This window comes from Cryptomeria japonica, chromosome 7 (genome assembly GCF_030272615.1).
Source record: "Cryptomeria japonica chromosome 7, Sugi_1.0, whole genome shotgun sequence".
Lineage (NCBI taxonomy): Eukaryota > Viridiplantae > Streptophyta > Pinopsida > Cupressales > Cupressaceae > Cryptomeria > Cryptomeria japonica.
The window spans coordinates 207817789-207961967 of NC_081411.1; the positions used below are offsets into that span (position 1 = coordinate 207817789).

The window sequence follows — 144179 nt, forward strand, 5'->3', positions numbered from 1 at the left end:
GCAGTTTCAGGGGCGGAATCAGGACAGTGGCGCCCGCGCCCCCGTCCCGAACATTTTCACTCAGATTTTGACTCCGGGTACGCATTTGCATTCTTGTCTTATTCTTGTGTTTACAACTTTCCATTGTTTAAGTTCAATTCTGCAATCTCGTTATTAGTTCATACTTGCACTTTGGGGTTAGGAATTGAACTTGCATCATTTTATCTTTCAATTGCAACAAAGGAATAGAAATCCTAATAGGTAGCCCGTGGCTCTCTCTTCCACAAGAAGAAGTAGCCAATTGTGTGATACCTCTAGGCTCTTTCGTATTCCACAAATGTGTGATTGAAAGTGAGATTAGGGCATGCTTGCTTAGTGTCACTTTTTCCCCCACACATTTTTGGTGAACCCGACGTGAACTCCAATCTTCTCTAATTCTGATTTATGTTTTCAAATTTGAGTGTTTATGCTATTTACAAGTTTTAATTTCTTGCAAGATTCAAAAATTTAGAGGAAATTTTTGCTAAAACCCTAATTTTTCAATTCAAAGTTGAACTTGTGGATAGCTTAATTTTGGTCAATAATTTCAAATCTGATTTAGGAACTCATTTGAATCATAAATTTCATTTTCTAAATCTACATTATAAGTGCTTGCATTGGTTAAAATTAAACATTTCCTTCTATTTTGCATGTGTTATCATTCGAAAGAGGAAAATTGTTGTCATGATGCATTCATCTCATAGATGTGATAATGGGTTGGCTGCCCTTGTTTCAATTTTTCCTTCTCTCTATAACAACATTTTAGTGCCTAAAAGAGTTTCTATCAATCCCTTTGAGACTCTCCCATGCTCTAAGGATGAAGACTTTAAGAGTGATCTTGACAACTCTCCTAAAATGTGCCCTTCCTATTTAGCTATCCTAGAGGAAGAGAATGATATCATAAACACCTTTCTTAATGTTACTTCACCTTCCCTACATGATGCCTCTCTAAGTGAAAAGGTATTGATGGACATTGACTTATTTTCTCCTAAAGTTGGTCCTTCCAATGGGGGCATGTTAGTGCAACAAGAGGTTATGAACACTTCTTTCAAAGATCTCCTTCCTAAGCATGAATCTTTGGAGAAGTTTGTTCATGTTCCTCCCAAAAAACACTCCCTTCATGAGGATCCTTTTGTGCAAGAAGATGACATGATCCCTACATTTCCTAGTGATGGCATTTCCTTTTCCAACAAAATTCCCACTAGAGATGATGAATTAATGATAAATGCTTACCCTTCTCCTAAAGTTTGTCTTACCCATAAGCATCCCTTAGAGAAAGAAGATGAAATAATAAGCAATTTCCTTAATTCTCTCTCCCCTAAAGATCATATTGAACATATTTTGAGGAAAGAGGATGATTTTAACACATCTAGTGATGCTCTCTCTCCTAAGGATGAGGAATTAATAAACAATGTTATCTCCTCTCCCGAAATTGACAATACTTCAAACATTCCTTTCAACAACTTCACTATTTGGGATGAACCATTAGAAGAAGGTGTATATTATTCTCTCTCCCTTGATACTTTCTCACCTTCCTTGAATCTCAATTATTCTCCCTCTAAAAATAAAGCATCTTCCTCTCCTCAACATGGTTCTACTCATAAGGATACCCTAGTTCAAAGCAAGATGGTTAACATGTCTTTCAAAGATCTCCCTCTCAAAAATGAGACTTTAGAGAGTAATGTTGATCCTTCTCCTAGAGAGTTTATTCCCCATGTAGGTCCTTTGATGATAGAGGATGATATGACCTTTCCTAGTATTACTTTTCCTACTAGAACATCAATGCCTACCCCTTGTCTCTCTCCTAAAATTGATAAAATTTTAGTGCAAGAGAAGACTATCAACAATTCTTCCAACACTTCTGTTCATTCCTCTAAACCATCTTCAATCAATTTGATACATGTGAATGAAACACCTAACAAACCTCTCTTCACTATCCAAGGTGCTTTTCCTTCTCAAAATTCTCAACCTTTAAATAAGCCTATCTTAGTGGTTCAAGGTGGTTATGCTAATGATTCTTTTTGCACTCCTAAGAAACCTATTATTACTGTGCAAGGAGGTTATTCTTCTAAGAGCCCTTATGAGTATGCTAAGCAACTGACTAGAGAGAGTTATCATGCGGTTGCTCATACCTATAACACAAGAAACAATACGCAACCTAATCCTCCTCCAGTTATCCCCACTTCGCTTCCTCCTTCCCAACCTATTCTTCCTCAAGCTCCACGTATTTCACAAATGCTTAGTAAGGAATATGATCTCATAGAACAACTTAAAGCTACCCCTGCAAAGATATCCCTTTGGGATTTGATCCAAAATTCTTCTGTTCATCATGGAATGTTACAAGATGCCTTGAAAGATTTGAATGTTCCTCCACCTAATACATCTAGTAATATAGTATCTTTGGTTAACTCTGTGATGAATCCTAAAGCTCAAATTGTGTTTACTCAAGATGAGTTGCCTACTAGTGAAATTCAACATCAATATGATCCCTTGATGATTGTGGTTATCATAAATGACACTGCTATAAGACGAACACTGGTAGATAATGGCTCTGGCCTTAATGTGTGTAGCATTAATCTATTGCATAAGATGAATGTGGATACATCCCTTATTGAGCCTGACTCTCGTCCCATTCGAGGCTTTGATAATGTGGCTAAGTCTTCATTAGGTATTATCACCCTACCCATCACAGTGGGGCCTGTTACTTTGTCTACTCCTATCCATGTTATGTCGGGAAATCTAACATATAACTTGTTATTAGGGAGACCTTGGATTCACAGTATGCAAGCTGTCCCCTCTACATTGCATAGACAAGTTAAATTCATTTATAACAATAAGACATATACCTTGATAGGTGATACTAATCTCCAAGCTTGTTTGCAAACATCTAAGCCTTCCTCTTCTAGTGATGACTCTTTAAACAAGATACCTAGGGAGGAATCCTCACTCTCTGATGATCAAAATTCTTTGGATGAGTCTAAAGCTCCTGAAGAAGATCCTTCTCGATTGAGTCTACACATGAAAAGGCTTTTGATCCTGAGAAGGTTCTCGCAGAAGATGATTGGGGATCTCTTGACTTTAATCCCACCTTTGTAGGTGAGTATAGGGTTCCTCCTAGAGATCTTAAAGTTAAAAAGAAGGAAGAAACTAGAGATCAATCAATCTTACCTGAACCTATGAGTAATAATTTTGTGGCCGCTTCTCAAACTTCTTCTCCTCACACCTCTAATTATGAAGAGTTTGATTCTTTGTCTTATGAAAAACCACCTTCTCTTCCTGAAATAGCTGATCATTATGGTCGTGGTTTTCGCATTTTTGCTAAGCATGGGTATCATGGAAATGGTTGTGGCGCTCATGAACAAGGAATTAAAGTTCCTTTAGAACATAACATGCATGAATATTCATTTGGACTTGGATATAATCTTTTTAAGCCCACCAAAGCATCTAAAAGACCATCTCTCAATGTGAATGCTATATTTAGTAGTGATGATGATCTCACTTCAACTAAATCATCTTCTACTTCTATCAACTCTCATTCCTCTCATAAGGAAATCTTGGCAATGAACAAATCTGTTTATGACTCCCCTCAAATTTCTAAATCCACTTATGAATCTCTATCTCCTATTCATTATAAATTCCTTTCCTCCAGGGATAAGGCTCTAATAAATTACACTCATCCCTCTTCTAAGATTTCTCGTGACTTTTCCTCTTCAATTTTTATCACTTTATACATGTTTTTGATCTCACTTATAGTTGAGCATTTAACATGTCATATTCAAATACCTCATTTAGTCTATCATGTCTTTAAATAACATTAATGGCTATTATGTTGCTCATCATTATGTGACATTGGTAGCTCATTTACTGGAGGCTCATTGTCATTCATGATGGTACAATTTCAAGTGCAATCATATTTGTGAAGCAACATAATAGCCTAGTTTTCTATGTTATCTCTTGTTCCTATGGGGACAAGAGTGATTTCATACATCTCTTCTTTTGCTTATGTCCAAATCTCTCCCTAGAAGATTGTGTAAGTCCTTCTCATTGTCCTTATCCTTGGGAGGCAATGATCTTTCCTTATTTTTATCTAAGGATCCATTTTTTCCTATTTCGTGGATGGTGTGAACTTCATTACTTGATGTTATTCCTTGTATGCATTTGTTGTTGTTTGTTCAAGGATTCTCTCTTACAAGAGGTGTAAGTCCTTGACTACAACCTCTTTTGCACTTGGTAAAATACATCCATAATGAATTCACTCTCCCAATTCGGTTAAAAGGAGCGTCGTCCTTCATTAAGAATCACTTTCACCTCGCAAAAGAAGGAAGTATTGCAGAAGATGTTATATTTGTCTAAGACAATTTCTCTCAAGGATAGGTGTCTTTTGTACAAAGATCTCTTCTCCTCTAAGGATCTCCTTTACACATACTACAGGATATCCCTTCTCAACTATCTTATCCTTGCTTAAAGAGTGCAAAACTCTCTTGTTTGGATCTATGACATTGTTGCATTTTTGGGGTATCTTCTTTTGTGATGAAGGTAGGTATCCTTGTTCTAATTTTCTTATGACATAAACATTACACTTTTTGAGCAATGGATTATTCTCAGAACCAGAGCACAGACTCTTAGAGCGAGATGTCTCCATTTTTCTTTTATGCAAGGTGATTATTCTCGGAACCAGAGCACAGACTCTTAGAGCGAGATGTCACGCTTTTGTACTATACATATACAGGTTGTAGCATACTCAGGCATAGACTCCTATGAGGTGCTTCTAACCTCACTTACACACACATGCACGAGGTTGAGTGAAACTAGCGGCATAAGGCTAGACTTTCTCACTCTCCTCCCTTACATGGATCACCTAGACAGACTCTAGGGGCTATTTTTCCATGTCCTTTTCCCATGGATCACCTAGACAAGATCTAGGGGCGAGAAGTCCATGTTTTCTCTCTCACTATTCTTCTCATGGATCACCAATGTGTGTATTCATGCTTTCTTTTCTTCTCTTTGCATTTTGTTTCCATTTACATCCTTCATCTTGTGTTAGAGAACTCTCAAATCCTCACACTCTTTGTTGTGTTGGAATTGAGATTTAGTCCTCTTTCTTACCAAATGATTTTCCATTAGTTTTTGATCTCATATCAAATCTTCTTGTGAGCATTTGTCATCAATATTCTTTAACAATTCGAAGTGGTAAACATGATACCCTGTTTCAACTCACTAAAATTAGCAAGCCGAAACAGGGGGGGCATATAGCTACCCTCGAATTTTCATCACCTTCCTTAGTAAGCATTAGGTGATTTTGTGATCTAACGTGTGTTTTGTAGGGTGCGGTTCCTAACTGTGTACTGTAGATACCGCTGGGGGCTTCGTTCGACAGACTTATGGATATATCCTTTTTCAAATAATGTTTACTTTTTTGTACTTTAGCTTGCATATGCACGTAGTGTTCATATGACCGCTAAAGTGGGGGCTAAATGTAGCGTCGTAAATTGTACGCACTTGCTAGGGTGGTACAATTTCACACCTAGTTTAGCACCCACCTTGGCGCATTTTGCATTTTGCATTGCATTTCCCCTTTAGCACTTAATTAATTAAATTAATTAGGTCTAAGGTTCTATTTTCATCATCTTCCATATCATAAAGTTGGGCCCTTTCATTAAAGTGTGCCCTTTTCATTTTCTTCCTCCTATACATCATTTAATCAAAAACCCTAATTAGGTCCTATTTTGAACTTGGGGGCTTGATTTCGGGGGTCAAAACATCTCGAAATCACCTGTAACTTCGGGATTCTCTCTAAAATCATCATATCCGACGGACCTGAAAATTTGGTGAAAAGTTGTCGGGACCATGGCGCCCGGAGTGCACATGGTCCTGGACATTTTTCCCGAAATTTTAGGAGCGCGATCCTAATATAAAATAAAGCTTAACCCCAAGAAATTGGCGGGATATTCAATCTCTAGGTCGGCCAAAAGACGAAATTACGATCTAGGGTTTCCTACATAAGAGCTCTCTTTCTTCATTTGAAAGGATCCGATTTTTGTTTTCAGGACCTCATATGCAGCGAAAGAGCAGATCTTTGAAGACTTCAACAACACTCAACATCCATCTATCAAGCATTCATTCAATTTCATTCATCCATTTTAGGGCTTTGAAGACATTGAAGAGCAATAGGAGATTACCGACTGAAGATTGGCTTGTACTCCTCCCTTGAGGGTTGGGCATGATTTCATGTTGTTTTCATGTCTTTGCATAAGCCTCATTATATCATTTGTATTCATGCTTTAGATCACTTTGCATCTTGATTTGGAGCATTTACATTATCATTTACAAGCAATTAGGGTTTACTTTCTAGGTTGCTCTAGTTTGCTTGCTTGCATTTTAGGACCTTGCACACACACTAGGTCTGCACACACAATATATTTTACAATACAACTTGGCTATTCATGGAGGTGGAAATCACCGAAGCGGGGGTTTGACTAAGGCAAAACCCTATATAGCCGCCCAAACACCTTTTTAGATATAAGTGTAGGTTTCGGAATTCGGACGACGCCGCAAGTTGCAGATCCGAAAGAAGCAGACTGAGACAGACCTTCCCACCAAGTTGCAGAGCAAAAGACCAGGACAGGGGCATGGGGCACCCTGGTCCTACCAGGACAGGGGCATGGGGCACCCTGGTCCTACCAGGACAGGGGCACTAGGCACCCTGGTCCTTGGGAAAGGGGCGCTGGGCACCCTGGTCCTCCTGACAGACAACATTTTCAGCATTTTTTGACAGTTTTCCAGGTTGCAAAACAGCAGTTTTCGGAGCAGTTTCAGGGGCAGAATCAGGACAGTGGCGCCCGCGCCCTCGTCCTGAACATTTTCACTCAGATTTTGACTCCGGGTACGCATTTTCATTCTTGTCTTATTCTTGTGTTTACAGCTTTCCATTGTTTAAGTTCAATTCTGCAATCTCGTTATTAGTTCATACTTGCACTTTGGGGTTAGGAATTGAACTTGCATCATTTTATCTTTCAATTGCAACAAAGGAATAGAAATCCTAATAGGTAGCCCGTGGCTCTCTCTTCCACAAGAAGAAGTAGCCAATTGTGTGATACCTCTAGGCTCTTTCGTATTCCACAAATGTGTGATTGAAAGTGAGATTAGGGCATGCTTACTTAGTGTCACTTTTTCCCCCACACAGTTTCCAACAGGTTTTCATTCTCAGAGATGGCAATGTTCAGTTCTCCTTGCATGTCTTCCTTTTCCACTTTGCTTGCATGGAGTTGAGCAGTTAGGGCACTGATCTCTTATTTCAGTTTAGAGATCTCATGATCTTTTTCTTTCACCAGATCTTCAGCTTTCCTCCGGTTCTCAAGCTCTTGACACATCCGGATAGTCAGTCCTTCCATCTCCTTTCTCAGGTTGGAGTTTGATTCATTCAACTTATTTACTTCTGCAATTAGAGCTTCCATGTCTGCTTCATCTGAAGAACTATTTTCAGATAGCTCCATCAATTTTTCAGCATGTTCTTTCCTTTTTGCTTGAGATGCCTTGTATTTGACCATAAGATCATCATAGGCTTGCGCAGACTAAGTGAGCCGATGTGTAAGTTCCCTTATAGAGTATTCCCCCATATCTCTTTCCAAGTGATTAAACTTATAGAAAGGTAGGCTCTGATACCAACTGATCATGAATACTAAGAGGGGGGGGTGAATTAGTATACCAAAAATCTCTACACTTAAACACTTTTCAAGACTAATAGTAAACCGGTAAAACAGTTTAGCAGACAAACTGGTTAACACACATGCAAATCAAATAGCTAATAATGCATTCACCCATAGAAACAAAAACACCATAACACAAGAGATTTTGATGTGGAAACCCAAATGGGAAAAACCACGGTGAGATGGAACTCACAAGTAACTATCTGCAGAATAGGAACTAGACCGGTTAAGGTCTTACAATGTTCTTTACCAGAAACGACCTTGTTAGGAATCTCAATCTCTGTTAGGAGATAAGTCCTATTAAAGACTACCTTGCTAGAGGATTTTAGATCCATAGATGTGAACCACCTTGTTAGAGGATTTACAAAAGGCTTTTGGGCCTACCCGGTTAAGGGCTACAGACTTGTCAAAGATGTGAGTAATCAACAAGTGTTTGATCTAGCTAGTAGCACAGACTGCTTGGTTAGATCCTTGATAGCTCGTTCTTAATGCACTCCAACATTACTTCAATATTCTACACATTCATATTCTCTCCAACTCCTCAAACACCTTAAACCCTAGCAACAACATAAACTTTTGCTATATCCACATCAACAACCTAAAACCATAGACATGATGTCCTTATAAAGGAATCTGATTTCATGTCAGTCTAATAGGATTACATAACAATTTCCTAGGTTCAATGAACGTGGACATACTTGGTACCATGACACAAAAAGAAGCATTTAGGTGTCAGCACCGTCAAACAATCGGTGGATGGTAACTCATCACAAAATGTCGGTTGGTAACTCATCACAGAGTATTACTGGTTCATACAAAATGTCGGTTGCCGGTTTGACAAAAAATGAAGACTGGTAAAAAAGTGTTATGCCACTTTAATCCCTCGTACCACTTGGGGTCTACGAACCGCTTGAGGTCAACATGTCACTTCAGACCAGGAAACACATTCTGCAAAACATCAATAGTCTAAAGACTATAATACAACATACCGGTTGGAACAAATATTGGTTGTGCTCTAACTCCTACATATAAAGGGGATCTCAATGCAAGTGTGTGTCCATCAATGACAATCACAACATAAACATAAAAAATGCCAACAGTCATCAACCGGTTGAAAGAAATCGGACCACCCTTTGCAATAACCAAACAACTTTTCATCTTCTTTTGAACTGCACTTAGTCTCTTGTAACATAAATACATCGCTAACAATTTTGTCCAGATGTCATTTCAACATTCTACAATTGTCAGGGGTAGATAGGCCCCTGACATTCCATGTGGTGATCTTCATTTCTTCCCAAGGGAGTTGCAAACTCCCTTGGTACTTTTTCTTTTCAAGAATTCAGCAACATCGAGTAGCCCTTTTTTAGTAGCCTCCTTTTCTCTTTTCAATTTATTTGATTTTTTGATCCTTATGACTCTTGCCCCTATCCAACAGAATAACCGTTGACTGGCTAATACATCTAGTGTCAATAATTCCCAATTCGTCTTTGTCCGCTACACCACCTGAATCCCATCCATCTTCCGAATCCGTCTCATGAGTTGACTCACATTTCTTATCTGTGTGCGATCTCACATCATTAATTTCCCCATTATTTAGATTCATTTTATGTGAATGTTTTTCGTTATTATGGGGAGAAGCTTGATTTTCATCTTGATGTTCAAAATATCCCAGATACAACATTTCCCCTGGGGTTTCCACTACTATCTTTTGCTTGGGCTTCCATATCTTCGTTTCTTTCTTCCTGTTGGTGTAATTAATTATTCATTTTGGATATTATTACACCTTACTTAAGTTTACTTTGGATAATGAATTTCAGAGTAGTTTGGGTATGAAACACTTGGGTGTTTGTGCCACATTAGGATAGTGTGTGTAGGAGAATTTCCACCTTTTATGGTGTGATCTTGTTGTTACATTCCACTTTCGGTGGGTGATCCACCTCATGTGGAATATTTTATTGTTTCTCCTACCTACCACACCTATTTTATACCTACCCTTTGTTGAAATGTGGTGACTGATTAGCAAAGTACTGTACACTCAACATGTATCCTTGCCGGGGTCTGGGGTCGGGTTGGGCCTCAGGTAGGGGTTCGGGGGCGGCAGCCCCTGAGAGAAAAAATTTTTGTCGTTTTTCGTTGATGAAAACCGACATTGTAATAAAACCCTAAAAAGGTCAACTTTGTTTTTTCCCTAAAAAAAAGGCATGTTATAAGCTGCTAGGATGCTTAAGGCATTGTAAAGTTGATGTACTGTTTTTGCTGGATAATAAGAAAGATTGGACAGCTGTGTATGGTGGACGTAACCCATTCTGGGTGAACCACGTTAAATCTCTATGTTATCTGTGTCCTATTTTATTTCTTTATCTTTTGTATTTAAATATGCATATAATTGTTAGTTCATATTTGCTTCGGATCTGCTTGAAACCCTAACAATTGGTATCAGAGCGAGGTTTTCTATAAATTGGCAGGACTTTTAGATTTGAGTGGGAGCAATGGAGGATTCCAGTTATGGAAAATTTTAACGGCTAGAATTATCAGTTATGGAAAATGCAGATGGAGGATTACCTGTATCAAAAGGATTTGTGGTGGCCATTGGAAGTAAAGACAAAGAAACCGACCACAATGTTAGATGAAGAGTGAGACATTTTAGATAGAAAGGCACAGGGATCCATTCAATTGTGCCTTGCGCCGTCTGTAGCATTCAATATAACAGAAGCAAAAATGGCTATAGATTTGATTGCAACATTGGCTAAGTTGTATGAGAAACCCTCGACTTCGAATAAGGTATTTCTTATGAAACGTTTGTTTAATTTGAAAATGAGTGAGGGAGGATATGTAGCGGAGCACTTAAATGAATTTAATACAATTACCAGTCAATTGTCTTTGGTAAAAATTACCTTTGCAGAAGAGGTTAGGGCTCTCTTGATTTTATGTTCTTTGCCAGAAAGCTGGAATAGCTTGGTTATGGCTGTAAGGAACTTTGTCTCTGGTAAAAATACTTTGGTATTTGATGATATTGTTGGTGTTATCCTAAGCGAGGAAATGCGAAGGAAAAGCATAGGTGAGACGTCAACATCATTGGGTAGTGTTTTGAATGTGGAGAACAGAGGAAGATCAAAGGAAAGAGGAAAAGGCCCTGGGAATGAGAAGTCACGAGGGAAGTCAAAGAAAGGATGCTCTCAATCTAGAGGAAAGAAAGATTGTTGGTACTGCAGAAAACCTGGTCATCTAAAGAAAGACTATTGGTCTCAAAAAAACAAAGAAGAAGACAAAACTGAAAATGATAGTAAGGAAGCTAATATTGCAACTAATACTTTACAAGATGCTTTAATCTTATGTTTGGATAATGTTAATGATTCCTGGGTAATAGATTATGGGGCTTCATTTCATGCCACACCCCATAGAAAATATTTTCTAGATTATGTTCAAGGTGATTTTGGACAGGTATATTTGGGTGATGATGAGCCCTGTCAAATTGTTGGAAAAGGAAAGATAAAGATCAAGTTGCAGAATGGTAATGACTGGTTTCTGTAGGAGGTAAGACATGTTCCTAATTTAAGAAGAAATTTAATTTCTGTAGGGCAACTAGGTAGTGAAGGTTGCATAGTTACCTTCTCAGACAATATGTGGAAGGTCACTAAAGGATCATTAGTAGTAGCTAAAGGTGCGAAGGTAGGCACATTATATCTATGTACTGGTAACACTTACTCTACCTTAACTGCTACAGATAAAGTTACTGTAGGGACAACAACAATAAATGTTGCAAGAACAGATTCGATAATGTGGCACCATAGGCTTGGGCACAAGAGTGAGAAAGGGATGAAAATCCTTCACTCCAAAAATCTATTGCCAAGACTAAAGAAGATTGATTTAGAGTTCTGTGAAAACTGTGTTTATGGTAAACAAAAAAGAGTCAAATTTCTCAAGGTTGGGAAAGAGAAGAAGAGTGAGAAGTTAGAGCTTGTACATTCAGATGTACGGGGACCGGCTCAGGTATCATCTCTTGGTGGCTCTTGTTATTATGTTATTTTTATTGATGACTCAACCAGAAAAACATGGGTATATTTCCTAAAACAAAAATCAGATGTTTTTGAAACTTTTAAGAAATGGAAAGCTTTGGTTGAGAATGAGACAGGAAAAAAGTTGAAGTGTCTCAAATCAGATAATGGAGGTGAGTATTGCAACAAAGCATTTGAAGATTAATGTTCCTTAAATGGGATTCAAAAGCAAAAGACAGTTCCAAGAACTCCACAAGAAAATGGTGTGTCAGAGAGAATGAATAGGACCATCATGGAACGTGTGAGGAGCATGAGATTGCATGCTGGATTGCCCTTACATTTTTGGGTAGATGTTGTACATACTACTGTCTATTTGATAAATGGAGGACCTTCAACCCCTTTGGATGGTGGTATTCTAGAGGAGGCATGGACTGGTAAAAAGGTAAATTATTCTTTTCTAAAAACTTTTGGTTGCGAAGCTTTTGTCCGTGTTGATAAAGAAAACAAAACCAAGCTTGATGTTAAATCTCAGAAATGTACCTTCATTGGATATGGGATAGATGAATATGGCTATTGGTTATGGGATTTTGAAAATAAGAAAATAATTAGAAGTAGAGATGTTATATTCAATGAGAAGGTTATGTATAAAGAACAGATGTAGGAAAAGAAGCAAGAACAAGACAAACAAGAATATGTGGTGTTGGATGAGATTCCTGAAAATGAAATGCCATAGGTACCTGATGCTCAGCAACAACAGATTGTCCCACAAACTCCTACAAGTGTTAGATGTTCTACGAGAACAAGTAGACCCCCTGAAAGATTTTCTCCTTCTTTGTATTCTATTTTATTAACGGATTTTGGTGAACCAGAAAAATATGAAGAAGCAATGCAGGTAGATGTCAAAAAATAGTGGGAGCTAGGCATGAAAGAGGAGATGGGCTCCTTGATGAAAAATAAGACTTGGGACTTAGTCCCTTTACCTACAAGAAAAAGAGCCTTGCCTAACAAATGGGTTTATCAGCTGAAGGAGGAGGAAGGAGGTCAGGAAAGATACAAGGCCAGACTTGTGGTAAAAGGTTTTGCACAGAAAAAGGGTATAGATTATGATGAAATATTTTCTCCAGTTGTAAAAATGGCTTCAATTAGAACTGTACTTAGTCTTGTGGCTGCAGATGATTTACATCTTGAACAATTAGATGTCAAAATAGCTTTTCTCCATGGAGATTTGGAGGAGGAAATTTACATGTTGCAACCACAGGGATATGAGGTCAAAGGTAAGGAGAACTTGATATGAGGCCTAAAGCAAGCACCCTAACAATGGTATTTAAAATTTGATAGTTTCATGGCTGAACACGGTTATCATAGATGTCATTCTGATCATTGTGTATCTTTTAAGAGATTTGATAATGGCAGTTATATTATCCTGTTGCTTTATGTTGATGACATGCTTGTTGCTGGGTCTAACATGCAACATATAAATGATCTTAAACAGAAATTAGCTAGGTCATTTGCTATGAAGGATTTGGGTTCAGCTAAGCAAATTATCGGTATGAGGATTGCACGGGACAGGAAAAATAGAACCTTGAATTTGTCCCAAAATGAGTATATAAAGAAGGTGTTGAAAAGATTTAACATGCAGGATGCAAAAGCAGGTAGTACACCTTTGGCTAGTCATTTCAAATTGACTAAGGAGATGTGCCCAAAGACAAAAGAAGAGGTTAATAAAATGTCTAACATCCCGTATTCATTAGCTGTTGGCAGTCTGATATATGCAATGGTATGCACAAGGCTAGATATTGCACATGCAGTGGGAGTTGTGAGCAAGTTTATGAGTAATCCGGGTATGGAACATTGGAATGTTGTGAAATGGATTCTTCAGTATTTGAAAGGAACTACTATGAAGGCATTATGTTTCAAAGGATCTAATGCTGCTCTGAGTGGATTTGTTGACTCTGATTTGGCGGGTGATATTGATTCACAGAGGAGTACTACAGGGTATGTTTTTACTATAGGGGGAACTGCAGTCAGTTGGATTTCTAGGCTGCAAAAGGTTGTTGCACTTTCAACCACTGAAGCTGAGTATGTTGCTGCTACAGAAGCCAGCAAGGAGATGATTTGGTTACAATGTTTTCTGGAGGAATTGGGTCAGACACAGGAGGATCGCCCATTGTATACTAATAGCCAGAGTGCCATTCATCTTGCGAAGAACTCTGCTTTTCATTCAAGGACAAAGCACATTCAGCTCAGGTACCACTTCATCCGGACTATTTTGGAGGAGGGTCAGTTACGGCTTGAGAAGATTCACACAAGTGAGAATCTTGTCGATATGTTCACAAAGGCAGTTCCACAGGAGAAGCTGATTTCTTCATCAGTTTATGTTGGTCTTCTTGATTGATAATTATGGAATTTATACCAGTCAAGTCCTAGTGTTTTATCCAGTGGATGTTGCATGTACAGTGGTGTCGTGTAGTATCAGTCTCCAAGTGGGAGATTGTTGAAATGTGGCGACTGATCAGCAAAGTACTGTACGCTCAGCATGTATCCTCGCCGAGGTGTGGGGCCGGGTAGGGGTTCGAGGGCGGCAGCCCCCAAGAAAAGTGGGGGTTCAGGGGCGATAGCCCCTGAGAATTTTTTTTTTTGCCATTTTTCGTTGATGAAAACCGACATTGTAATAAAACCCTAAAAAGGTCGACTTTTTTTTTGCCCTAAAAAAAAATGCATGTTATAAGCGGCTGGGATGCTTAAGGCATTGTAAGGTTGATGTACTGTTTTTGCTGGATAATAAGAAAGATTGGACGACTGTGTATGGTGGACGTAACCCATTCTAGGTGAACCACATTAAATCTCTGTGTTATCTGTGTCCTATTTTATTTCTTTATCTTTTGTATTTAAATCTGCATATAATTGTTAGTTCATATTTGCTTCGGATCTACTTGAAACCCTAACGCCCTTGTTTCTTATTGAGCCACATTTCATGTTTGTGTGCTCACATATCTCCATTGTATTTAATAACTATTGAATAACCATTTTTTATCTATTGATGAGAATATAGTTTATTCTTGTCCTATATTTTGTCTCTCTATTTTGTACTTTTCATTGAGCTCTTGATCTTGGCAAAATCTCACATGGTATCAGAGCCATTAGAGCGTCATTGATTAGTCTTTGAGAGACATTATTGCGACGTCAAGAGGCAGATTTGAGGAGCAACATCATTTGGAGGCATCCTAGACCAAATTTGACCTCGTCATTGAGTTCGGGTGGCCGTTTCCATGAATTTTGACTATAAATTTGCCTATATTGGGTGAAAGTCAAATTTGGGGCTTGGAGGAAAAATTTAGCCAATTGGGCTATATGGTATAGATTTTATTTAAAAAATAATAATTAGATTTTTCTACGATTTTATTTTTTAAAATTGTAGTTTTTTAATGTTATTGAATTGTAAAGTTTTTATATTGTAAAAAAAAAAAATCATTCAAAAAAATAATTATATATTTATGGGGGGGTTTAACCCCCCAACACCCGTACTTTGTTGCATTTAATTTCTACAGAGATTTTTTTTTGGTGGTCCTGCCACCTACTCCTGCTACTGGCCACACCTTCCCAGTAGTCGACATCTCGTGCTCCGGCTGCCCCCCGCTTCTTCCAGCCCTGTTACTAGTTTCCCACTGACCAATCTTCTTGCCGACCCCGGTCTCCTCTTAGACCATCGCCTGTGGCCACGCTGCTGATCACCAACTGTTGGCGACCATCCCACTCTGACTACTCATCTCCCACCAAGCATCCTCCGTTGTTGACCTCACCATCGACTGTACTCCCTGCTGGTGACCCTAATGTTCCCGATGACCCATTCTCCCATCACTGTCGATGCCTTCACCTCTTCCATGCGGACCCTGAGCCACCACGAAGGCCCTTCCACACGAACCCTACCACATAGATAGCCACAAGGACTGCCATGTACTCCTGCCTAGTCTGCACATAGTCAGTCGCCACTCAGGTGCCAAGTGAGCTTCGTATAGGCCACATCATCCTGCCACGATAGCATACAGATTTGACACGCCATCGAAATCAACCAATCACATTTTGACACATCATCGAAATCAGCCAATCACATTTTGACACGTCATCAAAATCAACCAATCGTATTTTGACACATCATCCGTTCATACAGTACAAACACATGTAGTCAACAAGGGAGGTGAAGTTTTGGCGACGGTCATACGACCATCAAATTTAACCCTGTAGTTTGCTGATGTCATCATTTTTTTTGAAAATTTATCAGCCCCCTCCTGTTGAGCTTTTCGATTTTGCAGTTCAACTTTGGAAGGCCATGTCTTGCTCCTTTTTTGGTACAATTTTTTATGAAATGAGCTAATTTTTTGTGTACTTTCTTGTGGTGGCATTATTTTCTGATTTTGATGGACAAATTTTTCAGAAATCTCAGTTTTTGGTGACTGTACTTGCCCAATCCCCATTTCTACAACTTTCAAGACTCCGTTTGGGCTCATACGAACTCCTTTTCAGATGTCATTCTTTTTTAAAGTGCATGATTTTTTGTCTACTTTCATAATTTGCTATGAGCTTGCAGTGATTTTGAGTAGAAATTGAACTTTCAGCATATGGTCTTTTTTGGCCAATTTGGCACTTGTATTGTATAGATCTATCTTTCTGGTCTTTTTGCATTGTAGTTCTAAGCCTATTAGGGAAGTTGTAAAACAAAATCAAAAGTCCACCTTGCCATTGTTTGCAAGTGGCCTATTGTACATGCACTACATATAAAGTGCCAAAATCATCATTTTTATTTTATTTTGGTGGGGGGGGGGGGGGTGTACTTTGATTGAGTGAATTTGGGTGGGGTGTCTCTTATGCTTTTGTGCTCTTGTGTTCCTTCTTTTTTGCTACTATGGGTTATCCTAAGTTTCCTCTCTTAACTCCTTGTAATTATGCTACTTGGAAAATTGATGCATGGAGTAAACTTATGGAAAAAGGACTAACTCATTATATTGATGAAACTATTGTTTCTCTCGTTGATCCTAAGGCTAATCCTATTGCTCACTTGGATTGGCTCACTAAAAATATCATGGCAATCGGTACCTTAAGAAAGTATGTATCAAAGGATCTCATTTTTCATATTGAGAAATGTACCTTAATCAAGGATGCTTGGCAAAAGTTTCAAGATTTGTATGGTCAAGTTGATGAGATTAGGGGAAATCAGATTAATAGTGATCTCACCATGTTAGATCCCAAGAGCTTTGATACTATACAAGATTATGTCACTAAGGCAAAAGAGTTGAGGGCACAACTCAAGGATTGTGGCATTGATAAGAAGGATACTCAATTGATCTTCAATTTGATGGGCGAACTTCCACAAAAATATGCAACATTTGTTTCTAGTTTCCAAAACCATAGGATGACAATGGGTTCAAGCTACACAATGCCTACATTTGATGCTTTCGCTGAAATGTTGATGATGTAACAAACTAAGTTGATAAGCATGGACATTCTTAAGACTTCTAAATGTCAAGAATTAGTGGCAAATCAAGGGAACAAAGGAAATCAAGGAAAGGACAACTCAAACAAGAAGAAATGGTAATCAAAGCCTATGGACAAAGCACCAACTTCTCCACAATAAGGAGATTCATCCTCTTCCAAGAAGGACTATTCACCAAAGAGGGAGAGACCTACTTGTGCCTATTGTAAAAAGGTTGGTCATGAGGAATGTCATTGCCATTCTAAGAAGATTGATGAGCTCACACACATCCACAAAAAGCACAACATTGATTTGCCTAACACGTACAAGAAGGAGGATTCATCACCTTCCACTTCCTCACACTCAAAGGGGAAAGGGCAAGAATTCATGGCTTCTACAAGTGGGAAGACTCACTCTTTTGGAACAAGAAAAGGAAAATCTCTTTGTGCTACTACAAGTCATGATTTGGGGAGATGGCTTCTAAATTCAGGGGCTTCTCATCATATGGCATCTTCACAATCCATGTTTTCTATATTTGAGCCTTACACCATGCTGCAAATTTTGATGGGAAATCATACATACATGAATGTGATTGGGAAAGGATCTATTTCCATTGGGGATAACTCCTTCAAAGATGTGTTGTGTGTACCCCATTTGATAAACAATCTCCTTTCCATCTATCAAATCACACATGGGGCAGCAAAGACAATTGTGGAGTTCACACTTGAGTCGGTTTTCATTAGAGACTTGGAGACTAGAGCTATCATTGTGACTGGGGTGGTTGATCATGCATCTCGGTTATATTCCTTTTTAGATTTTGTTGATGAGGATGATTTCACATATGATGATTCTACACATAATGATCACACTTCTTGTGATGATTCAAATTTTGTGGAGAAATTTGGGTACTTGAACTTGGGGATTCTCACATGTGACCCCATTCTCGAGCCTTGTATTTCATCTACTCCTATTGATATCCTATCACCTATTGCACCTGATGAAGCATATAGTGCGACAATTTTGCCTTCTTTTGATTCAATGCGGCAGGATATTTCATGTCTTCCAGCTTCAAATTCTTGGGATGAGTACTTGACAAACATTGTAGGTTTGTTTATTGAATCCTACATTGTAGATTTGGGAGACATCATTGATGATATTCATCTTCTCTTTGATGAAGATGATCCTTCTTCGATTGTTGCGAGAGAACACTCTGACCCTCTTGTTCATTCTCTACATGATCATTCTTTCGAGGTTGATATGATTGTGGATTCTTATGTACAACAGTTGGAGGAGGTCTCTTTATGTTTAGAGGAGACATGTGAGTCTTTGGGACTTGTTCTACATTCATCTCCACTAGATCTTGGAGTGCCTTTTTCAACAGTGTGGAGTAGTTATCCACCTTTGGAGGGGGTATCTTTCAGCATCGACATGGGGACACTTGAGCAGTTTTCAGAGACTTCATTCATCATGAGTTTTTTTCATACATCTCCCCTTTATGATTGGGGAGACTTCATGGATACACCTTCATGGATACACCTTTTGGTTTTGTTTCTTCCTAAGGGGAGGAATGTTGTTTGACGTTCATGGAGCAATTTCTTCATTCATTCTCGAGCTTCTATCATTGATGCAAATTCTACAATGAGGGGGGGGACTACCTAGCTTCTCTTCTTCTCTCGTATTTTGGGGACTTTTTCTTCAAATGGGGTTTTGTTCCTCACATGCTTCTATGAGAGTTCTCTTGTATAGTTTTCATCTCTCTTTTGGGGGAGGGTTTTTTCCCATTGGGTTTTTCTCTCTTTCCCCGCTTTGTGAGATATTTCATTGCATTGGTTTGCATGCATTTGCATTTGTACATGGGTACCTAACATGGCCTCGTAGCCGGGACCCATCTTGTATTGCTTAGTTGCATTGTAGACTTAAGTGCATTTCCCTAAGTTGCACTTAAGGGGGCGTGTTGGTGTAATTAATTATTCATGTTGGATATTTTTACACCTTACTTAAGTTTACTTAGGATAATGAATTTCATAGTAGTTTGGGTATGAGACACTTGGGTTTTTGTGCCACATTGGGATAGTGTGTGTAGGAGAATTTCCACCTTTTATGGTGTGATCTTGTTGTTACATTCCACCTTCGATGGGTGATCCACCTCATGTGGAATATTTTATTGTTTCTCCTGCCTATCACACCTATTTTCTACCTACCCTTGTTTCTTATTAAGCCAAATGTCATGTTTGTGTGCTCACATATCCATATAGCCTTGCCTATATAAGCAGGCTCATCTACATTGTATGTAATAACTATTGAACAATCATTTTTTATCTATTAATGAGAATATAGTTTATTCTTGTCCTATATTTTGTCTCTCTATTTTGTACTTTTCATTGAGCTCTTGATGTTGGCAAAATCTCACACTTCTGAATCTTGCAATTGACTGTGGAGTGATTTAACCTTCCACAATTTAAACAAAAAAACTTCTCTTCGATTTTGATTGCTTGGTACCAATCCACCCCCCGAAGTCTCAGTTTAACTTTTGTAGGAATCTTCCTAACCACGACAAGTTGAATCCTGGCATATAAATATGAATCCCCTTGGGCGATGTCCGCTTCAATTTCAATCAGAGTCCCAAGAGATCTGATAATCTTTTCTAGGGCTTCCTTCGTCCAGTATTCCATTGGGAGATTGGTTAGCCTAATCTAGATTGGTCTGTCATAGGGGTCCGTTTTGAGAGGGTTAAAATTCCTATGCCATTTCTAAATGTATAGAGGCTTGGAATCCATTGTCCAGAGACCACCCTCAAAGATTTTTTGTTGCTCTTCTTCAGATGCAAAGATCACAACAAAGAACCCTTTTGGCAGGAACTTTGTCATTTGAGGCGTCTGCCATGAGTTTCAATCCATTTAATAATTTTCTTCCGGTTTAATCTTGGTCGGATGAATCTATAGATGATCACCAAATCTTTGAGGTATTCAATGTCTTTCTCGACCTCTTGAGTGACATTAATAACTTGAATTTTCTCTCCCTCATCATTCAAATCGCTCCCTCTAATTGGATTCGATGCATCGTTATTCCCAATAACCCTATCAATGCCATGTGAATTGCTATTCTGAGTTTTTTCACATTCCTTTTTTCGCTCCAATTTTATTAAGTGTTTTATTTTAAACATGTCAAGAAAGAAAAATTTTGATTTGTTAATTTGAGCTATTATTTATTTATTAATTATTGTTGAAAATTTGATGGGTACAAGTTGAGTAAATACATAATCATTAGATAAGTAATTAACCAAACTAAAAAATAGAGAGAAACATAAATAAAATTTTGAACCCTAAATCATTCCACACTATCTCCTTAAACTCAGAGTCTATCAAAGTTTTTTAGAAAAGGAACCCTATTCTTATACCTAGCCACCTCCAAAAACTCACCATCTCCTTGCTAGTCCCTTTTCAAGGGACATATACCATCTTTCATTACTCCTATGTCTAGAAGAGAGGCCACACACATGGATGCAGTGTTAGAACTGACTTGGTACAAGTGGTTTTCCCTTAAAAACTCTTCTTTGAGAATCCAATGTACTACAAGAAGTAAGATGCTAAACATTTTATTAAACATGTTGTAATCAACACCTTGTTATTAACCCCCAAAATGTCATCTATCCCTAGAAAGAGGTAAGTCTTATAGCTATGTCCAAGGTTTTGAGGTAACTTTTTTGAGAATTTAATGTTGTATGTATTGGTCTTTGAACCTCATGTTTAAATAAAATTGAAGTTTGAATTACACACACAATATATGAGGTGAAAGGAACAATATTACTAATATAAAATGGTGACATCTGATAGCTTATGTAACTAAAGTATTAATATATCCTTGTGTAAAATGATATAATAAACTCACATGATCCTACAAGCCAATACTTTCCTTGTCATGATTGTTCTTTGATAGCTCATAAATGAACTTCATAGCCCTACCAACTATTAAGTTGGCTAATGAGTTAGCTTCTTGGTTGGAACCATGATATACATGGTTTGGTATATGTTCGAAACTTGATGTGTGTTACAATCATTGATGACTGTATACACCTAAAAATGGTCTGAAGATAATTAATTAAATAAGCAATTATTTAATTAATCTCTCTTCCCAATTTAATTGAATTCACTAAGCAATTTGATTAAATTTCCCTTTTCATCTACTTATTAATAAATCTAAGGATTTATTTAATAAGTTCACTTCAATAATCCCCTTTGATTAATTAATTCAAATTAATTAATTCTCCCCATCAAATCATTCTTCTAAATCCCATAATTAATTAAAACAAATCAAATCAATGAGTTGTTGAAATTAATTAGCCTTTTTCACAATATTTGAATTTCTAAATTCAAATTCTCCTAACTTCTACCACTCTTAAACCTAACCCATTCTACCTACCACCTTGTCTCCTTTCATCCAACATCTTCTAGAACATTGTGACACTTGTCACTAAGTGTTTCCTTTCATCCACCCTCTTCTAGAAGCCTCTTGACACTTGTCACCATAGAGATGAAAGATGTTCCCTTTAATCCAATCCCCTTTGCCAACCTCCTCCAATTTAACCATTGATATCTTCAGATCAATCTTGACCATTGATTCTTGCCACATCACCCTTAGCTTTGGAAAATCCTATAAATAAACCTCATTTTGGAGCACAAAGGGTCCCAATTTCATATCATTTTTGCATCCGGTCCCAATTTGATTTCATTTTATGCATTGTTACTATAGGCATCTAGCTTATAGTTTATCAGTTTTAGCAATGTTATCATGCTCAATTTTAGCTTAATCTTAGCTTATTTTCTAGAATAATCATGAAATCATATAGCTTAATCATGCTATTCTTGCTTGATCATGCATCTTCATCCATCAAATCCTCCATCTAAGTGTAGTCAAGTCACTGGAGTATGCATAATCAGATCTGAGAGCATTTTTCATACTCCCATTTACTAGGAGGCAATAAGTCGATTAGCTATGGTTTTTCATTTCATTAATTCAATTTATTAACCATTGCTTGTAATGATTTATTGAGTGCATTGTGGTTGTAGATACAGGTACACTTCACAGAGCACGACAATGACAAACTTTTTTGGTGTTGTCCTTGATGACACAGACTGTGTTGTCTGTGATTGTGTGTGTTGAGGTAACGAAAGTGAAGAGGTATTTGGAGTTATTCAGTTGTGTGGATATAGTATATGGTCTAGAAATGAGTGTTGAATATTTGCTATGTTGTAATCTGGTGGTGATGTTATTTGTGTTGCTCGTGATTATGTGTTGAGGTAATGAAAGAAGAGGGATTTGGAGTTATTTAGTTGTGTTGATGTAGTATATGGTTTAGAAATGAGTTTTCAAATTTTGTTATGTTATCTGAAATCGATATATATATATATATACACACACGTCTACGCATACATACATAAATACATATATATATATATGTGTGTGTGTGTGTGTGTGTGTGTGTGTGTGTGTACATATATATATGTGTGTGTACATATATATATACATATGTGTGTGTATATATATATATATATATATATATATATGTACACACACATATGTATATATATATGTACACACACACACACATATATATACATATATATGTGTGTGTATATATATATATATATGTATATATGTATATATGTATATATATATATATATTTATATATGTATATATGTATGTATACATATATGTATATGTATATATATATGTATACATATATGTATATACACACACACACACATGTGTGTGTGTGTGTGTACGTACACACACACACACATATGTATGTATGTATGCATGCATAGACGTATAAATTTGACCACTTTCTTAAATGAATATTTAATATTTATTTTAACCCCATCCCTCCTATTAATTAAATCCTATTTAATTAATTTCTTCATTTTCATCTATTTGATTAAATAAATTATTCAATTTATTTAATTAAATTCACCTAAACCTTTTTTATCCTTTAATTAAATAAATCACTTTATTTAATTAATTATCCTTTTTTCATTTTAATTAAATTTACATTTAATTAAATTGACCCTTGCATATAAATAAATCTAATTTATTTATAAAAATCCCCCCACTTGTATTTATGCAAGTTGCATCTATTTTAGTTGAAATAAAACATTTTATTTTAATTAAAATTCTTTTTCTCCCATTTGCATTTTCCTACATCTCCCATTTGCCTCCTAAACCTCTTCTAGAGCCTTCTAGATTCTTCTAAACTATCCTAATAGGCCTAATCAACTCCTAATCATGTCCTTTCCCTAAACTTGAGGAAGTCACTTCTCAAGTTTGGAGGAAAGTCTTCTATATTCATTTAAGGCTATATTTTTTTCAACAAGCTAACTTATTGAGTTCCCCCAAATTTGGAAGGACTCTTACAAATTTGTCCCCAAAGTCTTCCAAACTATTAATGGTTAACTCAACCTTCCCCTCATGATTAGATACTTTCTCTCTAACTTAACCCTCATCTAACCCAAGAATCTTATCAAGCACTCATGGCTTTAACCTTGGTTATCCTGTTAACCCTTGCACAAGAGTTTACCCCTTGGGTAAAAGCTTTATCCAATGGATGACCCTAACCCAACCTCAACCTTACCTCATAAGGTAACCTTCATGTCTTCTTAGGCATTTAATGCCTCTTGCATCTCCTCTCAAGCCACCTCTTGTTGACAATTGTCACCATTTCATTGGTGAAAATTGTAAACATGGATTGAGTAACTTTCAATCCTAACCATTGTTAAGATTATTCAATCTTAACCATCCATTGCCCTATTTTCCCTATAAATAGAGCTCACATTCCTCATTCTCCATATTCAAGTTTCATGCATCTATATTATAGTCTAATTTACTAAGCATTTTAGCCTCTCTTTGTTAAAATATCATCATAACATTTAGAAGCATTTCATTTCATATCATAGAATATTCATGCTAGTATATCATGTTAGGATAATTTGCCAATCTCTTTATCATATCACTATCTCAATCTCAACTTAAGCATAATAGTTTTTAACATATCATATAGATCTTAGAATGCATTCATGCATATAGATCACAATATCACTCGTTCTTGGAGTTGTCATTCCTAAGTCATTTGCTCAATGATCTGAGAGCAAAACATTGGCTTTAGGGATCCTGTGAGATAGAGAACAATGGGACACCCCTTGGGAAGTTAAATTAGTTTAAATTAGTTTATACTTGCACCAAAAGTCTCATTGGTATGTAGGTCATTTGATCTCAATTTATTTGTTTTAATTAGGTCACATTTTCTTGCGTACAATATGTATGTATGTATGTATGTATATGGATATGTATGCATATGTATATGTATATGTATATACACACATGCACACACATATACATATACATATACATATACATATTGTAAAACAAAATGTGAGCTATTTTTTATTTTTTATTTTTTTTATTTACCCTCTAATGATCTTATACTTACATCAATAGACAATGTATTAGACCTTACATTCCATGTTGACAATTTGTGAATTTATTGTATTATGATAACTATACCACGCACAATTCAATATTTCTACCATAAGTTACCATTAATGTTATTAAGTGGTTCTTAGTAATAATATTGAAGCACACCATAATTAAATTGACCTTGATAACTACTACATTGTCATCCTTCTTGTCATATTCCTCTTATTATTAATGGTAAAGGCCATATGTGATTCTCGATTTGCCACTTGCACCCACACTTCTAATTTGTGCTTCCTAACACATTATGAATTACCCAAATATTATATCTTATTGTTATTATTATTTTAATCATGAAAATAATAATAAAAATAATCAATTTCAGCCTTTAAATGAGATAATGTTGCCATTCTACTTTAAAATTATTTAAATTTGTTACAAATGGTTTAACATTGAATTAGTGATATAATATTTAGTTTCCTATTTTATTGTTAGATAATTTAATGCCATTTAAAATGTCAATTTCTAAGAAAAGTAATCTAATAAATTTAATCTATTTGTTTGAAGAAAAATAAAAGATTAAAATGATTTAAAAAAATGACAACTAAATCTATTTATAACTTATTTATATTTTTAAAAATAAATAACATACAACTAATGAAATATATCAAATAAATTAAATTAAAAAATAACAATAAATTTACAATAATTATATAAAATAAAGATATAAAAAATAATAAATATATATTTTTAATTCTTAAATTAGAACAACAATACCGTTTTCATACAATTTTTAGATAATATAATAATCTACAACATCTATGATCTTCCTGATAAAGATTTTAAAACAATTTTCAATTATAGACGTAAACAAACTATAGCTGAGTTGATAATAATTCAGCCTTACGTAACATGCGCTATAAAAAAAATATGTTACTTCTTATTTAGTGAAAGTGCCACATCAACTCAGAGTTTCATATCTAAAGAATTTATTTCTATTTTTAACGCTACCTTTAGTAATAAATAAATACGGAATCTGTCTAAACAAATCATACGTATGCCTTTCCCAGTGAACAAACAATAGTAAAATTCGTCATCGCTAAAATCTACTTTTAAGTTAGCTACGTTTTTCCTAATTCAAAACAATAGTAAAATTCGAAATAGCTAAAATTTCCTCTAAAGTTAGCTATGTTTTTAAGTAATAAAATCCCTAATTTAGTAGTTGAATAAATTGTTTCCTCTGCCCCTGCGGAAATTTATTACTGTCCAAGGCGCTCCTGCAAAAAGAGTATTCAATTTTTTACAAGGATATATATACATTTTCTTTGCAGTCTGATTGCTGAAGTGCGTATATCCAGTCTCGCTTTATCCGTGTAAGGCTCAGATTTCTGTTAATTGCCGGCATTTGAGCTTATAATATAATCTTCTGGCAAAGAGAATGTAATGAGGGTTTGAAAGGCCAAGGGTTTGAGTATTGCTGTGGTGCGTACGCCTTAAGTTGGAAATTCTGAAATCAATTCAAGTATCCGAGTTGGAGGGAATATAAGGATCAATTTTGGTTATTATTGTAAGTTTTCTGAATCTTTGTGTTTTTATTTGGTCAAATAATTCACATTTGTTTGGAGTTGTTATGTTCTGCAAAAATCTCTGTTTACCGTCGTTTGCTGATTTTGATTCAATTTTGTTGTTGTAGTCACATCTAATTAAAAAAAAAAATTTAGCAGTCAGGGAGCCAATTTAGGTTTTGGGGTAGGGTGGTGTAGTTTTCCTTTTGAACGTACACACGTTAGTTTTAACTTTATTTTTGAATAAATTGAATAATTTAGTTACGTCAATTCTATTTATTTTTTAATTTGTTGAGGTGCTAAAAAAAGTACTAGGGTCGCAGCTTTTGTTACTTTGTTCCTAGTAATTTATTTCTGGATTTTGCAATGGTGTTAAATTTAATTTTGTTTTTTAAATTTTATTTGCAGTTGAAAAAAAACTGTTTATACTTTTGACATTTCTGCAATTGTACATTTTCCTTTTGCTTTTCTTGAATTACTGTGTCCTTTTTTATGTAATAGATCTGGTAAATAAAATAACAAATTACTATTAAATATCATAAAATTTAAGAAGTGAAAATGTAAATGTAAATCTTGTGTTCTTGTTTCTGTTGAATTTAGCTGTTTTATTTTATTTATACTTACGAGGAGGGTTTTAAATTTTTAAAATACTGGTTATTAAATCTTCTTTGGTATATATGTGAAAGTGCACATAGAATTCAGGGCTTCTTTGGTAAGTCTTCTGATTATTTTAAGTTGTTTTAAATAGACAATTGATATTTGCTTTGGCTTATTTGGTTTGCTATCATTGTTTTTCTTCCTGCTTATATGTAGTTTCTGAATTATTTTGGTTTTAGTTAGAATGTGGTACAGATTTTTTTATCTTTTAATTTTTAAAGTAGTATTCATTTTTATAATCTTATTCAGATCAGGGAAGGAGCAGCTAGATTTTATTTTATGTAATTGTTTTCACTTTTAGGTGTTTTTTTTTGTTTCTGCACCATTATTTCCTTATGGTTTTGTAAGAGGTCTGGAATTTTGATTTATTTACTGTTATTTTCATTTAAAAAATTCTGTAATTACTAATTCGATTTGTTATATTTCTATGGCTGAACATTTTTATTTGTTTTTGTGGAATTACCTGTCATTTCTTTCCTATGCAGTGACCAAGAAAAGGAAAACAAAAATTTCTGTAATTATCAATAAAGGTTTAGCAGAAAAAGTCCAAAAGTAGTTATTTTGTTTCTGCAAACCAACCTTATTATTTTTTTTGTTTACTTAGAAGGGTTTTAAAGAACTACTTATTAGGTCTGGAAAATGTGTGATAGTGGCAAGTGCACATGGTATTAATGGCTTCCTTGATACAAATTTTTGCTTTTTAATTCTCCTTTTGAAGGGATCTTAGTTTTTTTAGTTTATTACACTTTTCTATTTTATAATGGGATGTGTGAGAATACTGTGTATATCAATGTGAGGTTAAACAAAAGAAGAATCGGAGGTTGTTTGGTCATTGCTGATTTTGCCTTTGTTTTGTTTCCTTTTACTTGTGGATAGCAGGGATCTGAATAGTCTAGTATGAACAATATGAAATTCAAGGAAGGCTGTATGGTTGAGGTTTGTAGTTCAGATGGGGGTAGTTTTCAGTCTTGGTTCCGAGCCAGGATCATTTCATGCAATGCAAACTGTTACCAAGTTGAGTATGACAACCTTTTAAATGACCATGGAAAACATTATGTGAAAAATGTGCGGGCTGATGCAGTTCGACCAGAACCTCCTCACATGACAGAAACAAGAAAATTGGCACCTGGGCATGTGATTGAAGTCTATGATAATCATTCATGGAAGGTGGGTAGAGTTCTCAAAGCTTTACCTGGAAGGTTATTTGTTGTAAAATTAATGGAATCATTACGACAAAGAACATTTCATCAGTCTGTTATTCGTGCTCGGCTGTTTTGGGAGAATGAGGGATGGCTGCATAATGTTGAGGTACAAATTGGTTCCACAGCTTGGTTATTGGTTTGATTTTTGACTAGTATTTATCTTCTGAAATGAAAAATTCACAAGGGTTTTTTATTTCTTGCAAGTTTTTATGAAATATTAAGTTTGACAGAAAAGATTACAATTACTATTTTACATGTGTGTTTGATGATGAAATTTCATTCTCTTTCCTTTGATTCATTTTTTAGTTTGGAGTAGATAGAACTAGCTATCTTATTTGCCTTGCAGTTTTTATTCCTCCTCTTTCTTTCTGGATGAATATTGCAATTTCTTGATTAAATTTTAATACGGTTAATACTTTTTCTGTGTTTTCATATCTGGGTGTAAGGGAACTCAGTGCTGCACCAATATTTGTTAACAATATTGTATTGATTCTTCCTTACCTTTTGGTGTGCAGTGGTTTGAAAATGTTAATTTTAATACGGTTATTACTTTTTCTGTGTTTTCATATCGGGTGTAAAGGAACTGAATGCTGCACCAATATCTTTTAACGATATTGTATTGATTCTTCCTTACCTTTTGGTGTGCAGTGGTTTGAAAATGTTTGTACTTCGAAGAACCAATTGTATTTTTTCAATCTTGCATCCAAGTGGTTCTGGTAGACATATTATTTGAGTGAATAAATTTTGTTAATGCTATAGATGCCTCATATATTGCAACAATTTAACGTCAAGCCAATTGTTGAGCAGTTTATTTATCAAATATTTATGTTGTTTCTGGTGATTATATTGCATGAATGTGGGAATAATGAACAATAAAAGTTTTAGATTTGAAATAAAATTTGCCATGAACAGAGGATTGTTATGTGAGATTTAGAACATGGACTATATTGCTTGATTCATTTTGTGATTGTCAATCCTTGGCTCTTTGAAGTATATGTAGAGTAAATGGCTAGCTTCTGACAAGTTTGAGGGGATGCCTGGAGACAACTCTGTAAATCTCAGGAAGAGGTGACTGAGAGTGTTTGTACTAAAGATTAAAGACTAGTAATACTGAACAAAATGATCTTCTAACAGATAAAATATTGTTTTTCATATTTTTTAATTATTTTAACAGATAAAAGACTAGTAATACTGAACAAAATGATCTTCTCATAACTTTTTCTCCCTGATTTTATCTCATAAAAGATGATGATAAGTGGTTTATGTTTCACTTTTGAAGATGCCTTGAAAGGTTAAAGACTGCTTTGTGTAGATAATTAAGGGTTAGTCTAACTTCTGATACATTCAAAAAGGGAAAAAACTAACATTTTTGGTTTATATTTAGTCTGCCTGTAGGAAACAACCTTGTGCCAGGGGGTGGATAGACAAAGGCTTGGGAATGTACCTATATCATTCTCCATTTTTGTTTCCTAAGGAGCAGGGGGGAGTCTTGAGAATCCTTGATGACACATTCCTGTGTATATAACTAAATGGGTTTATGTCACCTCTAAGATCATCTGACACCAATTCTGTATACTAATCTTATGTTTCAGATCCAATATATTATTAAATTATTAGTGCACTGAGGTTTGCTCATGGTATTTGAAAATTTTATTGGAAATAAATTGAGTCATATGTGCCATAAGAAGTTGTATTTATTTCGATTGTCTGATGTTTATTTTTGTGCATTTGCATGCAGGCCGCTAGAGACCATTTACTGAAAATGGGATTTCGACACCACAATAAGTCGCATTTTGGAAATCAATTTCTGGAATTAAATGCGAAAACAAATGCTGGATACAATGAACATGAACAAGTTGAGGATAAATACTATCCCAACAAACTTTTAACAAATAATCTAAAAAGAAAGGCAGGCAGTCAAGTGCAATGTGCTTATCAAGAAGATTTTTTGAAGACTGAAGCTGCTTCTCAGAAAAGGAAGTTTAGACGTCAAGAGGTGGTAGCACAATCAGCCTTGCCTGTACTGGAAAAGGTAGATCCATTATCTTCACACAGAAAATTTGTGGGTGAGAAATGTGTATGCATGTCTCCTAATGAAGCCAGAATAAATCAATTGGTTGAGGAAGCTGAAAGCATTCAGTGCTCTGTAGCTAGTAATAGCAGTAGCAATGAGTTAGATTATATGTTACATTCTGATAACAAGAATTCAAAACAGAGTTTTAGTGAAAGTCATTTTGATGATGCTCAGTCTTCCTGTGGATGTCCAAACATCAGGCAAAATGAATCTTTTCTTGAAAATGAAGTAGAATGTAAAATACATAAATTAGAAATTCATGCATACCGTTCCACAGTGAGAGCTTTTTATGCTTCTGGGTGTTTGACTTGGGGGCGAGAAACCTTGCTGACAAATCTCCGTCATGAACTACACATTTCTGATGAGGAGCATTCATCTGTGTTGACACAGTTGTGCTCAACAAATGCTCTGTAAGTTAACTTTTCTGTAAGATTCATTCAGTCATAGGTAATTCAAGATTATTTCAGGATTGCCTTTTGAGATGTTAGTTCTTGTGAGTACAAGTTTCTGCATTCCCTTGCTTCTGATTGCAGAAAAGGATACAGTGAACAGAAAAGTTTTGTAGCTCATAATTTCATGTTACAAATATATGAGAAATTGGCAAAGCATAGGCAGCCAAGCAATGTACTTATGAATTTTGTACAATAGTTTCTCATTTACTTAATAAATTCCAATTGAAGTGTCTCAACTTTGGCTAACTGCTATGCCACTTTGTGGGTATTACTCTAGGCACACGATCAATGAGGCTATGAAATAATTGTACCATAGATTCTCATTTATTAATCTCAAATTCCAGTCCATAAAATCATCAACCAGTGATGATACCATCTTCTTTAAGGTTGATATTAGTGCATACGATGAGTAATGAATATCTCTGTCTTATATTGAAACTTCGCATGTCTACCAGAAGAAGGTTTGTATAGAAACGTCATTCTTTTTCAGTGTGTTGCAGTTAAAATGTTAATGTTGGCTTTAATGAAGTATAATGTTTGGTGCTTATGATGTATGGTGTATGATGTAGTGTGCTTTTTTTAGCATGCTAATTTTATTTTTATTAACCCTGATAATGTTAATTTCTTATGCTCACTGACAATAAATTTTGTTTCAAAATTGGCATATTACTTCAGTTTCATCTAATTTTTTCTATTAACCATGATAATGTTTAATGAGTTTTAATGTGAAAAACTGTGTTTGACTAATAATTTTTCATTCACAATTCGAGTGCTGACACAATTATTGTAGAGTTTTAATAGAATTTGCTTACACATGTATTTTCTTTTCCTTTAATCCTAAACTTGCAACTGCAGACATGAGAGTTGCTGATTATGGCATTATATAAACATCTATCCATTCAATATTTCATGCTGTCAGTCTTGAAATTCATGATTGGGTTAAAAATTTGAGAACCAGATTCTACTGACTTGTCTACTCTTTATATAATTGATTTTATGCTGCTTTTTTTTTTTCACCTAGAGTTACTGGTTCGGGTAGGAAAATATACCTTTTGAGTAGGTATGTTTTAGATACTTATGCACAAAATAATATAAAAATCATAAATATATACATATATTTGCGAAAAATCAGGATTTAAGCTGAGAGAACACACAATGTATGTATAATTAACAAAACAATAATAAGATCCCATGTACCCCAATATTAAAAGCTGTAACCCCGGTTTTGTGGACTCCATGAGAGCTCCATTTCTTGATGCTCTCAAGCAAGTCATGGAGCATCTAGGGTAACATCTAACAAACTGTGAAAGCAGAAAAAAGAGAACCCACAATATGAATTCAGTGGGTGCTTAAATGCTATGACACAAGGTCCATGTATGATCTTGGGAGGGGAAAATTTGGAACATGTTTGTCAATTGATAAAATTTGCAAAACTTGTCATTAGATTTGAATTATTTAAATCTTCAAATATATATATATATATATATATATATATATATTAAATTTAAAATTTAAAGTATTAAAATTTCAGTAAATTGAAAATATTAAAATTAAAATGAATTGAAAGTTTTAAAAATTTAAATGAATTTAAAATATTAAAAGTTTCATAAATTTAAAAATATTATAACTAAATAAATTAAAAAATACCAAAAAAATTTTAAAACTAAATAAATTAAAAAATACTAAAAATTTGAAATTTAATTTTAATCTAAGTATAATTAATAACTGTCTATAAAATTTTAAAAATTAAATATTTGTTTTTAATTTGAAACCTAGCTATAAATATAGAATTAAATTCTAAGACATAATTTAATTTAAGAAAAAAGGGAAAGCTGGCATCATTGCTTCTTTTATATATTTTCCTTTGTATTTAAAAAAAATTCTTGAGAAGATTTTATTTATTAAATCTATGAAATGTGATGACAAAAACAAAATTCATAGTGCAGAGAAAAAGAAGAAAGCAAAAAGAAAATGGCCATAGTTTGTAGAGGGATTGCTTTGGGTGTAGATTTGGATCCTGGATCTGCCTGGGTGCATCCGTGGACATAACTGATCAAATTTGTGGCCCAAAGTACACGTGCATGCTGCAGATTTGATTGTCAACCTGGATTGGGAACTAACTGATCAGTTCTGGGGTTTTTTCTGAGCAATTTAGTAACATAGGGTTTTTAGCATCCTAGTTTTAGTCTCAAATATTTTATATATGTTTGTTGGAGTTCTTTTTAGTACCTTACAGTTTGAGTCCCATTAACATACTTCTGTTATTTCTTTCTTTTTGATATGGGCAATTGCATTTGTTGTGCAACATTTAAACAAATTTTGTCATTGGAGAGTGGAAAACTGTGAGTCATTTTGATGTTGGCTGGTGCAATTCTTGAGTACCATGTAAGGAGTAAAATGCAAATTTATAAGACTTGGACTTGGCAAGCTGATTTTTGACTTAGACTTGGATTCTAGCTTGGCACTTTGACTTCACTAGGATTCGACAAATTGAAAAAATCATGAAATATAGATAATATCTAAGGATTTAAAGCTTTTATTATGCACCACACATACATTGTATACATCAATAATGTTAGTACAAAATGGGATTTTGAGTTGAAGGAATGCAATTTTTTAAACATAAATATTCTTAAGTATTTTAGGAGTAAAACACTTGTGGATTATGATATCTGTGGTATTGGAAACAGAAATCACAACATGAAGTCATGAACTATAGTAGAGAGGAGCTTGTATCACAGCCTGGCATCACTAGTTCTATGTGGGCTTTTGCACTTGTATCTTCAACAAATTTGCTATGTTTTTCTAGCCTTATGAGCATTATTTAGGATCAGGATTGACTCAGCATATCAAAGTATAAATGTAATTCAATTACTTGGGATTTAATTGGAAAAAAGTTGACATAATAAAAAAAATTGTATTTCCATTTGGGATGGTTCAAACTGATTTGAATTTTTTGCCTTTTAAAACTATAGCGTGGATTTGGGGGCAGCAGACCCAGAGGGGTCAAGGTGTAGCATACCTCATGGGATCTAGGGGAAATGTCCAAATTAAGGCCTTTGAGACCACATAGACCTTTATGGTGCATGTCATTTTTTATAATTTTATAACTTTTAACCAATTTTAGATGCCACACATATATCAGTTTCAGTTCCAGTTTTTGATGCTTCATTGAGCAATGCCTTTGATTTCCAATTTATCATTGTTTTGCTCCATCATGGATTGATAACAAGTGTGGAATCACTCTCTATCTCTAACTTGTTTATCTTGTGTTTTAAACATAACTTCAATCCATGAATGAGAGCATGGAACTCTGCCTTATTGTTTGCCCCCTGTTGCAGCGGCTTTGAGGCTCTACAAACTATATGACCTAGCCGGTCTCTAATGATGTAGCTCGCTCTAGACATTGTTGGGTTGTCCTTGGAGGCCCCCTCAAAATTTTGTTTGTGCCAGTTGTGTTGTGGAGGTTTCCATTCTATTAGGGACCTTTTTGTTTGGGACTCAACTCCCCAACCCCATCAAGTTTCGAAGTTTCTAAGTTTCTAAGTGATCCTGAGTGGAAAAATCATCATTTTCCGGAGTAAAATCCATATTCTAAGGGTTAAAAGGTCAAAATTCCATACTAGAGGTGCTTTTCCCCTCATATTCCTGACTACCCATGGTTTTCCCCTCTCATAATCCAGACTGGACATGGATTTGCCCAGAAATCCATACTTGCTCCATTTTTTCACCACTGTGAATCCATACTAGGGTCGTTTTTCCCCTGGAAGCATAAAATTTGACTGTGTCAAAATTTATCCTGACTACCCACGCTTTTCCACCAGGGAGGGATGGACAAGGTTGCGGATAACGTTTGCATTCATTCCACACCTGGGTCGATTTTCCACTAGGTCTTTTGTGACAAGTTTTTGAGGATTTTTGTCCGGATTTTCATCCAGACTCATATCGATTTTCCACTGAGAGTATTATTGATGATTTTAGAGTCCAGATTTTCATCCAGACTGAGGTCGTTTTTCCACCAAGGGGTTATTTTGAATGTATAAAGTGATTTTTGTTTGGAATTTTTATTCCACACTCATCAATTTTCCCCTTGCCCCATTTTGTGTCCATTTTGATGGATTTTGTTGGGAAATTTTGTCCATACTAAGATTGATTTTCCCTTATGGGGAATATTTTGATGTTTTAAATAATTTTGGTGGGATTTTTTAATCCCTACTTGGATCGATTTTCCCAAGTGGCTCAAATTTTGATTTAAATTGCAGTATTTTAATAAAGTGAGCCTTGTTTTAATTGTTTTTTAATAAAAGCAACGATTATTTAATAAATTTAAAAAACAATTAAATGATTTGCAATAAGCATTTAATATTTTCAACCTTCTAGAAGCAAATCAGTTTCACTCAAGCAAGTATAAGAACAAGTGTTTTATCCCACATTGCTTGTGTGGTGAAAATTGATGATGAAAGCAAGTTTAAAGAGAGGAGTCCAGCATTATTTTATTATTAAGTTTGCCAGGTGTTTCCATGCAAAGGCGATTTTCTCTCTTATTGGTGAATTTTGGTGAAGTGTTTTGGTGAAGCGATTGGTAGAAGCAAAGTTCCCAGACTCGGACTCGGCTCGGACTCGGCAAGGCCGACTCGACTTGTGACTCAGCTATGACTCGGCGACAACTCGGCTATGACTCGGCAAAATAAAAAACCCTTGAAATTTAGAGATTTTTAACGATTTAAAACTTGTTTCATGCACCCATTATTGAATAAAGCTTAAAGACACTATAACATCATCAAATAGAAGCTAATTTGATCACATACATAAACATACATCCATCACATGCGTAGAAATGTAAATTGTAGCTGAAGGAAATAGAAAACATATATATATATATAGAGTTATAAATGTTGTCAAATGTATATAAAATCCATGACATCAAATGTTCCCAAACATATATATAACTGTAAACAAAAACAAGTCTATGGCTCAGGCTCTAGCTCATCCTCAGCCTCAGAGTAGTCTGTCTGCCTCCTACAAATGCGTCTAAGGTAGGTCCTGGATGACTGAGAAGCCATAGTCTCTGCCCGTGAGGTGCCTGTGCTAGATCATGCTCTATCCTCCTCCTCTGCCATAGCCACAGCCTCAGCCTCTTTGTTTGCTTGGTCAACCCACTCATGGTCCACCTCAGTGAAGACGGGATCGGTAGACTCAGTGATCCACTCAGACTCTGGATCGATCTCTGCTAAAGTGATCGGAGAGGAGTCAGTGTCCAAAATCTGTCTGGTCCTAAGACGGAGGTTGTAATGAACAAAAACAAGATCATTCAACCTCTCCACAGACAATCTGTTACGCCTCTTCGAGTGGATGTGCTCGAACATGGACCATTTGCGCTCACATCCAGAAGCGTTGCATGGCTGGCTCAAAATATGGATGGCAATTTTTTGAAGGTTTGGGGTTGAGGGCCCAAACATTTGCCACCATCTCTCTGAAATAACGAAAAAGAAAAAGAAATCAAACTCATTTCCAACTTTAAGGCTAGATTATAAAATCAAAAATTAAAATGCATAAGCCATAAACTTAAGAATCTTAAGTTTACATATATTTCTACCTGGCTGCAATTGTGTTCGAGCCTCTATGCACATGCTGCTTGAGAAGATTGCCCCTTCTCGATTATTATATTTATCCAGCTGGAGCGTTGTACTTGAGGCTGTGCCATCAGTACACAACTTTTGAACCACTGTATACAGGCCACTAAGAACCTCCTCATCTGCCTTGAAGTCATCACGGAATCGAAATGCCGGATTGAGGTAATAGGCTGCTGCATGTATGGGCTTGTGAAGCTGGTTCTGCCATCTCCTAGCAATAATCTCCCAAATGGGGCCGTACTTATCCTCATCTCTTGCATATATGGACCTAATGGCCTCCTTGGCCCTATCCATACCCTCATATATATAGCCCATAGAGGGCTTCTCCCCATCAACAACTCGTAGGAGAACTACGAGGGGCTCAGTGACCTACACATAATGTTAAACAAAAACAATTAAGTCACAAATTAAATAAAAAAAAAAGAAAAATTGCAAAGTTAAATTGTTAATAAATTAAAATTAAATTACTAAATAGTAGAGACTAGATAGTAGATACTAAATGTTAAATTGTAATAAATTTACCTGCACGGTTTCTCCACAGGGGGTCCAAAAACCTGGCTCATCAAAAATGCAATTTACCACATCTATCCCTGCAGTGGTCGTAGCATAGGATGAGGAAGTCCACTCCTCGCCAACAAAAATACGCCTTAAAGCCGCCTTTGATTTTATCAAGGATTTTAGTGTGAGGAAGTTTGAGGCAAACCTCGTGATACCAGGACGAGCCAACTCCTTTTGCCCCGTGTATTGCCTCATAATGCTAAGGACCAATGCATGATTGTAGATAAACTTGCTGATATTTTTGGCCCTTTCAACTATTGATTTCACCCATTCAAGCTTACCAATATCCTCCAACATGAGGTCAAGGCAATGGGCCGCACAAGGAGACCAAAAAATTTTCGGGTGCCTCTCCATCAAAAGTTTACCTGCAGCAATTTTAAGTTAATTAGAAATTTTGATGTGTTAAGAAAATTTTAAATAATCATAGATGCCTCTCCATCAAGACTTGAAAAGTTCAAAATTTATCTGCAGCAACATAACTTGCTGCATTATCTGTCACCACCTGCACCACATTTTCTTCCCCCACCTCTTGTATGACTTCCTCAATAGCCTCACATAAGTATGTGGCATTTTTCACATGTGAGGAAGCATCAATAGATTTCAAGAACATGGTCGATCTTGAAAATAGAGTTTCAAACTTTCAACAAATCAAAATTTAATTTATTCAATGCATTTAGGGAAGTACAAATTAGAATGAATCATGATCAATCACTTCCGCAGGAAACAAGAAAATTTAAGAGTGTTCTATTCCTCCTATCCGTCCAACCATCTGTCATGATGGTGCAACCCTTTTGGCTCCAAGACTGTCGGTGGTCCTCTAGCTCAACTTTCATATCCTCAACCATTTGTAACAAGAGGGGGCCACTTAACTCAGCATCGGTAGGGGCTTTAAACCCCGCACCACAAATGGTATGGAATCTACCATGCCTTGCCAATAAGGAGACCTGTCACAAATAGATTATGATTAGACAAAGTAGAGTTCAACTTCAAACTATAAATTTACTTTTAAACTTAAAGCAATCAAATCAAAAAGAATTACCTGGCTGCAATAAATGGAATGTTGCAAAAGTACCAAAACTTGCAAATTTGTTTTCTTGCAGCATCATGAACCTCCTTGTTCCAACCCATGCCCTCAAGCGAGGGTTGTGCCCCAAGAGTACTACGCGGCACAAAATAACTATCAAACCTGGATTTCTGAACTCTAGGGCCAAAGGTAATAGTGCCACCAGGAGGAGTAGAAGTAGAAGCACTAGCACTAGCAGAAGCACTAGGGTGAAAGGGAGGCATGGAAGAACCCTCTCCAACACAGCCTACGGATGTGGATGCGGATGCGGGTGCATGGGAGCCAATAGCACTTAACTCTTCCAATTGCCTCTTCTTAGTTAACTTTTCTTGTTCATGTGTTTCTAATTGGACATAACATAAATGTTTTGCCTCAGGAGTTTGTAATTTGCATACCTCAATATCATGGCTAGGTATGCCGGCAATATGGTATTTAAATCTATTGATGCCACCAAAATTAATTTCTTTACAAAAAAAACATTTTGTTTGATTTTTTTGTCTGCCAATAAAGTCTTCAGTATATTTCCAAGCCTCATCCTTTTTAGGCATTGTGAAAAATGAATGTTTTTTAAACGTGAAGGCTGCTGCAATAAGAAAATTTAATAAAGTTATAAACTAATAGAAAAAATCAGCAAACCCTACTTTAAAAAAAAATAAAATTGTAAATACATGTTTACAATTTTTTTCTAAAAAAATGTAGGGTTTGCACTTTGCCATTATTCTACTTCTCTCATTGTAATTAAGCTAAAAAAATAAAAACATTCAAGATTTGGAAAGTTAACTGTTAAACTAAAAAAAAATTAACAAACAAATGAAAAAAATCCATTAACATACTTAAAAAAACAAGCAAAATCTACCTTACCTCTTTTAAATGAGTTGAGAAGTCTTGCTTTGGACTCCTTGATGCTCTCAATGCAAGCCTATGGCTTCCCCAATGTGATTTGTGGTCTCCTTGATGCTCTTCTTTCTTGCTGGTTGCAAACCTATGGCCTCTTGTTTTCCTTCCTCTCTCTCACTTTTCCTCTCTTCTTCTCACAACTAACAATTAGAAGACCTTTTAGGGTTATATGAAAGAGAAAGGTAAAAAAAAACAAATGAAAAAGCTTTTATTTTTTTTGTTTTTTAAAATCCGAATTGCCCCTATCGCGCGGCTGAGTCCTGGAGCTCGAACTCAGCCAGTTTTGGCAAAACTCGCCGAGTCCGAGCGGCGAGTCAGCAAAACTTGCCGAGGTTGGCTCGACTCGCCAACTCGGCGAACTCGCCTTACTCGCGGCGAGTCTGGGAACTCTGGGTAGAAGACTCCATTCTTCTCCATTTTGTCCAGCTTAGCAACCTCTTGGTGGCTGCCATTAATGGCTTAATGCCATGACTTTCCAAGTTTGGCGCTATTTTTGGCGATTTGGGTATTGACAAACTTTGGCAATTTTCCTTGACACCACCATCATTGCTTGCTGGTTGACCTCCATTGTGCAGATTGTGTGCAGATTGAAGTAAATTTTGAAGACAGTTTCAGACTTAAGTGTTTGGTGCCATGATTGGAAAAATGCGATTTTGATTTAGCAAGAGTTTTGTGCCTTTTTTGGGTGGATTACCTCATGTTTGGTGGTCACCATTATTCCCTACTTGCTGATGTTGCTTCAGATCTGAGTCTTGACACCATTATTGCAGTTGGTTCAGCCTCTATTGTTGGCTGGTTATCTATTTTCAGACTTAAACTTTCATTGCTAGCCAGCTCCAACTTCAACGATTTGCCTTTGGGAGAGTTTTCCAAGTCATTTTCAGTCAATCACTTGACCATTTGAGGGCTGTCACAGGTCTGCAACTTCGCCATGGCTGCTTGTCCTCAGAAAATTTAACTCTTACCAGCTATACCATTATTCCCGGATTTGACTTGTTTTCATTGTATAAGTTGATTTTCATCAAATTTATGCACATTTAGATAATTGCAACATGTTTTGAGAGGTTTATTCATATAGTTGCAGGTTGTCTTCAGATTTGTGACCTCCATTGTTGACTGCAGAAGGTGTCTTCAGACATAATTTTTTGTGAAAACACAACCTTTCACACCTTTCCCTAGTCACTCTTGATCCGGTATACTCCTTTGCACTATGATTTACTTGAAATTTCTAAGTATAAGGAGATGTTGATTTCGTGAGGGTTTCATTCCCTAATCTTGTCACATTTTGTATTTAATTGTTAAAGATCTACCTAGAGTGTGGACTATTTTCCTGACTCCATACCTTAATTAGCTTAAATCATTAAGAAGTCATGAATTCTATTAAGAATATTAAATTTTTCTTAAGTTCTTACTTCAAGCTTCGTACAGGTGCGATGTCGAAGTCCGGATTTAAGGAAAGAAGAGAACAACAGAAGATACTGGAGATTGGATTCTATCCAAAATCCAAGATGTCATTCAGATGGAAGGAGATTATGGATACAAACATGCATTTCCTGTGCCTGAACCTGATGCGACAACGGATATTTGGAGTCGGAAATCAGATTCCTTCCCTAGCGTATGTAAACATTATGAAGAGTGGTATTTTTCAAGCCGTTGGATTCCCACTGGCCATACAATGCATTGAGCTTATCCTGGAGTGTGCACGATGTTATGATCCTCGCTCGCGAATGATCAAGACTCCTAAGGGCGTTGTCATTGCCTACCTTGCTGAGGATGCGATTGCTGAGGTGTTTGGAATTCCACGTGGAGCAGATATGAAGAATGCAACTAAGGATGAATATGAAGAGCGGTACACGAAGAAGATGGATGCGTGTAAGAATATAATAAACAAAGAGTAGATGATCGAGCCTAGACTTCATCATTCCAAGGCTCCCAAGACACTCATGTGCACAAACTTCAAAGAGGAATATAGTGATTTAGTATTCCTGCTCAACAAAGTGATGGGGATGCCGCAGGGTGCAATATTCGATGGATGGATGTTCTACTTCATCCAGGATTGTCTTAGAGGGACATTGATAAATTGGTCTAGAATCATAAGTGACAATCTGGACTTTCAGCTGAGGAATGTAGAGCAGTGGTCCAAGTCTTTTGCCATGACTTCCTACTTGGTATACCTGCTTGCACGATTTGTTTTGTACAAAAGATTGATATGCAAAGGTGAAGTCGGGAATGGGTAAGGACATTTCAGGAGTCATGAGTGCTATCCCCAGCTGAACATGTATAGAATTGAAGACTATAAGAGAGTGAATGATGTATTCACAATGTACATCACGTGGATGCTGCAAGGCGGAATCCACAGGAGGTTGTCCAAGGAGACAACGGAGCTAATAGAGAAATATGGATGGTGATATATTCAGTTTCCCACTTTCACGTACCTTAGGATTCATGGGTTTCAATCCGAACCCTACATGCTTCCTAGGTATCCTTTCGACAGAATGATTGTTTCCCTCGTGGGGTGTGTTATTAATATTGCATATCAACAGCCAGATGATAACCATAGGATAGAATAGTAACCAGAAACTCAGAGCAATGCCTTTATTAATGCCAAAATGTCTAGTAAAATAATCATTCTTTGCATCGGTGTATCCAACAACAAGTACAAGAGCATATATAAAGACACGATCGAGGGTTGCGGTTACCATTGTTAATTTTAGTACTTTCAGATTAGATGAAACTCAGAAAATCAGAATTTGTTTCTAACTAGGTTAATTAGATTTATTGGTTTTCAGATTTAAGCATAGTAAGAAATGAATGCAAAAGAGACAAGACAAAGTTACCTTGGGAAAACCTCCTAGGAGGAAAAACCCAGCCAGAAAAGATCCTCAGATCTGATTATGGTTTTAGATTCAATTGACAATTACACACTTATCTGAAGTATAGAAGTTGCAGTCACAAGGAAGATGATATAGAAGACTACACAGCTAGTTTGTTGACAGTGATCATATTTTATAGTCCTTCTAACTTGTCTTGTTGTGCATGCACCTTTCAACTAGTTCACAGTCCTTTGCTTGAGCCTTCAATGGAGATCCCTGTCTTTGATGATAACTTGTGATCACCAATTAGATCTGATGCACATACATGGAATTCACTATGATCACCAATTGGATCTGCACATACATGGAGTTCGCTGTGATCACCAATTAGATCAGCACATACATGGAGTTCGCTGTGACCTAACTGATAATTTGCTGCCTATGGATGAAGTTCGCTGTGATCTGCTGCTTGCAAAGGAGTTCGCTACCCAAGAAGGATATATTTCGCATTTACTTGAAACTGCATTAATAATATTGTGAGAGGTATATGTCTTATTTATAGGAGAGCAACCACTCCTAATCAAGTCGGCTTATGATGAGTTAATAACCTTTAATTTATTTGCATCACTTTAACCGAAACCCTTTATTAGATAGGGTCGGCCCTATTCATGTAAGCATGTTATCTTGCACGTAGCATGGTATTGAGGAGTAGCGTTGTGTTAAGGAGTGCGTGATGTATAGGGCCTAGCCCTAAGAGTGGTGTGTGGGATGAGAAGGGCCCAGCCCTAAGAGTAGCGCGAGAGGAGAAGGGCCCAGCCCTTGGCGGATTCCAATGTTGCCTTAAGGCAATTGGAATCCGCATTCTACCTAGTTACAATCAACAACCACCCGTGGGGAACCGTCGTGCAACAGACAACTACCTTCGACGACACTAACATACTTAACCAATGTAGCTTAACAAGTAGTACAAAGCCCATTTTACGACCAACATCATCCCCCCCTAAGAAAAGTCGTCCTGGACGACAAGGACAAAAATCCGGGACTAACACAACAAAATGGGGATGAAGTACACTGTATACAATAAGAAAATCACTGAGAAGAAGGGGCTGAGGGGGCGTCCTTGAAGGAGGTAGTTGCATCGCCGATGAAGAAGATGCAGGAACTGCTGACTCCAGTCGAGCCTGGAACTCATACTCCTGCTGCGTCCTGTTGTGACGTTTTCACACATCGCCCCATTGCAAATGGGGACCCATGTTTTTTTGCTCGTTTTGCTCGTTTTCGCTTTGCTTTTTTAGGGTTTTGTTAGTTTGTTAGTTGTCTGGATTTAGGGTCAAGCCTTAGGATTCTAATTACCGTCTTTTCGGACCAAAATCCAGTCGTTTTTGAGAGCTTTTTGAGCTTCTTTTCTAGAATGCAAATTTTGAATGCAATGAATTCGCCAAAATGGTCTAATTTTCAATTGGAATGTTGATGCAGAGCTTAAATTTGTCTAAGTGTTGAAGATGAAATGTGAATTTTTGTCCAATTGAATATTTTTGACCAAATTTTGACTTTTTTGATTTTTGATCCTAGGCATCTCAAATGATTTGTTTTCGCCTCGTGAAGTGTTAAAATGTGAAAAATCTTGTTATTTTGGCCTGTAGGAGCAAAATCGCTCCTGTCCCTCAGTGAAGGACAGGAGCTCAATCTCAAATATCTCATCATTCTTGCAGAGTCCAGACAAATTTTACGTTTGAAGTGATGGAGAACGGCGAGATCTTTCCATTGAATATAAATTGAAGATTTTCATGAGCACAGAAATGCCTCCAGGAGGAAAATCGCTCCTGTCCCTCAGTGAAGGACCGGAGCTACAATTCAAATTTCGTCTTGTCCTTGCAAGATTTTGAAAGTTTAATGATTTGAGGACGTCCGAAGGAAGATACTTTGCCAAATGAATATAATTTGATATGCAAAAACGAAGGAGAATGACCTATATTGACCATATCGCTCCTGTCCCTCTCCAAGGGACTAGGGCGAGGTACCTTGTAGCTCTCGTCCCTCTCCCAGGGACCAGAGCGATTTCCTTCATTTTGCAAAATCTAGACAAAGGTCAAGGCAAGTTTACGTTCAAAAACAAGGAAAAACATGAGATAAATGCGTTGAATATAAATTGAAGATTTTTGGGACGTCCATAACAGTGCTAATTGCCTAAATCGCTCCTGTCCCTCAATGAAGGACCGGAGCTACAAATCCAATTTTGCTTTGTCCTTGCAAGATTTTAACGTCTTGATGATGTGAGAAGGTCCAAAGAGGTACATTTTATCAAATGAATATAACTTGAAGTGCTGTCGGGGAGATCAACAGGGTAGCAAGTCCGGCTTGAGTGAGGTCCTGATCCTGAAATTTGGCTAAGTCTGGAATGCCCTGATCCTGAATTTGACTAAGTCTGGAAATTGAAAAAACCTCCAAAAACTAGATTTTGCAATATAACTCCTGGAGGTCTGAAACCACTCTCAAACATCCTGAAAGTATATATGGAATATAACTTAAAGTATAAGAAAGAAGAAACATAGAAGGAAATGTCACTTATACTTAAATGTTATATTCCATTAAAATTGTCCTGATTGAGAGTGCGAAAAGTCAAATTTCGCTCGTGTCCTTCTCCAAGGGACCAAGGCGAATCGCTCGTGTCCCTCACCAAGGGACCAGAGCGAAAATGCTTAGTTGAGCCATTCCTGACCTTGTTTGGACGAATCGAGACATCAAAGGCATGGTGAAGGACGAAATGAGCATGATAGAACATCCAGACTTGATCAAAAAACAATGAAATGATGAAGTTTTGCCTAGAGGGTCAAATTCGCTCCTGTCCCTCACTGAAGGACCAGAGCGAAGTTCTTCATAAGGTACGATCTGGGCAAAGATCAAGCAAATTTTATGTTCGAAGGCAAGAAAGGAGGTCAATCGAACCCGTTGAAGACAAATTTAAGATTATCAAACGTCAACAAAGGACCAAAATGCTTAAGTTCGCTCCTGTCCCTCAGGAAGGGACCAGAGCGATTTTTGTTGTAGATGATTTTCTCGCCAAATTTCAACCGATCTCAAGGCATGAATGAATGAAAGGAGGCATTGCGAATCCGTTGAATATAATTTTCGAAGGTGATGAAGTGAAATGAGGCCCACAAGAGCAAAATCGCTCCTGTCCCTCAGTCAGGGACCAGGGCGATGAGGTACGTATCTTCCCACTTTTTCATTTTTGGGCGCTAAACAAACATTTTTTAAATTTATTTAAATGCTAGAAAAAAATCGATATTTAATTAAAAGCATTTAAATAGCGCATGGTATGTATTTATTAATTATTTTTTGCCTTTGTAAAAATCGAAATTTATTAATTAAAAATAAAGGCATTTAATAATTAATTATTAATTTAATAAAAATCAAAAGGGAGCGCTTGGGTTTATTTTGTCAAGGTCGGCCTTTATTATTTATTTAAAAATCGTTTTAGTTGCTATATTTTGCAAAAAGTCGGCCTAAGGTCAATATGAAGGTGAGCGCCTATAAAGGAAGGTGTTTATTTCATTTTCACATCATCATTTATCATCTCTCATATGCAACTTGGAGAAGGCAAAAGAGGAGCGAATTTCATACAAAGGAAGGGCGAAATTATCATTCAAGAAGAGGAGCGAATTCAATCAAAGGTGGTGCGAAACTACTATCCAAAGGAGAGGCGAACTTGAAGTTTCTATTTGAGCGAAGTTGCCTAGGACGTCAAAGACATATCAAAGATGGCGAAATTGCTAACTTGAAGAGGAGATCACGTCCAAGACTTGAAGGGTGGCGAAGTTGATAAGAGGAACGGTCTTTTGAAGATCACATCAAGACTATCGAATTTTGATTTTTGCCTAGGCAAATTCCTCATTTTGCATTCTAGAGTTAGCTCTCTAGTGAGGTATGGCGATATGGATTTATTGTTTTGATTTTGATTGTTAATCGTCATAGCTTAGATTTTGAAATTTTGAAATTTTGAATTCCTAGCTCAGTCCTTTTTAGGAAATGATTAATAAAGGACTTATCATTAAGTTTCCTAAAATTTGCTCTCTAATTTATGTTATTTATTGCAAAATCATGTTACTAATTTTGAAATGTTGTGTAGGCGTCAAATGGAGATCTCTTCAAGGAAAATCAAGCCGGATCCAGGACGGTCTTCATCAGGACGGTCTTAGCCAGGACATGGGCGACCTCTTTCAATCCAGCGTTCCAAGGCGAGGTACATCATCTTCCTGCACATCAAGGACGCAAGGAGTTAGAACAAGGGCTCGTTGAAGAAGCAAAATAGATCCAGAGGAATTAATTAAAGCAAGTTTCTCAACAACATCAAGATGAATATCTACCAAGTTACAAGTGTTAGATGAGGTGGCGTCCTAGTCATCATTTCTCCAATCAGTGAAGTCCATCTCAGCATGTCCAGATTCAATGTACTTAACTCATGGAAGGTGGCACAAACTCCGATGTACCTACCCCGGCTATCCATTGGTCGATTTTTCTAAAAGGGACATGTGTCCAAGCAATACAATTTTATCATTGGTCAAGCATTAAATGTTATGTAATGGTTGTAACAAACCCTAATTAGGGTTTTCATTGTAAAATCTTGGCCATTGATCTTGAATTGATCTAAGCCATCAAATTGTATTGTGGGCACTATATAAGCCCAGGCATTTCATTTTGTAAGAAAGAAATTTTAGATGATTAGAGAGAGTTGTAAATAGTTGGAAGAGTTAGAATATAGTTGATAGAATAGCAATTAGAGTAGAATAGGAGGACAAGGCAAGAAATTGTTGCCATTGATTGTAAACAAACTCCATTTTCATTGAAGTAATGGTGAAATATGTCGTTTTCTTGCAATTTGCATGGTTTCTTGTTGAAGTCTTCAATCTTAGATGGTAGATAATTAGATGAATGGAGGAAATGTGATTGATTGATGGTGGAATTCGTACATCCATACTACTAGCAGTTTGTTGATTGCAGACTTGCCTTGCGTAGTCAACTGGAATCATTCAGCCCAAGCTCAATTTCAAATTGTCGCCTCTTCATTGATATGCATCAACTTGGATGGTATCTATGCCTGCGGTGATAATTTGAACATCATAAAGCTTCCCTAGAAGATCGCACTAGTCTTGTGTAGATGTTCCATTGATGTCAAAACAAGATCTAGTTAGAGTTTCGTCAAAAGGTCAAGTCATTGCTCCTACATTCTTAGTATTAGGAATAGATCCTCTCTTCGCCCTCTATCCTTTTTCCATTTTTTTAATCTAAGTTAGTAAGAGCCTGTGTCCAGCAAAGCAGATCGGAAGTTCAATGTAAGTCCCCTTGTGATTCCAGCAAATCACATCATACCACTGGAGCTTGTCCACACGTGGAGACCCCACTAAAAGAACCTTGGAGTCTACCTAATTGATCCTTTACGCGAATCTTCAGCAGTTAGAGACTATTTTCTCAAGAGAGGATAAGATGCCTTTAGGTATTTTATTCTGTGTATGATTGTGTACAAAAAACACGTCAACACGTCCTTGCTTGGAAACCCTTTTCTACTACCATCCGATGCTCAAGTGCGAATTTCACCATTATTGCTTCTGCAAGGAGTTCTTTTTTTCCTTGACATCACAATCCTCATGTGCTTAAACCAAACTTGTCTGCAAAACACACTTTTCAGTCTCAGCCTCCACCAATTGGTACTCAAATGATACTGTCTCCCTATCCAATTTGTCCTCGATAGCCACCCCCGCTGCCCTCTTGACATCCAACTCTTGGGTACGCTCATCCTCGAAGCAGTCTTCTAGTTTGAGAATCCCTTCGTCGTTGGGCTCCATGCAGCCCGTCCTTCGTCCCTCAGGTTGCCTTCTCCTTCACCCTTCGATTCCGAAGATGTTGCCAGTTCCTCACTAACCAACTGTGTCCCAAGGTCTATGATAAACTTCCTTCCTCCATTCTTCATAGACAGAGTGTTCTTCTTCTAGTTGTGGGTGCCCTTGGTTGCCACTAGCCACCCTCTCCCTAAGATCGCATCATACGCTTTTTTCTTTAGTGGGATTACCACGAAGTCCAGTATGAACGGTTGCGCCCTGATGGTAACTTGCTGGCCCATTAGTGTCCCGATGGGTTTGATTCCATGTGGATCTGCTTCTAGAAGATTGAATGTAGATGGCCATAGTGTCGGCTTCCCCAGCTTCCGCCAGGTTTTTTCTGGAAGAACATTCACTCCCGATCCACCATCGACGATGGTATCGGTTAGAATGGTGCCAAGGATACCCATCTCCACAATGGTCGGGTTCCTTCCAGTGTTAACTGCTAGTAGCTTGGGGTCTATCGTAGACCCCCCAGGAACATCCGTGCGGTGGTTGGTATTGGTGCGTGGTTGGGAGAGATTATTCAGCAACGCCATTCGTAATCGAGGCATCGTCTGGAGGAGGTCGTGTACCTTCACAGGCACCTCCAGTTTTAAAATTTGATTTAGTATAGCCTCCTCCGCCTCTGGTCGGCTGGAAGTACTCGCCGTACCCTTCGCCTTCGCCCTCTCTCGTATCTCTTTCTCAATTTCTTCCCTTGCTTCCCGTACCCTTCGCTTCTTCGTCTCCGAGTCTGGGCACGTTGCTTGTCTGGCTTGGGCGTGGGTTACGACCAACACTTCCTCTTCTTTGGTTTCCTCGATATTGAGCAAGTTGACGTCGGACTTTGGGCAGGTGGCGTCTTCGTGGTCTCCCGGTCTGCACCATTTGCACAAATATTGTGTGGCCTCTCCCTTCGGGCAGTCTCGAGCGAAGTGCCCCCATTGGCTGCATGCTCTGCATTGTATCATCGATCGGCCTTTGGAGTCGTATTGGATTCGGCTCCTTGTATTGTTATTGTTGTTTCGTCCTCCCCACCGGTTATCTCGGTAGCCTCCCGATGTTGCATTGTTGTTCGCCTGGGAGCTGCTGGTACCGCCCAATGTAGTTGGTTGTTCCTGCATAAGCAATACTTGTTGGTTTCATGTTTTCATGTTGTAGGGGCATTCCCTGGTGGGATGCTCCATCAACTGGCATATATCACAATAGGCCTTCTTTGGGCAGGAGCCTTTCGTGTGGCCGTCCGTCTTACATTCCGTGCACCAAAGCTCCCCTTCGTCGTTCTTGCTTGGTCCTCCCTTCATAACCTTCAGCTCTTTCATCATCCTTAGCATGTCCTTTTGCAGGGCTTGCACCTTTTTGTCGGACTCGCCATCGCTGCTGCTTCCCTCAGAAGAGTCATCATCCTCGGACGGGCTATCCTTCTTTTTCTTCTTGGATGTCTTGGTCTCGCTCTCGAGATCCATCGCTCTATTATATGCATCTTCGTACGAGGTTGGTGGAACAATTTTCATCTTCTTCCGGAGGGAGTGTTTCAGTCTCTCCACGAACCATCTCTTTTTCAACCCATCCGCTGGTTGACTCTCCATTTTCCCCAAAAGTTCCTTGAGCTGCCGACTATAGGCTCGAACCGTCTCGTTCTTGTTCTGCTTTGTGCCATAGATTTCGGCTACTATTTCATTGTCGTCTCTGAGGAGGCGGAACTCTATCTCGAACTCCTTCTTCAAGTTGGGCCATGTGCCGACTTTCGGCTTATTCGTATCGGAGTACTAGTCGATGACCACTCCCCTTAAGGTTGCTGGAAATTGTGTTACCCATTCGTCCTGGTCGGTAACACCATTCGCTGACCATATGGTTTCACAAGTGCGGCAATGGCTGACGGGATCTTCCTTCTCGTCGTCGTTGAACTTCGGCAACTTCTGTTTACTGGCCATTGATGGGGGTCGTGTCTCCTGTCGTGCACCTGCACCACTCCCACCCGCGCTGGTGGTGTTTGCTGTTTGAGTGACTGGGGGTACGGTGGTTTGTACCCGCGTGCTTGGTGTGATGGGTCCCAAGAGGGGGTCTTGCTTGCCGTGTGCCTGTGCCTCCTCCGCACCTACGGTCGTATGGTTGCCCTCCCCTCCATTCTCATCCTCGTCGTCTGTTCGCCTCCTTTGGTGGTCCTCCGTGCGCGGTGTAAGGGATAAATTCCTGAACTAATCCCAAGTCTCTTTGACCAGATTTCTTCGTAGCCTTGTTTCCTCCAAAAATTCTTCGTAGCTTCTCACCCTACGGTGTTCTGGCGACACGTAGAAATCTCCTTTGGCTTCTGTTCTTGCACCCTCTGTGACACCTCCTTGGTTCCCTTCGGGCAACCCTTCAGCAGGTCGTCCTTCGGCAAGTTGGCCTAGCCTCCGTCTACGTTCTACTTGTTGTTCCAGAATCAGGGCTCTCTGTGCGGCCTCCCACTCCTCACTTTGTGCCTTCTTATTTCTATCCTTTTTAATAAGTTGGGCATTAATTCCCGTACATATTGTAGGAGTGTTATTTATTTTGCCCCTGAGGCTCAAGGTTCAAGATTCCCGTCGTCGCTTGCCCTTACGCTCCTCTTCCCAGCGATGGTTGTTTTCTTCGTACTCCCGGAGGACCTATTGGCATCGCTCCTCACGTTGGGTTTCCTCCCTTCGGTGCTGGTGGGCAAGGGTTGCTTGGGCTAGGAGACATAGGAGTTGGTGCAACAACCTATTTGCCGCCGGACTGACGTTGAGAGCGTCCCAGACTACACCCTCGGGTACCTCTTCCTGTGTAGCTTCCCCTCTTATGCAAGTCTCTATAGCCGCTGGAACCGGATCACGAAGTCGCCTGTCAATGCGTTCTCCCCTTCGTAAAGTTCTCTCGGTTGGCTATCATCCCCCTCGATGCTATTGCCAATGGGCTGGCCATTATCCTTCGTAGGCCATTTACGCTCCGTGGCTACCTAGATTCAGACGGCAACGACGACAGATGTTTACCCCGTGGGGTGTGTTATTAATATTGCATATCAATAGTCAGATGATAACTATAGGATAGAATAGTAACCAGAAACTTAGAACAATGCCTTCATTAATGCCAAAATGTCTAGTACAATAATCATTCTCCGCATCAGTGTATCCAACAACAAGTACAAGAGCATTTATAAAGACACGATCGAGGGTTGCGGTTACCACCCATGGGGAACCGTCGTGCAATGGACAACTACCCTCGACATCACTAACATACTTAACCAACGTAGCTTAACAAGTAGTACAAAGCCCATTTTACGACCAACAATGATCTTGTTGGAAGTGGTGAGACAACTTCTAGAGTTTGATGCCATTCAGAGAGAGAAGCATAGGACAGGCGTGACATTCCCTATTTCAGTTTGGGAAGACATTGGAGGTTTGCTAGTCTGCTTTACCGCCAACACTACAAGTGAGGAGCTTGCATTCTATCGATTTGCAACCTTCAAGAAAAGAGAAAGATTTGATCCCGATAAGAAAGTTGGAAGGATCAGGGGAGAGAAGTTCATCCACAAGGTAGACATAGAAGATTATTGGGCGAACTTGATGGACGAGCAAGCAGTGAAGAGACAAATGTGGTCCAAAATGTCAGTAGATTTCATGAGGAAGTGTGGACTATTCCTCATTCCTGATCAGGTGTTAGATGACAGGGATCATAAACATCCACAGTATGAAAATGAAATGAAGAAGGCAATCTTATTGCCTAATTGGTCAGAATCAGAAGAGATTGATTTGAATGTATTGATGAGAGAGGTCTTGAGTTTCTCCCGTACATGGGTGGATATTCAGATGAATAAGTTAGTTGATATGGGTGTTTCCTTCACTTATGAAAAGATGAAGCCGGAAGAATCTACTTCTGAAGATGATCAGAGGACTATCAGTGATGTTAGGATTCATGCAGATGAAGAGAGTCAAGCTCCCAATAGAAGGAAAAACACGCTAGGAGGAGTCAAGGCCAGAGGGAAGAAGATTGAGGTCAAGAAGAAGAAACTAAAGACTATCATTCCTTCACCACCTCTCAGTGTCTCATCAATTAAGGAAATTGAAATAACAGAACAAAATAAGGAAACCCAACAATGTTCCAACACAGTGATACTCCTAGAGAATATTCCGAAGTTACATGCCACAACGACATCTGCTCCACCAAATGATAATGATGATCAGCTGGGATCCCCTACTGTCCTTTTGGAGGTTAGTTTGGGAAATGAGATATATGATTTGACCAGGAGTAATCCTGATGATGATGATGATGTTATCTCGGCATTGAGAGGACTTGATCGAGATACGTGTCCCAATGATGGTATGGAGATGGCTGCTATTCTTGATTGGCTAATGAGAAGTATGGAAAAGACTAAGAAGATGATGGAGGTACAACCTATTGATAACATTGATGACTACCTAGCTAGGAGCAATAAGGAGAAAGAACCTAAGAGAGCTGAGATTTTGTCGCAGATAGCTAGAGATGAGACATGAATGCGGATTGCGTAGGTGGTTGTTCCTATTGGAGGTGTGACAACGGACATTGCTACTCCTATGGATTTCTAGATTACTTCAGTTGCCCTTGGCCGTACTACAAGAGAGCAAGAATTTCAAGAGGTTGGTGATAACCTTAAGGCAATCAGCGCAAGGTTAGATAGAGAAATTGAAGAGAAGGAAAAGTACAAAGAAGAGAATATCAGACTTAGAGAGTATATTGCAGGGATAAGGCGCGAGAATCCCACCCTTATTTCCCCTATTGCGGTTGATCATGGACTACATTCACACTATGAGGCAGCGAGAGATACACTCTCAGAGGTGGAGAAGTGGATTGAGAGTGCAAGAAAACAGGCAGATGATTTCCTTACTCAGTTTGTCCAGGCATATGATAGGACAACAGGGCTCATGTTTAGAATCCAGTATTTGGAGGGAGTTTGGGAAGAATTCCGACCTATTCAGGAGAAGACTATTCCACGGCTCAGAGCTTTGAAGAGGATTCCTAAGTCCATGTTGATCAGCGAGAACATTGTGCTCAGTGGAGATAGATACAATTTCCATGGCTGGTATTGTTCATTGGCCGTGAAGAAATCAACTTATGAGAACACCCAACTGAGTTGTACAGAGATGGAAGGATTGATTCAGGATATTCAGATGAAAATCCTTGCTTCGATTGAGGAGTTATTGGGTGTTGATGTTAGTGATGCTAGTGGTTTACACTTAACCGAATTAAGAGACAAGATGAAACTTATGTATTTTTGTCAGTTGGACTCTTTGAAGAAGAGCCAGATAGATGATTTGGTCTCTTTGTTGATTCATGTTCATAGTTCGCAGAAGCTCATGCTAGATTGGGAGAACACTTAGGATGCTTGCTCAGATTCACTGGATGTGATTAATTTGCAACAGGATACCTTGCCTAGCATTTCCATGGTGGAGTTAGATTCTGTATTGGCTAGATTCTTGGAGTTTGCTAGGAGAGAGAGAGATGCAAGGAGGAATCTTCTAGAAGATTTTCTATTTGATGATTAGGTATCTTTTTATTGGGCCATATGTTGGTGGCACCATTTTTGATGTAAACCCTAATTAGGGCAATTCTAGGGTTTTGTTGGCATGATCTTGGCCGTTGATCTTGAATCAATCTTGTTCTTTGTTATTGGATAAGCGATGATTGGGCGCCACCTCAACTTGTTATTTGTAACTCATCACAAGTGTTGTAGGTGATTGAGGCATATCTCTTGATACTCAACATTATCCAAGCACCTGCAGTGAAGAATGGAATGATGGTCGGAGATACTCCCAAATTGCATCATCTTCTTGTCTTGATCACTTCCGCCTTGGAGCTTCCATCTTTGATTATTGGCAATGATTCTTGGATTTCTGGAGGAAATTCAAGATTGTTGAAAATTTCTTCCTTGAGTGCTTGATCTTCTTTGTGCATTGTTATCCTCTTCATGCGGTGGAAATCCTTCATTCTAAGCCTGGAGTTCTCTTGTTCTCTCCTTGATCTCTTCTCCTTGCATTGTAGCGCTTTGTTTTTGATGACCCTATCCTTGTGTTGCCCTTGCATGTAAGTGTGATGTTGCTTCCATGCCTTGAAGGCTTGACCTTCTTCGCATTCCTTTGCATGTTCATCCCACTTGCATCAAACCTGGAAAGAAACATAATTTGAACCGAAACATTGCAAAAAGTACTAAATCAAGCTTCCCACTACCCTCTCTAAATCTGGAAATGAATTTTCTGATCATGGAAACATCTGATTTTGAGTCTAATTTCTCTCCTTTTGACTTAATTCTTATCAATTTGAGTCTAATTTTGTGTCTCAGGAGGCCAGATTTATGTTTGATTTCTCACTTTTATATGCCTGATTTGATAGGTTTCAGGTCTGAGACAGGCCTGATTTGTATTGGTTTCAGGTGGCAAAGGAAGTTCATGGATCTCATAGGGCAAAAGAAGTGACTTCTTACTTTTTTTCTCAGCAACCTCACCAATCCTAAGACAACAATCACTTCCAGAATCTTATGCACTTTCTCCAACCAGCATTCAACTCACCAAAACAAGAACATGTCCTGCCTGATTGGACTTTTAGGGAGGAATTGACAGTGATCTCAAGCTTGATCGCGGATCTGACCAGGCAAAGGAGAAGCTTGAGGGAAGGTCGCGGTTTTGGGAGGGCAAAGGAGGTTCGTGCTTTAGCATGAGCAAAGGAAGCGAAGGGTGAAGGATCGCACTTTTACACAAGTAAAGGAAGTTCGTGTTTTGGCATAAGCATTGGAAGTGGCAAGGTAAAGATCGTGCTTTGAGGAGGTCAAAGGAAATGCTAAGGTGAATGTTGCGCTTTGGCAAGGTATTGGAAGTTCACACTTTTGGGTGAGCATTGGAAGTTTGTTCTTTGAAGACCCCAAAGGAAATGCCAAGGTAAAGTTTGCACTTTTGAAGCATCACAGGAAGTGCCAAGGTCAATGTTAGAAGGAGCATGGACAGCAATTCATCACTTGTTGAGTGACTTGTTACTTCATTCGCTTCTTTCGCTTGCTATGGATCAAACTTTTGATAACCTCTTAGAAGTGTTCTAGCATGTTCATGATCATCACCAAGCAAAGGAAATGTGAGGTGAAAGTTCATTGATTTGAGAGACCAAAGGAAATTTGCTGATTTGAGACCCCACAGGAAGTTTGTTGATTTGAGACCCCACAGGAAGTTCACTGATTTGAGACCCCACAGGAAGTTCATGATCATCACCAAGCAAAGGAAATGTGAGGTGAAAGTTCATTGATTTGAGAGACCAAAGGAAATTTGCTGATTTGAGACCCCACAGGAAGTTTGTTGATTTGAGACCCCACAGGAAGTTCACTGATTTGAGAGGCAAAGGAAATGCACCAAAGGATGTCAATTTTGCTAGCTCAATCATTTCGCTTTAAGCTTCTTCATGATAATTTGGACCTTAGCCTACCTAACTTCCAAGCATTTACTCTCTCTAAAACAATTCTCCTTAACCAAATTTCAGCATGTCATCTTTGATTTTGCAAGCCAATGATGATGATCAAATGGAATGATCATCATGAATCGTTCATTTCCTAAGCCTTGAAAACTAACTGATCTCACTTCATCCTAAAGAGAGAGACTTGACTTCATTACCTCCTAGCCACCTAATATACTACACCTCTTCCAAATGAAAGGTTAATAGCAAAAGACACTACAACTATCCTAGAAAGCAAAAAGTGGGGGTCCCCATTTGCAATGGGGCGATGTGTGAAAACGTCACAACAAATAGGGCTGCATTTATCTCTTTTTCAACCTTCTATTGAACATATGGGCATAATTACATGTTGCAGATAAGAATCGGTGCAAGATGGTATTTTGAGGCGATTGATTTAGTCCACAATAGTTTCAAATGACCATTCTTGCAATTGATCTTGGTATGGCATGCTTCCAAGTGGTATCGATTCCACCTTGCCTTCCTCTTCCTATTGCCATTTTGATGCAATTATAAACATTGACATTGAAAATAACAAACTAAAAAATTTAGTGGTAGCAAATTGTTGCATTAAAAAATTAAAAAAATGCAAAATTTTGGTTTTGAAAATAAAATAGTATAAAAATTTCAAATGTTAAAAACTATAGATCAATTCAATTGGAATGAATGTGAAACTGAAGCAAATTTATAAATTGGGTCCTTACATTATTGAAGAATTGCAAAAGAGATCATAAATTTAATACTAATGTTGCAAAAAGAAAAAGAAAAAAAAGCATACATGAATAAATTTGTAGAAACTTTTCTCTGTCAATTCCTTCAATCATGAACGCAAAGAGATCAAATGTAGTTAAGAATGACAAAGAAGAGAAAATGTGATTAAATATTTAAATCATGTTTGCAAAGCGTTTGTAGGGTTTAGAGTGTGTTTGGATGCACTCGCTACTTTTGGGCGAGGATGCTTTGATTAGTTGTTGAGAACTTACCAAGTATACAATGTAGACTTGTCTACAAGCAATAGGGGAGTGAGTGTGAGAGCAAGTTGCTTGTTGCTTGTTTTCACTTGCAAGTTGAGCAAGTATTGAAACACTAGTTGGGGTCACTCTCTTTTTGTCATCTTTAAACTTGCATTGTCTAACCAGCTCTCTCGAAATCAATGCCACAACATGTTTGTAGTGCATTTGTAAGGTTATTCCTATGTGTGGGTGAGCTTGCTTTATTTACCTGTTGGAGAATTTGTCGAGTATCCAATGTGAACTTATTTGCAAGCAATAGGGGAGTGAGCTTGAGTGCAAGTTGCTTGTTGCCTATTTTCACTTGCAAGTAGAGCAAGTCCTAAAGCATTGGTTGGGGCCACTCTCTTCTGGTCATCTTTAAACTTGTGTTATTTGACCAACTCTCTCCAAATCAATTCTACAACATGCTGATCAACACTACTCTACTAGGCATACCTTAGATTGGTACTAGTATTGTTGCTTTACTCATCTCATGTAATGTTCCCAGTTGGGGATTGGATTATTTGGCGTTCAAGTTCTGCAAACAAACATTAGTATACAAACAATATGAAAGATAATTAAACATATATATTTGTTTGGGCAATTATACAAGAAAGAATGCTATACGTTATTCTACATATTTAACAAATAATGTTAAGCTAATTTATTTTTATCTATAAAAAAGGATACAATACTTAGTTGGACCTTACCTGGATTGACCCAACCCTCTATTGAGAAATATTTCTTAGTTAGGAGCAACCCAGGATGTCGTCCTCCTAAGGTCTCTATTTGGGATCTCTATTAATGAGTGAAATCATTAATTTTCTCAAAGCTTGGCAGAGATCCCACCCCTGCTCAAGCTTCTCTATCTCTAACATATGCATATGGTTAACCTCTACTATATATATATATATATATATATATATATTGTCTCTAAGAGATTCCCTATGCATCTCTCTCTGGATTCCTCTTGGAATCTTGGCATTCAATTTTGCCCTCTGGTCTCTATGGCTCCTTTAAAGGGAGCAATCATCGTAGACATTATCAGGGACTTAAATATAATTCTGCTCTGAAATGCCTCAATGATCCCTAGCTCTGTAAATTGCCTCTGAAGCAATCTCTATTCCCTCTGTTTTAATTCTGAGTGTATCTCTACAATCTTATGGTAATTGTTATTTAACATCACTAATATATCACTATTATATTATAATCCTGAGTGTATCTCTGTCTTTAGAGTGTCGTTACAATTCTGAGTGCATCTCTATTATACTAATTCTGAATGTATCTTTGCAACATTGATTCTAAATGCATCTCTGATATATTAATTTAGAATGTATCTCCGTTATTTACCGGCTATTCTGCTTTAATTTATCATGCGGTATGATTCGAATTCCATGACATTATTCATGAAGTATTTCCTACGGTTTAGGGCAAACCACTTACCGTTCACTTGCCGGTGGTGTATCTTGGATATGCTGGGTACGCTCTATTCCTTCCACGGTTTTTGCTTCCAACGTGGCTATCATTGTTAGCACTATCCCCATGCGTACCACCAATAACACAAATGTTACTGCTTGTAACTTGATAACAATTCTGATTTGATTTGATCAATGGTGATGTCACTAGATGCTTTTGATTCCTTACCTTTATATCTCTTAATTTGAGGGAGAGGTCACACCTCTTCATCATGTATGCCCTTTGGCAAGAGACATACCCTTTCACCCTTAGCACCATTTGAAAGAGTGCAACTCTTCATTAATTCTACCCTGAAAGGGACACAGCCTTTCATAATCAGATGTGCACTTATTATTTAAATCAGATCTGCACTTCTCATTTCCAAATTATCCCCCCTCTCAAATGAGGTTTTCTCTTCTCCCTTTTATATCTCATTGTTGAGGGAGTCACAACTTTTCCTTTCATGTCTTTTGACTTTTCATTAACTTAATTAATTTTTAATTAATCATATTTAATTATATTATTTTATATTTTAATTTAATTTTTAATGTTTTAATTTTATTATTATCATTTATTATTAAATTCTATTTCAAAGTGGGGACATTACATCTCAATGCCATTAGAACTAGCTTACTCTTGATTGTTGGTAGTATTGTTTCTCTTCTCATGTCAATGCTACCAACCTATCACAACTAGCTCACCCTAGATTAGAACCACTAGGGCGGGGTTTCCAATATCAACACAATCTAATTGGCTCGCTATAGAATGCTTTCATTCTAGTTGGCTATCTTTAACTTGGTGGTACAAGGGATAGTGATGTGCCATATCACAACACCACCTTATAGTACCACCCCTCCAAAAGTGGGTACCCAACTAGATTGGCTCACCTAGAGTTGGCACGTGGCCAAAGGTCTTTTCATGAGTGACAAGCGTGAAATTGGCACATTTCCAAAACACATGCTTTTCTCCCTTCCCATTTCTTATTTTCCTTTTTCATCCTTGTCCTATCCATTTTATCCAAAATATATCATTTACTACCGAGGATTCAATTCCATAGAGATAAGGCAGGGTTGATTGAGTTTTGGAAGAAACACAATCAAAATAGAAATTGCTGAATTTTGGTTTGTGTTGTCATTTTATGACACCTTTGGTCCATCAGCAAGAACCGATCGGAGATACGATCCATGGACCAGCGTTGCCCTAGTTGATCAAAGAGAAAGCAGAGGAATCATGAAGTGTGAAGTGTTGCCTTGTCCGGAGGAAGTTCCTCCCTTGACCTTTTCTTCCTTCCCCGGAACCTTAGAACCCCGAGGTTCCGAGGTTCTTTCCCTTTGCCTTCTCTTGCTTTTCCTTCTCTGGAACCTCGAGGTTCTGAAGTTCCTTCTTCGTTTTCTTCTTTCTCTGGAACTCCGGAACCATGAGGTTCCGAAGTTCCTTCCCTTTGCTGCCTCTCCTTTCTTTTCCCAGAGCTTCGAAAGCCCGAGTTTTCGAGGTTCCTCTCTTTCTTTCCCTTTCTCTTCCGTTCCCTCAAAACTCCGGAACCCCGAGGTTCCGAAGTTCCTTTCTTTTCTTCTTCCCTTCCTTGGAACTTTGAAACCTCGAGGTTTCGAAGTTCCTTTGTGCAATTCCGCCTTTTCCTTTTCTTTCCTTCTCAGTTCCCCGAAACTCCGGAACCCTGAGGTTCCGAAGTTCCTTTCCCTTGCCTTCTCCGGAACTTCGAAAGGTTCCCTCCTAGCCTTTCTTCCTTCCTTTCTCTGTAACTCCGGAACCCCGAGGTTCCGAAGTTCTCTGCCTTGCTTCCCTTTCTTCCTTCCCGGAACTCTGGAACCTTGAGGTTCCGAAGTTCCTTCCCTCCTTGCTTTTTCTCTCTAGTTTCCCTGGAACTCCGGAACCTCGAGGTTCCGAAGTGTTCCTTCCTTAGCCTTTTTCTAGTTCTCCGGAACTCCGAGGTTCCGAGGTTCCCTGCTGCGTCTCTTTCCTCTTCCCCGGAACTCTGGAACCCCGAGGTTCCGAAGTTCTTTCCTTGTCTTCCCCACTTCAGGAACCAGAGTTTCCGAAGTCCCCGGACTTCTTTCCAACTGGCGACACTTGTGGATGGCGTGATCGACACTCAAGGCTTTAAATGCTCCGACAGTTTTGGTGACTTATGCACTTTATTTTGTGGAGCCACAGGGGTGCATTTAATGTTTTTGGTAGGATTTCCATCAAGGGAGGTACGGGGCCATGCTTGTTGTGGTGACTTATGTCATGTCTACATACTCTGACTTTGGAAGGTTAGTCAATCCACCTTCTCAGGGTTGCCTTTTGTGGGTATGGCTAGGTTGCTTGCATGTACAGAATGTCAGGTGCATGCACTTCCCTGCACTCCCAGACTGACATGCAGAGGTCATGATCACCCTTGTAACCATTTTTCTATATAAGGCTGTTAAGCCTCATTGTAAAGGGTTCTCTCCTTGCTGCGTTGAGCTTTTCTATGCTCTTTCTCTTCTCTTGAAGACTTGTAATTATTTTTGCATTTCTGCAACTGTAAGTTTGGATTTTGGCCTTTGAATGAATTGAAATTACATTCTTGCCTTCCTTCATCTTATGCATTCTGTGTATGTTTCCTTACCTTCATCATACGTGTATGTTTTGTGGCTCTTCTCTCCATATATGCTGTGTTAACTTGTTTTATCCGAGTGTGACTTGTGGGAATCCTTCTCCCCTCTTGACACTTAGCAAATTCTAACCTCCAGACATGCATTGGGGTCACTCATACAACTGAAGTTTGTGCATCTCTTGGGTGTTTCAGTTAATTCTTTGTGTCATTTCGGGTAGGGAGAGAAACAATCTCTTCTTGGTGCATCACCTCCTTTTATTTCAAGCATTTCTCTCTACCCTTTACCTCTGCAATTTGTTAGGATAGGCCTAGGAGTTAGTTTTGAAGTGTTGAGTTTGTTCAACACCTGCACCTGGATTGAGAAGGAAGCCGGCCTTCTCCAGAGATTCAATCCCCTTGTGCAAGGTCCCACACTTCGGGGTTGTTTCCATGTTTCACAAGGTTGCTGAGTTGATAGCTCAGCAAGGGTGCGAGCTTTTGTGATAACAGTTTGATCATGTGATTAATTGTTTGATTATAGTTCTTGGAGCTTGCGATTGTAAGCATTTACATTTTCATGATTACCTTGCTTGATGTTGTAGATTTTAATACAATTTCATTGTCATCTTGAAGTGTTTGAATTCCTCTTCAAAGTCCATTCATAATTTCTTCAAAGGCTTGTTCAATTTTTTTGTACCAATCGATGATCACACCCCTTAGGATGGTTGGGGAGGATTATAGCGATTAAGCTTTGTTATTTGGTCATTTGCTGTTTGAATGGTTTCACGTTTTACTGTGTCTTATTGGATCCTTGAATCCATCTCCTATAAACATAGGCCAACTTCTACCTTTATACATTGGAGTTTGATGATGGAGTCACTATGGTTTTACTAAGTACTTTGATGCATATGTAATGCCTAGAATCCTTAGGGAGTTTTGATTTAGTCATTTCAATGCTCCTCTAGCACCCTTGGACACGTGGGAATCCTCTACTTTTATTTCAATTTTAGCATTTTGCACACTTCTTTCACCTTTTGGTTCTCTTTTACTTCCTCCAACCCTTTGCCTTGGAGTTGTTGGCTCCATTTCCTTCTCTTCTATTAACAACTCTTAAATGCCTTGAAGGTTGCTTTCATATGCTTCCTTCTCATCTTTGAAGGAGTCCTTGAACTTTGTCTCCCAGCAAAGACTTTCCTCGTAAAGTGGAGGCTATATTGATTCTTTGTATTGAACTTGGTTTGTAAGGTTGATGATCTCTTTTTCTAGTAATGGAAGATGTCTAGCTATTTCCAGCCACTTTTCCTTTGTATGGTTGTTTGTAGCAGGTTGGATGTTTTGGTGTCTTTGCTCTTGATTGTGGCTTACACTTTGACTTTGGCTTCGAATTTGTACCAATGGAGTTTCTTTGGCTACCTCTTGTAGTTTTCTTCTTTGCTCTCTTTGCTCCACCAATCTTAAAGTTAGCTTGATCTCTTGCTCCTCTTGCTGATCACTTTGTGGTCTTCTTTTGCTTTTATCTGGGTTTAAGGGCATTAATTATGGCTAGTATAGCATAAATCTTTGTTTGGTATTCTTCCTCTCAATAGCTTCTTTGGTTCACAATCGTATTCAACACATAGGTCCTAAAAAATTATAAAGCTTCTTGCAAGAATTTGACAAAGATCAGGGAGTGCGTCCACTATTCTAGTCATTGCTTGGCTGTCCTAAATTGTTTCTTTGGATACTTGTTTCCATTTAGCTTCTTTGCAGACGTACTCTGTTAATTAATATTCCTCACAGCAGACATACTCTTTTATTTATATTCCTCACAGATACACACGATCGTTTGTGAGATTGTCCACTCTTTTCTGGTTGGACTCTTCTGGTTACCCCATTTATATGTTAACTTTTATATACCAATGCTGATCTTATTAAAATATGACCCAACTTCTTTCAAGGCAATGATGCCAAATGTTTACTTATTAATGGGAAAAGCTATCTTTTGCAAAGTAAACAAAACTAATAGAGATAAAAATAATCGTACTAGGAAATTGTAGATTAATAACAGTGATTGCTTTATTCTTTCGGAGTATTGTCAATACAAAATTATAAACTAAGGAGCATTTACAAGATTTGACTACCTTTCCCGGACTGTGAGAACCTGTATAAAGCATCTGGTGGTTGTTAAAGAGAGAATTATTCATAACCACTAACAATTGACTCTTTACTTGACAGATGAAAATAAATTATTAAATAGTTGGGTACAACTAAATTAATCAAACACAACAAAAGTGTTTGATGCTAACTACAAATGAAAGGTTGTCAGAGGAAATTTTTGCGAGTGGCTGGATAATGATGACGTGGCAAGTGAGGGCACCCACCTTACAAGCAAAGAAGTCGTTGAATTATTGGAACAATTATTTTGATTTGGAATGATTAAAATAATGATTTGTAGACTGCATATACCAATTGATTACCATCTCACAAAATCAAGTGTTTGCAGAAATTATTTCATTAAATATTAAGAATGGCTTTAACTTTTCAAAATGAGGTGTGAATGGGAAAAGATTTGCTACTTAATTCAAAAGCAAAGGGTCATGAAGAGTTTTCATGCACAAGTAAATACAAAGGGAAGAGATATATTTGTAAAACCAAATCAAATGTTGAGAGCAGCAGGAAATTGCAAATGGTGAGATTGAAAGGTGAATGTGTTCACACAAAGGTTAAAAACAATGTAATAGTAAAATTGAATCAAAGGTGTGAAGGGAATCTTGAAAGGCAAATGACAATCATGTGAATTAATGGGTCTACAATTAATTTTGAGGAGAAGCTAAAGTGAAGATCAAATATTTAGAAGTAAGTGAAAAGGTGTAAAATGAATTCATAAAAGAGGAATATATTTTCATGTGAATGGGAAAATAATTTCATGGAAATATTAAAGTAAAATCTTTATTAAACTATTTAGCAAGTTGGAAATGTAGTGTATTATTATAATACTGCCTTGATATTTTGAATTGTAAAGTTTAAGTGAAAGTTAGAAGGGAGTGAATTGCAAGATTGCAACTGGCAGCTACAGTTGGGAATATTGAATTTTACACTGCAATCACATCACTCCAGCAGGCTCATCTTCCTCTCTTTTCTTCTCCCCCCTCTCCTTCCCCTGTCTTTTTCTAGCTTCTTTTTTAGGTGTATATATTAGATATTTTCAATTGTAATGCAGATTTGATCATTTGAATGGAACTGTGTCGTTGTTCATGCCTGGGCTGCCGTTGTTTTTTCTTTTCTCAGTTCTTTTTGCTCTCTAGCTCTAATAAGGGAACCTCAACACTTTGTGTCTAGGTAGTTGGCTTCCATCTGTATGTGGCTGTTTTGTGTATATTTTATGAGCATTAGAAGAGGCTGTTACTCTAATAGTTCTGACTTGATGCAGAGCAGGGGTAGGAATGATGTCAACCTCTCAACCAACTACTTGGAAGGGCTTTTGGGGCATCTCACCACACACTTACTTCATAAACCATCAATAGACCTTGTAGCCCTCCTAATGGGTCTGACTGTCCATAACTTTTGAAGCAGGCATGATCATGAGAATACAAACACAGATTTGGATACCCATTTGGCTCTTATAAAACATATCTCAAAATGAGATAAGGTTCCTTTGTATGGACAGGGTCAAAAATTGACTGTTACAGTTGGAATTAGGCCTTATTAGGCTTATAGGCTTATGGGCAACTTGGGGTTGGTCTCTCAAATGATACCAAAAGGGTTGTTCAAGCATATATTTGGTTTGGGCAGGGTTCACACACACTCTCTAACATCCCACAATGTTTCCAAACTTCCTTGTACGGATACAATGCAAATTTAGTCCTCTACAATAATGTTTCAGCCTGATACATAGAGATATCAGGCCTAGGGCATCATGTTTTCATTGGCAAACCTTCCTCCCTATTCCTGCACTTTTGACATATTTAAGAACACATAAATACAGGCGATTCCACCACTTTTGGGGAGATATCACTAGTGGAATGGGTTTTTTTTCATTTTTCTGTCACTGGATACCCTAGGTAGGGTTTTTGACCCACCTGGAAAGAATTGCTTGTATCTCCCTCAAAACTTAATGAAATTCAACCAAACCAAAGCCAAATGAAAAGTAACTCATTTATATTTTTAACCATACCATGTGTAGGTCGTACACAGGCCGTATAGAGCCGTACAAAACGCTGCAACAGTAAAAAAACATGTTCAGATTTGCAGGAAACAGTGATTTTTATTTATTGTTTCAACCTCCAAAAACTTCATTTGACCTCTTGGGTCGATGATACAAGGCCTTTCACATGTTTACAACCATTCTCCAACTGTCCCCCAACCAATTTCCAAATTAGAAACTAACTAAAACATCAATTATGCACTCTGACAAAAATATTTAAAAGTTGCTTGGCAACATTGTGCAACTTTGACAATTTTTCCATTTTTGCATTCCCTATCACCCAAGAACCTAACCATGACTCTAATCAACCTAGGATGGTCATAAAAGACCTTATTACATGAAATAACATCACATAAAACAAAAAATCCAACTTTGGACACTTTGGACCTAATAGACCTAGCCTTGGACCTAGGGTGCTCCTGCACCATGACTCCTATGTGTTTGTGAATGAAATGGTTTGATGCATGATAATGTTATGTTGTTTTCTATTGTTTGTTGACTATAGTGGGGTGTTTTGCAAAAGATTAATTTAGTTATATAGCAAAGGGATGCCTATTCTTGGTTTATGGCTTTTTATCTCTATAATTTACTGTCATCATTTCTTCTTTTTCTCTTCTTAGTTAGAATTAGCTTAAAATAGGTAGGGAGTTGGTCTTCATCCTAGAGATTGATTTGCAGCTCTATTCTGCATGTTGTAGATATTCCTATTGTTGGTGGTCCTGCATGGCGCATTTGCCCTAAGCTGAGATTGAGATCTATCAATAGTAAAAATATATTATATAACTTAAGGTAAAGTTTGGTTTTCTTAGGGTTATAGTATTGTATTTCTCTATAGTGATGTTTGCTCTCTTTATTTTATTATCAATCAATTAATTCTCTTTTTGACTCTCTTCAGCATTATTGGTTTATTTATTTGTTAGCTTTTGATAATAAGGTATTACTATTAACAAAAGTGACCATTAGGTGGCATTTTCAGCTGCTAGCCTATCTTACCAGCCAGCAATTTGCACCTCTAATTCATCTAATCTTGGCTAATCATTTCAAGGACATTTTATTGTTTCTACAACTCAACCCAATTTGGTGTGAATTTGATTTTCTTACAGATTGCACAAAATCTGGAAACAAATGCTATTTGTTGTGTTTTTTGTTTACCTAAACATACTTAAAAATAAGGCATTTTGACCATGTAATGATATAAAGATAAAGGTAACTAAAATGTTGGTCTGATTAAGACAATTTTTTTCTTGTTTCTGCAACAATATCCAGTTGCTGCTTTGCAAATTGTTTTTATGAATATAATACTTACTGTTTTGATAAGGTGTTGAATATTTATAAAGGGACAAGAATATCAGCGTTTGCTGGTGAGAAAGGGTCTTCCCATGGGTACAGTTGTTCCAGTTCCTCTTGTTCATTTTTGTATGTGTGAGTATTGTGGTGTGGCAGTTTTTATGACTATTTGTGTTAATACATTTACAATTATAGTATTGTTTTGCAATTAAACTCATGTGAATGATGAATTGTAGAGTGACTTAGCATACAATAGATATATACTTTTGTGTGTTTTCTAGTGAGTCGATTATTTCATGAAATCCCTCTCGAGCTGAGTCCTTTCTCCATTAGAATTCTCTTGTTTCCCTACTTCCATTGAGGCTGCATTAATTTAACCAAATTAGATTCGACACCTTTAGGTCTTGGTATATACATCACCATGACATGGTCATATGATAATGTCCTTGGTTTGACAGGGGCACAAGTAAACCCAAATAACAGGTCAAGCTCCATGTCAAAACATTGTGCCATGAACAGGTTCATGCAATATCATGCTTCTTAGGCTCCTGACACATTAGCACATCTTTCTATGCAACATCCACTTAGAAGATGAATTGTCGCACTAACGTGAAGATGAACTGTTTATTGCTGTAGACTCTCAATCCTTTTGTAACCCTTCTTTGTAATTGTTTTTTGATAATTGAACTCTTACATTGTACTCAGTCCCTTAAGATAGGATTATCAGGATCTACATGGTTGCCTGCATTTGAGTATGGCTAATTAGTCAGTTAGTATTTCCTTCCTAGTTCTTTAGTCATAGGAATTTCCATTCTTAGCTTTCTAGTTTTCGATGTTCATTATAACCTAGTAGTGTACTAGCTAAATTATCAGGTTGTCCTCCACGTTGTCATATAGGCCTTGTAGTGTCAATCATTGGTATTAGAGCAACAGTTGTGTGTCTCCTTGAGTTGGTATTAGAGCATTAAAAAATATATGTCTCTTCACATCTAATAGATATATCCAAACTGGCACACTCCTTCAAGAAAAAATTATTCCTTTTTATAATTATCATAAATTGCACCTCTTAAAAATAATCACTAAACAAACCGCTGCATATTGGTGGCTATAATAAATCGGCGTCCTCTATTATATTGAGTCACACCTTTGGATGAGGATGGGCCTTTAACTATAATCAATTTATTTTATAAACTGTTGTAACTAACTTTGGTGAGTTGGGCAGCATCCTCTGCAAACTAAGTCTTTGCATACCACTTTGAATCGCATCTTGTTTATTGTTGCTTCTGTTATTTGTGTGATCGCTTCTCTTTAACTCTTCTTGATCGCTGTAATCTGGTCAAGCATATCAATTTGTCTAATGAACTATTGTTTACCTTCTAATCGCTTCAGTCTGAGAAGACATATGAACTCACTGTTTTCATTATTCTTCCATGTGTTACTGTTGCAAGCTCATCATGTTCCCATCTTTAACAATGGTAATCCAATATCCTTTTACCACTAATCACGTCTTAAAATGGGGTCACTTATCTTCCATATTAAATCGCTGTAGAGTCGTAGACCATCACAAAATGATTCCCAATATGAAATGGCTTTGCAAACACCCATGGAATAAACATGCTGAAAACACATCAGGTATGAACCAAACATGGAGCTTACACATGAAAACACGAAGCATACACATGGATTTATGCAAACACGGAGCATACACATAAAAACATGAAGCATACACATTAATATATGGAAACATGGAGCATACACGTATTGTTAGATTCTTCTCATTGACTAGAATGATTCGTCGATTCATCTTTACCCTGCAGGATGGCAGGATCAAGGCTCTGATACCAATTGTAATTTCCCCTACTGGGAGGCTGCCAATTCCCGATGATTAACATACATCACTTTGCATTATTATGTCTTAAATCAGATTATTAAAATTAAGGAACAATTAGGATTCATAATACATCTGACAGTTACTATACTTAAGCCCCAATCCTTACTTCTTTCCTAATCATCAACCCTAACGGAGGATGGGGAATTACTTGTAATAGGGCGCTTGAAAACCAGTCTACAAGTAGGCTCCCTCAAGGTTTCAGGACCCTGTCCATATCCCATCTTGGGCTTACCTATCTTGTGAGGTATTACTCCGCCTCTCACTAACAAAACCAACCTATCCTCATGATGGGCCATAGGGAATGATTAAGGAATGGGCTATTAATATAATAGTCTTTCATGTACTATGAATTTATATGAAATTAAGTATGACTGTCATACATTTGTGCAGTCTATATTAATATTACTATTAAATTCTGCATAAGAACATTATCAGGCTTCATATATTAAGCATACATACTAAGCACATCCCCATGCATACCACCAAGAACAACGATGTTACTGCCTGTAACTTAATAACAGTTCTGATCTGATCTGATTGGTGGTGATGTCACTGGAGGCTTTTTGATTCTTTTCCTTTATATCTCTCAATGTGAGGGAGAGGTCACACCTCTTCATCATGCATGCCTTTTGGCAAGAGACACACCCTTTCACTATTAGCACCCTTTGAAAGAGTGCAACTCTTCATTATTTCTGCCCTTTGAAAGTGACACAACCTTTAACAATCAGATCTGCACTTTTGTTGTCGTTGTTGGGCATAAAACAAATTAAAATTCATCAATAGTTGAAATTCACATTCTAGCTATGTTACCTTAAATTTCCGGAATGGGGGGACGGGGAAATGAGTTTCCTGGACAGATTTTTTTTTGCCATTTTTGGGGATGGAGAAGATGGCATATAAAAAATCGGGAAAATTTAAAATATATATAGAGGTTTGAAATTGAGTTGAATTGAGAGTTCAAATGAGGGTTGAAATTCATAAATTCATATACATGATGTAACTTTATAGTTAATACATGAGGGGCCGTCCCCTGCTGTCACCGGGACATTTCTGTTTCCGAGACGGCCTGGTTTTACCCAGGAAATGTGTCCCCGCCAACACTGGGTAACACTGCATTCTAGCCTATACACATTCACTTTGATAGCCATGGCCCACAACAATAAAACTCCCTAAAAATCAATTTCTAGCTCATGCATGGATGTCCTACTGGGTGTTATTTCTGATTCAACCTTGTTTCTAGAATTGAGATGATCATCTCCCGCTTAAACATTCTTCAAGCCTTCTAAGTGTTCTGGTAACACTGATGGGCATTTTTGTTCCAAGAAAACTACTTATACTTATTTTTCCTAATGCCTCTGTGTGGCTAATTTTTTTTAACTGTTCCTGTGGGGAAAAGCACTTTGGATCCCCCTATTTTTCTGGTGTTCACATTCCAACATTCGTCCATTCTCTCTACTGCAGAATTGAAAATCACTATTTTGTATCATTTTCCCTTGTTTTTTGGGTGAGTTGTACACATTTTATCACTTGGTTTTCCTGATGCTCCCTTGTTTGTGGGACGTTTTCTTGTCTTCAAATTATAGCTCCCGCTTCGATCCACACTTTCATTATACCATCCTTGAAATGCAGTTGATTGTTGGAGACACAAAGGAGTGCCAATCATCACCAGCAATGGTCATTACACTGATCATTCCTTAGAGAAGAATAAAATGCGTTGGTATCAAAGTGTGTGAATATTATTTGGTGGTAATAACAAATTGATTACAGTATAATTTATTCCTATTCATGTATTTGGGTGATGCTGATCGCTTTCAAGATAGAAATGCTATTGCATGAAAGTGGGAGGAAGAATTGGAGGAGTTGGAGGGAAGCCAAGTAGTTTTTCCTTACTCTACTCCCCCTATACCAATTCTTGCACCAATAGATGAGGTCTGCCACATAGACAAGTGGCTTGACTGGTTGTGTGCTTCCATAGATGCATTGGAGGTTCCTCCTCTCCCATTCCTTCTATATCCACATTCTCAAAAGTCAAAATCACTAACCGGTGAAGTGTCAGCCACTTATTGAAACTAGCACAGAGCAGCCCCCTCTTAGGTTGACTTTACTTCTTCTACATCGATACATTTCAGGCCGAGTAGATCTTCCTTACCACAAACAGATTCTATATCAGAGTGATTTCCTTGGCTGGACCTTGCTGATCTGCTATAAATCTTGCTGTGGTTTATCCAGAGCATATGACCTATGGCACAAGCTCTGTTGGATGTGGTTAATACATTTTGGAATGGAATTTTTGCCCTTCCTACTAATTCTACAAGAGACACTTCATATCAAGAAATTGGTAGAAGAAGATTGTCATTTATATTCTGTGTATATTTATGAACCATGGATGGCCTGAGAAGAGTTCATTTGAGATGTCAGTTCAATGGCTGCCAGTTAGAATTTCTCCTCTTTGTGGTTTGGATGGCTGGTAGCCTTGTATTTGATTGAGCATTGTTTTAGACTTTTAGGTACTAATACCTTATGTTGCAAGATGAAATATATAACCTGTGAAAGGCATCAAAAGAAGCAGAAAACGTGGCCTTGGTGAATGAGACTTTGCACAAGGAAATAGAGGAACAAAAGTTGTGGTTCCAGGAGCAATTGGCTCAGCAAACCTTGCTTATGAAGGAAGGCCCAATGGCTAAGTTGGCAGCATTTGGACAAGAGGTGGCTCAGCCAAAAGTAAAATTGGCTGTAATTAAAATAGTGCACATGTAGGCTCAGCTCCAAGAGGCTTTCTATATAGTCAAGAGCTCAAGAGAACACGAGGTTGTTGTGGTTTCCTGAGGCAACGAATATGTGAGGTTTATATGCTAAGGTTGAAGTCAACCAAGCATAACGTTCAGCCTCTTTAGGTTCAGCTGGTGCAAATGTATATCATGACATGTTCTTCCTGAGCTCTTTTGTGATAGTCTTTTTTATTGCAGGCTTTTTGGATGGAACACCGATTCTTCTTTTTTGGTATAATGATGCAATCAGCATATTTTGCTATAGTTTGTTAATATTTATACTACCGACTTATTTTGGTTTCTAATTGTTGACTAAGGGTAGTATGTTAATTAATAATTGTAAGAAGTTAACCAGCGGTTGTGGTCTAAAAGATAACTGTTGGCACTTAAAGTGCAATTTCTAAGGTTAGGGAAGTGCAGTGATTTATGTATCATCCTCTTTGAACCACATTCTCTGTTAGAAATTATTATCTTCAATAAAGAATCAATTGTTTTATTCCCATATGATTAATTTCTGGTATGGACTGTTTCTTTTATTCCTATACTGTTGCGTTGGTAGTTTATAAGTTTATAACTGCGTTTGGTTTTGCATGTAGATATTGTAACTCAGTTGTTTACTAGCTATATCATTGTGCTATCCTCAGTGTCACCATCTTGGGCCCCATATGCAGATCTCTCAGCCTACTCTCTTATCGGAATCATAAGGCTAGGATCAAAATCAAGTAATTTGTCCACCTCCCTCTTTTCTCTCCAAGCTTGTTTATTTATATAAAGCTCATAATGCCTACAGACAAGAGTCTATATTTTTCTCTTATTTTGAATGATGTAATATCGTTTTCTTTGTTCTTATTGCATCCTTTACCTTGATATGCTTTCCTTTATAGCAAGCTGAAATCTTGCTTTATATAATAGGATTGGCATGGATATGTTTGTTGAGTGATTGTTATAATAATCACATAGAATGGGTTTGCTTTCGAGAATAGTGGAATGGAATTTCAAAATGTCTTAAATAATGGGACATGAGTTCTTACATAAATATCGCTCTATGTTACGAATACAATCATTCTGATTATATGTGAGTACAAGTTGTTGAACATTTGATATCAAAACCCAGGCTATTCCTGTGAGAGCCAAAGCCAAGAGCATGTGAAAAATGTAATTTTGATTGATGTCATGGGCCATCTCCATTATGCTCTTGATTGTCTCAGTTAGGAAGGACTTGTAATTTTAAATGTGTTTAGATTCGGGAGCCATTAATTTGTAATGAGTTTAGATAAGTTTATTTCCTATGTGATTAGAATTGTAACCTGGGTGGTTGTGCTGGAGAGAGCAGAGCTGTGAGCATTTAATCCCCGTTGAATGTGTGAACAAGGGAGAGTTTGTTGCTTGGGAAAGAACATTTCATTGTTACATTTTATTGCTGAGATGTGAAGCCCTGCAGTCATGTGAAGGAACACCAGCTAACAAAGGGAGAGATAGAATGAGAGAGAAACGTGACCCTTAAAATCTACTGAATGAGATAGCTTGAACAATCTCTGGACAAGCAAATGAGCGTTCCAATGATGACTTCAAATCTCTCCAAATCTGCACTTCTCCCCTTAACAACTGATGTCCCTTTTTGTCAACCCTAGGCGCTTCCCATCATGCCAAGAAGCTGTCCAAATCCTAGGCGTTTGGTCCTCAAACTCCCATGCTCCTCAAAGTGGTATGACCAGCCAAGAAGGTACGGCCAGCAGTTGGGGTGAAATAAATGGCAATAAAGACTCACAAATCTGCTGTTCCGTCCTCTTAAAATATGTCAACAATTCTTCCACAATAGCTGTCCCGTCAACTGAAAATGCTTGTAACAATGAAACTCCTGCATGGTTCTTGTGTAGAATCACCAGAAATCAACCAGGAAAGATTTTTCACTTCCACAACTGATGTCCTCTGCAAAGGTTTTCATCCTCACAAAGCCGTTGGATGAACAAAGTCCAGTCCAGCTATATTTTGTTATCAAAATCCAACATGAGTTGCAAATGAGCTCTCAAAACATATTTAATATCACCTCCAAAAATCCACACCCATCTTTGGTTTTTTTAATTTAATTAAAATTCCCATATGTCTCTCATCGAGGTGTCCCCCTTTTTCAAACAAATTTAATTTTTCTTTTAAAAGGTCTTCTTATGCCCCCTAGGCACCACTTTATAAAGTCACTTAAATATTTTAAAATAATGGTAATTTAAATTTTTAGTTTAACTTATAACATAAATGTTACTTAAAATAATTCCCTTGATCGCCAAATATCACCAAATAATTATTAAATGCATTAATTGTCCACGCCAAGGGGTAATTGATGCTGAGCGACCAAGTCGGTGCCGAGAAGGTGATTTACTAAAAATTATAATAATGGACTAATTGTCCAAAACAACCTTAAAAAGTGTCATAATGCATCTCTTACCGAACTGAGCTCAAAGAAAAACCTATAAATACCAAATAAACTGGACTGCAAGGTCTCCAAGTTTTAAGGAGTTCCCTAACCCAACCATATTAGCCTATGGGAGTCCACTAAATAGGCTAATGGTCACCAAGCTCTCAATGCTTAGGAAGGGGACATTAATTCAATGCAATCATCTTTAAAAAAAGACAACTCTTTCAAATTCTGTATTTTGTTACAAATCCATAATATTAAATAAAATATTTTAATGCGCAAAAAATGTTGTCAAAAGTAAGTTTCCGAAGGGAAGATTGTTTCTTATATATTTGGCACTGTTTTTTTAAATTCTCTTTATACTTTCAGCATGTGAATATATTTATTCTTTTGTGAGATATCTTTTTAATTTTATCCTTGTGGCTAGATAAGGTCACTCATATTTCTCAATGCAAATCTCAAGAAAAAGATTGCTCTTTCAAATTCAGTGTTTTGTTGCAAATCCATAATAAAAATCAAAATTTTTAATGTGCAAGAGAAAATGTTGAAAATAAGTTCCTTAAGGGAAGATAATTTCTTAGAAACTCATTTGGCACTCATTTTTTACTTGGTAAATGAAAAAACAAGGCCATGCCAACTTCTAACTTTATAGAGTGTTTCTATATTTATGTATGAAACTAAATTCTATTAACTGGGCACGTTATAACTGGCATGCCTATAATATTAGTGGGAGATTTCAATATGTGACTTCCATAGGTTTAGCGTGAAAGCCTTTTGGGTACTGCAATGAACATGGGAAAAATGTAGGAGAGTAAAATCACATCATTTTTTTAGTTACATACCCACATAAATTTTATTCTTGAAAGGTTTCTTGGTTAGAAAAGGAATCCTCTGTTTTCACTCCTGGTATGCTGCTTTTTAACTGTGGATGTGTACCAATTCCCCTGGTAATAGTGATTAATATTTAAATCAATGTAAAACAGTACACAACAGGTCTATTTTCTGAATCGTGAAGCTGATGGGCTTGAAGCCAGAAATAAGAAGATGCTTTCTTCAGTAACATTTGAGTTATGCTCTTGGTTTATGGTGTTTAATTTTGTTCTTGTGTTGTAGGAAGCTGTGGCATGTAATGTTTCCAAATAGGTCAGTCAAAAATAACTTATGATATTATAGTCTCTGAGGCTTTGGAGGTATACTGAAAGTGTTTTGCTTTTTGTGGGTGCATTTATGGTATCCTATTTATCATCAATATGGTGACATTTGAAACAAATACAACTTATATTATTATAGTTTATGTGGCTTTGGATGTATACTGAAATTGTTTCTGCTTTTTGTAGGTGTGTACTGTTTACGGTTCTTTATTTATTATCAATATGGTGACATTTGGGGAATCAAATGTTTTATCCATTCCTTTACCCTGAGACAACAAATGTGTTCGGAATTTGAATTGTCAGGTATAGCTATAGTTTATGTGGCTTTGGATTACTGAAATTGTTTCTGCTTTTTGTAAGTGTGTCTATGGTATAGCTATATTATTATTATTATTATAGGTATAGCTATATTATTATAGTTTATGTGGCTTTGGATGTTTACTGAAATTGTTTCTGCTTTTTGTAGGTGTGTTTATGGTTCTTTATATATTATCAATATGGTGACATTTGGGGAATCAAATGCTTTATCCATTCCTTTACCCTGAGACAACAAATGTGTTCGGAATTTGAATTGTCAGGTATAGCTATGCATGCATGTTCTTTGTCTTTTAATAATGGATTAATTAATCTAATTAATCAATTGGAATTGATTTTCCTATATTTACCTTCATTAAGGAACGCTAATCTTCTGTGTTGCAAGACAGAACAATATGTCTGCTATCAGATTGCTTGTTGCATTGAAAATTAACTGGTTTTATTTGATTTTTCATTATTTGGTATTAAGACAGCTTGAATTTTTTCCATTTCTTAAGTTATTGAATACAATCAGTAATCCTCGTAGTTTCAAATCAGCAGTGTCCTGCAGAATACACCAATATTCTGAATTTGCATGTTTAGCGTATCTCATAGTGTTAATATTTCAGCATCATGCAGATAAACATTGGACTCTCCAAAGGGTATGATCGAGTGGTCCTTGGCAAGCTGTTAGCAACATAAGATCCTTCTAAATACAGAAACTAGTGTCCTCCACTGCCATCTTGCATCTTAAGTTCTATGATTCTTGAAGTTTCATTCACTTCTGGCACAAAGTGGCTGCCAATCACCTGGGAGAGTGGTATGTCCCTAATAACTCATTTTCCTCTTCATAATCTGGATGATTTGGATGTCTTGTATACTACTCCTCTAAACTATGTGGTAGTCATCTAATTATATTAATGACTGCTAAAAAAATGTAATGCATGGCCTGTTTACTTATTGAAGATTGCATCTTGGTATATTGCTAAGGTGAGGTGTCGTGGTGGTAAATTATGGTACTCCACTGACACTTTTGTTGGCTTTTTCATTTGATTCTTAACGTATTTGACTAAAACTGGGATACTATAGGCCACTGTGACACAACAGAAAGTTCGAGATGAAAACGTTAAACGTCAAACACAATAGAAATCTGATTTGATGAGCCTGTTGGAAATGGTTCAATACATACATCTATATGCTTTTGCTAATCTTTAAATGTGTATAAACATGTTAATAGTGTAATGCAAATATTTTTTTTATTGCACATCTTCAGCAGCGACATACATGATAGTAACTGATTTGCAGCAATCCAAACTAGGATCTGGATAACCATGTGATTACCGAAGTTAAAATTGCACTTGGTAAGGAGCTACTGAGCACGATCCAAGCTACTCTAGTTAATGAGTGATATTCTGAATTTTCTGGTCTATTATTGTTACCCACATAAAGCAAAATGAAAAAAGAAAATTTCCCCTTTTGTTTGGCATTCCCTTTCACTACCCAATGGTGTATATTAACATGATCCATTTCATTCCCTGTTGCCATCGACAGCTTACTATTGATACTATTAGAATACTATTAGATTATTTATCTTATAATGGTCATTTAAGTCATTTAATGTATCTAGTCAGTTAGATAGTTTAGATAGTCTAGGATATTTTAATCAAATCACATCCATACACTAACTCCCATGCACGATCTTATTCATTGATCTTCCTTTAATCTTGGAGCCTCCACTTATCTAACTTCTATTGCCACTAGTTGTCACCTCCTCCTTGCTTGAGAGATCTCAATTATTCTTAGCCTTTGATCTCTTAAGTTGATCCCAATCCTCCATCAAAAATCTATAAATATCACCCACAGTAGGCCATTTCATTTGAAACAATCTCGAAAGCAATGCTATATTGCTAAAATTGTTAGCACACATTAAAACATCTTTGGGCAAAACCACATGTATAACTAAGGAGTCTTAACATAGATTACATTGCCATATTTTTTTTTAAATGAATTTCTTAATGCTCAACTATAGTGTTTGTAGCTAATTGTGTTGATCGATTTAGTTGTTTTAGATTATTTATCTTAGGCACATATTCATATCACATTTCTAGCACATCCGATGGGACCCATGTCCCTAGTTTAGTAGTCAAGAATTGGCTATTTGTAGTCTTCTATTGTCACACATTCTATTTCAGTGTTTCCATCTTAGATCAGCGGGAGCATTTTGTTCTTCGGTTGATGCATTTGTGTTTCAACAGTTGTGCATGAGACTAGCTTGATGCCACTTTTCTCTATCTAAAATTACATTTCTATCATTTTATGACTTTTATGCTCGGTTTCCTGACAAGGATTAAATTTACGGGGGGTGATGCTTTATCCATTTGGTCATTTTTATCAAATTTCAGTCAAGTTATCATCTATTTACTAATCTAATCATGTTTTTTGTGCAGACTGAAAATTTCGGCAGAACCATAATTAGTCGGCGGTGTTCTATTCTTTGACGAGTGTTTATGTTTGAGCTTTGATGATTCTGTAGATAGATGAATCCGTTTTGTGTTTCGACGGTGGTGTTGAAATATTTATTTGCAAAATTTCTATATTTTCTTGAGGATTAAATTCAAACTTTAAGTAGTTGGTACTGTTTTCCATTGGTATTTTATTGCACTAATCAAATAATTTGGCTTTTCTTGTGATCAATCTAATGATGGTTTTGTTGCTTCATATGTCAGTCCAAGACCAAACTCAAACAACTACGAACAATATCTTATTGCAGCCCCATGGTTAAAGACTTTTCTTTTACACTATATTTAGGCACCAAATTAAAGTAGGGGTGAAATAACTTGTATCCCATCAAAAGCCTTGAGTTGATCTAAGTCTTGTTAGTTAAACATGAGCATTAGTAATGTGTATGCTCTCTCCCCGTGCTTTGAGCGATCTTGGAGATTAAAAGTGCTTGGTGACTATTTTTTTATAAGAGGCATTCTTGGGGATTTCATACTCACAAGGGACAATCTCAACCACATGTTTTGATGGGGTATAGAAAGGGGGAAGAGCAAAATTTGTACTTCAAGAAGTGCCCATTGTTGTATTTGGTTGAGCTCCAAGACCCTCAGTTCTTGAGACTAGCAGAGACCCTTCTAGCTTAAGCATTTGTACATGGACTCTCTCTTCATAAACTTGTACCTTAAAGTATGTAGTGTATATTAAGGAATCCCTAGACGCCTTGTTTTATCCTAGTTTAAGACTATCAATTGTTTTTCCTTGTGGATCGCTACAGGGTGGGGGTGCTCTCATGTACCTTCGTGCCTTGAGATAGAGTTAACTTTGGGCAAGGTGTGAGCCTCCAAGGTAAGGGGTTTAAGTTGGTACATGACCTTGCATTCCCTATCTATCCAATTGCATAGTAGATGGTACTGATATTCACCTAGGTTCCAAAACTTCACGCATAAACCTGAGAATAAGGAAATTATAATAAACAAAGTGAGAACTAAAGAAATATATTATTGTTGAACAACTCATAAAGTGAGGTGCAAAACTTACCCCTAACTTTGACTTGTCAATTGAGAGATATTGTGAGACAAAAAAACATTGAACCATCTTTTGAGAACCCATGGGATATTCTTTACTCATAAGACCTGGTCCTTGATAGTAGTTGTAGAAGAGGGGATTTGCTACCCTCGAAATGATGAAACCTCAAGTAGCAAGCCTTCATTCGCTACCTCATTAAATTGGTTCTCTGGTGAGCCAAGAAGATACAAACAACTAACTGTTCGAATTACTGGATAAAAGAAGCACATATAATAATAGAACTATATTAACCACCAAATCTGAAATACCAGGTCACAAAGACCATTTGGTGATCTCTGCTTGCTCTTTGTTCGTGTTCGAGGATGCATGTATGGGTCGTTGACAACAGTACGATACGCTGGTGTCATGTATGGACAAATTACAGAGTCTCACACAAAGAATACAAAATAACTGGACTTTGGGATTCTTATATTCTTTACAGTATGATAGTAAATGAAATAACAAAACTAACAAGGAATGAAAGAAAAGAAGCTTAAAGAAAAGAATCTCACAACAATCCCACACTTGAAGCCTCCAGCTAGCTCACAAACCTCCTTTGATAACTTGCACACAAGGCAAATGGAGAAGAAATGTTGGGGCTATGTTTTAGAGGTATGCGACAGTCAGACCCCCACATTGGTGTTTCCTCCTTTATGGATAGGCAAGATAATAGATAATAGATAAAGAAGCTGGTATGGGATAACATAAGATAAACAAGACAAATCATATGCTATTTGAGATATAATGTTATAATGAAAATAAAGAGGAAGAGACTCCCCTTCAACGCCAAGAGAACGAGAGCCCATGGGAGCGAAGGTGAGCACCAAGAGTCCTCCAACACATAGCTGCAATGATGGTGACAAGATGAATGAAGTGCAACAATGGTAGAATGCAAGATCAATGATCAAGAAGCTGCAGGTTGTGTAGAAAGCTCAAAGAGTGCACAAGAGGTTTTAATGAGTTGCTAGAGTGTTAAAATGAAGCTAGAGAGGGAAGATATGCATGTTAGGAGTGAAAATGATGTCGGTAGCCCCAGGAAGATGCGTTACAAACTTTGTTAGTCATAGGTGTAATGCTCAAATGGCCACCTGCAGACTATAGATTCATGCAACACTAGTGTGATGCATGGACATCTCCGTGGTGCGTTGGTGTGCACGAGTTATATGGTCAACAAGGTTGGAGTAAAGATCAAGATAGTGGGTGACGAGGCAAGCCATGTAGACAAAGGGACAAAAAGGTGAAGATCTTGAATCAACGTAAAGCGAAGGTGCTTATGTAGTGTGGAATTGCACGAGGTGCAATTTATGACATTACATTTTGCCACCACTTTAGCGAGTATATCATTATCATGAGATGCAAATCTAAAGTAAAGATAAAAATTTAAAACAATTTTATCGAGATGCGAAGGGGAAGCAGAATCTTCTAACTGTGTGAAGCTGCCCCCAGGGAAGAAACATGAACATTTGTGAGATACTGCTAAGTTGTCTCATAAAAAACATGTTAGCTATAGACAAACATGTTAGATGAAAAAGCGAAAATCATATGATTAGACACTTAGATAACAAGATAGTGATTATTGAGATAAAAAGATTTTGCTAGTATGGGTAGCAAGTTGTGTTACGCTAGATAGCCGTACAATAGGGTGACAATCACTTAGATAAGAAAAAGAAAAAGATTTCACCGGTATGGGTAGCAAGTTGTGTTATGCTAGATAGCCATATGATAGGGTGACTGTAGATTGATTTGATAGACAGTGGATTGGCCCCCACAAAGGCGATAAAATTATAAGATCAAGTGGATTAGCCCCTACAAAGGCAAAAAATAATAAAATTAAGTGGATTGGCCCCCACAAAGGAAACAAATAATAAGGTTATTAGGTATATAACTGCTAAGATATATAAGATGCAAATGTAGATTATGCAAAAATTAGAGATATAATAGTCTCCCTTTAGAATTGTATGCATGAAATGCATGCCATTCTAAGGAGAAGAGATGTTGTGTCACTTCAACATAGTGAGATGTTTTTGTGGAATGCCACCTTACAACAAATGACGCATAAGACCCACAACATTGATAAAAATAGGGGGATCCAATAATTCAACATCAGAAGAACACAACAGTAAAAGTAAATAATGTGTATGGCTGCATAAGAGTTACTCATCATGGCCCCGAAGTGTACGGATCTGAAGAAGACACATAAAAACAAAGATAAAATAAATATTCAAGTGAACATGGAAGAGAGCCTAAAGACTCCTAATGCTTTGCATTGTCCTCAAATGTCAAATATCAAGATACAACAAATTGAAGGGTGATTAACAAATGGAATAAAGTTACAACAAAGTATCCCTTGTTTCCAAGCACCTACAAAGTGACTTGGGTCCTTTAGAGGAGCACAAACATATAAAGACAGTCACCACCCCGTGTTTCCAAGCACCAACAAAGTAACTTGGATCCTTTAGAGGGGCACATATTCGCAAGCATGAGGGAACACACATAGGCACACTCTAATCTATAAGATAAAGAAAACGAGATATTGTCCTAGTAGTCATCCACCAATAGGTCTTCATCCTCCCAATCTTGATCATATGGGGAGGGAGATTGAGAATGTAGAGGGATGACCGCGAGGGTAGCACCGAGCGCAACACCAACAACAAGAGCCAAGGACGATGCAACTTCCACATTCTCGTCTAGAAGCTTGTGAGAGGAAAGTGTCAACGATCGTGGATAGCGTTGGGATATCATCTAAAGAGTCAAACAAATACCCCTTAACAGAAGACGCACACGACTTGGCTTGAGGCGACAAAACAAGAGTCGGGTTGTTGACTTCTGGAAGAGGGGCACATAAAAACTCTGGAGAAGGTGGACCCTTCTCAACAAAACAGATAGATGCAGATAACGAAACATGCATTGAAACAAACAGAGAAACAAAAATAGAGGTTGTTGGAGCTTACTACTGATGATGAAGCTTAGGCACACGACCTTGCTCAAACTTTCACTTAGGTTTCTGTTAAGGTGACATACTTCGATCTACTGTGGCAGGCTCGGGTACCCTGGGAAAGTTGTGATGCAAAAGACGATGTGAAGCAGGAAAAGCAGACAAGGACACGCTGGACAACACCTGTGTATGTAGCATGTTGACAGGTTGGGAGAACAAAGGAACATCAAGCAGGTTGGTGATAAGGGGTGGCTCCAAGAAGGGAGCGATAAAGACCTGTACCCTTTTTGGGCAAGGTTCATTGATAGTCCCTAGAGCAACTGGCAATAACAGAAAAGACGAAGCATATACAAAGAGATCAAGAGCAACATGTGTAGGAGTAGGCACAAAAACAATAGAGGTAGAGGCGAACACCGACGATTCACTCACAACCTTTAGAGCGACCTCATGCTCTCGGACCATCATCCACTGATGACACTTACCCTCACGCACAAGCTAGTTTTGACGTATATGGGGACCAAGTACGAAAGCCTGAAAATACTTAGCGACATTGTGGTCCATGGGAGAGGCCTCCAGAGTAGTTGTTGATAAAGGAGAAGGCCCAACCAATGGAGTATAAGGTGCTATTGAAACAGGTCTTGTAGACATATTCATGGGTGCCCTTCCTCATTTTGCTTGAGTAGGCGGAGGCACAAGAGGTGCCCTCAGAGGCTGTGATGTAGGAGCCAAAGGCGACAAGCGAGCTCGAGGTGAACACTTACCCTTATTGTACTGGGTAGGACGATGGATATCAGCCATGATCAAAAGCTCAAAGGGAGGGTAGACTATGGACTTGGACAACGCGAGTGTCTTTCCTTTGCCTGTACTATATGCAGTCGCAAGAGCAAAAGACACAGTTAGAGGCTATGTAGTCCTAGGCGAGGTAGGAGGTCTACCTTGAGGAGTTGGTCCATTCTTAGGCCACAACAAAGAAGGGGCAGGAGATACAACCCACTGCAACATAGGAGCGAACAAGGAAGGAATCGAAATTGATGCAAGGGGAGATAAAGAAATCGTAGGTTGGACTGATGTAGAGGACAACTCCCTCGTTTTATACTTATGATAAGCTTTATACAATAGATCTGTGCAGGGAAGCATAGGCCCAATTGGAGTAGGCCAGAAGTGATCCAATGAAAAGCCTCCACGGGCAATTAGTGGCTGAAATCTAGTGACTTGGACAACATGTTTCGTGCCTTCATGAGGGAATTTTAAACACTTATGCACAATCGAGGAACTACTTCCATGGTGATTTGGTAGGGGATACCTAACTTAACTCGTAGCAAGTTGGATTCAAGAATACCAACAAAAGTAGTCAAAACCACCTTGGCTCCCACGAGGATCGTCAAAGTGGTGTTGCTCAAAGGAGGAACAAAGAGCTCGTTGTGTGTGCGAACAAAGGCACGACACTCGTTATAACTCGTCCTATGCAAGCTATTGATGAATAAAGCCTCATCTTTGATGACATCGACACGATATGTGGGATCTATAATCACACCTATGATAGTGTGATTGCTTATCTTAGTCGGGATGTACACTGGGGTGGGCTTCACACTGTAAGGAGCATCTAGAGGTGTAAAAGATATGTGAATGTTTTTTTGTCCTCTGGCTAGGGGTTGGGATTAGATTGATAGTGACAATGTTAACAAATGGGCCACCACTTGGCTTAGGGTTTGATGATGTAGAGATGAAGTTTGATGAATGAGACGGGAAAGGGTTGTTGTAGATTTTGAGTTCATTGTTGGTTTTATCAAAAAATTTGTTAGATTTCTATTTACGTGTACCGACCTAGATAGCACCGTTGTCTATATGATATTGGACTTAATGTCTAAGATGAATACAACACTCGATATCATGTCAAGGCACACAATGATATTGATAGAGTTTGGAATCATCATACCGTTGAGGGTATGGTCTGTTGTCAAGCAACAATTTGATCTAAGGGCGGGTCATAAGATTGTCTTTCAATAATTTTTGCATTATTGCTTAAATAGGAATCAGATAACTTCGTAGAGACTTGGTTGTAATAACATTCGCTGCAACCTTATTTTTTTAGACCCTCTCGTGGAAGACACCTCCAAATGTGTCGATACAAGAGCTTAAAGAAGATTCCCCAAATTGAGTCATCATGTGTTGATTGTTAGTGAGTGCAAAACATAGATTGATAATGTTTGAATAACGATTAAGAGCCAATTTCTCTCTTAATGCGGGTTGTAGATTTTTGATGAACATTCTTTGTAAATCACTATTTGGTAGGGCAAAAGTGATCTTCGTAAAGATTGATTGGTAGCGGGAAGAAACTCTGTAATCCTCTCATAGGGCTTTTGCTTGCAATGAATAAGGTCTGCTATAGTAAACTTGCTTCTAATTTCGCTTGAAGTTGCATACAAAAGGCATCAATAAGTTGATCGAATGACTTGATAGAGTAATTAGGCAATGAACTATACCATTCTAGCGTGGTTTCCTTAAGGGACTAAGAGAATAACTTTAGTAGCACAAAGTCTAAGTTGTGATAGTCCCTACAAATAGTCATGAAAGAATTGATATGAACATTAGGATCTCCTGCATTAGATCCATCAACTTTTAATAATCTACCCCTTGAGGGGTGATTGTGTTCAAGATGCTTAGATCTAGAGGACTACGACAATAATAAGTAGGCATAGAGCACTGATTAGTAGCAGATGTGAGAGTAGTAAGTTGCTACTATAACTGTCCCATATTCTGCAAAATTGTATTCAACACTAGATTGTTAAGCGAGGGTGGTGGAGCCAAAGCAGTAGAGCAATGAGGGTTGGTACCACCTCCAAAAGCACCGCTAGTACGACCTCCAAAGTGTGTGCACTGACACCAATAGAGGCGCCACTGGTCATGGAAGTGGTAGCCATACCTATATACCGTAAAGGTATTTGTGAAACATTAATGCCAATTATAACACTATGAGCATTCAGATCTATAGTAGGCCCAATATCAACCATGTGGATCGATTCCCCGAGGATATTGACACTAATTTGCAGGCCAATAGCACTAGATTGGTCATCCTAGGTAGGCATCTTAGCAAGTGGTATGCGACTTTTGCTGATCATAGATATAGCTCTCAACGCCTCTAGGCTATTCTTGTTTGAGATAAGCATATCTCTCAGATTATGAATAACAGAGACAACATGGAGGAGAAAGTTTTCTTGTTCAAGGAAACCCTCAGATCTCTTAGATTCTCCTCGAAGGAGTGTACCTGGTCGAACAAAACCTCAAGACTAGATTTATGATCGATGGTAGATGGATAGCTCGAGGGGCTATTCGTCAAAGTATTATTTCGAGAATTATTCTTTGAACTATTTGTAGAATAACCCCCTATGATAATACCCTTAAGGGGAAGAGAGGCAAAGGGATCACTTGGATTTGCCATCCTTGCAAACATCGAACCCATTTAGGTAGGACTATAATAGTTCAGGAGAATACTTGATCTAGAAGTACCCCTTACAACTACCCTAGAGGCAATTTGGGTCGTAAAGCTCATTGACAAGCCTTACAACACTTCAAAAACCCTCGAAGGTGTGAAGAAGGAACTTGACACAAATGCTTAAATATTTTAAACTTAACGTACAAGACAAGATTCATGTCGGGTTCGCCTAAATGTAGAGGAGGGGATTTTCTATATTTGAAGTGATGAAACCTCAAGGAGCAAACTTTCCTTCGCTACCACACTACGTTGGTGCTCTGGTGAAGTAGGCAGATACAAACAACTAACTATCCAAACCTATGAACGGAAATTAGTGGATAAAAGAAGCACATTTAATATTAAAGCTATATTTACCACCAAATCCAAAAGAATAAGTCACAAAGACCCTTTGGTGATCTCTGTTTGCTCTCTACTTGAGGGGACACCCATGGGTTGTGGACGATAGTGTGACTCACTAGGATTATGTATAGACAAAGTACAAAGTATCACATAGAGAATACATAATAAACAAACTGTGGGATTATTCACTATTCTTAATGATATGATAATAAATGAAAGAATAAAGTTAACAAGGAATGAAAGAAAAGAAGCTTAAAGAAAATAAGCTCACAACAGTCCCACACTTGAAGTCTACATTTCAAGATAATGGATAATGGATAAAGAAGTGGGTATGTGATAACACAAGATAAACAAGGCGAATAATATGCTATTGGAGATATAATGTTATAATGTAAACAAAGAGGAATAGACTCCCCGTCAACACCAAGAAAACGAGAACCTGTCGGAGTGAAGGTGAGCACCAAGAGTCCTCAAACATAGTGCATCGATGCTGACAAGATGAGTGAAGTGCAACAATGGAAGAATGCAAGACCAATGATCAAGAAGCTCTAGGTAGTGTAGAAAGCTCAAAGAGTGCTCAAGAGGTTTGAATGAGTTGCTAGAGTGCTAAAATGAAGCCATAGAGGGAAGATAGACATACTGGGAGCGAAAGTGATGCCAGTGGCCACCGTAAAAGGTGTTATGAACTTTGCCAGTCACAGGCGTAATGCTCAAATGACCACTTGCAAATTATAGATTAACAAGACACTAGCATGGCACATGGATGTTTTCGTGGTGTGCTAGTGTCCATGAGTCATATAGTCAACGAGGTTGGAGAAAAGGCCAAGGTAGTGGGTGATGGGGTAGGCCATGTAGGCAAAGTGATAAAAAGGTGAAGATCTCGAATCAACGTAAAACAAAGATGCTTATGTAGCGCATGGAATTTCACGGGGTACAATTTACGACACTATAGTAGTGTATTGGTACAAGTCCCTCGCACCTAAGCTCTTATACTTACTTTGCCTACCAAACCCATTATTATTCATGGTTATAATCCCACTCCCACTTCTCAAATCCAACTCAACATACCATCCATTCCAACTCATTTCTCTTTGACACAAATTGTAGTACATCTTCCTAGTTCATCCCTCCTATTAATACATATATATTCATTCTTCCACTTACTCTATACATACTTCTCTTCATATAATACCTTCTCAACGTCCATCTACACATCACATACTCGCCTCATCTTATGTCTCTCTCACCTTTCTCACACATCTCTCAATCACCCTCTTCATACATCTCCCAATTAACTCGTTCATACATCCCACAATCACCCTCATACATCCCACAATCCTCCCTTATTCATATTCGCTAAGCCTTTTGTTATGTACCACAAATTTTTGCATGTGACCTCTCAACCGTTGAACACACCTTAGGACTGAGAGGGTGGGGAGTGGGAGGGATGAATTAGTTCAGAGAAAATACTTGAACTTTTTTTTTCACAAATCACTATCAACTTAATCCTAAGCTCATTAGTAACAATGAAAGGAGAAAATCGTAAATCACCATGCATAAGAGAACACTAGATTTTTGTTGAAAACCCAAATAGGAAAGAAACACGGTGAGAGTCAAGTAAGTATAGATGAAATGATTACAAATTTGTTTTAGGCTCATTGGCAAGGGAGTGCATTGCTCCCCAAAAGGACTTGCAGGTTGAGATGCAACATCCTGGGGCAAGATACAAAAGACTTGCAAGCTTAAGACCCACTACCCCAGGGCAAGATACAAAAGACTTGCAAGCTTAGACACACTACCCGAGGGCAAGATACAAAAACTTGTAGGTTCAGATCCATTTACTTAGGGCAAGATACAAGAGTTGCTAGAAGACCCACTATCTCCAAGCAAGGTATATGAATAAATAATAAATAGGCCTTTAACAACACTGCCTCTGTGAATCTTCAAGTATGGCACTATCCTCGAATCTTTGTCTCAAGCAACCAACTTCACTACAATCATTGCTCACTTCTTCTACCACAACTTCACATCACTGAAGCTACAAAATATATGATCATGAAGGTGCAATAGACACACACTGATCAACACACATCTACTTTGTCAACATCAATGTGATCTATATATACCATCTTTATTGCAAATATCAATTAGGTCGGCTAAAATAAAGGACAAGCATAGGTCTTATCAAGTCGATCACCGAAACATAATTGTGGTGAATGTGGTCCAATTCAGGAGGTAGAGAGAACCTAAAAACATCATATCACATCTTTCTAAACAACTCCAATCACCATACATGTTGGCATACATCCTCCAAAGTTGGCCACAAGATAACATGTACAACAAATGTATAACACATAATCAATTGGCCCAAAAATGTATCTACTAAGTGAAACAAGTCATTGCGTATCCCTATAAACTATAGTAGGACTCGAATCCAACTTCACACAACCTCCAAGGTTGGTGCAAACCCTTAGGAATATAGCGCAATCAACATAACAAACTTTGTCAACCAAACAATTACAAGTTATTCAACACTAACATTAGGCACAATGCAACACCAACTAGAGCAACTAATCATCATACAAAGCATATAAGGACATTCCTTAAACATCCAACATCATTACCAAACACCTCTTTCTCATTGTCACTTCAAAACATGCTGAAACAACACAAGCAAATATAGAACACTTCATTACTAGAATGCTAGTAAACACAATCTTGAACATAGCATTAACAACCATGCTTGCAGAACATTTCAACACTTAAAACTTAAATTGAGACGAAGCACAAACATTGCAAGTATGTCCTCCAAAGCTGTAAACACAAAACCATTATTGCAGAGAAATGTAGAGTTTTTTTGCACCAATCAAATCTAATCGTGATAGACAACCAAATTGCCAACAAATAACAATCACTAGGCACATTAGTTGCAACACTAGGGGCTTGAAAAGATAGAAGTGCAGTGTTCTTAGAGTATAACCATTATGTTCAAATCTGCAATATCATATCATCAAATGCAGAGGAAAGCAGAGCATTCTTCTTGCCATAATTCAAATACTCTTTCCTGCATATCACACCTCTTTATACAACAAACGTTTTGTAACACCATTTTCTTGATCAAGAGTACCAGGACCAAGGAAAAAACATCATGCACCTTACAGGGAAGGAAAAAACATCATGCACCTTACAGGATCATGATCATGATCATCATTCTTCTAATCCATATCCTAAGGATATCTTCATTATACCATCTTTGTGAACAAACACATCATTATCAACAAACCGTATTGAATGTGAATATCAAACACTAGGATGGTAGACATCCACAATACAAAGCCATTGCAACTAGTTGCAACTATATCCTCTTATTTTGACAAACCATATCATCAACAATCTCTCCACTGCTTTGACATTCTCCTCATTGCTTTGACATCAATGACAACACATATTACCAACAATCTACCCCTTTGTCATTGATTGTAACACCATATATGAATCTACAAATATAAACTCCCCCAATTTTACAATGGATATATACCATCAACAATGCAACAATATGCATTGATACTAATTTTATAGTGGAAATACAATAATGACAACTTTGAGCCAATATTACGTTAAAACTTCATTACATATGACAGATTGAACAACCTATGCAAGTTAATTTCTCATGATCTCCAGATCGCATGGGAGCGCAATGGCAGAATATACTCTTAACTTGCTCCTATGGGACACTCTATGACACTTCACTCTAGACTTGATCTTCAAACTGTAGCACCTGATGCTTCAAATGAGTTCACAAGGCCTCTATTTATAGCATTTTGTTGGGAAATTAAATGTTAGTGTTCGCATAAGTTAATAATGTGAGTTGTTATCACAACTCACATAACTATTATGAATGTGAGAATAGTTATTTGTTAAAGTTTTTTTGTACTTAGAGTTGTTAAAACAACTCATTAAAATTAGGAAATTCGTTTAGAGAGTTTCCTATAAAATAGGATGTTAGAATCCTATAAATTTTTAATATGCGTTGACTGATAATACACAAAAAGAAGTACTATTATTTTGTGTAAAATCTTTGTAGCTTCATTTGACTCTAATTAGACTTTCTATTATGGTGTTAGTGTGATAGGCAATGGGAAAGGATTAGTTGATTTGGCTCCATGTTGTTATCATAAAAAAAAGGTCATCTTCATTTCGCCTAGGACTGTTTCGACATGAGCTTTTTTATGGAATGTGGATGGACTCACTAGTGACAAAAGTCGTTGAAGACAATTGTATTAAGCGGCCATTGGACACAAAAAGTGAGAACGCAGATGAAATCACGACTTGATCACCTTGATATTGTGGAAAGGAAGAAGTTCTATTTTTATTCTCAACGTGTTGAACAAGGTATATCTATGAGGTCTACTATATATCTCTCTTGAGCACTATTAGAGTGGCAGTCCAAAAGAAAACATTTAGCATGGAAATGATTTTGACGATGTTTGGCAGCACATTGGTGTCGTAGACCACAGTAAGGAACGCTGTTGAAAAGGTTGATTATTGTTAGTGGATGTCGAGCAATCTAAAGTCGCCTCTAGATCTAGTGCCAAGTCACACAATGAGAGCACAAATATACATTCATAATGGCTTTGCATTTGTTATTGTCTTTGAGGAACCACTCATGTATTGAATAGATCCAAGTAGTTGCATAATACTCCATATACGCTTGTTATGTTGATTTGCAACTTCATATTGTATTTTTTTAATCCTTGAAACCTTCACAGTTGCTACATGAAAAGACCAACCGTTTATCCAGCTTGTTCATAGTGGTTATTTTTTATTTATAAAGTCAATATTTAAAGTTGTGTTTTAATACACTCGATTTCTAATTATACTTTCTAACTATATTAGAAGTTAGGATAAAGTTTTAATATTCTTCTAGTGGTATTGTTGTTGGAAAATCAATTGTCCTTGTGTCCAAGTGTTATAGTCAAGGTGCATTATTGGTTGAGCCTGACACCTTTGATTAAAAGAGTGATCATGGACAAATTAACTTTCATTGAGAAATTTGAAGGTAGAGACTTTCATACTTGGCAGATACAGATGTAGTTACGCTTGATTGAAAAAGATCTTTGGGATGTTGTCAAACAAAATTCAATCATGCCAACTGATGCAAATGAACTTGCAAAGTGGAATATCAAAGATCAAAAAGCTTTGGGAACTATTGGTCTCGGCTTATCAAAAGCATATTACATTATTTGGATTTTGCGAAATCGGCAAAAAAGATTTGGGAGTAATAAAACAAGCTCTTCGGATCTGAAACAAAAAGTGTGAAGACAAGATTGAAGCAAAGATTGTATGGATTGAAGATGGAAAAAGGTACAAAAATGGCAGATCATATTAGTAAGTTTCACTCATAAATCAACTAGTTAGGATTAATGAGAAAGTAAAAGATAATGATGCCAAAGCAATACTACTGAATAGTTTGCCTAAAAATACGTCTAGAATGGTGTTCACATTAAGCAAGGTAACCTTTAGTGTCGAAGGAGTAATATTTACTCTACTTGACCATAATGGAGACTCAGAATCTGAAGAGGTCTTATTAGTACATACGAAAGCAAGAAAAGGAAAGTAAAAATCTAAGAATATTCCTTTAAAAGGAAAAATCCAATGTTTCTATTGTAATGAAATAGGTTATGTAATTTTGAATTGTAAGAAGAGGGCACAAGATCTACTAGATGATATATTGGATAATTATGCTTCCTTAGCTGAAGAAATTGATTGGGAAAGCCATGCCAATGATGAAGAGCTATCATGTCCTAGTGATGAAGAATACATGCTTTAAATAAATTCAAGATTGGAGGCAGAAGGCAACAGAGGAAGGAGGACAATCAATGTTATCTTGTTAGTGACCAATGACGGGGCTGCATATCAGCTCTGGTGACGTTTTATTTTCTATTCCTTTCAGTATGTTGTGTGAATAAGTGGAAATTTCACATTGTCGGGGGGAATGATAACCAATGTTCCATTCCCATTTTGTGCCAAAATGATTAAAGTCAAAGGTAGCATCCAATGGCAGTGGTGGTTGTCTATGCTATTCGAGATCGAGTGACAACTATTGACAATAGTGACTACAATTAAAAACATTGTGTTCTTATGGAATGTTTCGTAAATGCCATTTGCTTGATATGGAGTACCAGGTCCAAGGAAAAAATATCATGCACATTACAAGATCATCATCATCACCATTCTTCTAATCCATATCCTAAGGATATCTTCATTACACCATCTTTGCCAACAAACACAACATTATCAATACACCTTATTGAGTGTGAACATCAAACACTAGAATGGTAGACATCCACAATACAAAGCCATTGCAACCACTTGCAACTATCTCCTCTTATTTTGACAAACCATATCATCAACAATCTCTCGATTGCTTTGACATTCTCCTCTTTGCTTTTATATTATCCTAATTGTTTTGACATCAATGACAACACATATTGCCAACAATCTCCCCCTTTGTCATTGATGGTAACACCATATATGAATCTACAAATATAAACTCCCCCAATTTTACAATGGATATACACCAACAACAATACAACATTATGATTTGATACCAATTTTATAGTGGTTATACAATAATCACATCTTTGAGCTAATATTCCATTAAAGCTTCATTACATATGACAAACTGAACAACCTATGCAAGTTAATTTTTCATAATCTTCAGATCGCATGGGAGTGCAAAGTTAGAGGATACTCTTAACTTGCTCCTATGAGACTCTCTATGACACTTCACTCTATACTTGATCTTCAAACTATAGCACCTGATGCCTCAAATGAGTTTACAAGGCCTCTATTTATAGCATTTTGTTGGGAACTTAAATGTTAGTGTTCACATAAGTTAATAACGTGAGTTGTTATCACAACTCACATAACTTTTACGTATGTGGGAATAGTTATTTGTTAAAGTTTGTTTATATTTAGAGTTGTTAAAACAACTCATTAAAATTAGGAAATTCATTTAGAGAGTTTCCTATAAAATAGGACGTTAGAATCCTATAAATCTGTAATATGCATTGAATGAAAATACACAAGAAGTACTATTATTTTGTGTAAAATCTTTGTAGCTTCATTTGAATCTGATAAGATTTTCTATTAATTTGGAGGCCAAGGGGTAGATGAAAATTACTGGTAGATGTGAATGGTAGTTTCATGGGGGCTTCACTTAGTGAACCTGGGTTATAGCACGTGTGTTCATGGCATCCTAAAGAATCCCCCTATTTTAAAAAAAGATTGCCCTAAACTCCTTTTCTGTCATCCCCTTCCAATACACAACCCAAATTAAAAGATCCCCTATTTTCACCAAATATTGTATTTTTTCATAGCCGGAATTAAAAACCCCCCTATTTTCATCGATAGGCAATATATTGCACCTTTATTTTTGGGATGTTAAACCCTCCAATATGAATGCATGTGATATAATATTTCCTACCTAGTGAAGCCCCTATGGGTAGTTTTTAGTTATCGGTAGATGTAGGTGGTAGATGGAGGTACTGGTAAATGTGAGTGGTAAATGTAGGTACTTGTAAACCTTCATGGTAGATAAGAAAAGTAGATGAAAATGTAGAAGGAATTTTTGGAGGATAATGAAAGTGTAGTGGTAGGTGGTGGTAAATACTTTGGAAGTTTATCATAATGGAGTATGTACTTCGAGATTTGTAAGCTAATGTAGGCACCTTTTATTTATTCAATATTTTCTATAATTTTCATATAGTCTCATTATTTGCTAATTTATTTACTATCACTTATGATATACCTGCAAAGTGAGAACGACCCACTTAAGACCTATAAGTGGCTATAGGGATTTTGCTATTTACACAAGTTTGCATCTTGTTGTTCGAGCTTCACATGGTTGACATCATGGTTTTTTTAGATAGGGTTGCATCCTGCTTTCAGATTCCAATGTGGCTGACATCACGACACAAACAAAATCCTTGTACTAGTTGAGATGAGATCCAGGTGGCAAAAGATCATCTGGAAGAGGTTAAAAAATATCATCCCAATCTTGTGGTTTTCTATGGAAAACATGGATGAGTTTGATCTGTTTTTCACCTCTTACAAAGTCCCAGTTTGTGCAGACAACTAGTTTGGTAGGAAATAAGCTTGGGATTACATCTTCAACAGTTACTTCTGGAAACCATGGATACGTGAGGGGATAAAATTCAACCCTTAGGATATAATATCCTTTGGGTTCAACCAAATAACCAATCATTTCTTCAAAAATGGTATGAAACAAATTTCCATGTAGGAGATTAAATAATTGTCTTATATCAGGTGGAAAGTTGGGAGTATATATATCTGCATAGTCTTCGAACTCACTTTGCAAGAGAGTGATACTATTAATAAGTCCAAACTTACAACATTTAAGAAAATTCATTTTTGTTGGATTGGTCCAGTATAAGGATTGAAACTTTGTAGTTTGTATATCCATAGAGCAATGGTTCTTGTAGGTCAAAGCAATTGGAACCTATGATAACTTCTTAATCTAGAGAATGAATCCTTTGATCATGATATTCTAGGATGAGTCTTCTAAGATTTCGCTACCATTTATCTAGAATCCATACCTCAAAAAGAGAACTGATGACTTGTGTTGGAAGTTGTTGAAGTTTTATAATACTCCCATTTGATAATTCCCATTGGGGTATTGAATCACCAAATTGAATTTGGATGGTTATTGCTAGTTCTCTGGTTAATGTGTTAGCAAGTGGATTGTTTTCCCCTTTGATCCATTCAATATCAAAATCGTATCCAAGAAACTTAAAATACTATTGAACAATTCTCTCTTGTGCTATATCTTTATTGAGTTTTTTCTTCATGAGGCTTCTCATAGCTTGACTATCTATTCTAACCACACAACGCTCTGGTTTGAGAAATATCTTGAATTTCTCAATTCCCTTTTTAATAGCAAGAATCTCTTTTTCATAAATGTGATATCGAGATTCTGTATTTGTAAGTGTTCCAGATTTGTAGCCGCAAATTTCCATTCTTTTGTCTAAAAACTCTTGTATTAACATAACTGAGAATGTTGTGTGTGAAGCATCAGTGTATAAAATTAGTGGATTACCTGGTGTTGGAATTTGAAGACTAGGCAGGGTTTGGCATTTGGTTTTGATTTGTTGTACTGCTTTTGTAGTTGGAGATTCCATCCGAGAGATGATTCCTTGAGTTGATCTCTAATCTTTTTCCAGTCTTTTGCCAACTTTTTATAGAATGATTCTACATAAGTTAAACACCCAAGAAACATTTGATTTTTTTTTTGTCTGTCAATACATCTGGAAATTCTTTGTTTGTTTTTAGGATGAGGTCGGAGCATTCTTTTTGCCTTGTAAATGTAATCCAAGGAAATCAATTTCTGTCCGATCAATCACCATTTTCTTTGCTGATAGGAAAATTCCATTTTTCTTTATAGCCGTATACAATTTCTTCAAATGGTCAATATGGTCAGTAACATAGTTTAAAAAAAACAATTATATCATCAATATAGACATCACAAAAAACTTTCAAGTGTTTGAGAGCTTGGTCCATTCTTCTGTGAAAATATGCCTATGCAGTATAGAAACCAAATGGCATAACATTTTATTGAAATAAACCTTGTTGTACCAAGAATGTTGTTTTGTACCTATCTTCTTTAATTTTGATTTGCTAGAATCCTGATTTACAATCAAATTTTGAAAAAAATCTGTTTATTTGCTGCTCTTTTGATTAAATTTGAATAAAATGGTATAAGATAGATGAATGGCAAAATAATGTCATTTAAAGTTTTATAATTTATACAAAACCTCTTTTTGTCTCTCTCTTTCAACTCTTTTATTTACTAAAAGTGTAGGACATGCAGATGGACTTTTACTTTCCCTTATAAAATTTCCTTCTAGCGACTCATTCAAATATTCATCTATTTCCTTAATTTCATTGGAGCTTAATAAGTATGCAGGCTCATGGGGTATAATGGACATGCATTCTGGTCTTATCTTAATTTCATACTCTCCTTATTTTGCAAACCAAAATTCTAGAGGATTCATGCTACAACAATCTTTCTCAAATCTTTCTTTTTTCTATGCTAATTCCTTTTCATTCTTATCTTCTGAAACCTCTTTTGCCCACTCTTTTGTAGATTTCTTTTCCAGTCTCTCCAATCTTGGAATCTTTACTTCTTCATTCTTATCGTGTAGAGATATTTGCAATGTTCTCTTGAGAATGAAGGGTTCATATTTTTTTTGATCGGTTAATAGTCGTTTATATTATAAAATAAAAAGCATACATTGTCTGTAACATATATTCATAGTGAAAACCAACTCAACACACAACAACTCTCTCACTCCCTCTGGTTTGAATTCTCCCTTTCCCTCCTCATTTGTCCTACCTCCTTTTGCTTCTGCTCGCTTGGTTGTTTCAGCTCTCGGCTCGCTGGACCCTTTTGTTGTTCACCCTGCTTCATTTGCCTCGACCGCAACGGTGAGCTCTGCTCTCTCAGCGAGAGAGAGACACAAATCACTCATTCATTCTCATGCAACCAACGAAATTCTTCTGCAACTAAGTGTGCGAAATTTAGAAGAGAATTGGGCGAATTTATTCAAGGAGATCAAAGGCATTTGGTGTTCCTAATTTCGGTTATAGAGCAGACTTGATGCATACTTGGTGTAATTAGAAGGGCATATCTGATATGATAAAAAGGAGCAGATCTGAAGAGTCCAGCTAAGTATTGTATTGGTATAATTAAGATTTAATACATAATCTGACCTGTGGGTCTTTAGTGCTGGGTTTTTCCTCCTTGGAGGTTTTCCTAGGGTATTTGTGTTGGTCTCTTGTGCACTTGCTTTCATTCTTTCATTTACTTGTTTATAGTTTACTTAATGTTAGCGAACAATTAAATACTGAAAATCTGATTACTGATCTGGGTTACAAAACTTAACAATAGCAACAACATCTGCATCCATAGGCTCAAGTTGGCAAGGGTCAAGAATTGCATGAAGATTGTAGACAAGGTCGAGATGTCCTCCAAGGAATTGAACAAGCAAGCCTTCGTAGAGGAAGTAGGTTACTCACTTGGAGAAGATGAGATAACAACATGATTGCCAGCCTCCAGAAGAGGGGCAGTGACAAACTCATGAGAAGGTGGAGCCTTCTCAATCACAAATAGAGACAGGCAAAGGAGCAGGCACTGAAACAAGGAGAGAAATGGATGAGGGAAATACCTACGAGGCTTTCTGCCTTCGGAACTTGAAATAGGGCCCCCTTCAAGCTTGCGTTTGGGTCAGATAGGAGAAGCAGGTCTCCTATCAACCATAGCAGGTTGAAGGACCCCATGGAAAACTCTGATGCTGGAACGACTAAGAAACAGGGGGAGCAGACAGAGCTGCACTAGACACCACCTGCGTATGGAGCATGTCAAGAAACCGAGACAACAGAGGTATGTCTGGCGGAGAGGTGATGAGGGGTGACTCCAAAGAAGGGGCGATGAAGACTTGAACCCGCATAAGGGGAGGTTCATGTATAGGCCCCAAAACAATTGAAAGCAAAATTGAAGATGATGCAAAAACAAGAAAAGCAAACGAAACAAGATCTGATGTGACAAAACTGGGTGTTGAAGATGCATCAACAGATTGCAAAGTAGCATCACGCTCCCGAGCCTTGGTCCATTGAAAGCGTTTACGCTCACGCGGATGCTAATTACGACAAAGATGAGGGCCACCGACTGAAGCCCAAGAGGATGCCGAAGCATCGTGCTCCATAAGAGAGATTTTTGGAACCATGTCAGGGATAGGAGAAGGCGCAACCGATGAAATAGGAGGTGCATCTTGGATAGGCACTACATTCACAACAACGGGCACCCTACGTCGCTTTGGTCGTGGAGCGATCGAAGGGACGAAGGGTGCCGACACAGGCTGTGAAGCAGGGGTGAGCAGTGACGAACGAACACGAGAGGAGTGCTTCCCTTTCTCATAATGAGAGGACCGAGGAATATCAGCCATGATCGGGAGCTCGAAGGGAGGGAAAGCTGCAGACTTTGACAACATGGGTGCCTTTCCCTTGTCTGCACTAGGTGCAGTCGTAGGAATAAAAGACACCACTAGAGGCTGTGCAGTCCTAAGCGGATGCAGAGGTCTATTTAGAGGAGTAGGCTTAGCCTCGACTCCTGACGAGGGGACATGAGGCACCACCTGCTCCAACATGGGAATAGACGAAGCAAAGTTTGATGCAGGAAGAGGCAATGAAAAATTAGGTTGAACAAATTTAGGGGCCAACTCCCCTGTCTTATATTGATAGTATGCACGGTACATCAAGTCACCACGAGGAAGCATAGGCCCCACCAGAGTGGGCAAAAAATGATCAAGCAAAAAGTCCCCACGAGCTATTAGGGGTCGATATCCGGTATCCTAGATGACTTGCACCGAACCCTCATGGGGAAACTTGAGACATTTATGAATTAGTGAAGGAATCGCCTCCATAGCAGTCAATCAGGGTATACCTAGTTTAGCTTGAAACATGTTCGACTTAGGAATGATCACAAATGTAGAAGATACCTCCTTGGGTCCCACGAGGATCGACAAGGTGATACTACCCAAAGGAGGGATGGAGAAACCATCATGTGTCTTTAGGGTTGGTTGACACTGATCATATGCAAGCCTATGCCAACCGTTTATCAATAAAGTCTCCTCCGTAATGACATTGACTCTACATGATTGGTCAACCAACACACCCTTGACAATTTGACCATTCAATCGAGCAGGAATTTATAGAGGAGCAGGTTATCCACAATACAAGACATCTAGAGGGGTGAATTGATAAGGACACATCAGACAACTTCCCCTTTTGGTTGGGAGGTGAGCAAATAGGAGTGATGGTGACCATGTTCACAAATGGACCATCATCCGAAGAAGTATCTGATGCATAAATGAAATTTGCTGAATGTGGGGAAAATGGATCGGTATAGATCTGCAAGTCAGTATTGGTCTTGTCAACGAACTTGTTTGACTTATGTTTCTACACGTCAACTTTGATTGCACCACTGTCGATGTGGTCTTGGACAATGTGTTGAAGATGATAACATCGCCGAGTGTCATGACTAGGCACACGATGGTAATGACAAATTTTTGATCCATCGTATCAATGTGGATATGGTCTACTATCAGACAATGGTCTAACCTCGGGAAGGGTGATTAGATTGTCTTTCAACAATCATTGCATTATGCTCAAATAAGAGTCATTGAATTCAGTAAAGACTCTATTTTGTTGCGATCCCTATATAGCAATTGTCGGAGGAATGGCCACAACATTAGCTACAACCTTATTCTTCCTAGACCCTTATGTGGACGTGGCTGCAAAGGACCCACTGCGAGGGTTCGAAGTAGAATCTCTGAACTGCGACATGGTGTGCTAATGGTCCGTAAGTGTGGAACACATATTAGAAAAAATCTAATAACGATTAAGGGATAACTTCTCCCTCGATGCCGACTACAGATTGCCGATGAACATCCTTTGTAAATTGCTATCTAACAAGGCAAACGAGATCCTAGTGGAGATTTAGTGATACCTCGAGATAAAATCCGTGACCTTCTCATTGGGTTTCTATTTGCAATGAACAAGGTCAACGATGGTGACCTTGCTACCAATGTTTGTCTGAAACTGTTTAAGGAAAAGGTCCATGAGCTGATGAAAGGTATGGATGGAATGATTTGGTAAGGAACTATACCACTCCAACGCGATTCCCTTAAGGGACCTTGAGAATAGTTTAAGCATCACCAAGTCCAGGCTGTGGTAGTCACTACACATGGTCATAAATGAATCAATGTGCAGATTAGGATCCTCATCACAATTAAACCTATCGAACTTCAATGATTCAACTACGATAGGAAGGATAGTATTCAAGATAGTGATATCAAGGGGACTCTTCCTATAATATGTAGGCATAAACGATTGGCCAGAAGCAGAGGCCAAGTTTGTGAGTTGAAACTACAACTGTCCCATGTTTTGTAAGATGGTATTCAAAACAAGGTTTGCAAGTGGAGGAGGCGGAGGTGGGCCAGATGAAGCACCACCTTGACTAGCACCTCCAATAGAACCACTGCCACTAGTAGAGGTAGTGCTTGCGCTAACCATTAAGACATGAGTTGCAATAGAGGCAGATTGCTGGATAAGTGACTCCTAGAAACCCTTGGTTGCTTACAATATTGAGCTATTACCGTGCTCTAAAGGATTTTTCATTGCCTCCTTTACCTCCTCGACTGATTGAGATTTGATTTTGGGAATGTTGTGGGTTTGGGGCGCCCACCCTGTCTCTGTCAAGCCTTGTTCTGCAACTCCTCTGCAACCTGCTGTAGTTTCATTGCAACATGTAGAAGCTACTTGTGTTGCAGCTGATGTGGTACCTGTTCAATCTTCTACGGCTTCCTTGCAGCCTTCTGATGATTCTACTGGTCCTTTTCACACGGAGCCCCTTCCAAACGATTTCTTCCTTGATGATCCTAAGGCTAGTATTGCATGGACAGTTATTCGCCGTAGGCAGAAGGGGAGGTCTTTCCCCCTTCCCCAAACCTTCCCCAGTCAAGGCTTGGATGTTTATATTCCTCCTTGATTTGGGTTAGTTTTGCTTTTGGTCTTGCAGGCACCTTTGTTTGCTTGCCTGACTGGGTCTGTTGTTTTTGGGATGTTCATAGTCTCTGAGTATGTTAAAGGGTCGGTGCCTTAGTCAATGCTTCTTTTTAATCAAAAACACATATTTTGAGTAAATGCAAATGTCTTCGAATATCCTACTTGTAAAGCCCTTGTCCTCCCTAATCGTGACCTTCCAGAATTTGTATACCAATAATTACAAAATGGGCATTAATCCCCTTTACAAAAAACATAGAAAAAACTATACACACAACTTATCAGGTTGGAATGTTCAACTCAGACTCTAGGATCACTTTGCCTCGAACCTCCACCACCTTTGCTCCCTCCTGTGCCTTCGTTTCATTGTTGGAATTCACCCTGCTCGACGAGGATGCACCACCCTTCAATAGTTGCCTCTTCCTTGCACTGTATGAATCCACAAGTCGCCCTCATTCCCTTTTTGGAGGTATCGACTCCTCCCTCTCAGATTCTGATCGTGGCATCCACTTCACCACCTCCACTCTAACCAAGCACGCGCTCTTGGCTTTTAAGAAGTCTTTGATTCCTTGAAGACCAATTTGGGCTGAAGCTTGGCAAACCTCCTTGTTTCTCTTCGCACTGCAAAGGAGGAAAGAACTCAACGGTGGTGTAAATTCACCCATGCGTAGCCAGTGACCACCGGGATAGACAAACCCTTCTGCTTGTCTCGTCATGCCAATGAAATTTGCCAATCCCCAACACTAGTAATCTTTAACACAAGTCTGCATAAGCCAAAACACTGTTTCACTCGCCTCCAACTCTAGACACCAATGTGGGCATTTGGCACTAAGTTGTCATTGATGTCAATCGGTTTGGCAAGGTGATCGGTATGATGGTAATACACTTGATAGCAAGAAGACATAAGGAAGAGTACCGATATACATGTGACTTGTGTCATCTATCTGTAAAGAAGGCTTACCGGTAAGGCACAAACCTGGATGAAGGTTGTTTGTGTGTTATGAAGGCACACCAACCAGTGAACAGAACAGAAAGGATGGTTGATGGTCATATCGGTAAGAGAAACTAAACCGATAGTCAACCTTGGTCGATAAAGTATGTCAAACCGACATAGAAAGCCAAGCAAAGGTGGATGTCGACAAGCATGACAGTTGGATGCCAGGTGGAGGTATTGCACAGGTCGGCTTTAATGAGGAACCCGCAAGTTACAAAGGATGCCAGAAGATTGCCTCTCGAGGAAGGCAAGCTGGAAAAGCAATCACATTGATCTTGCAAGAAGATTTGATCTTCGTACCTGTTAGGTGAAGGAAACAACAAAGCCATTAATGGCGAGTGATAGAGAAAAATAGTGTTTGATTGCATTCTTGGCAGGAATTCATGAATATAAATACATGAGCTCAAAACAAAAAGGATTGATGTTTGAGGAGAAGAAGAAGAGTGAAGAGAGCTTGAGTGTAGATAAGAATCATCTTCCTTAGAATTTATTCCAAGAAAGTTTCAGAGTAAGTCAACAAGCATACCAGTGAGAGGGTTTAGCCGACAGTGATTGAGTTCCAGTATAATAGTAGTAGATTCAACAGTTGAGCAAACTGGTAAGGTGTGGTTGAGAAACGCAGCATCCAAGTGTGAGATAGTGAGTTGTGAGACTGTGAGAGAGAAAGAGAAGAGAGGCCAAGAATCAGAGAGAGTGATTTCATAACCGACATAGATCTATTTGACCAAGAGTTGCAGAATTCTTTTGCAACAAGAAGCCATAACTGTATCTAAATTGTATTTCAATATTCATCACCAAGTTGGAGCTTGATGCTCCTTGGGTGGGTGCCCTAAATCTTTGTAATTCAATGTTTCATTTGTGAGGCTGGATTGGAGCAGTAGTCTCCAGCAACATTTCTCACCGAGGTTTTTCCCATATTGGGTTTTCCTCATACATCTGGCGTTGTGGAGTGCATTTGTGTGATTGTCTTTTTTGGTTTCCTCATTTACTTTACTGGTTTGATTGGTTAGTGCTTAAGATAACAACTGTTATTCTAAAGTTGCCTTAAAAATGAAAATAGTTTAGGAACCATTGATTCACCCCCCTCTCAGTGGTACTCTGTGTTCAACAATTGGTATCAGAGCCTAGGTTCTCGGTTATTTATAAACCTTGGGTAGATTCTGGACTTAGAACACAATGGCAAGAACTGAGTTTGCTTCTTCAAAAGCCCCCATGTTTGATGGATCCAACAATGCCTTTTGGAGCAGAAGAATGGAGACCTATATTTCTTCCCTTGGTTTTGATGTGTGGATGTCTGCCAAGAGTGGGTATGTTGTCCCTAGTGTTCCTCCTATTGATCCAGATGCCAAGAAGGAGTATGAGAACAATGCAAAGGCCAAACATGCTATTTTGAGCAGGTTGTTTGATATTGAGTTTGTCAAGGTCATGCACTGTGCATCTGCTAAGGAAACCTGGGATAAAATGCAGAGGTTATTAGAAGGAGATGCAAAAGTCAAAGAGGCCAAGCTACAAGCACTAAGGGGCCAACTTGAGGGCATCAAGATGAAGGATGATGAAAAGATTGCAGACTACCTTCACATATTTGATGAAACTGTGAATACCATCAAAGGACTCGGAGAAGACATTGCATATGAGATCCTTGTCAAGAAGGTACTTAGGTCTCTTACATCTAAGTATGATACAAAGGTGTCTGCCATAGAACAACCCAAAGATCTGAAGATCCTTTTCAATGGATGAGCTATTTGGCTCACTAACAGCCTATGAGATGAGAACGACCGATGATGTTTCCTTAAGGAAAGAAGCAACGTTCAACACCACCCAAAAGGGCAAAGAAGTAGCTTCTCATAAAGGATACAGTGAAGACTCTGATGCAGAGTTAGAAAACTTTGTCAGAAAGCTCAAAAGAGGATCGGGGAAGTATAAAGGAAAGCTACCACTCAAATGTTTCAACTGTGGTAAGGGTGGAGACCTTGCTGCAAAATGTCCTTACAATGAAACCGGTGGAGATGAGTCAAGAGAGTTCAACAAATCTGCTAGCAAAGATAGAGAAAGAAATGTCTACTGACAAGGAAGAAGAGGCTACCGGAAGCAGAACAACCTTTATACTATTGAGGATGATGACACAAATGAAGAAAGTGCATCAAAAGATGACTGGCATGAGAATGACAGAAAAGTTGATCTCTTTATGACACTTGATGAACCAGTTGGTGAAGATGAGGAGGAAGAGGATATTGAGGCTGACGTGGATTTAGAAGGAGAGCTTATAAGTGCTCTTGAAGAACTGAGTAAAACAAGAAGAGAACTCAAGAAGGTCAAACATGCTGCAGTAGATGAACAAGGTCTCTTGAAGCAATCCCTCGATGAGTCCAATCAAGTCATATCTGACTTGAAACTGCAGATGGATGAAATCAAGAGAATATGTGAAGTTACATCGTCTAATCTGATGAAGAAGGAAAAGGAGCATCAAGATCTAGAAGCAGAAATAGTGAAGCTCATAAAGGAGCTTGAAGAAAGCAAGGAAGAAATAAAAGTAAGGAGCAAGTATGAAGGCAACACCGAAGCCTTAGATAAGATGTTGAGCAAACAAAAGCAATCCAAAGATACCCGGGGCTTAGTCTTTGAAGAAGGTCAAAGTTGAAACAGAAAAGACACATCCAATAAAGAAATAATGTTCACCTCTTCAAATGAAGGTGAAGAAAAGAAGACATTCACTATAGGCAAGGATACCAGTAAAAAGACATGCAGATGCTGTTGGAAATCGCCACACAAACCGACATACACAAGCAATGAACCGGAGGCCACACTCATTGTACCGACATGCAGATCGAAGGAGAAATGCAAGGGTTGACCATGAAGGATCCACCAAAGTCAATAGCATGAAGAGAAGACCCCCAGTAAGGTAGTCCTTTGCAGGACCAAGGCAACCTAACCGGTATGTTTCAAACTTTCATGGTTATGAAAGTAGAAATCCTTTTAATGCACTCTGGGATATGAATGTTTTTTGTTATCAATGCAATGGATATGGTCATAGGAGTTTTGAATGTAGGGAGAATAAACTAGAGCCCCACAATAATTTTAAGGATTTATCTTTAAATGAAAATGTGAAATGCTATAACTGTCAAGAGTATGGACATATAGCAAAGTCTTGGAAAAACAGGAAGTCCAAGCAGAGGAAGACAAATCTTGATCAAGAACCGGTAGTTGAACCTAAGCACAAATTAACAGTTGACAAGAAGAAGGAAACCAAACTGGTATGGGTTAAGAAAGAAAAAGAAAAGGCAGAATGAAGTCTGATAGTGCAAACTGCCTTACATGCTGAAAGGAAAAATCTATGGGTTGTAGATAGTGGCTGTTCCAACCACATGATTGGTGATAAAAGGAAATTTATCAAACTTGAAGACTGGAATGGTGGTTCAGTAAGATTCAGAGACAACTCATCTATGAAGATAAAGGGAAAATGTACTTTAAGTATTGATGGAAAATTGAAGGCACATGATGTATATTTTGTGGAATGCCTAAAGGATAATCTGTTGAGTGTGAGTCAGATGTGTGACAAAGGTTATAAATTCACCTTTGACTCAACCGGTTGCCAGATAAAGAAAGACAAATACCAGTTAGGTTGTGGCAGAAGGAAAGAGAACAAATGGAAATGTTTATAATCTGAAGGAATGCTATAAGTCCCAATGCATGATAGGATACGTTGATGAAAGTTGGTTGTGGCACCGAAGATTAGGCCACATAAACTTTGATAACTTAGTTGCAGTGAGCAGAAAGGTGTGTGTTAGGAATATTCCACCCATCATCAAACCGGTAAGCACATTTTGTGATGAATATGTGAAAGGAAAGAAAACTAAGGTGAGCTTCAAAACAAAAGAGTACAACACCTCAAGACCACTTGAGATTGTGCATATAGATATGTGTGGTCCAACTAGGACAAGAGCTCTAGCCGGTGAAAGATATTTTATGCTTTTTATTGATGATTACTCAAGAATTACATGGGTTACCTTCTTGCAAGATAAGTCACAAGCATTAGACAGATTCAAGATCTTTAGGAAGATGGTGGAGAAAGAAAGTGGGCGCAAGCTAAAATGTCTAAGATCAGACTGGGGTGGAGAGTTCACATCTAATGAATTTGAAGATTATTGTGAAAAACATGGAATTAGAAGGCAATACTCAGCCCCTAGGATACCACAACAAAATGGTGTGGTAGAAAGAAAGAACATGACAGTTAAGGTCATGGCCATAACCATGTTAAATGAGGCCAGTCTACCATACACATATTGGAAGGAAGCTATTCATACTGCTATATATACTTTGAACCGGGTTCAATTAAGAACAAACAACAAAATGACACCTTATGTGTTGTGGTATGACCATAAGTCATCAGTCAAATACTTCAAAGTATTTGGTAAGTGTTTTATCAAAAGAGATATGGATGGTCTAGGTAGTTTTGACTCCAGGAGTGATGAATGAATCTTCCTTGGTTACTCATCTAATAGCAAGGCCTAGAAATGCTACAATGAAAGACTAAGAAGAGTCATTGAAAGTGTGCATGTAAAAGTTGATGAGGACATGTACAAAGGAAGCCAACCACAGGTTAACGTGTATGATGATTCCGATGATGAAGGTGAGGAAGCTCGGTCAGACAATGAACCAGAAGAAGCATCCAAGAAGGCTCCTAATCGGTATGTGTAGTTGAATCACTGGGAAGAGCAAATTCTGGGAAATAAGAGTGATGGTGTGTAGACTAGAAGAAGACTTGCCCAAAATGATGAACAAGTCAACTTCTTCATCATGACTGAAGTAGAACCTAAAATATTCAATGAGGCCAACAAAAGACAAGAATTGATGGATGCCATGGAAGAAGAACTGCAACAGATTGAGAACAACAAGACTTGAGAATTAGTCCCTAGACCGGAGGACAAGAACATCATTGGCACTAAATGGGTCTACTGGAATAAGATGAATGAAGAATGTAAAATTGTTAGGCATAAAGCTAGACTAGTGTGTAAATGATACTCTCAGGTAGAGGGAATTGACTTTGAAGAAACATTTGCACCGGTAGCTAGATTAGAAGCAATTAGAATGTTTCTAGCCTTCTCTACCTACAAGGGTTATAAAGTATATCAAATGGATGTAAAATCTGCCTTCCTAAATGGAAATTTGGAAGTGTACATGGAGCAACCAGAAGGGTTTCTGCTGCATGATGATGAAACATTTGTGTGTTGGTTGAAGAAGGCCCTGTATGGTCTAAAACAAGCTCCTAGAGCATGGTATTCAAGATTAGATCAGTCCGTAAAAGAGAAAGGTTTCAAAAAGGGGAGTGCTAACAACAATTTGTACATAAAAAAAGATGGAAACCACATGATCATTGTGGTTGTGTATGTAGATGACATTATCTTTGGAGGCAACAAGGACACGCTCTGCAAAGAATTTGCTGATCAGATGCAGTCAAAATTTGAGATGTCAATGCTTGGTGAATTGACATACTTCTTTGGTTTGCAGATATTACAACAAGATAAGGGAATCTTTATCTCACAAATCAAGTATGCAAAGGAAATGTTGAAGAGATTTCAATTGGAGGATTGTAAACCGGTAAGTACCCCCATGGTGACCAGAAGTAAATTGAGCAAGAATGATGAATCACCAATGGTGGATCAAACTTTGTATAGATTCATGATAGGCAGTCTATTGTATCTAACTGCTTCTAAACCAGATATAGTACAAGCAGTGTACATGGTGGCCAGATTTGAAGCTACATCTAAGCAACCACATATGAATGCTGTAAGAAGAATCTTTAGGTACCTACAAGGAACACTCAGTTATGGATTGTGGTATCCTTAACAAGGGGAATCCATCTTGGAAACATACACTGATGCTGATTGGGCATGGTTGCATTGATGATTGGAAGAGCACAAGTGGTGGTGCATTCTTTCTAGGTGACTGGTTGGTCTCATGGCATAGCAAGAAGCAGGACTCTGTATCTCTATCAATTGCTGAAGCAGAATACATTGTTGCTGCTACATGTTGCTCTTAGGTGCTTTGGATGAAGAAGACCCTGAAAGACATACAGGTGGACATCACAAATCCTATACTCATTAGGTGTGATAATTCGAGTGCAATCAACGTAGCAAAGGATCCAATGATGCATTCCTGAACAAAGTACATTGCTATCAAGTATCATTTTCTCAGAGAGAAGGTTGAAGGACAAGAAGTAAGGATGGATTATGTTCCTGCTGGAGAACAAGTAGCAGAGATTTTCACTAAACCATTACCGGTAAGCACCTTTGAGTACCTAAGACACAAGTTGGAAGTTGTGTCATATGACTTATGCACTTGAGAAAAGAAGGATTTATGTGGTTTAGGGGGAGCTCGTAGCAGTCTAAGGGGGAGCTTGGTATCGATCTAAGGGGTAGAGTACAATTCCTTTGTCATTGTGTCAAAGCAGGAGAAATGTGTTGTTATGAAGTGTCTTGTAGTAAGTTGACATCAATGCCAAAGGGGGAGATTGTTGGCATTTAGCATTAACTTGTCACTGATGTCAACCGGTTTGGCAAGGTGATCAGTATGATGCCAATACACTTGAGAGCAAGCAGATAGAAGGAAGAGTATCAGTATACATGTGACTTGTATCATCTATCTTTAAAGAAGGCTTACCGGTAAGGCACAAAACTAGATGAAGGTTGTTTGTGTGTTATAAAGGCACAACAACCGATGAACAAAACATAAAGGATGGTTGATGGTCATACCGACAAGACAGACTAAACCGATAGTCAACCTTGGTCGACAAAGTATGTCAAACCGACATAGGAAGCCAAGCAAAGGTAGATGTCGACAAGCATGACAGCTGGATGCCAGGTGGAGGTATTGCACAAGTCGGTGGAGTGTGCATTGATGTAACAAATCCGCAGGCAGGTCGACTTTAATGAGGAACCCGCAAGTCACTGAGGATGCCAGAAGATTGTAGCTCAAGGAAGGCAAGTTGGAAAAGCAGTCACATTGATCTTGCAAGAAGATTTGATCTTCGTACCTGTTTGGTGAAGGAAACAATAAAGCCATTAATGGCAAGTGACAGAGAAAAGCAGTGTTCGAATGCATTCTTGGTGGGAATCCACGAATATAAATACATGAGCTCAAAATAGAAAGGATTGATGCTTGAGGAGAAGAAGAAGAGTGAAGAGAGCTTGAGTGTAGATAAGAATCATCTTCCTTAGAATTTATTCTAAGAAAGTTGCAGAGTAAGTCAACAAGCATACCGGTGAGAGGGTTTAGCCAGTAGTGATTAAGTACTGGTATAATTGTAGCAGGTTCAACAATGGAGAAAACCGGTAAGGTGTGGTTGAGCAAGGCGACATAGAAGTGTGAGACAGTGAGTTGTGAGACAGTGAGAGAGAAAGAGAAGAGAGACCAAGAATCAGAGAGAGTGATTTCATAACCGACAGAGATCTATTTGACCAAGAGTTGCATAATTCTTTTGCAACAAGAAGCCATGACTGTATCTAAATTGTATTTAAATATACATCACCAAGTTTGAGCTTGGTGCAGGGGTTGGTGCTCGTTGGGTTGGTGTCCTAAATCTTTGTAATTAAGTGTTTCATTTGTGAGGCTGGATTGGAGCAATAGTCTCGAGCAATATTTCTCACCGAGGTTTTTCCCATATTGGGTTTTCCTCGTACATCTGGTGTTGTGGAGTGCATTTGTGTGATTGTCCTTTTTGGTTTCCTCATTTACTTTACTAGTTTGATTGGTTAGTGCTTAAGATAACAACTGGTATTTTGAAGTTGCCTTTAAAGAGAAAATAGTTTAGGAACCATTGATTCACCCCCCTCTTAGTGGTACTCTGTGTTCAACAACCAAGCCATGAACAAAGAAGCAATATCAATGTTGGTCTGATACCTATATTGTGCCTTCAGATACTCATCCACCAACACTATCTTCACTTTGTTAAGGAATGATTATTTTGCAATTTTGAAGACGTGAATTAGTCGCTCTTTTGAGATCCTTTCGTGAAAAGCCACCATTGGTTTAGTGTTTAGTAGGGAGAAGTTTGCTTGCATGTTGCCTCGTGCCTCTACTCTCGATTCAAATAACTGTCTCCTTTTTCATTATGAGACTTTCCAAACTTGGTACGTTTTTTCTCGATGTTTTTTTATTAAGATTTCGTCCCTATCAATTTATGACACCCACTACCACTACCAACAACTTTCAAATAAATGTAATTAGTTCGACTTCGTTGGACATTTACTTCTCCTCCGTTGAATGATTATGGACTAGTCATTGCAGATAGAGGCGATCTTCTTCACACACTTCCTAGCGATGCGTTTGTTGGAATGATCGCTGACGTTGCACCAAAAGCTCAAGCTGTCAGTGAATAGGAGAGCAGCCATAGTTAAGGATCCACGGGAGGCAGGAGGAAGCCATGTCACGAATCCACAGAAGGTGCTGACCCGCTGAACGACCAACAATCCCCTCGTCAGCACCTACTGAGGATTCCTCGGGTTCCCCCCTCTGCAGCAATAGAGGAATCCAGAGGTACTACCTGGGATTCAAACCTATTACCTGGCGCTTTGATACCAATTGTTGGAATCACCACTGCCGTTGCACCAAAAGCTCGAGTTGTCAGTGAACGAGAGAGCGCGGTTAGAGTTAAGGATCTGCGAGAGGCGAGAGGAAGCCATGTCGCGAATCCACGGGAGGTGCTGACCCACTGAACGATCAACAATTGGCATTGTATTGTCATTGATGTCAACTAGTATTGGAGATTGATGGCATGGAGTCATCAAGGATGTTACCGGCAAGCAGACAAATGTGTTGTCAACTGGTAAACAGGGAAAGGGCAGTGGTCAAGCAACCCGTACGGACGATTGAAGTGGATCTTGATGTTGCGGTTCAGGATATATCATCATAGCATTGGCATAAGTCTGTGATTGAAATTGCATCATGTTTGGTGAACCAGAGAGCATGTTTATAATTGATTGATATTTGCTAGGTGAAGAAGAATGAATGCAGATCCGGTATGCAGGTAGGTGTTGTATCAACCGGTAAACATGACCATCGGTAAGTGTGCAAGGGACAAGCTCAGCGTAGAAGGAACAAGGCATCAAGTCATATGTAGGGAAAAAGGGATCATGACCTAACCGGCCGAACAAAGCAGAGGATGGCTTGAAGGATAACAGGTTAATGGATAACCGGTAGGCCAAGAAGACCAGTATTATAAGGTGTATACCGGTAAGGTGTTTTTGGTCAGTGACTGATTCTGAACCGACATAGTCTATTGCGTCGGATGCTGGTGAAGATGACACGTAGGATCCAGGTGGCTTACGTGCAGTGTTGAAGAGTGCGTCGGTGAGGTGGTTGCTGACTAAATTTGCATTAAATATCAACTGCGAAAATCATGGAGGAGTTGCAGAGGATTGCGGCTCAAAGGAGTTGAAAGGACGTCTCTTGGTGAGTTGATCGAATTAGGACATTTGATCATCTTGTTGACCTATAGAAGGAAACTGCGACCTCATTTAATGCAATTGACAAAAGCAGGGCCCGTGTTTGCTAAAAATAGAAAACTTGTTGGAAGTATAAAATATGGCAGTGTAGTTTGACTTGTTCTAGATTATCAATCGACGAAGAGATCCGCTCAAATCTGATACGAATTGGGTCGGCGAAGATAACCATAGGACGCAAGATTTGATCTTCAGTTTTGGTGGGAAAGCTCGAGTATAAATATGTAGATTAAGGATCTGAGTTAGTTGATGCCAGTAGTTGGAGAAGAGTGTGTTTGAGTGATCAGAGAGATGAACAGATTGAGTGAAATAAAAAATATTCAAGCGACTAAGTACTTGAATCAGAACCGACAGGAGTGGTAGAACTGGAAGAGGGGTTTAACCGATGATCTGGCACAGTGTATAGTCAAGTTAACCGACAATGGTTGAACCGGTAGGAAGGCATCAGAGAGTGAGTGAGTGCAGAGTGAGGATTAGAGGAAGTCAGGAAAGGCAGAGGGTGATCGACAAGAGATGAGAGAGAGTGAATAGACAATTGGTAGTAATAGAACCGGTGAGACAGAGTCGAGTTATAACCGACAGAAGATATTAATTGCAAGAGTTACAAAATTCATTTGTAACAAGGATATTTCATTGTATCTAAATTATCTTATTGTATTAAACTGAGTTGGTGCTCGGTGCAGGGGTTGGTGCTCCTTGAGTTGGTGCTCAAAATAGATTAGGGGTTGGTGGTCCTTTGGGTTGGTGCACATAAATCTTTAGGGGTTGGTGGTCCTTGGGTTGGTGCCCTAAACTTTATAAAAACGTGTTTCATTGTGAGGCTGGATTGGAGTAGTAGACTCCAACAATATTTCTCACCGAGGTTTTTCCCACATTGGGTTTTCCTCGTACATCCGGTGTTGTGTGATGCATTCTTTGTGTGTGTTTGATTACTAGTGTTTTCATTACTTTACCGGTTGCACACACATAGCTAGAAATAGTTTGAAATCATTGATTCACCTCCCCTCTCAGTGACACCTTGTGTTCTACAGAGTTGGTAAGGCGACTCCAAGTATCTAATCGCCAGCCTAACACATCCGTTCTAGAGGCAATCCTCCTCTTTGCTTCGATACTCCCACTCATCTTGTCACATGAGGCAAAGGTTAAATCTAATTCAATTTAGCCAACTTGGCCGCGTGGGCATAAAGATTCATTATTACCACCTTTCTCCCTTAGCCTCTCCAATACCTACGATCATTACCACATCCACCAATCCTGTCTAATCTCCGTGACAACTCATGTGCATAATTTGCCAACTCATCCTTGTATTCAAGATCACCTTAAGTCGCCTCATTCACGACTTAATGTGTCACATCAAACCATTTAACTTCCCCGATTTGAAGGTCAACTGCTACATTGGCTTGTTGGTCAGCTTCAATGTTGTCATTCCTTAGCACATGAGAAAATTTAAATTTGCTAAATGTGGAGAGTAGTTGTTTGATATGCTGGATGATCTTGTCAATTTTCTAGTTATCAACTTGTCCTTTCGAGAGTGCATTCACTATAATTTGTGGGTCCCCTTCAAGGTGAAGATTCTCCACTGCCAACTATTTTGCCATGTATACTACAAGAAGGGATACCTTTCCTTTTGCTTCGTTATTTCTTCCCTAACTTAGTCTTTGAGTACATCTAGCAATGATTCTACCACAACAATCCCTGGCTACACAATTTGCTCCAGATGGACCCAGATTCCCCTTTGCAGCTCTGTCAAAGTTCACCTTAATCCAATGTTGATATGGGGGTTTCAAGTGCCCTTGTTTTGCCTTTCGAAGGATGAACCCTTCTTGGCCCATTAACATGGACAAAGGGTTCATATTTGATCAAGAATAAATATCCTAACAAAATATCACTATCCATATCATTGAATTGTACATAATTTGTAATAAATATCTTACCATGAATTTTGATATGAACATCTTGTACATACTTGCCCCATCTCAGTTTTTCTCCAATAATAGAATGTCCATATGGCAATTTTGGTTTTGGCTTCCAAAACTATTCTGGGATTGCTTTCGTTTTGGCAAAAGATCTTGCTTATCCCGAGTAAATGAATGCATCAAATTCAATGGATTTGTATCCTTTAAAACATAAAAAAATTCTAATATATACAATATTATTTGCTAGTAGCATAACCAGAGAAGATTTTTCTTTTTCTTGTCCTTCAGGTTCTGTGTAGTTTGTATTTCTGTCAGCCTTAAAGATATTTGATTTCCCCCACAGATTGATTAAGAGTTTTTTTTTTTTTTTTTCTGTTCCTTAACCATCCTGGTTAAACTTTCCACATTATTTCTGATTACATTTAATTTTTTGAGAAAAACGATTTGATCATTACTTTAGTTTTCATTGCAACTCTTTTTTTTGGGATCAAATTCTACTTCTGAATTCAAGTCTTAATCATAATCATATTTGTCAAACTTGTTGGTTCTATCCTTCGTCCTAGTTTGACATTCTCGTTGCTATGGTGGAATCTTTTAACCAACAATTTTCTTACCATGTGCTGGTAATTCCTCATTTATGTGTTTCATTTCTTCTTTAAGATCATTTAATCTTTTTAAATGTCTTCTTCTTGCAACCCTCCTTTTTTCTCTAGATTCAACTTCTCTATAAGGATCTCTACTTTTTCCTATACTATACTTCTTTTGAGTTTCTCTCAATTTTTCTCTTAGGAGACTCACTACATAATCTTGCTTTTCTTGATCAGAGGAGCTTTTTTAAGAATATAGTAGTTTTTGTTTTCCTTTTTCTTTTACCATATTATATGTTTCTAATAACATCGCACTTTGTATTTTGTTATTGAAATACTGCATATACTTTGGCTGCTACATTCATTTTTCTTTTGCAATGAGTTGCATAATGAGGTCCATTATAAATGAAACATTTGATTTGTTTTGGAAACTTTTTAGATGCAGTTTTTCTTGTAAGCATATATTGTGGAGGTCTAAAACCTTTCCTTTTAAACTGATTTCTTTTGATAGGAGAAACTCTAAATTTCTTCTGATGGTGAGGAAATGACTTCATTTAACTAGTATAGTATGAGTCAGGAGCAAAGTAAGATTTCTTCTTAGGCTTTTTGTAGGAACATTTTCTTTTAAACATTTTAACTAAAGCAAACTCCTTGAAATCCTTATTTATGGGCTTACTACAAGTCTTTAAGATTACATGTAGAATTAAATTCCTTATCATTTTGGTTGATTGCCTTTAGGAGACAATGTTTTAATAGCTTATTTCCTATAACATTTTTGAGTTCAACAAATGTGCAATTTTGGACTTGAAAGCCCTTCTTTTGCATTACATATTCTTCTGCCCAACTTTCCAATTGACAAGGCAAAGAGTTTAGATAATGTCTTTTGGCTGATTTGTTATTTTGCAGGTGGGCCCGGAAAAGATACTTCTCAAAGACCAAATTCTATCTATGCAACAAGCTTAGATTTGTTAATTTCAAAGTGTATAAAATTCTTGTAGTTTGTCTAGCCTTATTTTTGATAGCTATATAAAATTCATTAATCATCCTAAATTTTAAAGATGCAAAACTAGTAGTCATTATATCTTGTTTCCCAAGATTTAAATCTTTGACAAGGACCTCTTGAAAATCTTCAGTTTGATCACCTATAGCATTTGTAGGGCCTTCATTTGGCAAACCTTCCCACCAATCTCTTAATTATCCTAAGAATAGTTTTACTGCCTAGGCCACTATGTGTGATTTTGTCCAAGAAGTTGTAGTGTCAAAGAAATTTTATAAAGAATCACACTATACAACAATTGCATCATAAGGATCAATCAATTCATCAATATCCAATCGTACCCCTTTGTAGGTTAGGGCCTTAGTTGTTTAGGGTGAGTATTTAGGGTGAGAGGATTGAGTGGACTATTTTCTCCCATACTTTTGTCAAAACCGTCATTGATTTTGGCAAATTGTTCCCATTCTTCTTCTTCTTCTTCATTTGATGGGAGTTCTATGATTGGTTCTTTCTTTGGTGTTGGGTTTGAAGTTCCTTCATGAACAATTTCCATTTCTACTGTCATTTTTGGAATTTTCAGAATCTTTGTCTTGTTCAACATACATTGGCTTACTAATTTGTTCAGTAATCCCATTTTCTTGTAGCGAATCTATTTCTACCACAACACATGCATGCTCTTTTGTACTAGACTGATGAGGTCTAATAATTTTTTCAAGTTCATCGTTTGAAAGAAGTTTTCTCCTTTGTATGATAGTTGTTCTAGGAGGTTCAGTTGGAGGTTTTATCTTCTTTTTGTTCTCTTCTTCGAAACTATCATATTTAACATGATTTACTTTGATCTTTTCGGCATAAGATCTAATTTAATCAATTTTTTTTGAAACTAGATCAACCAATGCTTTATTTCTTGATACATCTTGTTCAGTTCTTTGTTGGCTATGGGTTATTGAATAAATCTCTGTATACATAGCATTTATCTGAACATTATTACTTTAAAAAATTTGTAAAAATTTGTAGACATCTAGAGCTAAATCATCAATATTTCCTTGAGCTAATTATTCTATTTATCAAGCCAATTTCTTTGAGCCTCGAAGTTTTTCTGTGTTTGACCAATTTTTGTGTGCGATCTAGACTCATATCTATCCGAAAGTTCATAATCCTCATTAAGTATGGTGAACGATTCAAGAGTTGACCATTTGCCTCGTTCATAACCAGTGAGTTCTTTTTTTTTTTTGCTTAATATTTATTTGAAATCTTGTTTTTTTCTCCTCTTGTGATCTTGGGAGAGATTCTCTAATCATAGTTGCTCTTTTTGACATCTTACTTATCTTAATCCCTTTTCATTTATTATCTTGCTCAGGTTCTTCTTTTTCTTTAGGAGTCAAAGCAAGCTTTAGATTGACTTGTCTTGCCAAAACATCCACGAGTTTGAGATTTTTTCTCAAATCAGAGAGTGTTGCCATGGAAGACCTATAACGATAAGGATTTAAAGACCTACCATAAGATAATTGTCATTCAAAGGGATATTCTGTATAGGATGTGGAGGCTTCTTCAGGATTGTAATCAATGCATGACTTATTTATGGAATTTGGAATATTATCCAAATTTCTAGCACTTGAGTAACTTCTTCTAAAATCACCTTTCTAAGAATCATCATTTACTGGTTGTTCAAGAATAAACACATTAGGATCTGTAACAAGGTTGACTACAGACAACTTTGTTGTTTGGACCCTTGGAGTTAACGATAACACATGATGAGGAGGTATGTCTAAATCCCTAAATCTTTTACCTTTGTTATCTTGGATAAGCTTTTGTATAATAGGAAATCCAATATGAAAACCTTCGGAGTCAATGTGTCTGCCACATATGAATCTACAAATATATGTATAAAATCCCCCTTTGATACACAATATTCTTTTGGTAGTATTCATTTAGTATCCCCCCCCATTCACATGAAGGATAAAGGGCACCCAACTTCATGTAATTCTGCATTCAAATCATTGAACAACTGATCAACTGTAAAATCCCGAACCTATTTGCACTAGAAATTTTCTATTTATTTTAAAGACATTTTGCGAAACAATTCTCATGCATTTCATCCAAAGTTTTATTGAATGTTGATTGCAAGTTTTTGGATGGTGTTGTTGTTGAGTATCCCAGACAACTGAGTGGGGGAGGGGATCAGTTGTACATTAAAATATTTTACTTTTCCCACATAAAATAGATTTGGTAAACCAATCTCAGATTATAGATATAGACATGAAATACCAGATATGACATGGAAAACTCAAGAAAGGAAAAACCACAGAGAATGTTAGTTCTCAATATGAAAACACCTATTAGGGTGACACCAGTTAAGGTGATTTATACAAAGATGGCTCACTACCATAATGCTCATTGCAAGTGGGCTCACTGCTCAACTAAAACCGCTAGAAAAAGAAAGAGGGCTCATTGCCTAAAAGAAGAAAGAAAGAAATAATCCACCATTGAAACACTATTGAATTGTCGGAAGAAACCTTAGGCTCATTGCAACTTCTACCAAAACATCATCAACAAACAACCATACTAATCATCTGCAACCAACCATAACCTCCCACAAACCAACAAGAGAAAGATCTTCTTTTCAATCCAAATTCTTCTATATTTTTCTACATATTCCTCTGTACAATCATTCTTCATTTATACTGATCTCTGAAATAGAATTTTCAAGTCGCCCAAGGAGATAAAGAAACACAATTCAAAAATAGGTCTTCACTAAGCATTCTCGTGGTGGAAATAAATGAGAACTGGACCACATCACGATGCAAAAACACGTTATCCAAACACCACAAACATTAGAGTAAAAGATAGAGCATTTGGGGTCAACCAGACTCGAAATGATCATATCCAAAACCACAACTCTAGAGAACACCAACACGTGCCGAATCAAGATAGCAAAGATAAACATATGAATAACATAAATCTGAAATCTCATCAACAAAATTGGAAATGTGGAGGAACACAGAGCATTGCAACGTCTACCAGAAAACATCATCACTGCATAAACTTCGAGAGCAGAACTTTCAGACCTCAAAAACACGAGTAATATCTCAAGGTAATATGCAACAATATATCAACACATCATAAACACATTTGCAACATATCAACAATGCATAGCAAAACCTTATACTGAAACACATAATCAGTACGTTGACATTAATGACAGTCAATGACAACCATACTAGCAGATCAAATATCTTCACATTTGCAACAATCTCTTTTGTCATTGATGGCAACATTCATCAACGACAAACTCAAACCTCAACTTTCAAATCTCTTCTTCTTAGAAAAATGACTATATCTCTCCGCCTTTGACATCAAAGACAAAGGTGAACAATAACTCAGCTCAGAAACCACACAACTCCCCTTAAGAGGAAGCCCCAATCATTAGCCTAGACTAAAATATGCATGAAGTTCTGTGGATTAACGCATTGCTAAATGCACTTAGTTCAAACTAGTAAGGGGTATGACCCCTAACATCTGTTGGAAAAGTATCTTTAGACAAAGCGTTCATAAAGATATCTACAACTTGCTTCTTTGTTGGCACATATTCAAGTTTTACTTCACTGTCCAACACTTTTTCCCTTAAGCAATGATACCAAATAGAAATATGCTTTGTTTTGGAATACAATACCGGGTTCTTATAGATATTGATTGTGCTTGTATTGTCACACATGATTGAGATTGGTTCATCAAACATTACTCTAATATCTTTCAATGTCCATTTTATCGAAAGTACTTGAGTGCAACATGAAGCAACTGCAATGTACTCAACTTTTGTGGTTGATAAAGATACATAATCCTGCTTCTTACTTAACCATGCAACTAATCGTGAGTGAAGGAAAAATGCTCCACCACTAGTGCTCTTTCTATCATCAACACTTGTTGCTCAGTCTGCATCAATATAAGCTTTCAGAGTAAAGTTTGATCTTTTGGAATACCACAATCCAAAATCTTCCGTTCCTTTCAAATATGTGAATATCCTCTTTACTACAACATGCAATTCTTTCAGTGACGCAAACAACAAACATGATATCCAGTATGGTAGCAGTCATGTATAGAAATCATTCAATCATGGATTTGTTCTTGTTTGCATCAGTTTTAGGAGATTTATCATTATTATTCAACTTGCATGCGGTAGTCATAGGAGTACATACCGGTTTGGAATTGTCCAATCGAAACTTCTTTAATAGCTCTCTAACATCTTTGACCTAGAAATGAAAATGCCTTTACTATTTTGATTCACCTGCAATCCAAGAAAGAAATTTAACTCACCAATCATAGACATTTTGAAATTTCTTTTGCATTTCAATAACAAACTTATTGCACATGTCATCATTTCCTCCAAAGATTATATTATTCACATACACAACATTAATCAGGATCTTACTTGATTCAACTTTAAAGTAAAGATTGCTGTTTGCTGATCTTTTTTGTAAATCTTGATTCAGTAGATACTTGTCTAACCTTCCATATCAAACTCTAGGAGCGTGCTTCAATCCATAGAACGCCTTCTTCAAACTACAAACATTTAGATCATCTGATAACTTGAATCTTTCTAGTAAATTTTCTTCTTTGATCATAGTTCTTGCCACCTCTTGAATAGTCCTATTCATTCTTTCCACTACTCCATTCTATTGAGGTGTCCTAGGAGTAGATAAATGTCTTCTAATTCTATATTTCTCATAGAAAGTATCAAATTCATCAGAAATAAATTCTCCTCTATCAGATCTTAAACATTTAATCCTTCTATCAACTTTATTTTCAACTCTAGCTTTCAATATCTTAAACTTTTCTAATGCCTTTGATTTTTCTCTTAGAAATGCAACCCAAGTCATTCTAGAATGATCATCTATTAAGTACCTCTCACCTTGTAAACTGCTTGTTCTGGTCGGACCACAAAAGGTTGTGTGTACCAAATCCAATAATCCGGTAGAAGATCGTTCTTTTCTTTTGAATGTTCCTTTTGTGTACTTTCCTACTTGACATCCTTTGTAAATACTTTTATGCGGTTTACTTAGTTTTGGTAAATCTCTCACAATTCTTGTTATTCTAATCTTCACCCAATTATCAAAATTGATGTGACACATCCTCCGATGCCAAAGCCAATTGATCTACGAAAATTGGCAATGTCTAGTAGCAACTTCCAATTGATACATGTTTCCACCTGTCTTTTTCTGTGCATCAATAACAAACTCGGATCTCTTCCGGACTTCACAACCACCATCCTGGAAAACAACATTGTAACCATTTTTACACATCTGCCCAACACTAAAGAGATTATGATGTAATTCTGTTACATAGTAAACATTGTCAATGTTATGGTTTCCATTAAAAGTAATAGAGCCAATTTTAACAATTTGAGCACTTGGTCGTCTCCAAATCTAACAAAACCATTATCATACTTTTCAAGCTTTACAAATTTATTTTTGTCATTGGTTATATGATGTGAACATCCACTATCAATTGACCATTCATTTGTATCTCTTCTAACATGCAATGATGAACCAACAGTCTCAATAATCTTAGAATTATTACTAGGTTTAGGTCCATCTTTTTTTACCAAGAATATTAAACGATCACCATCTTCATAATTTGACTCATTATTTGAAATACCAACATCATCTCTAACATAGTAGGGTTTCTTGTTGAACTTTCCATTGTTTTTCTTAAATTTTTGTTTTGATCCTTTTTTTGGACATCTAGATGCATAATGACCAATCTTTCCACACTTAAAACATTTAAGAGGTAACATACCTTTATACTTGCCGGTTCCTCTCTTCAACTTTCTCACAAAGTTTTCTTCCATTTCATCCAAGTTGTCATCATTTGAATCTTCATCTGTTGCCTTCAATGTTTTAAATGTTGTCTCAGTTTTTGCTTTGGCTTTACTAAACTTCCTCATCTCGAATGTTGTTAGGGTGTCGTACAACTGTTCTTTGGTAAACTTTGATTGATCATAAGTTTTCTTCTATAGCAAAAATCTTGTCACTGTAATAGTCCGATAAAGTCGTCATAATGTTCTCTATCACATCCTTGTTGTTTAAGATACCATCGAGATCTCTGATCTTATTTATTGCACTATCAACCTTAGGAAAATAGATTGTTATATCTTCACCTTCGTTCATTCTCAAATTCTCATATCTGCCTTTAGCACTCTGCATCTTAGCTAGGTTAACTTTATCATTTTCTTCATCGATATTCTTCACTCTTTCCCAAACTTCATAAGCAGTATCTAATGCAAAAATCTTTGCCAATTCAATTTTAGATAAAACACTAAAGATAATATACCTTGCTTGCTCATTCTCTTCATAGGCAACAATCTCATCTGGTGTTGTAGGCCCATTTGTCATGTCCCCACTCTAGCTCAGTCTAGCAGAGACATGTGAGTCAGCTTATTATGGGGTCTTGTAGGCTGACAGGGTTGGACAGAGACCCGGTATGGTTATTCAGTGTTGGAGACTTGGTATTCTAGCAGTTATTGATCAGTTGGGAGACATTCCTTGTTTTTAGGAGGTAGTTCCTACTTTTTAGGAGGTTTGATCATGCCCAAGGTTGGGTCTCCATGAGATGCCTCTTTGGGTTCAGTTTCAGAGAGATTGGGCTTGTTTCCTAAATTTTAGGAGCATCCCTAGATTTTAGGGATGAGACTACCAGTGAATCCTTGATTTCCGACTTCAGTCACAGACAGGTGACAGGATGATTTTAGGGTTTGTAATGTCAGTTGGGCATTTTATGGCTATTTGGGTTATATTTTTAATATTTCCTAAGTTAGCGTTTAATAATTAAATAAGGCTAAGTTGTTAGCCATTTTGGAGTAATAAGGGGATTTTTGGCCTCATTTGGATGCGCACCCTATTGTGTGATAGCTCGTTGGAAAGATCTTGAAATTCTTTAAATCTTTCTCTTTGGTCTCAGGGCAATTCAGTGAGCGGATTTCTGTCTATGAGGAAAAAGGTCATTTTCTAGTAACATGACCACTTTAAAATAAGAAATTATAACATTTCCACTAGACCATGCCACTTGGAGACAATTAGGGTTCGATTTGCAATTGAGAGGGGTTATAAGGGGATAGGAGCTTCATTCTATCATCATCTTTTGCATAGTTGACAACTTGTATGAATTTGCTCTGGAGAGCGATTTCTAGACTGGGACGCAAACCCCAGGATTAGGATTGGCTGGGACGTAGCCCTCAGCAATCTTTGGCACCGGACTTATAAGGCATTGTGTGTGGTGATTAAGGACAGAGGCATCAATTCTCAGTAGGGTTTTAGCGTGGCCTACCATCTTTCCAGTGGAGACGTGGTTCATTGCAGCTGGAGGAATGCCATTTGCAGCAAATACACCACGTGGTGTATAGGGTATTGCTTGTATTCACTTCCAGTGTATGTGGGGTTGGAGAACATTCTTCATCTTCCAGTTTGACTTTGAATTTGTATGAGAGCTTGGGAAATACATTGGATTCATTGTTTGGCTTTGTAATTCAGACAAATCTGCCTGGTACGATTTGCAATAATTCTGACTTTTGCTGTATACCTCATTTATTTCAGTATTGCTTCATATTTGCTGTTATCTATTCCTTCCTCTGCTATTAAACAATCAAAAACACAAAAACAAACAACCCTTTCTGCACTTCTGTCTAGTTCTATAAGAAAAACTTAAATAAACAGGAAAACAAAATTAAAAATAAAAAAATTACAGCAGGTTAACAGCAAAGATCTATCAGGGATCTTTCAGTGGTATCAGAGCCATGTATTCTGCCAGCCTGTGGGGTTAATCAGACTTTATTTCTATGCATTCGGGTAGAGCGGATATAAATAGGTATTACACACGCAGAAGAGCTCAGTACGAGCGTGAGTTTGGGATAGAACAGAATCCAGTCATGGCTGAGGAACAGGTGGGCGACAGAAGAAATCAGGATGAGGAAGAGAGAGAGATGATGAGGACTCTTATCACTACTCAGCCCAGGATCGTCCAGGCATTAGATAGGTTACAAGATACCTTGGATCGTTTGGATATGGATGGACACAGAGGTAGGCGTGGTAGGTCACCTTCAGTGGCTGGTAGTCACCGCAGCCATCAGTCCCAATCTTCAGTTGGGAGTTCCCATCATTCCAGCAGGAGGCACTGCCATCGTACACCTACTACGAATAGGCCATTGCTTCCTCAGTTCATACCAGGTGAACAACCAGCACAAGTGGAACCACCGGAGGTTGGGTTCCAGGAGTCAGTTTTAGCAGCCACAGCTGAGTGGAGAGCTCTACCCCCTGAGGTTAGGGACGTTTTCCCTCTTCCCCAGTATTGTGCACAGCGTAGAGATACAACCAGGTTCAGGGGAGATCGTGGTAATAGACCACACCAGCAGCAGCAGAATTATGATTTGAATAGAGCTACTGGGAAGATTACATTGGCCCCATATAATGGCACAGGAGACACTAGCGCACGAGCGTGGGTCCACAAGCTGGACATATATCTTTCATTGAGGCCCATGCCTGAGCGTGAGGCTATTCAGTTTGCTGTATTGCATTTAGAGGGGATTGCCTATGATTGGTGGCACCATGGATTGGTCACCCAGGATCACACCTTAGTTCACTCCTATACTGAGTTCACTGAGCATCTCATTGCACGGTTTGACCGTAAGGATACAAAACTTTATTACAGGGAGTTGGCTCACCTTAGACAAACCGGTCATGCAGAAGCCTATATTAATGAGTTCCAACGTATTGCAGTGATGGTACCGGATAGGCCCCAGAGACGTAGTGTGATGTTGTTCACTGAGGGCTTGCAGGATAGGCTAAAGGGACTAGTGCGTGCTTTCCAACCAGCAACTCTTAAGGAGGCTATTGAGGTGACATTGAGACTAGATACTGTTCCCACTTCTTATCAGGCAGATAAGAAACCATTTAGAGATTCACGGCCTGCACAGAAGGCCAATACGTCCCAGAACAAAGAAGGGACTTCAGCGAAAACCCCTTGGATGAATCAGGAAACGAGGAATGAATTGAGGAGGAAAAAGTTATGTTTTTCCTGCAAGGAACCTTGGGAACCAGGACACCGTTGCATGGGTAAAGGAAAGGTTCATTTGATTGAGGTGACTTCTGAGTTAGGAGATGAGGAGGTTCTTGATACTGATATTGAGGAGGATACAGAGGATGTTGAGCAGGTTCAGACACAGTTGGAGCTAGACATCCCTGAGCCGTTGGCGTCAGCCAAAGTAGCTATGGCTACTCTCTCCAGTTATCCTAAGTTTCATGCCTTCCGGTTGAAAGGTACACTTAAGGGTAAGCGGGTCACCAGCTTGGTAGACACAGGTGCTACGCATAACTTTATTGATCAGAAATTAGTTGAGAGGCGTGGCTTGCAGTATGAGGAGTTTGGTGGTTTTGGAGTGAAGGTGGCAGATGGTGCAGTTTTGGGTTGCACCAAACGGATTCCACAGCTTAGTATTCAGATGGGGAATTATACTTTGACTGATGATTTTTATGTGCTTCCTATAGAGGATTATGATGTGGTTTTGGGCATGCAGTGGTTACAGGGTATTGGGCGTTACATTATTGATCACCAACGTATGCAGTTGGAGTTTCTGTCTGGAGGGAAGAAAGTGATTTTGAGGGCAGCTTCAGATGGTGGACCTAGGGAAGTGACTTCTCGCAGGATGGAGACTATCCTTAGGCATAATGATGTACTCTGGGCTACGCATTGTTTGGTTAAGTCCAAAACACCCACACCCCAGGATGGCCGTGTGTTTCATGTGGACATTCAATCAGTGATGGATCGCCATGGTAGAGTATTTGGTGATATACCTCCTGGAGTGCCACCAGATAGAGGTTTTGAGCATGGTATAGAGTTGGAGGAGGGAGCAAAGCCAGTGATTACTACCCCATATCGTCATCCTAGAGCTTATAAGGATGAAATTGAGAAGACAATTCATGAACTATTAGATATGGGTTTCATTCGACCGAGTTCTAGCCCGTTTGCTTCTTCCGTAGTGTTGGTTAAGAAGAAGGATGGGACTCTACGGATGTGTATTGATTATAGAGCCTTGAACAAGAAGACAATAAAAAACAGATATCCTATTCCGCGCATAGATGAGTTGTTGGATGAGTTACATGGGGCTGTCTATTTCTCTAAGATTGATCTTCGTTCAGGCTACCATCAGATTCGTGTACGCGCTGAGGATGTACACAAGACTGCTTTTCGTTGTCACTATGGGCATTATGAGTTCCTGGTAATGCCTTTTGGCCTTACCAATGCACCAGCTACTTTCCAGTCCTGTATGAACCATATCTTCAACAAGCAGTTGAGGAAGTCGGTTCTAGTGTTCTTTGATGATATATTGATTTACAGTTGTACTTGGGAGGATCATCTCAGACATCTTGAGGAGGTACTTGGCATAATGGAGGATCAGTCTCTATTTGCTAAGCTTTCCAAATGTGAGTTTGGATTGAGGGAGGTGTTATATTTGGGACATGTGATCAGTGCTGATGGAGTGAAGGTGCATGAGGAGAAGATTCAGGCAATTCAGAATTGGCCCGTCCCTCAGAACATTACGGAGTTACGTGGATTCCTTGGATTGTGTGCTTATTATAGGAGATTTGTGAAGGGGTTCTCTCAGTTGGCGGCACCTTTGACAGATCTTACAAAAAAGGGGGCCTTCAGATGGACAGAACAAGCGCAGGGGGTCTTTGATAGACTCAAGGAGGTGATGAGCACTTGTCCTGTCTTGGCACTACCTGATTTCTCGCAGCCCTTTGTTCTAGAGTGTGATGCCTCAGGATTTGGTATAGGAGCCGTGTTGATGCAGAACAAACATCCCATTGCCTATGAGAGCAGAAAGTTGCAAAATAATGAGAGGTTGTACTCTACCTACGACAAGGAAATGTTGGCTATCATGCATGCGTTAGCCAAATTCAGACAGTATCTTGTTGGCAGCAAATTTGTGGTAAGAACTGATCACAACAGTCTGAAATACTTCCTAAATCAAACAGAGCTTAATGATAGACAACAAAAATGGATTAGCAAAATTCAGGCTTATGACTTCGATATCGAATTCATAAAGGGGAAGAATAATACTGTGGCTGATGCACTCTCTAGGAAACCTTCATTGGCTGCCCTTTGCTCATTGAGCGAGATTTCAGCAGATTGGAAGGCTCAACTCTTAGTTGAGTATTCCAAGGATTAGCATGCTTGTGAGATCATGGATGGTTTGATAGTGGATGACAGATATAGTGTGGTAGATGATATTATCTACTACAAGGGTAGGGTTTATCTTGTTCCGAGTTCTCAGTTGAAGGAACAAATTTTGCATGCTCTCCATGATACTCCTACAGCAGGACATCCAGGATATGGTAAGACTTACAGGGCGGTTCGTGAGAGATTCTCTTGGAAGGGTCTCAAAGATGATGTTTTACGCCATGTCCGTGAGTGTATGACTTGTCAGCAGAACAAGTCAGAGCATACCTACCCAGCGGGGTTGTTGCAACCCTTACCTATACCGGAACAGAAGTGGACAGGGATCTCAATGGATTTCATTACAGGTCTTCCTCGGGTTCAGGGGAAAGATTGTATTTATGTTGTTGTGGATAGGCTAACAAAGTATGCCCACTTCTTTCCCATTGCACTAGATTTCACAGCATCACAGGTGGCTGAGTTATTTTTCAGGGAGGTATTTAGACTCCATGGTCTTCCCAAGACCATTGTGAGTGACAGGGACAGCAGGTTCATGAGTTCCTTTTGGCAGGAACTTTTCAGGCTTACAGGCACTGAGTTGACACCTAGTACTAGTTACCACCCTCAAACTGATGGACAGACCGAGATAGTCAACAAGTGGGTTGAGGGATATTTGCGTAACTATGTGTCAGGGCAACAAAAAGCATGGGTACGTTGGTTGTATTTGGGCGAGTATTGTTATAATACCACTCACCATATGTCCATTGGCATGACGCCTTTCAGAGCTCTCTATGGATATGAGGCATTATCTTTCACTGATTTGGCAATTAGTGATAGTAGAGTTCCTTTGGCTCAGGATTGGTTACAGGAGAACCAGGATGTCATGAGATCTCTCAGGGAGAATTTACAGCAGGCCCAAAATCAGCAAAAGATGTACGCAGACAGGCACAGGATTGAGAGAGCATTTGAGGTGGATGATATGGTCTTTCTGCGCTTACAACCATATCGGCAGAGCACCCTAAAAAGGGGGGGAGCTGAGAAGCTCAAACCACGTTTTTATGGTCCATACAGGGTACTCAGGCGAGTGGGAGAGGTTGCATATGAGGTTGAGTTACCACCTGGCAGCAGGATTCATAATGTATTTCATGTATCTTGCCTGAAAAAGGCCCTTGGACAGCATATTACAGTTTCACCCGAGTTACCTCCTATGGATGAGGAGGGTATGGATGAGGAGGGTAAATTGATTTTGGTTCCTGATGAGATTCTTGAGGTGAGGGAACGACGGCTGAGAAGCCGGGTGATTCGAGAGTATTTGGTTCGATGGAGAGATCTTCCCATAGAGGATGCCACTTGGGAAGGTGAGAGCATTTTACAGCATCCAGCATTACAGTTGCTTGTGGGCAAGCATCTCCGAGAGGGGAGGACTGTCATGTCCCCACTCTAGCTCAGTCTAGCAGAGACATGTGAGTCAGCTTATTATGGGGTCTTGTAGGCTGACAGGGTTGGACAGAGACCCGGTATGGTTATTCAGTGTTGGAGACTTGGTATTCTAGCAGTTATTGATCAGTTGGGAGACATTCCTTGTTTTTAGGAGGCAGTTCCTACTTTTTAGGAGGTTTGATCATGCCCAAGGTTGGGTCTCCATGAGATGCCTCTTTGGGTTCAGTTTCAGAGAGATTGGGCTTGTTTCCTAAATTTTAGGAGCATCCCTAGATTTTAGGGATGAGACTACCAGTGAATCCTTGATTTCCGACTTCAGTCACAGACAGGTGACAGGATGATTTTAGGGTTTGTAATGTCAGTTGGGCATTTTATGGCTATTTGGGTTATATTTTTAATATTTCCTAAGTTAGCGTTTAATAATTAAATAAGGCTAAGTTGTTAGCCATTTTGGAGTAATAAGGGGATTATTGGCCTCATCTGGATGCGCACCCTATTGTGTGATAGCTCGTTGGAAAGATCTTGAAATTCTTTAAATCTTTCTCTTTGGTCTCAGGGCAATTCAGTGAGCGGATTTCTGTCTATGAGGAAAAAGGTCATTTTCTAGTAACATGACCACTTTAAAATAAGAAATTATAACATTTCCACTAGACCATGCCACTTGGAGACAATTAGGGTTCGATTTGCAATTGAGAGGGGTTATAAGGGGATAGGAGCTTCATTCTATCATCATCTTTTGCATATTTGACAACTTGTATGAATTTGCTCTGGAGAGCGATTTCTAGACTGGGACGCAAACCCCAGGATTAGGATTGGCTGGGACGTAGCCCTCAGCAATCTTTGGCACCGGACTTATAAGGCATTGTGTGTGGTGATTAAGGACAGAGGCATCAATTCTCAGTAGGGTTTTAGCGTGGCCTACCATCTTTCCAGTGGAGACGTGGTTCATTGCAGCTGGAGGAATGCCATTTGCAGCAAATACACCACGTGGTGTATAGGGTATTGCTTGTATTCACTTCCAGTGTATGTGGGGTTGGAGAACATTCTTCATCTTCCAGTTTGACTTTGAATTTGTATGAGAGCTTGGGAAATACATTGGATTCATTGTTTGGCTTTGTAATTCAGACAAATCTGCCTGGTACGATTTGCAATAATTCTGACTTTTGCTGTATACCTCATTTATTTCAGTATTGCTTCATATTTGCTGTTATCTATTCCTTCCTATGCTATTAAACAATCAAAAACACAAAAACAAACAACCCTTTCTGCACTTCTGTCTAGTTCTATAAGAAAAACTTAAATAAACAGGAAAACAAAATTAAAAATAAAAAAATTACAGCAGGTTAACAGCAAAGATCTATCAGGGATCTTTCACCATTTGCCAACTACACATACTTGGTTTGCACAGCTTTCGAAGTCTTGTGACTCAGAGAAATGAAATATCCTTACATCTTCACTCTCTAGAAACTATAGTTAGATCCTTCGTAAGTAGGAATAGTCGATTTATGTGCCATCGAATCTCCTCGAGTGGCTAGTTTCACTTTCTAGGAACCAAAGCTCTGATACCGATTGTCGAATATACCAGGTATAGCTCCTAACAGGGCTTAAGATCTCTAACAAGGTCTGCTCCTAACAGAGCATTTGTAGACCTTAACCGACCAGTTATCTATACTGTAGATAGTTAACTTGTGAGTTCCATCTCACCGTGGTTTTTCCTAGTTGGGTTTTCCATGTATAAATCTTTGTGTTATGGTGAATGGTTTGCTTGTGGTGAATATTTTTATAACACTTTGGATTATATGTAAAGTCATTAGTAAATTGGTTAAATGTTTTTACCGGTTTGCAATTAAAGTGTTACTGTTTTTGCTTTCACTGATTCAGCCCCCCTCTCACTGCTTTATAAGTTTATTACTTCCAAGAATCCTCCATGCATATCCAAAATCCTATCCCTTCCTTAGAAGTGGCTACATGTGAAGAGTTTAATCCAAAGAGTGAAGAAACAAGTCCTATCATAAATTATGATCAAGACGCCAAAATTCCCTAATCCCATCAAATAGTTGACCACGATCCTATTTCCCTAGAATCCCATGATGATCCTTTTATACCTCTCCATTTCTTCCAAGATCCCCTTTCATCTCAAGAGCTAAGCATCCTCCAAAATCCTATTCCTAATATACTTCCTAAGAAAGATCATGATGCATCCTCCACCTTTTCAAATGATCCTGTTCAAAATGAAGAGCCAAACACCCATTTCCTCCATCTCCAGTTCTCAATATGAAAACACCTGTTAGGGTGACACCGGTTAAGGTGATTTTTACAGCAATGGCTCACTACTAGAATGCTCACTGCCTGACTAAATTTGTGAAAAAAAGAAAGAGGTCTCACTGCCCAGAAGAAGAAGAAAGAAAGAAAGAATCTACCAATGAAGCACACAACTGAATTGCTAGAAGAAACCTTAGGCTCACTACAATTGGTACCAAAACATCATTAACACACAACCATATTGATAATCCACAACCAAACAAAACCTCACACAAACCAATAAGAGATAGATCTTCTTTTCAATCCAAATTCTTCTCTATCTTTCTATATATTCCTTTATACAATTATTCTTCATTTATACTGATCTCCGAAATAGAATTTTCAAGTCGACCAAAGAGATAAAGAAACACAATTCAAAAATATATCTTCACGAAGCATTCTCGTAGTGGAAAGAAATGAGAAGTGCACCACACCACGAAGCAACAACACGTCATCCAAATGCCGCAAACACCAGAGCAAAAGATAGAGCATCCGAGGTTAACTGGAACCGAAATGATCATATCCAAAACCACAACTCTGGAGCACACCAACACGTGCCAAATCAGAATAGCAAAGATAAACACATGAATAACATAAATCTGAAATCTCATCAACAGAACTGGAAATGCAGAGGAATGCGAAGCACTGCAACCTCTGCCAGAAAACATCATCACTGCATAGATTTTGAAAGCAAAACTTGTGGACCTCCAAAACACGAGTAATATCTCAGGGTAATATCCAACAACATATCAACACATCATGAATACATATGCAACATATTAACAATGCAGAACAAAACCAAACACTGAAACACAAAATCAGTACGTTGACATCGATGATAATCAATGACAACCATACTGACACATCAAACATCTTCACATTTGCAATATTTGCTAGTTTAATAAGTAACAATTTATGTAAATTGAACTTTATAGATTTAAATAATCATAGATTTGCCTTAAGGGATTTTTCATAACTATTCTAAGTTAAAATTTTACCAATAGTCCGAGCATCATATTTAAAGAATTTTGATTCCTACTATAGCAGAATACCAGGGATAAGAATACAAGGTTCTGACTTTTGTTTGCAATATGGAAGAAGACATGACAAATATCTTCATAGCATGTTGTGAAATGCATCATCTTCAGGTGTCTCTGAATAAACTTCAAATCACATTATAGACTTTGAGTTCACTGATCTATTTTCAATCCGGTACCATTGCCATTTAGATATGTAGTATAGCCCAATGACAAAGGTGAGTGTAAATTTCACAATATAACTACCCTGTTGCTGTGTTTGAACAACTATTATTTAAGGTCTCTGTACCAGCATGAGGCTCCAATATACTATTGATCTTGACAAAAGATAAAAATATGATCTTCAAATATATTGCACCATACATAGATTATGATGTTCTCGCTGCTTCAATGTCACGTAGTGTTGACACATATGTCGCAGTGCACAACATCCATGTTAGTCTCAAATGACTCGTATCAAAACTGAAATACAAAACTTCCTTAAGGCATTCAATTGCTCCTTCAATATTCACTCCAAAGGCTCACAGATAAGATAAGGTGGCTTTAGTTACATGATGGTAAACCTGATTCATAATGCCAAGAATGCTCCAGAGAGAAGCATCATTCGAATACCAACTTCATGTGACCAAAAATAGGTGCACACAGGAAATCCACGCAAACCATGTACAAATTTGTCTTATTGATAAATTCTCCAGTACCCAAAAAGTGAAGCAAGATGAACTTCAAATATTCACACCCAAGCAATATAAGTGTAGCTTAATACTTGTAATATTCACAAGGAATATATTTAATTTATTTTCCTAACTCCTCTTTCAATACCATGACAAGCATTGGTTTAATATATAGTCATTAAATGGGCTGATAATAATATTAATTCCTCCAAAACATTAATGTTTCTTTTAAATTATTCATCATATAGTATTACCACTCAAATATATCAAATTCTCGATAAACATCAAATAAGTGTTTGACTTAGAATGGTATCAATACACAAAAGGCAAAATATTATAATATCTTTGTATTGAATAATATAACCACAACCTCCGTAAAAGTTTAAGCACAGGTCTGGGATAATACATTCAAGCACTCATATACAAATTCTAAAGAAGACCATTTTGTATTGATTACCTTATAATTTCTCTCTAATGGATAACTAATATTTCTTGCTTTCTCTGAATCCCTTTGATCAGTCAATTGAAGAGTTTGAGATAATTCTTCCTCCTCCACCTAGGGTAGATCTCTCACTAACAAAAATGACTTCCTAGGCACATCTTGAGAAAATATATTCGAGAAACTCCCAAATCAATTGAAAGAAATATTAATCCATATATTATCAATTCCCAAAGCCACTATAAATAACATTGATTTCAATATTGTTCTAGTCATCTCTTGAATAAACCTATTTTTCCTTTCAATAATCCCATTTTGCTGAAGTGTCTTAGGAGTAGACAAATATCTCCTAATACCATGGTCTTCACAATTTTTTTTCAAACATTAGATGTAAATTCACATCCTCTATCAGACCTTAAGCATTTTATCTTAGCATCCATTTCATTGTCAACGATTGATTTGAAAACCTTAAGCCAATATAGAGATCTTGATTTCTCATTTTAAATAGTAACCCATGTCATTCTAGTATAATCATTAATAAGTATCATAAAATACCTTTCACCATTAAGTGTTGTTGTCCTGATAGGTCCATATTGATTAGTGTGTATCAACTCCAATGGTTTTGTAATGGAAAACTCCTTGTTCTTGAATCTTGTCTCTATCTCATTTCTCTTTTGACATTCCTTGCACAATGTGTTTGTAGGCTTGATAATCTTCGACAAATCTCTAACTGCATTAGTAGAACTAATCTTCAACAAGTTATGAAAGTTTGTGTACCATCGTCTTGTTCCAAAATCATCATTCATTTCTTTGAGCAATTAGACAACTACTTTCTTTAGCTTCCTTGAAATACTAGACATTTCAATTAATTCTTGTTCCTTCTGCAATCAATCTCAAGCAACCAATTGTTAGTCTCAAATTTTGATTTCCCTCCTATCCTCTAGCAAGAAAATGAATAACTCTGACTGCATATGAAGAGATTAGGGAAATATAACTCTAGAGTAACACATAACAAGGTTTTAAAACCTTCTACACTTTGAACTTATCCAAAGTTCAGGTGGGTATACCTCCTGTGAATATTTTCACACTTTAAAAATGAGATCCGCAGTAAACCAGTGTCAAAAACCAGTGGATTTCATCACCTCAACGTAACTGAAACATTAGAAGAAAAAACTTGTATACATTTTCAGTATTGATCTTCAAGAGAAAAAGAAAGAAAACCACAATTGGATACCATTGCCTTATTCGGGCTACAAAGTCACCCAAATCAAATTAGAATTCCAAAACTGAAGAATCGCATACATTTCACCACCTCACCCTTAATTAACCCCATACATGCCTAACATATACATGAGGTTTATCCTCTTAACACTAAAACCGTTCATCAAATTCAAAACGAGCAAACAATTGATTTACTGATAGAGATATCTGAAGCATATTTAATTCCTTTCCCTTGAAAAGAAAAGCTAGCAACATATCCATAGGACTGCCTTACAATCCATGTTTCAATCAAATAACCCTAGATTACTCAAATGAAACCAACAAATTAACGAGTGCCCACCAGAAGACAACACAAATTTAGGTTTGAAAAGTATTGATCTGTATCTTTATATTCATTTTTGAAAATAATCTTACATGATTCAAAGTACTCTTTGTGATAGCTAGAAAAAAAACCCAGATATATTTCTGTAGAGTTTTTAAATTTTTTTTCTTGTGAGCCCCTTTTCTATTAGTCCTGGTATCCATTTATAACATTATGGATGCATACAAGCTTCGGACAATCCTAAGAAAAGTTTGTTACAAACCGCAATGTTCTCCAAGAAACAGTTACAAGTCCTTTTCGATATCAACGACCTCTTCAACTTGTTGTCCCGTTGCAACATCTTCTAACTGTTCGAGAACTTCTTCTTTTTGTCCGACATATTTGTCCTTCCATTCCTGGAACACGTCATCATTCGGCCAAGAAAAGCTAACAATCTTCTTCTTCATTCCTTCCAGCCTTTTCCAAGTGACTCTCAACTACCCAATCTCCGTTTCTATGAAACCATAATGTGATTTTACGTTTTCAATCTCCTCAATTGTCTTGACAAACAAGGACGTGTCATCAGTATTGATGATTTCATTTATGCTTTTGGACAAGTTGTGGTCCAACTCTTCCAGCCATGCTTTCTCCTCTTTTAACTGAGTTGGACCAACAAAACCCCCTGGAAACATCTCATACTTGTGATCAGAATATTCTTTCCTATATAATTGGGCTTTTCTGTTCACACCTGCCCTTTCTTTTGAGAGTATATTCATTTCTTTTATGAATTCACAAGTGGATCTGAGACTGTCATTTGCCTCTGCATCTGCATGAACTGAACACATAAGTTCTAACTCCATTCCCCTAGGCATCCACTTATTCAGAATCGGTTCCAAGGTGGTCTCATCTTCTCTTAATTCAGTCAAAATATTCAGAATCCTCTTCATACAAATATGCATGATAGAGGCCCTAACTGAATCAGCAAATTTCAAAATTTTGGCCTTTACCTTTTCCTCATATTTACTCGCTAACAGGGCTTCAGCCTGTTTCAATTTTTCCAACTCATGTTGAATAGTTTCAGCTGGTTGAAAACCAGAAGGCATAGGAGAAGGGGGAAATTCTATGATAGGACTTGTAGGTGGTGGTCTTGCTGGACAAGAAGCTATCATTAGAGTAGAGGACTCAACTTGATGGTGCTGTCCTGCCAACTGACTCTGGAGTCTAGCAATGATGCTATCTCTGTTAGCTATTCCTTCTTTGGCCTCATTATAAGCCTTCAAGATTGTTTCCAATTTCAATTGGAGATTAGCTTTTTCCTTTGCCTCCTTTTCTGCCAGTGGTACACTGAATTTTGCAGTTTCTAAAACTGTGCTAGCAGCTTCTACCACTCCTGTATCTTGAACTCTTTTCACAATCATATCTTCTAGGAAACTAGAATTTGAGGCATCTTTCCTTCTATTTTCATCCCTTTTCAATGACCACATGACTAAAGCAACATTATCTTTGCTGAATGTCACTCCTTCCATAGGCTTGGTTTCTTTCCTAATCGCTTCAAGTACCAAAGCATCAGCTATATCCCACTCAAGGAGGATTAGAACACCAGCCTTTGATACCATCTCTCTTCCCTTTTCAGGAGTAATTGCCCTGAATTCTTCAATAATTTCTTGTTTTACCTCTTCCTCCACCAGAGTTACAACTTTGTGAGGCTGCTCATTCTTCCTTTTTTCACATCTTGCCTTAAACTGTTCAATATTTTGTTTCCATACAAATTGCATGAAGGCCCCTGTTGTAACAAAGTTATTGTAAGCCAAGAACTCCTCACTGGCCTACTTGACAGTTGGGTCTAGCTCTTTACCTTGGAACTCACCTTCAATCAAGTTCATCTCAGCGCTAGGTGGTTCCTCTGGCATCCCCTCTTGTGTTTCCTCATATGTGTAGGCAATCTCCCCGAGACTTCCTAACTGTAACAACTGTTCGGCCACTGCCTGCTCATCTCCTATGTGGATAGGGGATTGAGATGGAGAATACAGAGGCTCACTGATTTGCACTTCCTTCCCCACTCTTTGCCTTTTAGGGGAGTCTTGGATGTCAATGACATCTTCAATTGCTCTTTTCCCTCTTGAAGTAGTAGGCTCACTAGTCACCAGTATCATCTCACTGTATTTTGATTTCTTGTGCATTACATAATCACCCGGTGGGATAGCCTTAGCAAAGGCGGGCTTAGCTAGAACCAATCTAACCCTGTCAGGATCATCTCTCATTATAGCCTCCCTCTTTTCTTTCAAAGTTTGCATGAGGTCCTCAAAATAAAGAATTAAGAATTTGATTTTTTCCTCAAAGGGATTAAAACTAGAAAGAGGGTCATAACTACTATCAAATTGATGAATAACATCAAGAGCCCTTTTGTATGCCACCCACTTCTCTTTCCTCAATTCTTGCTCATCCAAATTGAATTCATTCCTAATAAGATCTTCAGGGAAATGAAATTGGTGCGGCCTACCTTTACATACTGCTCTCCTTCTAAACATGCCATTGAAAAAATCTTCTGCATCTGCAAATCTTGAAACCACAGTAGACAACCTATATGGTTTAAAGAATTCTTCAAAATTCTTCCAGCCACCTTTGGTGATCACAAAATGATGAGCCATGGTAATAGTTGGGAAAATATTCCCTTTACCTCTATTTGTCAGCTCTGCCTCTTGCACACCTCCAATCTGCCTTAAGACTTCTGCAATCCCTATCTTCAATGGGACTTGATAAGGCAATAGATATGGAGTGCCTCTGAAACCATAAACTCTGAAAACTGTGGAAACAGGGTACAAATACAAATCACCCCATTTATGAACAATTTTAATACCTTCAACAAACTCCTTAGGCCCGAGGAACTCCAACAGAGCCTTTGGGATCCTAGGGTTTTCTGCACACAAGAGAATCCTGATTTTAGATGCAAAGCATCTATCAAACTTTAGGTAACTGGCATCTTCTCTATCCCAGGACAAAATGGTGCTCCATAATTGCACTGACATCTCTTCACCATCCTTTTATCTGACCAAATCCATTTCTTTAGCAAAATAATCAACTCCTTTGAACAAGAACATGTGCATTAGAAGAGAATACCATCCAAAAGGTTTATCCACCTTACCATTGTTTATCCCTACAAGCCCTGCATGAATTGCATCAGTGAGGTAAGCTGCATAGTCAAATGTCACTGCTAGAGAGGGTTTTAGAATCTGTGCTATCATTAGCATATAATGGGTTGGCATGTTTCTCTCAGCATCTTCTCCAAAAATCTGACAAAGTGACCAATACATTCCTTTAGCCCTTAGAGTAAACAAATTCAGGGAGAAAGGTTCCATGGTACTGGGGCCTACAACAGTTAACCCTCCTATCTTGACAAAAAACTCTTTCAGTGGGCCACTCCTAAGGTGATCCCTTTGCACATTGTAGACTTGTGCAAGGGTCTCAAAGTTGATAGGCTCTAAATAATTGGACACTTCACTGAGCTTGAAAACCTTCCTGAACTCATCATCATTTATCTCAATCAAGGCTGCTTCCTTTATATTTATGATACATTTGGCTATAGGGTCATAATTTTGTGCAATCAGGGTCAACAAATCTACATCCATGAAGACGTCGGGGACTATAAGCTTTCCAAAATCCAATTCCCATATACTATTTAATGGGGCAGGGGAATGTCTCTGACCAAAACCTACCTTGAAAATTCCTAAACCTGACATCCCTATTTGTGGATCCCTTAACCAATTGCCTTTATCATATAGACCATCCCCAATTCTTAAACAAGGGTTTTTTGGCACCAATTCTTTAGCTTTGGCCCTGACATTGGTAGACATAGTTAGTTGTTCCAGGAAGTCATCACATATATTCCTATCTTGGTAATTTACCTTCCCTTTGAAATCCCTTCTTGGCACCATCACGTTAATGCAATTATCAATTGAGATTTACACAAAACTTTAACGAGGCAATTCAGACAATAACACTGATTTTTATACTGCAATTTAGCAAGAAAAACATGAAACCCTGTTACCCGCCTGAAGAAACTCGCTCTGCACCAACTCCTTTGCAACAAACTTGTCGAAATGATGCTCACATTCAATTGATGCGGACCTTAAATACGACAGCTTGGCATTGAATTGAGAAGTTAATCCCGCATGCTCTGACCGTCACCTCAGAATTGAATTCGCAAATCGAATTCAAAAATGAGCTCCAACGGATCACAAGCCTTCTGAGTTTTTCTCTGTTTCGTTGTTTCGCCATTTCACAGAGTTTAAAAACCTTGCACCTTTCCTTCGTGAAGCAACGACGATCGTCGGATCCTTGGAAACTTACACTGCCTTTACTCCTTCCGGTCCTTCTGTATTAGTGACAGGCCCTACCTTCTTTTCGCTACTTCGCGGACCTTAAACCTTGTGCACTTTTACCACACGAAACAACGCCGTCCATTAGATCATCATCTACTTGCTGGATCTTTACTTCCTACAGTGACCACCAGTCTTCTTAAGTAACCGCGCACAACCATGATGGCTAACGGTTTTCGCCATTTTGCGAAGACTAAACTGTAGGCATCTTCGGGCTGCGAAACAACGACAACCATTGGATCCACCTCGAGATGAACACCATTTAACGTGCTCAGACCTTTAAAATGGGCCCTCAGCTCTGAGACCACTTGCTCTGTTTCATCACTGGCTAATAAATGTCACGTTGCAGTGGGCTATTCGCTCAGATAATTCCATTGGGTTCCATTCTAAGGCCGCCACGTGTTTTACTTTACCATTTTCAATATAACTGTCGGCTAAATCAAGGCAGGCCCTCAACTACCCTTCAGAGCCACGTGCATCTGGCAAGTCACTAATTCTTTCCACAAAGCAACCCATCTGTCCTGCCAAGTCATCCTCCATGTGACTGCCACATCATTTCGCTATTTCATGAACATTAATCTCCGTTTGATTTGAGGCTGTGAATCCACGCGAGTCATCCGATTAACTTCTACTTAATCGGTCTTTAAAAACTACGACCTACTTGTCCTTTGGGCCCACTTACCTTTTCACTACTTTGTGGACCTTAAATCTCAGGCAACTCTTCTTCGCGAAGCAATGGCCACCGTTAGATCTTAGAAACCCGCTCGTCTATTACCCTTGCCGTGATCACCTTTCCCGGGCGCTCTACCTTTTCGCTACTTCGCAAAAGGTAAAACACATGCATCTTTCGGCTGTGAGTCAACGCCCATCGTTGATCTTCTCTTAACTAATCGTCCTTTAAACAAAGGAACCGCTCGCCTCTGGGACCCGCCAACCCTTTCGCGGGCTAGCGAAGCAACGTGAGCCGTTGGATCAAATACAAATGCATTCCATTTAGCTGAAGAACAATCCTTTGGCTGGGCCCGCTTACCCTTTTCGCTGCTTCGCATACGGTAAACTGCAGGCATCTTCTCCTAGCGAACCAACGCACACCGCAAGATGAACCTTGACTTGCACGATAGTTAAGGAGCTTGACAAAGATTAAAGTCAAACATCGGCAAATGCATAAAAATTGAAAATATTTAAAAGACCGCCTAGGGAAAAACTAATGGGGGGACACTTTTCATGATAGACCGACCCTTCCTTAAATGGAAAAAGTAATGCAGAAATAGAATGCGAGGGTTTTTTAAAACACAGGAAGGGTTAAAACTTTCAGAACCTTAAACCCTCTTTGACCCAAGAAACACAGAGGCAACAAGGCCATGCCAAACACATTTTTGTAGATTTTTAGCCGACTAAGGGACAAGAATACCCAATTTTCAAAACAGTGATAACAACAACTTCACTACAATCATCACTCACTTCTTCTTCCATAAATTTGCATCACTAAGTACAAAAGATATGATCATTAAGGCGGAACATACACACATTGGTCAACACACATCCACTCCATCAACATCAATGTGATCTTCTATGTATACCATCTTCTTCATTGAAAATGTTAATTAGGTCAACTAAAACATTGGACAAGCATATGTCCTATCAAGTCAGCCATTGAAACATAATTGTGGTGAATGCAGTCCAATCTAGGAGATAGAGAGGACCTAAAAAACATCATATGACATATTTCTAAACAACTCCAACCAGCATACACATTGGCACACATCCTCCAAAGTTGACCACAAGATAACAAGTAGAAGAAATTTATAACAGATAATCAATTGATTAAAAAATGTATCTACTAAGTGAAACAAATCAATGTGGATTTGCACAAGCTATAGTAGGATCCAAATCCAACTTAACACAACCTCTAAGGCTAGCGCGAACCCTTAGGAACATAGTGCAATGAACATAAAAACTCTGTTAGCCAAATAACTACAAGTTACCCAGAGTGCCAACATCAAACACAATGCAACACCAACCAGATTAACTAATCATGTGAAGCCTATAGGGACATTCCTTGAACATCCAATGCTATTAACAAACATCTCTTTCTCACCGTCACTTCAAAACATGCTAAAACAACACTAGCAAATGCAAAACACTCTCTTACTAGAATGCCAAGAAACACAACCTTGAACATAACATCAACAACTATACTTGCAAAACACTTCAACACTTGAAACATAAACTGAAATGAAAAGAAAATATTACAAGGATGTTCTCCATTGTGTAGCCATAGAACCATTAATGTGGAGAAACGTAGAACATTTTCTAGACCAATCAAATCCAATCTTGATAAATAGCCAAACTGCTAGCAAACAACAATCAGTAGCCACATCAGCTACAACACTATGGACATGCAAAGATAGAATTGCAATGTCTAGAAAGCATAGCCATTATGTTCAAATCTGCAAAAGAATGCAGAGTATTCTTCTAGCTAGACTTTAAGTACTCTTTCTTGCATATGACACTTCATTATACTACAAACATTTCAGAAACAATATTTGCTTGATCAAGAGTACCATGACAAAGGAAAAAATATTTTGCACATTACAGGATCATTATCATCATCATCATACTTCTAATTCATATCCTAAGGATATCTTCATTCTACCATCTTTGCTAACAATCACATAATCATCAACATACCTTATTGAGTGTGAACATTAGACACTAGGATGGTGGACATCGACAACACAAAGCTACTGTAACCAATGACAACAGTCTCCTCATATTTTGAAAAACCATATCATCAACAATCTCCCCATATTCTCCTGATTGCTTTGATATTCTCCTGATTGCTTTAACATCAATGACAACACACATTTCCAATATCAACCACCTCATATTACCAAGCTTCCACTTCTTATATTCCTCAATGACCTCACATACCACAAGATTCTTTCTCTTATGTACCACAAGTTTTCATCTCTTATATTTTGCAAATGTCCGATGTATTCCCTACCTCATATTCATTCCAAATAACCCAACCACATGCCACCTATTTTTGGTCTTTCTAGTACCTTACAACACTGCTCAGTCCTTAATACATCACTCTTAATACGTAATTCTCTACATGTCCAAGTGCACCTCTGACTATGATAGGACAAGTAGGTACCACCTCTATGTCATTTGATCATCAATAGTTTGAAGAAATGGAATTTGCACTTATGAACTTACAAGTAGGGACAACAAAGAAACATTATAAATTTGAAGGTTTGTGCCCATTTTGAAATACCAAAGTTTGACATGTACAAAGAGAAAGGTGACCCCTAAGATCATGTTAACTAATTCTTTATGGTATGCCAAGAGGTATTCCTTGGTATGGTTCGTGCACCTTCCCCAAGGTTTCATGTCAAATTTTGTTGACTTATCAAAAAAACATGTCACTCATTTCTTCTACAACGTTGAATATGAAGTCATAATGTTAGATCTTTGTAACACTAAATAATCTAATGTTGAGAACTTTGTACTATATTGGAGTAGTCATACCCGGGGATAAGCCCAAATACACAACAAAAATACAATACAACAAGAAATTATTTGTACAACTATAAGATATGGTGTTTTTTATTGAACTTTTAGGAAAGGTAAATAATTGAGGATTTATAACAATACGAAAGTTCAATCTTTCCAATCTCTGAAGTTTTCAAATCCTTCCAAACTCAATCTCAATTTCACTTGATTACAACTCTTCTTTCCCTCCAAATCGGAAACTGTCAACCTCATCTTCCTTGATGACAACCATGACTCCTTCCTTTTGTTTATTGTAACTATCTCAACTATTGGCAGATCAAATTTATATACAAAAATGGGGAGTTCAACAATCATTGAAACGGTTCAATCAGATGCCTACACATGGAAATAGAAAACGCCTTCCTTTTTACCTTCTTTCATGACCATTGATAAGAATATGCATGAGTATTGATAGTGGAACATGCCATGATAACCTTATCGGGATCGAAACGAGTTCTAAAACTCCTTGAAGTTCTCGCTTTTAATGAATCACTTGTTCAATGAGACACTGTTGAGTTTCAAACCAAATTAGAGAACTTCAAATCAAGTTATGAAACCTCTTGGAAAAGTTTCGAGAAACCTTTGAGAACATACTCAATCGCTTGTCGAAAATATTATTGGGTTCTGAACCTTTTTGGGCAACCTATCAGAAAAATGGACTAGTTCATGAATTTGCTCAATTTGCTGCCATTGAAATCACTTTGTCAGAAAGTTTGTCGGATTTCAAGCCAAGTTTGAGAACCTGGTTTTGAAATGGAGTTAAATGGCGGAAAAAATTTGTGAAAAGTAGAAGACATAGAGAACCAAGTTAGAATTTCTACATACTTATTAAATTTGAAAGAAAGAAAACAAAATTTGAGGATTTGTGGATTGCACAAATACCTAGGATGCTCCTAGATTAGATACCCAAGTTAGAAGAAATGTTCCATGAGTATGAACTCGTAAGAATTTGGGCCAATCTGGAATAAAAATTCCATGCTTAGCTAGCTCATTGGTTGTGAACCAGGACACCTCCTCAGTCGGTTTGTCCTTCCATCAAACCAAGTACTCCATGTACTCTTTTCCATGGGTCTTCTTTGCAACTCTATAACCAAGATTTCTTCTCGAGTAGCTGATTAACCCACACTATATCATGAGATTAATTTGTTGGTAGATGTATGTGTGTGTACTGGTCGCTCCCTCATATTTATACAAGTCACTAACATTAAATATAGGAGAGATATCAATATTCTCCAAAAGGTCAACTTCATAGGCATTGGTTGAAAACTTCCTCAAGATCCTATATAGACCTATCTTCTTGCATTTGAACTTCTGATAGGTTCCCTATGGAAATGTCCCTTTTCTCAGATGAAACCACACCAATTCACCAATTTGAAATTCTTATTCTCTTGTATGTGTATCAGCATAACTCTTATACTTGGAAGTAATTTTGTCCAATTTCTCTTTCACTTGTGGAAATCTCTAATATGCTTGTTGAAATCTTTAGCTACAACACTTTTTCTTACCAAATCTTTACTATCTCTAAGTTCATCCACACCTCTTGGATTGTACCCATACACAATATTGAGTGGATTCTTAACCACACTCCTATTGATGGAATTGTTGTAGGCAAGCTCTGCCAGTGACAATATTCAATTCCATTGATTTGGCTTGTTACCAATCAAACACCGAAGTAAATTACCCAAACTTCTGTTGACAACTTCGGTCTGACCATTCGTTTGTGGATGGTACGTTGAATTCAAACCCAACTGTGTGCCTAACTTCTTTGATAATGTACGGTAAAAATGGCCAAGAAACTTTGTATCTTCGCTGAAGACAATGCTTATAGACAAGTCATGTAATTGAACTATTCCTTTGAAAAATAAGTTAGGAATATGAGAAGCATTACTAGTCTTTTGACATGGAATGAAATGAGTCATTTTAGAAAATCTTATCAACTACAATAATAATCAAATAATTACCTCTGTAAGTTTGAGGTAGTCCTAAAATAAATTCCATGGTGATATGTTCGCATGACCTTTCTAGTATTGGTAACGGCTTATACAATCTTGTATTCCGCTTCACTCCTTTCACATGCTAGCAAATTCTACATCCTTGTATTATTTTCTTCACATCAACACTTATCTCTGGCCCTGGTAATAACTCTCATTTAGTAGGTCAATTGTCTTATCAATGCTAAAGTATCCACCCAATCTGCCATTATTCTTTTCTCTGATCAACTTTTTCTTCAGGAAGCGTTGAGGTATGCACAACCTGTTCCCTTTGAACAATAAATTCTCTTGAATGAAGCACTCCATCCATGGAGTTCAATCCATTCCCGTTTGGTTTTTGCACGCTATTAATGCTTCCTTAAAATAAGGATCTTGTTCATACAATTTACTGAAAGAATCAAACCCAACAATATTTAGTTTCAACTCATGCAACAACAAACTCTTTCTACTCAACTTATCAACAACTCTATTAGATTGACCTCTTCTATTTTTCGAAGCAAAAGAATAACTTCATAATTTTTTTTTCTATTCCATATGCTTCTCATTCAGGTTACCTGGACTATTAATGAATTTTAGAGCATGGTGATCTATATACAACATAAATTCGTTTGCCAATAAATAATTTCTCTACTTTTTGAGCTCTTGCACAATTGCATAAAATTCTTGATCATAAATTGAATACTTCCTCTTGGCTTTGTTAAACTACTCGCTGAAATACTCAATCGGGCTTCCCTCTTGGTTGAGAAATCCTCCTATAGGTGATCTACTTGCATCACAATCAACTTGAAATATGTTTCCAAAATCTGGCAGTGCTAATAGTGGCTACTTTGTTGCTTTCTTCTTTAACAATTGACAACTTTTCTTTGCTGCAGCTGTGCACTTGAATTCCTTCCTCACTCCTTTCATTATATTAGTTATGAGAGCACATATCCCATTGAAATTCCTTATGAACTTCCTATAGAAGCTTGCTAACTCGTGAAAACTACTGGCTTCTAATATACTCCTTGGAGATGGTGAATCAAAAATGTCTGTCTGTTTTTAAGGGTCAATTTTCAACCTTTCTTTTGTAACTATAAATCCCAAATAAACTAAATCCTTTTTCATAAAACTACATTTTAAAAATTCACCATTGTCTTTTCCTCTTTCAACCATTGTAATATAGCCCTAACATAATCCAAATGTTCTTTCTTTGTTCTATTGAAAATTAAGATATCATCAAGATATACAATGACAAACTTACCAATGTAGGGCTTGAACACTTGATTCATCAACCTCATGAATGCACTCGGTGCATTCGTAAGTCCAAATGGCATACCCAACCGCTCATACAATCCATCCATTATCTTGAACGTTGTTTTCGATTTATCCCCTTCCCAAATTTTGATTTGATGATACTCAAGTACCTTGATCTATTCAAGCAATCCATTAAATCATCCATTTGGTTCAATGGAAACCTATATTTGATGGTGGTTTTGTTGATTGCTCTAGAATTAGTACACATTCTCCATCTGCCTCCTTTGTCTGGCACCAACATTGTAGACACAATGCAAGGGATGAGACTTCAACTAATCAATCCTTTGTCCAAGAACTCTTGGACTTGTCTATTTATCTCTTCATTTTTGTTAGGTGTCAACCTATACAATGCCTTATTTGGCAGGGTTGAGCTTAGAATCAAATCCATGCAATGAATAATTTCTCGTATTGGCAACAATCGATCTGGCAATTCCTTCATTCTTATCTCAATGCACTCATGTACAAATTCTTGGATTTCTATGGGCAATTTTTCCTCCTTGTCCGTAGTCACGTTTTATGCTTGCTGGGAAACAAAAGAAAAGTAAACTACCTTTTTCATCCAGTCCTTCAAGAAATTCTTCCTTGAAATCTAAACACACTCACAAACTACCTTCCACATCTTCTTTTTCATTTATGGGGTTCAAAGAAAACTCTTGTCTATCATGCTTGATGGTATATGCGTTCTTTCCATCACAGACAACTTGCCTGCCATATTGCCATGGCCTACCCAATAAGGTGTGACATGCATCCATCAACATTACATCACATAATATTTCATCCTTAGAACTACCAATTTGGACATTGGCTAAATATTGTTCCCTCACCACTAATTGATGCTCCTTCTACAACCATGAGACTCTGTACGGGCTAGAGTGTTTTGTCATTTTGAACTTCAATTTATCTACAATCTCTTCAAATATAACGTTATCTGGGTTGCTACTATCCATAATCACTTTGCAACATTCACCACCTAGACTTCCATCATATTTTGAACAAATATCTCCTTTTGACTGGTTTAGATTTTTCTTTCTCCAAATTTAAAAAAATCCGTCTTAACATGAATGTCTCTCCAGCATTTGGATCCTCTCCAAGCTTTTGAAGTTTCTACAACTTCATTGTCAGCTTGAGCCACAGACACTCTGGCCTCCTTTCACTTACCACCACTTTGCTAGGTTTGCAAGTGTTCAAAAAAGATCCATGACCCTCTTCTCTGCATTGGTAACATGTACTAGTGAATCCTCTACCTCTAACTCTTCCAAATTTTCGTTGTACTTTGAAGGATTTGCCTCTTCCTCAAAAATTTCCTCTACCTCCGATTTTTTGACTGTAGGAATTTGTTTGAGAGGTACAAACTTCATCCTGTTTGGTAGAATAACATATTCCACCACTATTTTGTCCTCTACCACATGCATTTCTTCATTTTCCTTTGTTATTACTTTTCTGCTTGGTATTCAACTTCTCTTCAGCCTTTAAAGCACATTA

At 37.9% G+C, this 144179-nt stretch overlaps 1 protein-coding gene across 7 annotated transcripts; it reads left to right on the forward strand.

Annotated features, from left to right (window-relative positions):
- Positions 1-25737: 25737 nt before the first annotated feature.
- LOC131036469 (uncharacterized) lies at positions 25738-76587 on the forward strand. Of its 7 annotated transcripts, none has more exons than XM_057968367.2 (8): positions 25738-26221; positions 27753-28184; positions 29817-30562; positions 70692-70769; positions 73795-73911; positions 74075-74186; positions 74532-74722; positions 76350-76587. In XM_057968367.2, exons 2-5 carry the CDS (start codon positions 27774-27776, stop codon positions 73835-73837), a joined length of 1278 nt encoding a protein of 425 aa, XP_057824350.2. In that variant the 5' UTR covers positions 25738-26221; positions 27753-27773; the 3' UTR covers positions 73838-73911; positions 74075-74186; positions 74532-74722; positions 76350-76587. The 7 variants fall into 7 exon arrangements, with proteins under 7 accessions (XP_057824350.2, XP_057824346.2, XP_057824348.2 ...); XM_057968363.2 differs by having other exon boundaries at positions 25739-26221; positions 27756-28184; XM_057968365.2 differs by having other exon boundaries at positions 25739-26221; positions 27756-28184; positions 74542-74722.
- Positions 76588-144179: the final 67592 nt, after the last annotated feature.

What these genes read in the sequence shown, in the direction of transcription:
- LOC131036469 (XM_057968367.2), top strand. Translation starts at nt 27,774, where the DNA reads ATGAACAATATGAAATTCAAGGAAGGCTGTATGGTTGAGGTTTGTAGT. An exon ending in TTGTGCTCAACAAATGCTCT is followed by an intron (nt 30,563 to 70,691) that starts GTAAGTTAACTT and finishes TGCTATCCTCAG; the next exon opens with TGTCACCATCTTGGGCCCCA. An exon ending in AAGGCTAGGATCAAAATCAA is followed by an intron (nt 70,770 to 73,794) that starts GTAATTTGTCCA and finishes TGCTTTTTGTAG; the next exon opens with GTGTGTACTGTTTACGGTTC.